This window comes from Bos indicus x Bos taurus, chromosome 21, assembly GCF_003369695.1.
Source record: "Bos indicus x Bos taurus breed Angus x Brahman F1 hybrid chromosome 21, Bos_hybrid_MaternalHap_v2.0, whole genome shotgun sequence".
Lineage (NCBI taxonomy): Eukaryota > Metazoa > Chordata > Mammalia > Artiodactyla > Bovidae > Bos > Bos indicus x Bos taurus.
This window is the reverse complement of record NC_040096.1, coordinates 20,217,535-20,330,492: the sequence shown is the minus strand read 5'-3', so window position 1 is coordinate 20,330,492 and position 112,958 is coordinate 20,217,535. Positions and strand designations below refer to the sequence as shown.

The 112,958-nt window shown below is 48.7% G+C and overlaps 7 protein-coding genes and 1 long non-coding RNA gene across 10 annotated transcripts; 6 read left to right on the top strand and 2 right to left on the bottom strand.

The window, feature by feature from the left end:
• The first annotated feature begins 17,817 nt into the window (after nucleotides 1-17,817).
• On the top strand, nucleotides 17,818-33,114 carry LOC113879821 (myeloid-associated differentiation marker-like). 3 transcript variants are annotated; one of them, XM_027521635.1, is made up of 2 exons: nucleotides 17,818-19,401; nucleotides 33,049-33,114. In XM_027521635.1, exons 1-2 carry the CDS (start codon nucleotides 18,616-18,618, stop codon nucleotides 33,058-33,060), a joined length of 798 nt encoding a protein of 265 aa, XP_027377436.1. In that variant the 5' UTR covers nucleotides 17,818-18,615; the 3' UTR covers nucleotides 33,061-33,114. The 3 variants fall into 3 exon arrangements, with proteins under 3 accessions (XP_027377436.1, XP_027377435.1, XP_027377434.1); XM_027521634.1 differs by lacking the exon at nucleotides 33,049-33,114 and adding an exon at nucleotides 20,188-20,810; XM_027521633.1 differs by lacking the exon at nucleotides 33,049-33,114 and having other exon boundaries at nucleotides 17,818-20,810.
• On the top strand, nucleotides 22,442-26,030 carry LOC113879820 (myeloid-associated differentiation marker-like). Its single transcript, XM_027521632.1, has one exon. It carries the CDS (start codon nucleotides 23,921-23,923, stop codon nucleotides 24,890-24,892), a length of 972 nt encoding a protein of 323 aa, XP_027377433.1. The 5' UTR covers nucleotides 22,442-23,920; the 3' UTR covers nucleotides 24,893-26,030.
• A 1,826-nt stretch (nucleotides 33,115-34,940) lies between the features above and the next one.
• LOC113879802 (myeloid-associated differentiation marker-like) lies at nucleotides 34,941-43,230 on the top strand. Its single transcript, XM_027521606.1, has 2 exons — nucleotides 34,941-37,296; nucleotides 42,804-43,230. Exons 1-2 carry the CDS (start codon nucleotides 36,397-36,399, stop codon nucleotides 42,873-42,875), a joined length of 972 nt encoding a protein of 323 aa, XP_027377407.1. The 5' UTR covers nucleotides 34,941-36,396; the 3' UTR covers nucleotides 42,876-43,230.
• Nucleotides 38,497-39,898, bottom strand: LOC113879804. The gene is made up of 2 exons (XR_003507460.1): nucleotides 39,689-39,898; nucleotides 38,497-38,605 (listed from the first exon to the last, which is right to left on the bottom strand). It is a non-coding gene; the product is annotated as an uncharacterized LOC113879804 (long non-coding RNA).
• A 14,349-nt stretch (nucleotides 43,231-57,579) lies between the features above and the next one.
• Nucleotides 57,580-60,014, top strand: LOC113879803 (myeloid-associated differentiation marker-like). Its single transcript, XM_027521607.1, has 2 exons — nucleotides 57,580-57,672; nucleotides 58,350-60,014. Exon 2 carries the CDS (start codon nucleotides 58,527-58,529, stop codon nucleotides 59,466-59,468), a length of 942 nt encoding a protein of 313 aa, XP_027377408.1. The 5' UTR covers nucleotides 57,580-57,672; nucleotides 58,350-58,526; the 3' UTR covers nucleotides 59,469-60,014.
• A 16,613-nt stretch (nucleotides 60,015-76,627) lies between these two features.
• On the top strand, nucleotides 76,628-77,457 carry LOC113880093 (myeloid-associated differentiation marker-like). The gene is made up of 2 exons (XM_027522101.1): nucleotides 76,628-76,947; nucleotides 77,007-77,457. The coding sequence occupies exons 1-2, from the start codon at nucleotides 76,628-76,630 to the stop codon at nucleotides 77,455-77,457; spliced, it is 771 nt and encodes a 256-aa protein (XP_027377902.1).
• A 14,030-nt stretch (nucleotides 77,458-91,487) lies between these two features.
• On the bottom strand, nucleotides 91,488-111,597 carry LOC113880092 (myeloid-associated differentiation marker-like). Its single transcript, XM_027522099.1, has 3 exons — nucleotides 111,488-111,597; nucleotides 94,525-94,589; nucleotides 91,488-92,368 (listed from the first exon to the last, which is right to left on the bottom strand). Exons 1-3 carry the CDS (start codon nucleotides 111,595-111,597, stop codon nucleotides 91,488-91,490), a joined length of 1,056 nt encoding a protein of 351 aa, XP_027377900.1.
• A 1-nt stretch (nucleotide 111,598) lies between these two features.
• LOC113880091 (myeloid-associated differentiation marker-like) lies at nucleotides 111,599-112,429 on the top strand. The gene has a single exon (XM_027522098.1). It carries the CDS (start codon nucleotides 111,599-111,601, stop codon nucleotides 112,427-112,429), a length of 831 nt encoding a protein of 276 aa, XP_027377899.1.
• The last annotated feature ends 529 nt before the right edge of the window (nucleotides 112,430-112,958 follow it).

The following is a 112,958-nucleotide window of genomic DNA, read 5'->3' as shown; positions in this document are numbered from 1 at the left end:
TTCTTGGAGGCTTTGGCTTGGTTACATAATGCCTGATGGCCCAGCCCAGGCAAGCTGGCACCCCTGAAGCTTGGCAAAGCCCACCTTTGCTTTGTGAGCCCCTTGCCCTGAGCTGCTCAGGTCCTTGGGAAAGCACACACTCTCTCTGTGATTAACAGTTTTCTGTTTAATGCTGACTCCTCCCATGCCCCCTTCTCCTCTGCCCTCCTGGCTCAGTTTTCATGGAAAAAACAACAGTTTCCATGATGAGCTCAGAGTACAGGCAGGAACTGAACCTGTCTGGGCTTTTTGCTTCCTCACTGGAGGGGTGTGGATTAAGTGACCTGTGGTTTTTGCTTGGAGCCAACATTCCATGATTCTATGGTTTTTCTCGCAGAGAAAAGCTTCTCCCTATTCTTGAGTCTGCAGACCGTGACTGAGGGGGAAGGCTTCCAGGCACAGCCATGGAGTCCCCTCCTCCTTGGCTGTGACTAATCCTGTCCTCTCCCCACCTAGCAACAACGCACACATACACACAGGGTCTTAAGCAAGCATGCATCTTGTGGACTGCCTTCTTTCTTTCATTTATCTGCCCACCCATCCATCCATCCATTTATTTGCTTATTCATTCATTTGTTCCATGACTGCTCATTAAGTGCCCACTGTGTCTTGTAGACACAGAGGTAATCAGATCCCCTCCTTGCCTTTGAAGTCACAGACTGGTAGTGGAGGGGTGGCATGTAGATCAGTCAGGTCATGCTTAGTGAAAGGCTGAGTGCAGGGGTTGGATGAGGGGGCTGTGAGGAGAAGAAGTGCCCACAAGCATCCTGGTCATATCACTTCCTCCTCAATTTATGCTTGCTCACACTGGACCCAGAGTATATACATAGAACTGTGAAATGCCCTAAACACTTTAGAGATGATATCTCCATCCTGTGCTTAGGAGAGCTGGCCAAGGTTCAGGACGTGCATGCAGGTGGGGAAGTCGGAACCAAACTCAGGACCCCCTGAGTGTTGTTAAGTTGGTGATTCTTATCTTGATGACAGCTAGCAAGGCTCAGGACTCTGAAATAAGACAGGGTGGAAAAAAGCATTCAGGCTTCACTGTAGAATTCCAGAGCCAAGAATAGTCATCTACTTCAGCCTCCTCTTGGCAGGCGAGGAAACTGAGGCATAGATTGGACAAGTCATCCATTCATTGTCCGCGGCTTGGAGGAGGCTGAGCTGGGAGAATGCCCAGGTCTCCTGACTCCAAGCTGTTCTCCAATAGACCTTGGTTCAGCCCACTGCTGTAACTGCTTACACCCCCACTTCCTAGAACTTTCGCTGGGAGGTCCTGCATCAGACTGGCTGGCCACAGCAAATGCTGCTGTGCTAGCAAACAGGGTTGAGCTCATCCCCTGGGGTGGTGTGGCAGGATGGTGGTGGTAGCCTGGGCCTCAGCTGCCATCTGAAATCATGGATGAAAATAGCTTGCCTGCGGTCTATTGATACCCAATACTCTATCATCAGATTGGGGAAGTCAATTAAAAGTGTCTGGTTTCCCTCTTCAGGGCCTGGGAATTGCACAAAGGCCAGAGACTAGTGGCCAAGGGGAAGAGGGCCTTAACCCTCCTTATTCAACACCAGAGCCAGAGGCCGCACCTAGCCGGTCTGCAGGAAGCATCAGGCAGCTCCCAGGGACTGGCAAAGAGGGACCAGCTCTCCAGTCTGAAGAAAGGCTCAGACTCAGGTTGCATGAACTTCTGGCCCTCCTGGAAAATGCACAGGAAACAGGATGGGAGGGCCCTGGGATCGCCCTGGAACTTCCTGTGGCCAGTAGAGTCGAGGCCAGGAGACCAGGCTGGTATGAGATGGGAGCGACTGTGGCTGATTCCAAATGGGACCTCAGGGATCCTGGTTAATGTTCAGACCAGGGAAGAGGTATGAGTGTCCAGGGGAATGCAAGCTCCTCTCGTGTCACCCATGAACACAGAAATGTGGACCTCCTTCTCTCCAGCTTGATGCTGATCTGGGCCAGCCAACATGAGACAGAAGTCAGGCTTGCCAAGCCCTACTCTGGCTGAAGTCAAGCCATGCACCTTCCCCAAGACAGCTTGGCCTCTGTGGGTTATACGTTGGTATAGTTCTGTCTCATTACCCAGCCAGCTCCTCTTCCATCTTTGCCCCCATTCTGCTTCCTCTTTTCAAGCCCCCAGGTTCCAACTTTCCTTGGGTGGATGGTGAAAACTGTGATACCATGCTGAACCAGCAGTTGTCCAAGTTGAAGATCCAACATCTGAATCACCTTTGAGGGCTTCTTAAAAATAGAGTGTTGGGTCCCTTCCCCAGAGTTTCTCACTCACTAGGTCTGAGATGGATTCTAAGAACATGTATTTTGAACAAATTTCTGAGTGATGCTATGGGTCCAGGGACCACACTTAGGGAAATACAGTATTAAGTAGTGACCAGATGAGGAAGGGAGCAACCTTAGCTGACACAACCAGGGAAGACCTCCCTGAGGAGGTAACATTGACTTGGAACTTGAAGGACAAGGAAGATCCAGATGTGCAAAGGTCTGTTGTTCAGTCACTCAATTGTGTCCAACTCTTTGCGACCCCATGGACTGCAGCATGCCAGGCTTCCCTGTCCTTCACTATGTACCAGAGTTTTTTCAAATTCATGTCCATTGAGTTGGTGATACCATCTAACCATCTCATCTTCTGCTACCCTCTTCTCCTTTTGCCTTCAATCTTTCCTAGCATCAGGGTCTTTTCCAATGACTCAGCTCTTCACATCAGGTGACCAAAGTATTGGAGCTTCAGTCTCAGCATCAGTCCTTTCGGTGAATATTCAAGTTAATTTCCTTTAGGATTGAGTGGTTTGATCTCCTTGCAGTCCAAGGGACTTTCAAGAGTCTTCTTCAGCACCACAATTCAAAGGCATCAATTCTTCAGTGTTCAGTCTTCTTTATGATCCAACTCTCACATCTGTACGTGACTACTGGAAAAACCATAACTTTGACTATATGAACCTTTGTAGGCAAAGTACTGTCTTTGCTTTTTAATATACTGTCTAGGTTTGTCATAGCTTTTCTTCCAAGGAGCAAGCGTCTTTTAATTTCTTTAATTTTCACTGCAGTCACCATCCACAGTGATTTTGGAGCCCAGGAATATAAAACCTGTCACTGCTTGCATTTTTTTCCCCTTCTATTTGCCAGGAGGTGATGGGACCAGATGCCATGATCTTAGTTTTTTGAATGTTGAGTTTTAAGCCAGCTTTTTGACTCTGCTCTTTCATCCTCATCAAGAGGCTCTTTAGTTCCTCTTCACTTTCTGCCTTTCTGCAAAGGTGTAGGGGTTTCTAAACTCTTCTGTGCCATAGGTGCTGGGACAGTCTAGTGAAGCTGATGGACCCCTTCCCCAAATGATGTTTTTAAACACATAAAACAATATACGCAAGGTTACACAGGAAAACAGTTAAACTGAAATTGACCTCGATCCATAGACTCTTCTGATTAAGAACCCCTAAAGAAGGAGTGTTTGGGAGAAGAGGGAACAGCAAGTTCAAAGACCCTGCGGTCCCTGCGGTGTAAATGAACCTGGCAAGTTGAAGCCCAGGTCAAGGGACTGAATATACAGGTCTGAGGAGTAAACCCAGGGGCCTGGGGTTGTAGGGGCGGGAGTGGAGGTGTGGGGATGTGGTAGGTTTTCATCCATATTCCCCCCTATGCTGGAAGACATCAGGGCTTAAAACAGAGTGGTGATCAGATTCATGTTCTAAAAGATCACTTTGGCTGCTGGATGGAGGATGGTATGTTAAGGGGACAAGAAGGAAGGCAGGAGACCTGTGAAGGCTTTTGCCAGCCTCCAGGTAATGCACAGAGAGGGGATTGGGTGGGGGACGCGGGGGTGGGAGTAGGGGGGACAGCTTGGGGAGTCAAGGGGGATTGGGGAGGCACACTTGAGCAAAATGCTTGTGTGTTGGCCATAGGGCAGAGGTCAGGCAGGACAGGGAGTAGGGGTTTGAGCCTAGTGCTGACTGTTCCTAATTCACCATGCGATCTTAGACCAGTTGCTTCCCCTCCCCATCCTCAGGCCCTAGTGGGAAAGGGGAAGGATGGCCTAAACTCTAGTGTAAGTCTATAAGGGTTGACTGCAGGACTGGCGAACCCTCCAGCTAAGAAGTGCTGTTTGCCGGGGGAGGGTGATGCCCGCGGTGGCGGCGCCCCTGTGGCTGCCCATTCTGGCCTGCGGGCTGCTCTACGGGCGGAGGGGGCGGCGCGGCGGCGGGGAAGGCGGCAGCCAGGTGGCGGAGCGACGAGGCGGCGAGGCGCCTCCGTCTGGCTGCCAGCGGCGGCTCGCGCGGTCCAGCAGCGCCCGCCCAGGGCAGCGAGGCCCCGAGGGAGGCTCCCGTGGCCGCGCGGGGGCGAGACTAGCGCCCTCCTCCACAGTCTCTGCCGCCGCCGCCTCCTTCTACTCCTCCTCCTGCTCCTCTGGGCAAAGCCTTTGGAAAAAAGGGACGGGCAGAGGGGCAGACGGCAGCTGGCCGGCTCCGCGCCGCCCACCCGGGCAGCGAGCACTCAAGAGGAAAAACTACCACTTCTCAGCCCTGGCTCCCACCCACCCCCATCCCTCCTCGCTAGGTCCCGGGCCCCATGCGTGGAGGAGGGGGCTCCCCCACCCGCTAGATGCCTGAAAGGGAAATGTTCCTCCAATTTCACTGCCACAGCCCATCATTTCCTCCCTCAGATCTTTGAATTGCGGTCTGGAGATTGCTTCTGGGAGGCTCGGTCATTTAGTCAATCAACAAACTTTATTGAAAAACCAATCCTTGTTGGCCCAGAGCTGGGCTCTGTTTGCTACACAAATTAAGATCCAGGCACTGCCCTGGAAGGGCACCGGTCTAACGGTGGAGACAGAAATGCTTGCTAACGTGAATTGAGCACCTGTTTATTGTTTTGCCAGGTTTTGAAGGTAGGTGGTATTATCCTCATTTACAGATAAGAAGACAGATACCAGTGGTACAGGATAGACTAAGATAATGGGTAAAATTACATCTACAACACAGTATATAACTCCAAAGAAGTGAATCTCTTAGGATATACAGACCTCGCTTACAAAACCCACTGGAGTGGCTATAATTAAAAAAGACTGAAAATATCAAGCATTGTCAGGAGTGAGGAGCAACTTGAATTTTCAAATCCCATTGGTAAGAGTGGCAGTTGGAACAAACATTTTAGAAAATGCTTGGTGGTGTCCGTTAAAGCTAAACCTGATGCAGCAATCCCACTCCCAACTGCACTTGGTACTTATGTCCACCCAAAAGCTTGTTCAAGAATGTTTCTAGAAGTTTTATTCACAGGACTTCACTGGTGGTCCAGTGGTTGGGAATCCATCTTGCAGTGTAGGGGACTTGGGTTCTATCCGTGGTCAGGGAGCTGGGATCCCACATGCTTCAGAGCACCTAGGCCCCTGAGGCACAACTAGAGAATCTGTGTACTGAAGTGAAAGATTCTGTATGCCACAACTGAGACCTGAAACGGCCAAATAAATAAATAGAAGCTTTATTCATATACAATAGCTCCAAATTGGAAATAACCCAAATGTCCAGCAGCAAGAAAAAGGGTGAATTCATTGTGGTACAGGCACATGATGGAATATTATGCAGCAATGAAAAAGAATGACCTAATGCTGCAGACAGCAACACAGATGGGTCTCACAGATAATAGCTGGTGAAAAAAGTGCATACTGTTTAATTCCATTTACATAAAGTTTCAGGGATAATTTAAGGTGATAAAGGTCAGAACAGTGGCTACCTTAAGAGGTTGCTGACTAGAGGGACACAAGGAACTTTGTGAGGGCTGGACATGCTCTAAATCTTGATCTGGGCAATGGTTACACCAGTGTAAACATGTGTAGAAACTAACCAAGTTCCACACTAAATATCTGTGCACTTTACTTTTTAGAAGTTATTGTTGTTCAGTCACTCAGTCATGTCTGACTCTGCAACCCCATGGACTGCAGCACATCAGACTTCCCTGTCCTTCACTCTCTCCCGGAGCTTGCTCAAACTCATGTCCATTGAATTGGTGATGCCATCCAACCATCTCGTCCTCTGTCGTCCCCTTCTCCTCCTGCCCTCAATCTTTCCCAGAATCAGGGTCTTTTCCAGTGTGCTGGCTCTTTGCATCAGGTGGCCAAAGTATTGGAGCTTCAGCTTCAGCATCAGTCCTTCCAATGAATATTCAGGACTGATTTCCTTTAGGATTGACTAGTTGGATCTTGCAGGCCAAGGGACTCTCAAGAGTCTCTGCCAACACCACAGTTCAAAAGCATCAATTCTTTGTCACTCAGCCTTCTTTATGGTCTAACTCTCATATCCATACATGACTACTGAAAAAATCTTAGCTTTGACTATATGGACCTTTGTTGGCAAAGTAATGTCTCTGCTTTTTAATATGCTGTCATATCTCAATACAAACAAAGCAAAACAAAGAACTCCTGCCTCTCAGTAAGGAAAAGTTAGGAAGTACAAAGTTTGATAGGCAAAGAATGCAAATTGGTAATTCACAGAATAAGAAATCCTAAGAGCTAACAAGTAATTGAAAAGATGCTCTGGAATTCCTTGGCAGTCCAGTGGCTAAGACTTCACCTTCTAATGCAGAGGGTAAAGTTCAATTCCTGGCTGTGGAGCTAATATCCCACATGCCTTGCTGCCAAAAAATCAAAACATAAAGCAGAAGCAATATTGTAGCAAATTCAATAAAATCTTTAAAAAATGGTCCATATTAAAAAAATCTTAAAAAAGAGGAAAAGATGCTCAATCTCATTAGTAATAAGATGAATATACATTGAAACATGATATCACTTGACACCCATCAGAATGGCAAAGATCAGTAAAGCAAACGGGTATTCAGCACTGGCCGGGATGTGGGGAGATGGGGCTGGAGCACTGCTGAAGGGCAGGCAGTTAACTAGTTGGCTCAGGTGGTGAGAAAATAGTCAAGCCAGCAGAGCTGAGTGATATAAAGTAAGTGCACACCTTGGGACCCAGATATCCAACTCAGTGCTTGTACAGATCAGCAAGGGGACTGGAAGGATGACATATTCCCTGTGGCATCATTTATGGGAGGGCTGGATTGGGCGCAAACCTTGGAGTTGATCAAAGGGAGGGATAGGGACCTCTCTGGTGATCTAGTGGGTAAGACTCTGAGCTCCCAGTGCAGGGGGGCTGAGTTCGATCCCTGACTGGGAAACTAGAGCCCGAATGCAGCAATGAAGATCAGTGTGCTGCTTCTAAGACCCAGTGCAGCCAAATAAATATTTCTTTTAAAGGGAAGGATAAATAAAGTGATGGGTTCACACTATGAATGCTGCACAGTAATTAGAAATAACAAACTTCTAATTGAAGAGTATACACAGTGGAGCTTCCAAAATAAGATCAAGTGAAAAAGGTAAGAAACAACTAGATTTACAGCAAGGTACATAAGCTAACCCCCCACCGCCCACCACGAACACAACAGCTCTGCTCATTTTATGATAATTTATTCATAGTTAAGGGAATACGTTAAATATCAGAGTGGGTGCTTAAGGGAGAGGGAGAGTAAAGGTTGGGAATGAAGAAGAAAATAAAATATGACCAGTCATTCTACTTCGAGAGAGAAATGAAAGTATATGTTCACACCAAGTTTTCTACATATATATTCACGTTATTTGTAATAGACCCAAAATGGGAACCACTCCAGTGTCCATCAACAGATAAGTGGTTGAGCAAATTGTACTATAACTACAATAGACTGCTTCTCAACAATAAAAGAGGAAAAACCACGATACACACAACAGTATGGATGACTTGCAAAATAATTACACAGAATGAAAGAGTCCAGATAGTATGATTCTATTTATATACATTTCTAGAAAACACAAACTAATCTGTAGTGACAGAAAGCAGATGAGTGGTTGCCCCCAGAGTGGGGGATAGGAGGAGGGGAGTGGTGGGGGGAGAGATGACCAGAGGGCACGAAGAAACTTGTGGAAGGATTTGTTCACTACCTGGGTTATGGTGATGGGTTCTTCAAATGTATGAACGTGCCAAAACTCACCAAATTGCACACTTTAAATCTTATTCTATGTCAATTAAAGCTATAAAAAGAAACAAGAAAGAGCTTTGCACTAATGATGATCATATATTTTGAGCTAAAGGATATCATTAACCAACTTGTTGTGCTTGAAATTAAAAGCTAAAACAGCAACAAATGCAAATAAAGCAAAAAAAAAGAAAAGAAAGGCTTAGATGGTTGAATTGGCCCAGGCCTAACAGCTAGGATGCTGACTCCAAGACTGTAACCATTAGTCTCTATGGCTCAGGGCTTGCACTAGTTCAAGGCGCTCTATAAGCAACTGTATTGGTGAGGAAACTAGAGGCAATCACATTCACCCAACCTTTAGGGGTCATCTCTGGGAAGGAACCCAGGTACTCAGAAATGGAGTGCAAGGCCATGACATCTAGGCCTTCCCCATCCAGTCGGAGAGAGATTCTTAGACAGATGATCTCAATACTGAGTGAAGTCAGGGAAAGCTTCCTGTAAGAGGCGATGCTTGAGTTCCAAAAAGTGCTTGGTTTGGAGTCAGCACTCAGCGGATATTATCTATTTGTTTTTTACTATTCCCCATGATTTTAGAGAGAGTAGAGTGGAGAGGAAGATGGCATTCCGACAGAGGGAAGTATACCATCCAGGGCAGGTAAGCATGTCCCTCACTTTCCTGACACTTAGTAGAAAATCAATAAGCATTGGGTCCTGTCTCCTTCCTTTCTCCAAATTCTTACAGATTGTTCCCAATACCTACCCAGGAGGCCACTTGACCATACAAGGACTTGACCAGAAAGTAGAAAGACAGGCCTAGGCTAGGCCAGGTGGACCCTGAGTCTAGAAAGTGTTTGTCGCTCAGAGGTGTCCCAGTCTTTGTGACCCCATGGACTGTAGCTTGCCAGGCTTCTCTGTCCATGGGATTCTCCAGGCAAGAATACTGGAGTGGGTAACCATTCCCTTCTCCAGGGGATCTTCCTTACCCAGGGTTTGAACCTGGATCTCCTGTATTGTAGGCAAATTCTTTACTGTCTGAGCTACTAGGGAACCCTGGCTAGTCTAGAAAGGGTCAGGCAAAGGCTATAGGGACCAGTAGCCTGTCAGCCGGGTGGAGAGCGAGAGGGCCGTTTCTGATTCTGTGCTGTGAAAAAGCCCCATTGTGGGGTCTTCAGGGGAGAATATATTTATTTTGTTTCCTGAGCTGTGTGAACAGGGCACTGTGCTGCCTGGGTTGAGAGGCTTCTGTGTGGCTGGGGAGGGATCACACCCCCCTCCTGGGTGGTGTGCTATGAAAAGGCTTCATTCAGCCAGGCCTGGCGGCCCACCGGCAGCCCAGGCTCCTGCACTGTCCCTGGGGGCAGCCTGGCTTCCCTCCCTCTCTCCCTGAGGTACGGGCTTGGGGTTGGGTGTGGGTGTGGAGGCCGCCAGGTCAGGCCCAGTCCCCGCGGGGCCCCGTCACTCTCAGGTTCGGTCCCTCAACTGCACACCTCGGTGTGGAGCTGACCGAAGGAGAGGGCCTGGGACCCAAGAGCCATTTAGTCCCCGTCTCGACTTGAGATGTAACTCACGTTGAGAGAAGTTTCACACATGCAGTCATAGAGAGTTGCTGAGGCCGACCTTCACCATACAACTTTAAATCCTTGTTCACTGCTAGGCCATGTTGCCAAGTTGGGGGTCGGTGGGGGGGCGCTCTGAATGTTTATATAATTTCTATGATTATTTTGTGAATAGCATGATTATGTTGCTTTATGTTTGGGGTGTGTGTGTGTGTGTGTGAAGAGTGTTAATTTGTTCACAGGAAATGCTTTAAACACACCTCAATTTTTGGAGCCCTGTTTGGCATCTTTCTATTTTTCGGTACACTGGGAGACTCAGTCCCTGGAACTGGATCAAGATCGTCTGGACCTCTGAGGGCCCTTGGCAAAGACAGCCTGCCTCCTGAGCACGTCTGGATGCGAGGGGTGAGGTGAGAGGGCAGGATGCCCGAGTCCCGGGCAGCCATGGAAGCCGTGGGTGGAAGGACTGCCTCCTGGCCAGCCGTCCCTGTGAGCCGGCAGAGAGGCCAGGGAGGGGCCCTTCTGCGAAACTGACTGGCTTCCCAGGTGATCAGGCTCCTGGCGGGGAAGATGAAGTTCAAGTCCCTGTGGGGCTGTTCTCTGTCTGCCTCTCCCACTGTGCTAGGCTCCCAGGCCAAGCATGGGTTCTCTCTCACTGGACACGCTCCCCACCCCACTCAGACCCCCACCCCAGTTCTCTACTGCCATTCTGGGCTCACACCACCCACCTGGCTCCACCAGCAGAAGCTCTCTTACTCAAAGTTTAAGGAGGAGAACCCAGAACCCCCAGCTGCTGTGGGGTCTATCTCAGTGAGTGGGTGGCTCGCTGTCACTATCCTGCCTGTCACACTGGCCCTCTGTCTTCTAGTTCCAGCTTTGTCTCTGCCTCACTGAATGACCGTGGGAGGTCACTGAGCCTTGGTCTTCTCATCTGCACAGGGCAGGGATTGAATTGGTTGGTTGCTGAGGGCCCTCAAAGCTCCAATTTTCTGTCAGTCTGGAAATCTGGATGCAGGTATACTGCAATCAGACTGGAAATATCTTTACATGAGTACATGGGAGGTCATGCCTGGATGCTAGCCACTTTGCATGCCGCAACACTCCCCAAAGGGGCTTTCTCCTGGATATTTGCCTCCATGTTAAAGATGTTTGACTGGGGCTTCCCTGGTGGCTCAGTGGATAAGAATCCAGCAGCCAATGCAGGAGTCATGGGTTCGATCCCTGATCCAGGAAGATCCCACATGCTGCCAAGCAGGTAAGCCCATGCACCACAACTACTGAGCCTTATTTTAGAGCCCGGGAACTGCAACTGCTGAGCCCCGGTGCTGCAACCACTGAGGCCTGCATGCCTAAAGCCTGTTCTCCACAAGAGAAGCCATCGCAATGAGAAGCCCATACACCCAACTAGAGAGTAGCCTGTGCTCGCTGCAAGTAGAGAAAAACCCTTGCAGCAACGAAGACCCAGCACAGCCAAAAATAAATAAAATGAAATTATTTTGGAAAATTCCATGGATGGAGGATCCTGGCAGGCTACAGTCCACGGGGTCACAAAGAGTCAGACACGACTAAGCAACTTCACTTTCTCACCAGAAATGATTTGAAGTTGTTGATAGAGATTATAGCTAATTCATTTTTTAATGTTGAAGAAGTTGGGGTAATAAAACAGTAAGATTTCGTATATAAAAATGAATGTCCTATTGCAGTCATAGAGGAGAGTCGCAGATCTATAGATTATATGAAGTTGGGAAACACAGATCGTACAAAACATTAAAATATAAGTCCAGAAAAAAAAATATAAAAACAAAGATGTTTAACTAGTATACAGCCCCCCTCATCCCTCCGTCTCTTTGCAGACAATCATAGAGAAGGTCTGGATGCTGGTGTCAGGAACGGAAGTTGGGGATAGGGGCTATGAGGTCAAGGAGGGAGGGAGTTGGGAGTGGGCTGCACTGGAGGGGTGACTGCTCAGCCCCGGGGAACCCTGAACTCTCAGCTGCCTATTCTAAACAGGGTCTGGTTATAGCCCATTGAGCCCCTGGAGAGTTTCCCTTCCCAGAGGAGCAAGAGGGCCATGTGCTCTCTAGCAAGACGTCTGATGGGGAGGCATCTCTGTGGCCTTGCACATGCTCTCAGTCTTGGACTTGTACTCAAGGGTGAAAAGAAGGTGAGGGAAGCATCTGGCTGGGCATGGCTCAAATGCCTGAGGGATGCATACACCAGCAATTCTAGCTGAGATGTGACATCACCCTGAACTTTCAGGAGAGGGATCTGGCTTATCTGACACGTGATGTGGTCATCCCAGAGAAAGCTGGGATGTTCTCAAAGGATGAAGGATGGATTCACAGATAGATGGATGGATAAAATTAAGCTTATCTGAGAGAGATATCTCTAATGACTTTATGTAGATGACTCATTTATTTAAGAGAGGAAAATTGAATTTTGTCTCAATGTTTTGAGCCTGATGGACTAAGAGAATGAGTCTGAAAGGGAGGGCTGCTGGTCAGGGTTGTGGAAAAGAGATGGATGTTCAGCTTGCAGACTGGGGATCAGACAAGGATGGCTTGATCAGAGATCTGTTGGGTTTGAAGCAGCAGAACAAGAGCCAAGTGGAACAAAGGGTTCTTGTTAAGGTGGGGATGTAGATTTGGAAACTTCATACATAGAGATGATAGCCGATAGTTTGTGAATGAGTCAGTCCTCAAAAGAGAGACATTATGGCAAAATATGAAGAATGGGGAACCCTCGGAAGCTTGAATTAATATCCTTTGGTTTATAAATGGGCAAACTGGGCTCCAGAATTTGTCATTAATTCACATAGCAATCCATCCATCCATCCAACCATCCATCCACTCAACAAATACATTTATCCAGAAGCTATAATGTACAAGGTAATATTCTTGATAATGTTCATGGTTAAGGGCCTGACAAGGGATAGTGTCAGCAAGTGGGCAGACTTAAGAGAGAAGGATATGGGAACCAAGGAAGGAGGATGTTCAGGAAAGCCAATAGCATCCTATCTCATGGAGCTCAAAGAGCAGGAAAGTTAAAGAAAACAAGTTGGATTTGCTCTCTGGTGGATCCTGGGAGAGAGTTTTCGTAAACTGTTGGCAAGGAGGAGTCATGAATGAAGGAGTTAAGGAGAGACTGTCTATGCTTCTGGAAGATGGACAGAAATGATGTTTATCTTCTGCATCGTGCTTTTCAGTGGTGAAGCACTACATCTGTGCAACCAGCACATTCACCATTACAGATGTATTGTCTGAAATGTCTAAATAGGATTCCATCAGGACAGGGTTCCCTGATATAGAGCAGATGCTCTATTGTCTACCATCAGTCATTTACTGGTGAAAGCATGTGCTTTGGAAAAGCCCTGTGCCAGACAGCAGAAGACTTGGTTTCGAGTCCTGGCTTTGATGCCTGTCAACCAACCAGATTATGTTGGCCAGATCATTCAATACGAGCTTTTTATCCATATACCAACAAAGTTACTTCCTACCCCTTATCTGGTATTGCTGTTCACTTTGGACTCCCCCCAAATATATTACTTGCAAATTGCGGCTGCTAAATAAATACATTTGTTGTGTCGATGGATAGAAGGATAGATGGCCAGGTGGATGAGTTACAAATTCTGGAGCTCAGTTTGCACATCTATAAACCAAGGGACATCAATTCAAGCTTTCTGAGAGTCCTTCCATCTTCAATCATCTATGGTCATCTATGATTATGCTTTTTATTAAAATCACAAGCAGAATTCTTCCAAAGTTGTTTAGAGCTAGCACACCTGGGCCAATTAAGCTGTTGTAGATTATCCCAGTGAATCTCCTTGAGGTTAGAGACTGGACCATCTGTTATCATGGCTCCAAAGCCTTTCATCTATGATCAGAGATAGAATCTTAGAAGATTCATACTAAGCGTTCACTGAAGGAAAAAGGAATCACTTCCAACTATACTCTGATTCTCTAGAGACACTTAAGGATACGTAGCATGTGGTTGGGGCTTCCCTGGTAGCTCAGATGGTAAAGAATCTGTCTGCAACGCAGGAGACCTGGGTTTGATCCATGGGTTGGGAAGATTTCCCTATAGGAGGGCAACTCACTCCAGTATTCTTGCCTGGAGAACCTACATGGATTCTTGGGCAGGTTACAGTCCATGGGGTCGCAAAGAGTCAGACACGACTGAGTGACTAACACTTTCACTTCAGCATGTGTTTCTCATTGTAGACAACATGCCATAGTGTTTGCAAGCAACTCAAAGATGTCCTTTCATGACAGGACATGTCCCTGTAGCCCGTTTCTGGTGAGCCACCCGTATGTGGCTTCGCAGTTTCAGGTTTGAGCTTATCTCTTCCCTGGTAGCTCAGTTGGTAAAGAATCCACCTGCAATGCAGGAGACCCTGGTTTGATTCCTAGGTCGGGAAGATCCGCTGGAGAAGGGATAGGCTATCCACTCCAGTATTCTTGGGCTTTCCTTGTGGCTCAGCTGGTAAAGAATCTGCCTGCAATGTGGGAGACCTGGATTCGATCCCTGTGTTGGGAAGATTCCCCTGGAGAAGGGAAAGGCTACCCACCCCAGTATCCTGGCCTGGAGAATTCCATGGACTGTATGGTCCATGGGGTCGCAAAGAGTCGGACACGACTGAGTGACTTTCACTTTCTACATCCGTCAGTCCATCAACTCAGAATTCAGATCATCAGAACAGAATTCCAATCACAGCGTGAAAAGGAAGCCAACGGTTTGGAAAGCATCCAGAGGCAGGTGGCCAGGAGGGTGAAGGGCCTGGAAATGCCTGAAAATGAGGAGTGATGAAAAGAACTAAGGGTATTCATCCAGAAGAGAAGATGACATGGCACCCGCGGCCAATAGTACTGTCCAAGCTCACTGGGACTAGAGTTTGTACTTTTTTCTCTGCACGGTCCTTCTGAGAACAAACCTGTGACTGGTGAATGGGAGTAACAGGGAGGCTGATTTCAGCTCATTCTAAGAACCTCAGGAGGTTTTTTTCAGCCAAGTTATAAGAATATAGAATTGACTGCCCAGGGAAGCAGAGAGTCGGCTGACAGTTGCCAAGGATGGAGGAACACAGGCTGCCATAACCTGGGTGGATATACCAGGTGACTTCTCAGACTTCTTTCAGTGTGGAGGTTCCAAAGAATTTCGAAGTGGAGTAAAGAGAAAGCTCTTTGCTTTTGTCGATTTAGAAATCGTCTGCTGGTCTTAGCTGTGGTTCATCTCACACCTGGCTGATCTCTAAACGCATTTCTCTACTCAGCAGTTTGGGTCTCCCAGCTGAAATGATTATAAACCTCTTCTCTCTCTCTCTCTCTCTCTCTCTCTCTCTCTCTCTCTCTCTTTTTTAAAAGGATCTTTTTCTTTTCCAAATAAAGAACTTAGGAAGTCTCAGGAAGACTGGACCTACGTGGAGAAATTCCACAAGAAATAATTAACCAAACAAACAAACAATAAACCTCCAAGCCAAAATTATATAGCAGTGAAGTGCACACCTCCCAAATTCAGGTTGTCCGGCTGTCCAGAGCACAGAACTTTTGTCTGTCTTTAATATCTGGTGGATTTGCCTGACCCAAGATTGGACTTCTTAAGTTCGGTTCTGGGCATGGGTAAGTGGGAAACCCTCTGAAGCTTACACCTCCTGAAGAGGATAGAGAGGGAGAAACTTGGTTTCCATAGCAATTAGGGGGTCCCAATCATAAACAACCATTTTTTCTACCTGGACCCAAGTCTTCGAAAAGTAACTCAGCCTGAGGTTTGCACATTGGGGACCTCCTATCTGGTGGTTGGTGATGTCAGTGGAAAGATTTTCATGGAATTATTCAGAGTACGTCCCACAAAATAGAAATTAATCTATCAGCTGCAGGGCCTAAAATAAAAACTGATTTGCAGCCACTTTGTGACAACACCATTGCCAACCAGAAGTAGCCTTTGGCTCCCCGACCCAGGGCTCAGTTGGAATTTTTTTCACAGTAGCATAAACTCTCAGAGCCAGCATGGCTCTTCGGGATTGTCCAACCCCCTCATTTTACAGATGAGGTTTCGTTTGAAGCTAAGTTCCAAGCAGGATTTGCATCCAACAGGAAACAGCATTAACATTTTCCAGAAGCCGCCCTTGCCTCTCTGGTGAAGGCTACTTTAGCACAAAAGTCCACGTCTTGTTTCAATTAGCTTGCATGCTCTGGGCACAATTACTGGAAAATGGGGAGCTGGGCGGAGGAGGTGATGTCACTGGAGACCCCGGTAAAAGCCTGGTGATGTGTTGACAGTCACTGGGGCCCTCACTAATGTGATTGGTGATGGAGACAGGAGGGAGGCTGCTGTTCCTGGAGAAGCTGGTTCTAGGTGGCAGCTACTGGTCCTCAGGGGCCATTATGGGAGAGGCACCTGAGTGTCAGGCCTCAGGTAGGGGAGGGAGTGTGTCCACCGTGCTGAGTACCAGATACAAGAGCACCACCTACTGTCTGAGGAGATCAAGTGGATCTCTGCATCCACTGTGGGCAAAGAAGGTGTAGTTAAGTATGCTGGGCGGCTTTTCCATGGCTCTGAACTGTTTGAGGAGGACCCTTTTCTCCAGCTGTTGTCCCCAACACCCCTCTCTGCCAACCTTGGTTCCTCCACCTGCTGCATCTCACAGGAGAGCTGGGTTCCACCACACTGACCAGGGCTCACAGAGGATGGGCTCCAGTTCCCTGGGTCGTGGGCTTTCTATGAACTCACAGAAGCCTCTGCCTCATGGGTTTCTCTTCTGAGTGTGTGTGTGTGTGTGTGTGTGTGGTGTGTCTTGGGGAAGGGAGGGTGGAATGAGGGAGCTGGTGCTGTTGTGCTGACAATGCAAGTCTGTTCTGCAGCCCAGAGGAAAAAATTAGTACAAACTAGAAGAAAGAAAATTTTGGTGTTTCCAAGAATACTTAAATAATTGCTGCTATTCTGGCCCTGAGATTGTTGGTTTGTTTGAGTAATAGCTCTGGCCTGAGTCCTTAACACCACTCTGGCTCCCAGAGGCCAGGCTGGCTCTGTCACATCTGTAAGGATTTCTCCAGAATGTGTGGTGCTCAGAGGGACTCCATGGTGACACAAGGGAGCCAAACACTGGGCTATAAGGTGAGATGGTGAAAATGGCATGTCACTGTCCAGGGACACTTCTCGGGGCTCACAATTCATAGCATTTCAGACATGTTGAGGCTTTCATGGGGCTTCTTCAGTTCCACTCCAGGCCTCCTCCATGGGGAAGGTTGGCTCCATGCCTGCATCCCTTCTGGGTCAGAAGACAGCTACTGGACTGCCTCAGGGTCCCTGGGACCCTGGAATGCCCCCAGTCAACTCCAGTCTGTTCCCCCCAGCCCTGCCACAATCCCAGTGCATCTTCAGGGCTGGCCCCTCCCAGGGGTCCTGCAGGGGCCTCCTCTTTCAGCTTTTGCCTTTAAAAAGGGGCTGATCATCCATCCATCCCTACCCACTCCCTGGGATGCCCTGAAAGGCTCCATTCAGCATCAGACACAGCATCCTTGTTCATTTTCAATCCCTTGGTTCCCAGCTTGGAAGCTGCTAACCAGTCTCCCAGGCCAGGAAAATCCTGCTCAGGTAGGACTCCTCCTAGATCTTTCCAGACTTCCACCTGGATGGCAGCTTTGGAGCTTAAGAGCCAGACATGTTAATTTATTCTGTGGTTCCCCCATGATCCTCTACTTTGGAGTCATGCTGGATTGGGGTCTCCCTTCCCCAATGTGCAAGAGTCACATGTTAAGGTAAAACTCGGGGGAGGGATTCAGAACAGTCCCTACTTCTCATGTCATCCTGTCCCCACGGCCTTGCTCTCACCCCAGGGCTCCTCCCTGTTCACCCCTGAAGCTGCCCTCCTCCGGGTGGGGTTGTGTCCCCTCAGATGGCAGCTCCTTCTAGTGATGCTGCAGGGAGTAAAGGCTGGGACCCGTAGGTCTTCAGGTTGCTGTGGAAGGAGGCCGTGGCCTTGAAAGTGTATCCTGGGTCCCAGAGCCTTGAGCTTTGGTCCTGAGCTCCCACCCATGGGCCCTTTTGACATGTGGGCTATAGAGCAAAGCCTTCAAACCCGCAGCTTTGGCACTGTTATTTGGGTTCCCATTTCCTAGTCATGCACCCTTAGTATGCGAGTGTGCTCGGTCGTGTCTGACTCTTGGCAGCCCCATGGACTATATCTTACCAGGCCTTTGTCCATGAGATTTTCCAGGCAAGAATATTGGAGTGGGTTGCCATTTCCTTCTCCAGTGCCACCTTAGGGAAGGACTTAATTCCCCCAACCTTAGTTTTCTTGTCTGTAAAATGGGGTTAGCAGTACAATCCACAGTCCCTTTTCTGAAACCCTGTGGGGCAGATGTGCTCCAGGACTCCGAGTTTTTCAGCTTCATTTATGTAACATGGTGCATCTATCCTACATGACATAATACCCCACTGGGGTCTGAAACACCTTGTAATCAAACACATTGGTGTTTCTGCAACTGAATTTTGAACATTCACACGACATGAAATAAAGACCATAAATGGTCTGGGTCTGTTCAGTTCAAATTTTGTTACCAAACAATTTTTTTTTTTAATTCTTGTTCAATTTTCAGAATTTTGAAAGGTTGGGGTTGCAGATAAGGGTCAGGCTACTCTGTGTCTCCATAGATAATGGCATGCAGCAGAAAGAGGTGAAGAAATGTTCATGGTCTGATGCCAGACCCAACCCAGCTGTAAGCTTTGGGATAAGACAAGTCTTGTGACAAGGTCAAGGGTGATGCGTGAAGGAGAACCGTTCAGGAGTGGCTGTGCTGTTACCCGAGTGTCTGAGCCATTGATTCCAACTCCACAGATCCTGAGCCTCAGCCATCACAGGGCCCTGAGCCTTTCCCTGGCATCTGACTTAATCCATCTCCAGGGCTGGACCTTTCTCGGGTGGATCCTCAGCTAAGACCTCTGCCACACTGGTGACCAGTAGGACCAGAACGACTACCACATGATCGTCCTCAGGCCCTGGGCTCCCCGACCATTATGGGCTGCTGCCTCCGACAGCTGCAGCTGTTCTCCACCTGCATGGCCTTCTCGCTGGGGGCCAGCGTGGGCACCTGGAAGGGGGCCATAGGTAACTGGTCCATGTTCATCTGGTGCTTCTGCTTCGTCCTGACCCTCCTCATCCTCATAGTTGAGTTATGCGGGCTGGAGGGCCACTTCCCCTTCTCCTGGGACAACTTTCTCATCACCTGCAACTGCTACTCCGCCCTCCTCTGCCTCTCGGCCTCCATCATCTACCCCATCATCTACATTCAGTTCTTCTCCAACAGCCACGACTGGGACCGCACCATCATCTCCACTGCATTCTCCTGCATCGCCTTTGTGGCTTATGCCATGGATGTGACCTGGACTAGGGCCCAGCCCAACATGATCACAGGCTATATGGCCACCGTGCCAGGCCTGCTTAAGGGGCTGGAGACCGTCGTGGCCTGTGTCATCTTTGTCTTCCTCAGCAACACCTCCCTGTACCTGCACCAGCCGGCCCTGGAGTGGTGCGTGGCCGTGTACTCCATCTGCTTCGTCTTGTCATCCGTGGCCATCCTGCTGAACCTGGGCAAGTGCGACAGCAGGCCGTCCATCCCCTTCTCCGTTTTCCAGGTTGTGCTGACCCTGCTCTCCGTCCTCCTCTACACCACTGCTCTGCTCCTCTGGCCGCTCTACCAGTTCAACGAGGAGTTGGGCAGGCAGCTCCAGCGGTCCAGTGACGTGAACTGCAGCAGTCGAATTCCCACCTCCGTGTGCATCTGGGACCAACAACTGGCTGTGGTTAGTTTGACAGCCATCAACCTGCTGATTTATGTGACTGACCTGGTGTTCTCTGCCCGCCTGAATTTTAACAGTGGCTGAGGCTTTGCCCAAGGGCTCCCAATTCCTCCCTTGTCTCACCTGAAGTTCATTACCAAGCTCTGATGTCCTCTTTCCAGCTCTCCTCTCTCCCTTCTCACGTCCTTCTGCATTCATCTCACTCCCTTTCCCTTTTCCTTCCCACCTTCTGCTCTATCTCCTTCCTGTTTTCTTTGGTTGCCCACATCCTGTTTTGCCTTTTTCTCTTGCTGCTCTCTCATCTTTTCTACATTTTCTGTTTTTTACCCCTTTCCTGGTCATCCTTGGTTTTCTCATCTCGTGTGTCCTGACCACCTATCCCCATTTTCCTTCTTCTGATCCATCAGGACCTAAGACTCCTTCCTTCTCTGCCCACCACTGCCTCCCACCTCCTAAGGTGCTGACTCCACAGCACACAGCCCTCTGTGCAGCTGTTCACGCCCTGGGCTTCCGGAGAGGCCTTGTTGCCAAAGCAAGTCTGTCCCTCTGGTACATGTGTGATGGGTTTGGGGATGGGGGTGGGTAGCTAGGCATTGGGTCCTCTTTCTTTGTGTACAGTATGTCTCCCATTTAAGTTAAAAAAAAAAAAGTCTCTGGAGGTCAGTAATTTCCAGTGGGTGGGAGTCTTGAAGCAGAGTCCCTGGGTCCCTAGGCCCCAGCTGGTGGTTGGCCCCGTCCGACATTGGCTCTAGAATTTTTCCAAGCTTACTGAAAACCCACTGCCTACAGAAGCCATCTTAAAGGAAGCCAAGGCTGAATGCCTCCCCATCCCAACTACCGTCTGGGGAATCGAAGCAGGAGCTGGTGAAGAACCCCAGAGTCTTGAAGACAGCTGTCTGCAACGTTGGTGAGGGGCATCGATGTGGCCCTCCTGCCTCAGTGATCAAAACTGCAGGTCCCGCCTCTGCAGGGAGAAGAGCATGGCCCTGCCAGCCTTAAAGCTGATGTCAGCCTGCCTGGGATCATTTGTTTTCTTTTTCTGGTCAGGAGGACAAAATTGACTGAATGGACCTGTTCTTAAAGGTGAAATTTCTTTTCTATTTTTCTGGGGAAGGTGGGTTGACTGAGTGGGGATTTCAGCTGCTGTAGTCAAGTGAATTGCAGTGCTTGAGTGTGTGTGTGCACACACATGTCAGTGGCTTTTTGCCACTGTGTTCTGCTTTTCTGAGACTCAGGCATAAAGTGACCTATATAAATGCAGAAAAAAATATGTATGGTTTCTTTTAATTACCTGGAGTTTCCAATCCCCATCAGCCCCTGCTGTCAACCATGGAAATCTTGTCCTTTCTTCCATATCCACAATGTTCTTTTTTAAAAACCTAAAAGATAAAATAAACAAAATGAAAATGAAACCAACAAAATCCACAGGTTCTAATTGCCCAAACTTGACTAGAAATCAGAAAGAGCCTAGGTCTTAAAGGGGCCCTGCCAGCCCTTGGATGACTCTCTTTAAAGGTGTGTGCTTTGTGCATACTGACTGTGTGTGGTTGTGTGTGTGTGTGTCAGTGGGGAGGCATACATTAAGACCAGCAGCCCTTTAAATAACTGGCAAACTCATCTCAAGCCTTCTTCCTGCCGGTTCGCAGCCACAAAGCCTCAGAGCCCAGCATCCTAGAGTCACCAGGGCCAGAGGAGCCAGGCAAGCAGAGCTCTGGGGGAGGGGAGGGGAAGGACCCCCTCTGCTGCCCCTCACTCCTGTACTGGGAGGAAGCATGTGATCTTCACCCAGAGGTGGGTTGGATGGAGGGGAAGGGCTCCCAGGAGGTGGTCCTCGTGGCAGGAAAATCTTAAGAAGCAATAAAATAAAATTCGTATTTTAAAATAAGAAAAATTTATTTGGCCAAATACACCTAAAGCTGGGTTAAAAAGTTAAACAGATTTCTTTTTTGCAGGACTTCTTAGGACTAAAAGAGATCTATAGCAGTAAGTGATTCCCAGACTTGTATAATCAGGGAACTGTTTTTTTCCATGGAACATCATGGACTAGTATTCCATGGGATACTCTTTGGGAACCATCAGTCACATCCCCCTCCCCAAAGACTGGTTCAACAGCTTGTCCAGAAAGGCTCTAACAACATCACCTCCCACAGTGGGCCATCTTATTTTGCAGCAGCTTTCATTCCTTAAGGGGTGCAAAGTCCACTTGCCCTGCTCTCTGGACTTGCACAGAGAATTTCAATCTCTGCTCAGCTGGAGAGTTCTCCGAAAAGTCCTCAAGAGTCCTTGGCTCTCCTCTGCTCACCTGCTCTAGACAGGATGTCTTTGCGTTGATTCAGGTGCTCATTCAGGGCAGGAATTGGGTTTTGCTGTGGGATCTGCAGTGCCTGGCACACAGTGAACACACAGTAAATAGTTGTTTAGAAGAGAAAGGCATAGAGCCTCCCTGGATGGCTCACACAAGCACAACAGTGCCTCCATCTCCAGAACTTCCACATTCCTGGCTGCTTCCTTGTCAAGCCATGGCCTTCCCTAGGGTTTATTATTAGCAAAGGAGACAGGGCCCCTGATGTCAGGAAGCTGGCTGGGGCTCAGGGTGCTGGCCCTTCAGCCCTGGGGGCCTCTCAGCAAATAGTCCCTTGGAAACAGGGCAGGTGTCCCTGAGGAGGGGGTGGGCTGGGAGGGGCCTCACTCCCCCACACACTGGACCCTGGAGGAGCCCCTGTGTGAGCAGGACTGCAGCCCTGGCTGGAGGGACTGTCTTGGGCAGGTGACCTGGGCAATTCCGTGGTCTCCAGGGTCCCTGCCACTCTGGCCACGTGTCCCTGTCACAGCCCTGAAAACCCTTCAGGCCCCTGTTCTCCTGTCTCAGTTCCAGTCCAGGCCCCTCCTCCATGGGAAGGTTGGCTCCATGCCTGCCTCCCTTCTGGGTCAGAAGACCCCTACTGGGCTGCCTCAGGGCCACTGGGACTCTGGGATCCTGCCCGCCCCCGTCATCCTCACTCTGCCCTCCTGACCCCCACCCATCTCCCAGGAGCATCCTCAGGGTTGTCTCCTCCTTGGGGTCCAGCAGGGGCCTCCTCTTCCAGCCCCTGCCCTTAAAAAAGGCCCAGTCATCTGTCCATCCCCATCCCCTCCCTGGATACCCTGAAAGCCTCCACCTCAGCCTCAGACACAGCATCCTTGTTCATTTCCAATCCCTTTTCCCAGCTTGGAAGCTGCTAACCAGTCTCCCAGGCCAGGAAAATCCTCACTCAGGTAGGACTACTTTCTAGATGTTTTTGGACTCTTATCTGGATCGCAGCTTTGAAGCTAAAAAATTAAACATGATGTCAATTTATTCTGTGGTTCCTCATGACGCCACCCTAGAGTCATGCTGGGTTGGAGTCTCCCTGCCCCAGTGGGGAAGAGTCACATGTGAAGGCAAAATTGAGGGGCGGAATTTAGAACCCTTCCTACTTCCCACGTCATCTTGTCCCCACGGCCTTGCTCTCAACCCGTGGCTCCTCCCTGTTCACCCCTGAAGCTTCTCTCCTCAGAATGGGACTGTGTCCCTCAGATGGCAGGTGCTTCTAGTGATGCTGCAGGGAGGAGAGCCCGGGACACGTGTGTCTTCAGCTTGCTATGGGAGGAGGCCAAGGGCCTTGAAGGTGGGTCCTGGGTCTCAGAGCCCCGAGCTTTGGTCCTGGCCGCCTACCCATGGACCCTGCCGACATGTGGGCTGTAGAGCAAAGTGTGCAAACCCACAGCTTTAGCTGTGTTTTCTGAGTTCCCTCTTCCTGGTCATGCATGCCACCTAAGGTGAAGGCATGTGATTTCTTTAGCCTTAGTTTTCTCATCTATATAATGGGGTTAGTAGTATAATCCACAGTCTCTTTTCTGAAACCCTTGGGTCAGATATCCTCCAGAATTCAGAATTTTTCAGTTTCAGACAAGTGACCTGGTGCATCTATTCTATATGACATAACATCCCACTGGGGTCTAGAAGTCCCTTGTAATCAAATACATTAGTGTTTCTACAACTGCACTTTTGAGCACTCATAATACATAAAATAAATGAAAATCATAAATTATCCCAGATCTGTTCTGGTCAAATTTGCTACCAAATGAATTTTTTTAAACATTCTTGTTCAGTTTTCAGAGGCTTGAAGGTTTGGGGTTGCAGATAAGGACCATCCTAGCTTGCGTCTCTATAGATAATGGCATGCAGCACAAAGAGATATAAAAAGTGTTCATGATTGAGGCCTGACTCAACCCAGCTGTGAGGTTTGGGATAAGACAAGTCTGTGACAAGGCCACGGGTGATGGGTGGGGAGAACCATTCTGGAGTGGCTGTGCTGTTACCTGAGTGTCTGAGCCATTGGTTCCAACTCCAAAGATCCTGAGCCTCAGCCGTCACAGGGCCCTGAACCTTTTCCAGGCGTCTGACTTAATCCACCTCCGAAACTGGATCTTTCTCTTGTGGGTCCTCAGGGAAGACCACTGCTGTACTGGTGACCGTGACCTGCCTTACAGTCATGACACCATGTCCACCTGGCGGACATCCCCAAGCAGTGAAGGTATCCTCTGGGTGTCCTGGCTCCTCCGCCTGCCGCAGCTCTGCTCCACCTGCGTGGCCTTCTCGCTTGTGGCCAACATGGGCACTCTGAGAAGGGCCATAGGTAACTGGTCCATGTCCTTCTGGTGTGTCTGTTTCACCATGACCTTCATCTTTACCATAGTTGAGTGTTGCAGGCACCCATCCAGCTTTCCTTTCTTCTGGTACAACATCTCTGTCACCTACACCTGCTACGCTGCCCTCATCTGCCTCTCGGCCTCCATCATCTACTCCATCACCTATGTCCAGTTCGTGCCTTATGGTCCTTACAGGGACCGGGCCATTGCCGCCACTGCTTTCTCCTGCATCGCATCTGTGCTGTATGTCATAGAAGTGGCCGGGATATGGGACTGTTACGAGCTCAAGGAGATCTTCTTCTATGTGCACACCAGGCGATCCCTGTTGAAGGTGCTGGAGACCTTCGTAGCTGGTGTCATCTTTGCCTTCTTCAGCAACACCTCCCTGTACCTGCACCAGCCGGCCCTGGAGTGGTGTGTGGCCGTGTACTCCATCTGCTTCATCCCGGCAGCTGTGGTCCTCCTGCTGGACCTGGCTGAATGGAAATACCTGCTGCCGGTCCCCTTCTCCATTTTCCAGCTAGTGCTCAGCCTGCTGTCTGTCCTCTTCTACATCAGTGCTCTGGTCCTCTGGCCTCTCTACCAGTTCAGCAAGGAGCTCGGCAGGCAGCCCCAGAGGCCCAGTGATGGGGACTGCAGGGACAAGCTCACCTACAACATGTGCGCCTGGGACCAGCGCCTGGCTGTGGCCGTCCTGACAGCCGCCAACCTGCTGGTTTACGTGGCCGACCTGGGGTACTGGGCCCGCCAGGTGTCTGTAGGGACTGAGGACCAGCCCAGGGACTCACAGGAAGTATACTCACCGAACTCTGACATCCTCTGATGCCCTCTTCCTGGCTCGCTGTCTCCCTCCTCACATCCTTCCCCACACATCTCGCTCTCTTTTCTTTTCCCTTCCCTCCTGCTGCTCTGTCTCCTTCCTGGTTTCCTTGGTTGTTCAATTTCTGCTTTGTCTCTTTCTCTTGCTTCTCTCATTTTGGCTTCATTTTCTGCTTTTTGACCCTTTTCTGATTGTCCTTAGTTTTCTTGTATCCTGTGTCCTGACCACCTCTCCCCATTTTCCTTCTTCTGATCCATCAGGACCTCAGACTCCTTCCTTCTCTGCCCACCACCTCCTAAGATGCTGACTCCACAGCACACAGCCCTCTGTGCAGCTGTTCACACGCTGGGCCTCCGGAGGGGCCTCATTGCCAAAGCGTGTCTGTCCCCCTGGCAGTGCCTTACTGGTGTGGCTGGGAGAGTTTAGGGGTGTGGGCAGGTAGGAAGGGATTGGGCTTTTTTTCTCCCTATGGAGCAACTGTATAGTGCACCTCCCCTTTAAGTTAAAAAAAACCCTCTGAAGATCAATAATCTCTAGTGGGCGAGATTCTTGCCTGAGATACTCTGGGTTCCTGGGCCCCACTTGGTGCTCAGTCCTCCAAGAGATTGGCTCCAGAATTTTTGCAGGCTCACTAAACATCCGTCGCTTAGAGGGCATCTTAGAGGAAGTCAGGGGTAAATGTCTTCCATCCCAACTACTCTCTGGGGAATTAAAAAAAAAAAAAAGAGCTGGTGAAGAACCCCAGGGTCTTGAAGACACCTGTCTGCAGTGTTTGTGAGGGGCAGCGATGTGGTTCCCGTGACTCAGTGATCAAAACAGCAGATCCTGCCTCTGCAGGGAGAACATGGACACTGCCAACCTGTCTGGGTGTTTTGTTTTGTTTTTCCTTTTTTTCCTTCTGTTCTGAGGGCCAAAAATTACTGAGTGACTCTGTTCTTTAAGAGAAAGTGTCAAATTTTCTTGGGCGGGTGGTTTGTAGGGGGTGGGGGTTGCTGCTTCCATATTCAAAGGAACTGTATTGTTGGGTGTGAGGGGACACGTATGTGTGTTTTTCTGTGTCAGTTGCTTTTTGATGTTGCTTCCTGCTTCTCTGGGACTCAGGCATAATTTGCACTATATAAATGTGCACAATTTAAAAAGATTTTCTGGAGCCTTTTGTTCCTATCAGCACTGCTGTCAATCATGCTGCTGCTAAGTCGCTTTAGTCGTGTCCGACTCTAGCCCACCAGGCTCCCTCGTCCCTGGGATTCTCCAGGCAAGAACACTGGAGTGGGTTGCCATTTCCTTCTCCAATGTATGGAAGTGAAAAGTGAAAGTGAAGTCTCTCAGTCGTGTCCAACTCTTTGCGACCCCATGGACTGCAGCCTACCAGGCTCCTCTGTCCATGGGATTTTCCAGGCAAGAGTACTGGAGTGGGGTGCCATTGCCTTCTCCGCTGTCAATCATAGAGAATGGCTTTTTCTATTCTCCCACTTTCATAATAACTTTTTCAACCTCAGTATAAACATGAAAGAAAAGAAAGAAAGCAAAACAAAACAAAATCCACATACTGTACTTGCTGCAAATTTGCCTAGAGCTCAGAGGAGTCCCAATCAATTCCCACCCTCACCCAAACATAGGTCTCTGGGAGCCCCTCCCACTGGCTCCCCACCCAGGCCTGGACTAGAGCCTGGGGGTGTGGCCCAGCCTGTGACACTAGATGTTGGGCCCCACCCCAGTGCCCAGGATCCTGTCCCCTAGCTCTTAAAGGGGCCGTGACAGCATCTGGATGTCTCGCTATAAAGGTGTGTGCTTGTGTGCATGCTCAGTGCACTGTGTGTACATGTGTGTGCGCCCTTGTGCTCCCCTGCATTGAGATCAGCAGGCCTTTACAGTAACTGGTGGCTGTGAAGGTCCCACAAGTCTCCTGTCGTCAATTACAAAGCCTCAGAGCCCAGCATCCTGGAGTCACCAGGACCAGAGGGGCTGGCAAGCAGAGCTGCGAGGGAGGGGAGGGGAAGGACCCCCTCTGCTGCCCCTCACTCTTGTCCTGGGATGAAGTGTGTGATCTTCACCCATTGGTAGGGGGGTGGAGGGGGAGGGTTCCCAGAAGGTCATCCTAACGCAGGCAAATCTTAAAAGGGAATGAAATAAAATTCTTATTTTAAGGCAAGAGAAGAAAAATTTGCAAATAAAATGTTTCTCTGCCCATTTGGGCCTCTTTCTTCCTTGCTAGTGTGCATTGTGCATTAATCTGACCTCCTAAAGAGCAGAAATATCTGCTCCACAATAGAGATCAATTTTTCTAGCCAAAGCCATGGAACTTCTTAGAAGATAACACTGCTTACTTACTTACGACCTTACTGGGGTCACTAGATGTATTGCTTGTGTTCTGCCTATTTTATTAGATTCTTATTTCTTGAGTCAATGATGAAAAAAAATAAGACAACTAGGCTACTTGAACCAGCCTGCAATGCAGGAGACTCTGGTTCGATTCCTATGGCAGGAAGATCCCTTGGAGAAGGGATAGGCTATCCATTCCTGTACTCTTGTGCTTCCCTGGTGGCTCAGTCAGTAAAGAATTGGCCTGCAATGCGGGAGACCTGGGTTTGATCTCTGGGTTGGGAAGATCCCCTGGAGGAGGGCATGGCAACCCACTCCAGGATTCTTGCCTGGAGAATCCCCATGGACAGAGGAGCCTGGAGGGCTGCAGTCCATGAGGTCTCAAAGAGTTGGACACAACTGAGTGACTGAGCATACATAAGCACTGGCTACTTGAAATGAAATATATAGTTCTCTAAGATCCATGATTGTAGTAGTGTGATTCTAGCTATGAGAAGAAGCAACAAGTGGAAACCATCTCCTGGAACTGAGAGACTTGTAAGACTTGTAAGACAGGTGGTCCAGCCATCCTACTGTTGCCAGGACAGGGTGAGTAATAGCATGTGAGTGGCCTATCAGTGAAATCCCCATCTGACCTGGGAATGAGCATTCCTAGCACCCTGGGAGAAATTGGTGGAAAATGTCTCCTAAACCTTGGTTGAAATTAAGACAGAAATAGAGGGAATTGTGTAATAAAGAATGTTACCGACCACCCAGTTCTACAAGAATCAAGCCAGGACTTCCTTGGTGGTCCAGTGCCTAAGTCTGCACTCCCAACGCAGGGGCCCCGGGTTTGATCCCTGGTTGGGCAACTAGATCCCACATACTGCAACTAGGACCCAGACTAGCCACATACATAAATAAAATATATGCTTTTGAAAAAGGGAAACAAGTCATTAGCCATTGCAGTCACTGATCTACAATCCACCTTAGATGGAATTCAGGGTGAAAATCAGGATAAAGTACTTTGTGCTCTGGGACAAGTGTGAGAACCAGACCTCAGAAAGTTAGATATTTTCCGAAGAATTTTTTTATGAGCCCAGTTTCTTGCATCTTCCCATATTCAGAAAAGCACTAAAACCGTTACCCAAGATATCTGGTCCTCATGAAGAGCAGTAACCTATACCAAGCTGTGTGTCCCCAAATCACATACATCCTGCCCTCCTTCTTACTTCTCTGAAGGACAGGTCTCAGAGCTTCCTGAGAGACTGTCTCTCCAGTTATACTCATCAGGTTGGCTCCAATAAAACTTCTATTTCTTTCTTAAGTTGACTATTGACTAATTTTTCATTGATAAACACATTGATACACCCAAGTTTTTCTGCAGGAGTATCATATTCTTATATTTCCTGAATCAAATGAAACACAGCCCTGGGACCTCACTTCCCAGGAGAATGGAAATGCCTCTGTGCTTTAATAAAAGAATCGCCCAGGGTGGGCCCACCTGAGGGGCTCACTGTCCAAGCCTCATGGTTTTTGAGGGTGGCTGCTACAACCCCCCTGCTGGGGGGTTAAGTGTCATTTGTCACAATTCCAAGGCTGGTCCAGTCCGCTCACTGTGGAGCTCAAAAGAGAGTGTAAATGTCCTCTGCTTAGTTCAACCCTCTCGTCATAGAGAGGAGCAGCTGGAAACCAAGGAGGGGCAGGATGTGTCCAGAGTCACCCTGCGTGTGGCAGAGTCAGAGTCAGGACCAGGTGTCCTGTCCCCAGGCAGGCTGTCCGTCCATGGCCCCACGCTGCTTGTGACAAATGTGGCAGCAGCATCCTCCAGGCTGGGATTCTGCCCCATCCACCCTCATTCTGCATAAACCTGCTCCATCCCCCTGAGGAGGGCACTCACTGCTGCTGAGTCAGTTTCCTCATCTGCTAGATGGGGGAGGGGTGCCAGAGACCCCTGGTCCCTCCCAACGCCGCCTTCCCCTGATCTTTTCTGCTGGGAGTACAAAGGGACTGATCTGAAATAGTAGAAGAGGAAATGGAAACCTAGAGTGAGAAAGAGGTAGATTGGGGTCCACAGCTTGGTCCACAGTCACATGTGGTCCTGCCTCCAGTCAAGTGGCCCCACAGCTCTGGTCTCGTCTCCCTGGAGATGAACCATGAGTTGCATGGAGAGCAGAGCCCAAGAGATCTGGTTTCTGGTTTCAGTTCTGCCACAGGATAACTCATGAGCATGGATGAGTCTCATCATTGATCTGAGCTCCAGTTTCCTGTTTATAAAATAGGCAAATTAGGCTAAAATGATGGCTTTTAAGCTATGTCCTCTGGAGACCTTGGTTTCTAGTGAGATGGTGGGGTTGCAAGTAGGGTGTTGGCCCACCCCGCATTTTCTCTAACCAGAGCAATCTGGCTTGAATCAAACTCCCACTCAAGATCTCATTTGAAAATAAGATCGGAAAGATTGGAAGTGATTCATATGCTCATCTTTAGGATGGTGGTTAATAAAATATTGTGTAGACAGAAGAAGGAATACTAAACAGTATGAAAAAATGAGGATGCTCTCAAATAATGATAAGGAAATATCTCCAGTATATACAGAGTAAAAACAGTAAGATGTATAGTATGCTATTTTAAAATGTATAATAGGGAGAGAAATACAAATAAAAATACAGATATCTATATAATTGGTTTGCTTCAAGAAACACAGAAAGGACCCCCATGAGTTCAGTGGAAAAGATGCCTGGTCTTAATCAGGAAGAGGAATGGAAGAGAGAGTAGATGGAGCCACAGGTAGAAGCGAGGTTTCTCAATATATGGCTTTTAAAAGAATATTTTTATTTTGAACCATGTAAATATATTACCTTTTCAAGAAAATAAAATTTAAGTTTGAAAACTATACCAACTGGAGAAGAAGGGTCAGGGGAGGGATAGTTGGCAGATGGTTTCCATGTTCCCTGCAATTCTGATGGACAGTCTGGGGGAGGAGCTGAGAGATGCCCACACAAGCCTGTCTCCAAAGGCAGAGGGAAGGGAGGTGCCTTGGGTCCAGAGGTCTGGGGAGACGGAGCTGTGGCCCCCAAGCCCACCTGCTATGACCAGGACTCCCCCAACCTTTTAGCACACACAGTTGATGGAGAAGCCAGACGGTGCCCAAGCCTCAGGCCCTACCCTTGCTCCCTGCCTGGCCTGGGCTCTCCGTCTCCCGAGGCAGTGGCCAGAGGCTCCCTCCTCAGCCGGCCAGCCAGAGCCTCCTCCAGGCAGCGTGACTCCAGCTGACGCCCCCACTCCCCAAGACTGTGGCCTGAGCCGCATCCAGATCAGAGCCCAGGGCGCAGATGTCCCCATTCTCTGGCTCTGGAGCAGTTTCTTGGAGAGAAGAGGATTTCTTCTCTCCGGGGCATCAGGCACCTGGTTATCTGCCCTGGAACCAGTGCAGGACGCCAGTCCTGGCCCTTGTCTGTGTGTTTGTCTCCTGTCTCAAGGTGGGTGTGGGGAGGCAGATGAGCTGAGAAGGCAGGGTCTAAGGTCTCCACGCTCTCTCTGGCATTGTCTGGCTGGCTCGTCAACAGGAAGTGGTCTGGCTGAGATGAGGGCACTGCTGCAGGACCTCTGCTTGGGGCACTGCAGTTAGACCAGGACACGCAGGAACCCGGAGATTATTCCTGGACCCAAGAGAAGAGGAAGGGGCTCAGCCTTTCCTGAAGTTCTAGTACCTGCTGAGTTTTGCAGGAAGCCAGACTTGAATTCCAGGCTCTGACGAGGAGTAACTGTGTAACCTGGAGCAAAAGATATAATGTAGTTTCGGGGCCTCAGTTCAACATCTATAAAATGGAGGTGACAATAAATATATCTCTGAAGATGAAATAGAAATAAGTCACCTAGTCAGAGTGCTGTTGCTGCAGAAATGGCTACTCCATTCCTCCTGGGTCTAAGGTACAATGCCAAATCCAGGGAGAGTTTAAGATCTTGAACCAAGTACCTAGGCTCAAACCCCAGCTCTGCCACTTCCTATCTGTGTGATCTTGGCCAGTTGACCTTTCTGTGCCTGTGAAAATGGGGACACAGAGCGCATAGTTCAGGGGCAGCTGGGAGGAACAAATGAATCCACAGCAGAGCTCGACCTGCAGTGAGCACGACACGTGTGACCTCTTGTAACTGTTGTGTCCACAGCAGCCCCGCTGCAGCCCAAGTCCTCAGGGCCCCTTTCTCAGCTGACAGAACCTGTGAGCTGTAACCTGAGGTCTCTTCTGGAGCCAGGCTGGGCTGGTGAGGGTTTGCCCTGTTGCTCTTTGCTGAATCTGCTTCTGACCAGGGGTTGGGAAGTGATGACGGGAGCTCCGTTCAAGCCTATCTCCTCACCCCCAGTCCAACCAGCATCTGTTTCCATAAATCCCTCCAGTGCTTTGTCTGGAAGAAGAGTGAGCTTCCTCAGGCAACAAAGTTCTCAGAAACCATCCATTTGGGCAGCTCACAGAGTGGGGCTCCCTCTGGGCATCCTCCCCTCCCTACATTGACCCTGACAAACCTTAGGACAAATGACACCCTCTCAGCATTACCGCCAAGGGAAGGCACTCCCCTGGTCCCAGCTGCAGCCCGCCTGCCCCTCGGGCTCCCAGCTGCCCACTGATACCAGCAACACGCCATCCCTCAGGCCACCAGGTGACTGCAGTGGTCCAGGTCCCTGCTGAGCCAGGGACCCAGGTAGAGCATCAGCCCAGACCACTGCCCCCAGTAACACTCTCCCTGCTAGGCTGGGACCACTCCTTGTGCTAATCCCTAAGAAGAAAGAGCTTGTGTTTCTTTCTGGTGCTTCAGGCGGAAGGAGGGATTCCAGAATATTCTGTTCCTGGACCCTGCAGAGGCTGGCAGAGACCCAGATCCCTCCATCATCTCAACCTCTGCCCCCCACCACAGGACCCTGGCACCCCTGCTTTCTTCTCTTCCTGCTCCATAAACTTGTTTTAAGCTTTGTTCTTGGTGTCAAGAAGTTGTTCCTTATAGGCATGTAAGGAAACAGGGTTCTGCGTCATCAAGCAAACAGGGGGACAGAGTCCCCAGTCCATTTGTAGGAAGTGGTTATTTTTTTGCTGAAATAGGCCTGATATGTTATGTGTATAATATTATGACCTATTGTAAAATAGAATGCAAAACTCTACATTCAGCTTCAAGTAAACCCTGAGACTTCAAACATAAACACTACAATGTAGATGGACCAGGTAGAGCATTTGCCTCTTTCACTCATGGCTATATTCCCAGCACTGAACTGGGCTGACACAAGCAGTATTTGTTGAATGAATACGACTTTATAATATAGGCTTATGAATATTACCTTACAGCCTCACGATCCAGGTTGAACCTCCTGACCAGGTTACATTCTGTTCTTTCTGTCTTTGATGGAAATGACCTTTTCTGGTCATCCTTGGTTTTCTCGTCTCCTGTGTCCTGACCACCTCTTCCCATTTTCCTTCTTCTGATCCGTCAGGACCTGAGACTCCTTCCTTCTCTGCCCACCACCCCCTCCCCACTCCTAAGGTGCTGACTCCACAGCACACAGCCCTCTGTGCAGCTGTTCACGCCCTGGGCCTCCGGAGGGGCCTTGTTGCCAAAGCAAGTCTGTCCCTCTGGTACATGTGTGATGGGTTTGGGGATGGGGGTGGGTAGCTAGGCATTGGGTCCTCTTTCTTTGTGTACAGTATGTCTCTCATTTAAGTTAAAAAAAAAGTCTCTGGAGGTCAGTAATTTCCAGTGGGTGGGAGTCTTGAAGCAGAGACCCTGGGTCCCTAGGCCCCAGCTTGTGGTTGTCCCCGTTTGACATTGGCTCCAGAATTTTTCCAAGCTTACTGAAAACCCACTGCCTACAGAAGCCATCTTAAAGGAAGCAAAGGCTGAATGCCTCCCCATCCCAACTACTCTCTGGGGAATCGAAGCAGGAGCAGGTGAAGAAATCAGAAAGAGCTTAGGTCTTAAAGGGGCCCTACCAGCCCTTGGATGCTGCTGTTGCTAAGTCGCTTCAGTCGTGTCCGACTCTGTGTGACCCCATAGACGGCAGCCCACCTGGCTGCCCCGTCCCTGGGATTCTCCAGGCAAGAACACTGGAGTGGGTTGCCATTTCCTTCTCCAATGCGTGAAAGTGAAAAGTGAAAGGGAAGTCGCTCTTTGGATGCCTCTCTTTAAAGGTGTGTGCTTTGTGCATACTGACTGTGGGGCTGTGTTTGTGTGTGTGTCTGTGGGCAGGCATACATTAAGACCAGCAGCCCTTCAAATAACTGGCAAACTCATCTCAAGCCTCTTCCCCTCTTGTTCGCAGCCACAGAGCCTCAGAGCCCAGCATCCTGGTGTCACCAGGGCCAAAGGAGCCAGGCAAGCAGAGCTGCGGGGGAGGGGAGGGGAAGGCCCCCTCTGCTGCCCCTCACTCCTGTACTGGGATGAAGCGTGTGATCTTCACCCAGACACAGGTTGGATGGAGGAGAAGGGCTCCCAGGAGGTGGTGTGATCTTCACCCAGAGACAGGTTGGATAGAGGGGAAGGGCTCCTAGGAGGTGGTCCTCATGGCAGGAAAATCTTAAGAAGCAATAAAATAAAATTTGTATTTTAAGACAAGAAAAATTTATTTGGCCAAATACACCTAAAGCTGGGTTAAAAAGTTAAACAGATTTCTTTTTTGCAGGACTTCTTAGGACTAAAAGAGATCTATAGCAGTAAGTGATTCCCAGACTTGTATGATCAGGAAACTGTTTTTTTTCCATGGAACATCATGGACTAGTATTCCATGGGATACTCTTTGGGAACCATCAGTCACATCCCCCTCCCCAAAGACTGGTTCAAAAGCTTGTCCAGAAAGGCTCTAACAACATCACCTCCCACAGTGGGCCATCTTATTCTGCAGCAGCTTTCATTCCTTAGGGAATGCAAAGTCCACTTGCCCTGCTCTCTGGACTTGCACAGAGAATTTCAATCTCTGCTCAGCTGGAGAGTTCTCCGAAAAGTCCTCAAGAGTCCTTGGCTCTCCTCTGCTCACCTGCTCTAGACAGAATGTCTTTGCATTGATTCAGGTGCTCGTTCAGGGCAGGAATTGGGTTTTGCGGTGGGATCTGCAGTGCCTGGCACACAATGAACACACAGTAAGTAGTTGTTTAGAAGAGAAAGGCATAGAGCCTCCCTGGATGGCTCACACAACCACAACAGTGCCTCCGTCTCCAGAACTTCCACATTCCTGGCTGCTTCCTTGTCAAGCCATGGCCTTCCCTAGGGTTTATTATTAGCAAAGGAGACAAGGCCCCTGATGTCAGGAAGCTGGCTGGGGCTCAGGGTGCTGGCCCTTCAGCCCTGGGGGCCTCTCAGCAAATAGTCCCTTGGAAACAGGGCAGGTGTCCCTGAGGAGGGGGTGGGCTGGGAGGGGCCTCACTCCCCCCACACGCTGGACCCTGGAGGAGCCCCTGTGTGAGCAGGACTGCAGCCCTGGCTGGCGGAACTGTCTTGGGCAGGTGACCTGGGCAATTCCATGGTCTCCAGGGTCCCTGCCACTCTGGCCACGTGTCCCTGTCACAGCCCTGAAACCTCTTGAGGCCCCTGTTTTCCTGTCTCAGTTCCAGTGCAGGCCCCTCCTCCATGAGAGTGTTGGCTCCAAGCCTGCATCCCTTCTGGGTCAGAAGACCCCTACTGGGCTGCCTCAGGGCCACTGGGACTCTGAAATCCTCCCTCTGCCGCCCCCCCTCTGCCGTCATCTCCCCTCTGCCCCCCCAATCCCAGTCCCAGGAGCATTCTCAGGACTGTCTCCTCCCAGGGATCCTGCAGGGGCCTCCTCTTTCAGCTCCTGCCCTTGAAAGGGGGTGATCATCCGTCCATCCCCACCCCCTCCCTGGATGCCCTGAAAGGCCCCCATCAGCATCAGACACAGCATCCTTGTTCATTTCCAATCCGTTCTTCCAGCTTGGAAGCTGCTAACCAGTCTCCCAGGCCAGGAAAATGCTCACTCAGGTAGGACTACTTTCTAGATTTTTCTGGCCTCTTACCTGGATGGCAGCTTTGAAGCTAAAAGAAATCAAACATGATGTCAATTTATTCTGTGGTTCCTCATGACGCCACCCCAGAGTCATGCTGGGTGATGGTCTCCTTTCCCCAGTGGGGAAGAGTCACATGTGAAGGCAAAATTGAGGGGTGGAATTTAGAACACTTACTACTTCCCACGTGATCTTGTCCCCACAGCATTGCCCTTGCCCCATGGCTCCTCCCTGTTCACCCCTGGAGCTGCCCTCCTCCAGGTGGGTCTGTCCCTCAGATGGCAGCTCCTTCTAGTGATGCTGCAGGGAGGAGAGGCCGGGACACGTGTGTCTGCAGCTTGCTATGGAAGGAGGCCGAGGACTGTGAGGTGGATCCTGGGTCTCCTACCCATGGACCCTGCTGACATGTGGGCTGTAGAGCAAAGTGCTCAAACCCACAGCTTTAGGTGTGTTTTCTGAGTTCCCTCTTCCTGGTCATCATGCCATCTTAGGTGAAGGCATTTGATTCCTTGAGCCTTAGTTTTCTCATCTATAAAATGGGGTTAGCAGTATAATCCACAGTCTCTTTTCTGAAACCCTTGGGTCAGATATCCTCCAGAATTCAGAATTTTTCAGTTTCAGACAAGTGACCTGGTGCATCTATTCTATATGACATGACATCCCACTGGGGTCTAGAAGTTCCTTGTAATCAAATACATTAATGTTTCTATAACTGCACTTTTGAGCACTCATAATACATAAAATAAATGAAGATCATAAATTGTCCCAGATCTGTTCAGGTCAAATTTTGCTACCAAATGAATTTTTAAAAATTCTTGTTCAGTTTTCAGAGGCTCGAAGGTTTGGGGTTGCAGATAAGGACCATCCTACGTTGCGTCTCTATAGATAATGGGATGCAGCACAAAGACATGAAAAAAATGTTCATGGTTGAGGCCTGACCCAACCCAACTGTGAGGTTTGGGATAAGACAAGTCTCCTGACAAGGCCAAGGGTGATGGGTGGAGAGAACGATTTGGAGTGGCTGTTCTGTTACCCAAGTGTCTGAGCCTTCCAACTCTACAGATCCTGAGCCTCAGCCCTCATGGGGCCCTGAGCCTTTTCCAGGCATCTGACTCAATCCACCTCCGGAACTGGATCTTTCTCTGGTGGGTCCTCAGGGAAGACCACTGCTGTACTGGTGACCGTGACCTGCTGGACCATCACAACACCATGTCCACCCAGTCGACATCCCCAAGTGGTGACGCCAAGTTCAATGTGTGCCGCTTCCTCCGCCTGCCGCAGCTCTGCTCCACCTGCGTGGCCTTCTCGCTTGTGGCCGACATGGGCACTCTGAGAGGGGCCATAGGTAACTGGTCCATGTCCTTCTGGTGTGTCTGTTTCGCCATGACCTTCATCATTGCCTTAGTTGAGTGTTGCAGGCACCCGTCCAGCTTTCCTTTCTTCTGGTACAACATCTCTGTCACTTATGCCTGCTATGCTGCCCTCATCTGCCTCTCGGCCTCCATCATCTACTCCATCACCTATGTCCAGTTTATGCCTTATGGTCCTAACTGGGACCGGGCCATTGCCGCCACTGCTTTCTCCTGCATCGCATCTGTGCTGTATGTCATAGAAGTGGCCGGGATGAGGGCTTGGTATGAGCTCAAGGAGATCTTCTTCTATGTGCACACCGTGAGAGCCCTGCTGAAGGTGCTGGAGACCTTCGTGGCTGGTGTCATCTTTGCCTTCCTCAGCAACACCTCCCTGTACCTGCACCAGCCGGCCCTGGAGTGGTGTGTGGCCGTGTACTCCATCTGCTTCATCCTGGCAGCTGTGGTCCTCCTGCTGGGCCTGGCTGAATGGGAATACATGCTGCCTGGGCCCTTCTCCATTTTCCAGCTAGTGCTCAGCCTGCTCTCCGTCCTCCTCTATATCAGTGCTCTGGTCCTCTGGCCACTCTACCAGTTCAGTGAGGGGTTCGGTGGGCAGCCCCAGAGGCCCAGTGATGGGGACTGCAGGGACGAGCTCACCTACGACATGTGCGCCTGGGACCAGCGCCTGGCTGTGGCTGTCCTGACAGCCGTCAACCTGCTGGTTTACGTGGCCGACCTGGGGTACTGGGCCGGCCAGGTCTCTGTAGGGACTGAGGACCAGCCCAGGGACTCCTGATCCTCTGCTCAGAGGAGGTATCTCACCGAGCCCTGACGTCCTCTGATGCCCTCTTCCTGGCCCCCTCTCTCCCTCCTCACATCCTTCCCCATGCATCTCACACTCTTTTCTTTTCCCTTCCCTCCTGCTGCTCTCTCTCCTTCCTGGTTTCCTTGGTTGTTCAATTTCTGTTTTGTCTCTTTCTCTTGCTTCTCTCATTTTGCCTTCATTTTCTGCTTTTTGGCCCTTTTCTGATTGTCCTTAGTTTTCTTGTCTCCTGTGTCCTGATCACCTCTCCCCTTTTTCCTTCTTCTGATCTATCAGGACCTGAGACTCCTTCCTTCTCTGCCCACAGCCTCCTCCCCCCTCCTAAGGTGCTGACTCCACAGCACACAGCCCTCTGTGCAGCTCTTCACACCCTGGGCCTCCGGAGGGGCCTCATTGCCAAAGCAAGTCTGTCCCTCTGGTATATGTGTGATGGGTTTGGGGATGGGGGTGGGTAGCTAGGCATTGGGTCCTCTTTCTTTGTGTACAGTATGTCTCTCATTTAAGTTAAAAAACAAGTCTCTGGAGGTCAGTAATTTCCAGTGGGTGGGAGTCTTGAAGCAGAGACCCTGGGTCCCTAGGCCCCAGCTGGTGGTTGGCCCCGTCTGACATTGGCTCCAGAATTTTTCTAAGCTTATTGAAAACCCACTGCCTACAGAAGCCATCTTAAAGGAAGCCAAGGCTGAATGCCTCCCCATCCCAACTACTCTCTGGGGAATCGAAGCAGGAGCTGCCGAAGAATGCCAGAGTCTTGAAGACAGCTGTCTGCAGTGTTGGTGAGGGGCAGCGATGTGGCCCTCCAGCCTCAGTGATCAAAAGAGCAGGTCCTGCCTCTGCAGGGAGAAGAGCATGGCCCTGCCAGCCTTAAAGCTGATGTCAGCCTGCCTGGGATCATTTGTTTTCTTTTTCTGGTCAGGAGGACAAAATTGACTGAATGGACCTGTTCTTAAAGGTGAAATTTCTTTTCTATTTTTCTGGGGAAGGTGGGTTGACTGAGTGGGGATTTCAGCTGCTGTAGTCAAGTGAATTGCAGTGCTTGAGTGTGTGTGTGCACACACATCAGTGGCTTTTTGCCACTGTGTTCTGCTTTTCTGAGACTTAGGCATAAAGTGACTTAAATAAATGTAGAAAAAAATATGTATGGTTTCTTTTAATTACCTGGAGTTTCCAATCCCCATCAGCCCCTGCTGTCAACCATAGAAATCTTGTCCTTTCTTCCACATCCACAATGTTCTTTTTTAAAAACCTAAAAGATAAAATAAACAAAATGAAAATGAAACCAACAAAATCCTAATTGCCGAAACTTGACTAGAAATCAGAAAGAGCCTAGGTCTTAAAGGGGCCCTGCCAGCCCTTGGACGCTGCTGTTGCTAAGTCACTTCAGTCGTGTCCAACTCTGTGTGACCCCATAGACGGCAGCCCACCAGGCTCCCCCATCCCTGGGATTCTCCAGGCAAGAACCCTGGAGTGGGTTGCCATTTCTTCTCCAATGCATGAAAGTGAAAAGTGAAAGGGAAGTTGCTCTTTGGATGCCTCTCTTTAAAGGTGTGTGCTTTGTGCATACTGACTGTGTGTGGCTGTGTGTGTGTGTGTCAGTGGGCATGCGTACATTAAGACCAGCAGCCCTTTAAATAACTGGCAAAGTCATCTCAAGCCTTCTTCCTCTCTTATTCTCAGCCACAAAGCCTCAGAGCCCAGCATCCTAGAGTCACCAGGGCCAGAGGAGCCAGGCAAGCAGAGCTCTGGGGGAGGGGAGGGGAAGGACCTCTGCTGCCCCTCACTCCTATACTGGGATGAAGTGTGTGATCTTCATGCAGAGGTGGGTTGGATGGAGGGGAAGGGCTCCCAGGAGGTGGTCCTCGTGGCAGGAAAAATCTTAAGAAGCAATAAAATAAAATTCGTATTTTAAGACAAGAAAATTTATTTGGCCAAATACATCTAAAGCTGGGTTAAAAGTTAAACAGGTTTCTTTTTTGCAGGACTTCTTAGGACTAAAAGAGATCTATAGCAGTAAGTGATTCCCAGACTTGTATAATCAGGGAACTGTTTTTTTTCCATGGAACATCGTGGACTAATATTCCATGGGATACTCTTTGGGAATCATCAGTTACATCCCCCTCCCCCTAGACTGGTTCAACAGCTTGACTGGAAAGGCTCTAACAACATCACCTCCCACAGTAGCCATCTTATTTTGCAGCAGCTTTCGTTCCTTAGGGGGTGCAAAGCCCACTTGCCCTGCTCTCTGGACTTGCACAGAGAATTTCAATCTCTGCTCAGCTGGAGAGTTCTCCGAAAAGTCCTCAAGAGTCCTTGGCTCTCCTCTGCTCACCTGCTCTAGACAGGATGTCTTTGCGTTGATTCAGGTGCTCATTCAGGGCAGGAATTGGGTTTTGCGGTGGGATCTGCAGTGCCTGGCACACAGTGAACACACAGTAAATAGTTGTTTAGAAGAGAAAGGCATAGAGCCTCCCTGGATGGCTCACACAACCACAACAGTGCCTCCATCTCCAGAACTTCCACATTCCTGGCTGCTTCCTTGTCAAGCCATGGCCTTCCCTAGGGTTTATTATTAGCAAAGGAGACAGGGCCCCTGATGTCAGGAACCTGGCTGGGGCTCAGGGTGCTGGCCCTTCAGCCCTGGGGGCCTCTCAGCAAATAGTCCCTTGGAAACAGGGCAGCTGTCCCTGAGGAGGGGGCAGGCTGGGAGGGGCCTCACTCCCCCACACACTGGACCCTGGAGGAGCCCCTGTGTGAGCAGGACTGCAGCCGTGGCTGGAGGGACTGTCTTGGGCATTGACCTGGGCAATTCCGTGGTCTCCAGGGTCCCTGCCACTCTGGCCACGTATCCCTGTCACAGCCTGAAACCCCTTCAGGCCCCTGTTCTCCTGTCTCAGTTCCAGTCCAGGCCCCTCCTCCATGGGAAGGTTGGCTCCATGCCTGCCTCCCTTCTGGGTCAGATGACCCCTACTGGGCTGCCTCAGGGCCACTGGGACTCTGGGATCCCGCCCCCCCCCGTCATCCCCACTCTGCCCCCCTGACCCCCACCCCTCTCCCAAGAGCATCCTCAGGGTTGTCTCCTCCTTGGGGTCCAGCAGGGGCCTCCTCTTCCAGCCCCTGCCCTTAAAAAGGGCCCAGTCATCTGTCCATCCCCATCTCCTCCCTGGATACCCTGAAAGCCTCCACCTCAGCCTCAGACACAGCATCCTTGTTCATTTCCAATCCGTTCTTCCAGCTTGGAAGCTGCTAACCAGTCTCCCAGGCCAGGAAAATCCTCACTCAGGTAGGACTACTTTCTAGATGTTTTTGGACTCTTATCTGGATGGCAGCTTTGAAGCTAAAAAATCAAACATGATGTCAATTTATTCTGTGGTTCCTCATGACGCCACCCTAGAGTCATCTAGGTTGGAGTCTCCCTGCCCCAGTGGGGAAGAGTCACATGTGAAGGCAAAATTGGGGGGTGGAATTTAGAACCCTTCCTACTTCCCATGTCATCTTGTCCCCACGGCCTTGCTCTCAACCCGTGGCTCCTCCCTGTTCACCCCTGAAGCTTCTCTCCTCAGAATGGGACTGTGCCCCTCAGATGGCAGGTCCTTCTAGTGATGCTGCAGGGAGGAGAGCCCGGGACACGTGTGTCTTCAGCTTGCTATGGGAGGAGGCCAAGGGCCTTGAAGGTGGGTCCTGGGTCTCAGAGCCCCAAGCTTTGGTCCTGGCCGCCTACCCATGGACTCTGCCGACATGTGGGCTGTAGAGCAAAGTGTTCAAACCCACAGCTTTAGCTGTGTTTTCTGAGTTCCCTCTTCCTGGTCATGCATGCCACCTAAGGTGAAGGCATGTGATTTCTTTAGCCTTAGTTTTCTCATCTATATAATGGGGTTAGCAGTATAATCCACAGTCTCTTTTCTGAAACCCTTGGGTCAGATATCCTCCAGAATTCAGAATTTTTCAGTTTCAGACAAGTGACCTGGTGCATCTATTCTATATGACATAACATCCCACTGGGGTCTAGAAGTCCCTTGTAATCAAATACATTAGTGTTTCTACAACTGCACTTTTGAGCACTCATAATACATAAAATAAATGAAGATCATAAATTATCCCAGATCTGTTCGGGTCGAATTTGCTACCAAATGAATTTTTAAACATTCTTGTTCAGTTTTCAGAGGCTTGAAGGTTTGGGGTTGCAGATAAGGACCATCCTAGCTTGCGTCTCTATAGATAATGGCATGCAGCACAAAGAGATATAAAAAGTGTTCATGATTGAGGCCTGACTCAACCCAGCTGTGAGGTTTGGGATAAGACAAGTCTGTGACAAGGCCACGGGTGATGGGTGGGGAGAACCATTCTGGAGTGGCTGTGCTGTTACCTGAGTGTCTGAGCCATTGGTTCCAACTCCAAAGATCCTGAGCCTCAGCCGTCACAGGGCCCTGAACCTTTTCCAGGCGTCTGACTTAATCCACCTCCGAAACTGGATCTTTCTCTTGTGGGTCCTCAGGGAAGACCACTGCTGTACTGGTGACCGTGACCTGCCTTACAGTCATGACACCATGTCCACCCGGCGGACATCCCCAAGCAGTGAAGGCATCCTCTGGGTGTTCTGGCTCCTCCGCCTGCCGCAACTCTGCTCCACCTGTGTGGCCTTCTCGCTTGTGGCCAACATGGACACTCTGAGAGGGGCCATAGGAAACTGGTCCATGTCCTTCTGGTGTATCTGTTTCACCATGACCTTCATCATTGCCTTAGTTGAGTGTTGCAGGCACCCGTCCAGCTTTCCTTTCCTCTGGTACAACATCTCCGTCACCTATGCCTGTTATGCTGCCCTCATCTGCCTCTCGGCCTCCATCATCTACTCCATCACCTATGTCCAGTTCGTGCCTTATGGTCCTTACAGGGACCGGGCCATTGCCGCCACTGCTTTCTCCTGCATCGCATCTGTGCTGTATGTCATAGAAGTGGCCGGGATATGGGACTGTTACGAGCTCAAGGAGATCTTCTTCTATGTGCACACCAGGCGATCCCTGTTGAAGGTGCTGGAGACCTTCGTGGCTGGTGTCATCTTTGCCTTCCTCAGCAACACCTCCCTGTACCTGCACCAGCCGGCCCTGGAGTGGTGTGTGGCCGTGTACTCCATCTGCTTCATCCCGGCAGCTGTGGTCCTCCTGCTGGACCTGGCTGAATGGAAATACATGCTGCCTGGGCCCTTCTCCATTTTCCAGCTAGTGCTCAGCCTGCTGTCTGTCCTCTTCTACATCAGTGCTCTGGTCCTCTGGCCGCTCTACCAGTTCAGCGAGGAGCTCGGCGGGCAGCCCCAGAGGCCCAGTGATGGGGACTGCAGGGACAAGCTCACCTACAACATGTGCGCCTGGGACCAGCGCCTGGCTGTGGCCGTCCTGACAGCCGCCAACCTGCTGGTTTACGTGGCCGACCTGGGGTACTGGGCCCGCCAGGTGTCTGTAGGGACTGAGGACCAGCCCAGGGACTCACAGGAAGTATACTCACCGAACTCTGACATCCTCTGATGCCCTCTTCCTGGCTCGCTGTCTCCCTCCTCACATCCTTCCCCACGCATCTCGCTCTCTTTTCTTTTCCCTTCCCTCCTGCTGCTCTGTCTCCTTCCTGGTTTCCTTGGTTGTTCAATTTCTGTTTTGTCTCTTTCTCTTGCTTCTCTCATTTTGGCTTCATTTTCTGATATTTGGCCCTTTTCTGATCATCCTTAGTTTTCTTGTATCCTGTGTCCTGACCACCTCTCCCCATTTTCCTTCTTCTGATCCATCAGGACCTCAGACTCCTTCCTTCTCTGCCCACCACCTCCTAAGATGCTGACTCCACAGCACACAGCCCTCTGTGCAGCTGTTCACACCCTGGGCCTCTGGAGGGGCCTCATTGCCAAAGCGTGTCTGTCCCCCTGGCAGTGCCTTACTGGTGTGGCTGGGAGAGTTTAGGGGTGTGGGCAGGTAGGAAGGGATTGGGCTTTTTTTCTCCCTATGGAGCAACTGTATAGTGCACCTCCCCTTTAAGTTAAAAAAAACCTCTGAAGGTCAATAATCTCTAGTGGGCGAGATTCTTGCCTGAGATACTCTGGGTTCCTGGGCCCCACTTGGTGCTCAGTCCTCCAAGAGATTGGCTCCAGAATTTTTGCAGGCTCACTAAACATCCGTTGCTTAGAGGGCATCTTAGAGGAAGTCAGGGGTAAATGTCTTCCATCCAACTACTCTCTGGGGAATAAAAAAAAAAAAAAAGAGCTGGTGAAGAACCCCAGGGTCTTGAAGACACCTGTCTGCAGTGTTTGTGAGGGGCAGCGATGTGGTTCCCGTGACTCAGTGATCAAAACAGCAGATCCTGCCTCTGCAGGGAGAACATGGACACTGCCAACCTGTCTGGGTGTTTTGTTTTGTTTTTCCTTTTTTTCCTTCTGTTCTGAGGGCCAAAAATTACTGACTGACTCTGTTCTTTAAGAGAAAGTGTCAAATTTTCTTGGGCGGGTGGTTTATAGGGGGTGGGGGTTGCTGCTTCCATATTCAAAGGAACTGTATTGTTGGGTGTGAGGGGACACGTATGTGTGTTTTTCTGTGTCAGTTGCTTTTTGATGTTGCTTCCTGCTTCTCTGGGACTCAGGCATAATTTGCACTATATAAATGTGCACAATTTAAAAAGATTTTCTGGAGCCTTTTGTTCCTATCAGCACTGCTGTCAATCATGCTGCTGCTAAGTCGCTTTAGTCGTGTCCGACTCTAGCCCACCAGGCTCCCTCGTCCCTGGGATTCTCCAGGCAAGAACACTGGAGTGGGTTGCCATTTCCTTCTCCAATGTATGGAAGTGAAAAGTGAAAGTGAAGTCTCTCAGTCGTGTCCAACTCTTTGCGACCCCATGGACTGCAGCCTACCAGGCTCCTCTGTCCATGGGATTTTCCAGGCAAGAGTACTGGAGTGGGGTGCCATTGCCTTCTCCGCTGTCAATCATAGAGAATGGCTTTTTCTATTCTCCCACTTTCATAATAACTTTTTCAACCTCAGTATAAACATGAAAGAAAAGAAAGAAAGCAAAACAAAACAAAATCCACATACTGTACTTGCTGCAAATTTGCCTAGAGCTCAGAGGAGTCCCAATCAATTCCCACCCTCACCCAAACATAGGTCTCTGGGAGCCCCTCCCACTGGCTCCCCACCCAGGCCTGGACTAGAGCCTGGGGGTGTGGCCCAGCCTGTGACACTAGATGTTGGGCCCCACCCCAGTGCCCAGGATCCTGTCCCCTAGCTCTTAAAGGGGCCGTGACAGCATCTGGATGTCTCGCTATAAAGGTGTGTGCTTGTGTGCATGCTCAGTGCACTGTGTGTACATGTGTGTGCGCCCTTGTGCTCCCCTGCATTGAGATCAGCAGGCCTTTACAGTAACTGGTGGCTGTGAAGGTCCCACAAGTCTCCTGTCGTCAATTACAAAGCCTCAGAGCCCAGCATCCTGGAGTCACCAGGACCAGAGGGGCTGGCAAGCAGAGCTGCGAGGGAGGGGAGGGGAAGGACCCCCTCTGCTGCCCCTCACTCTTGTCCTGGGATGAAGTGTGTGATCTTCACCCATTGGTAGGGGGGTGGAGGGGGAGGGTTCCCAGAAGGTCATCCTAACGCAGGCAAATCTTAAAAGGGAATGAAATAAAATTCTTATTTTAAGGCAAGAGAAGAAAAATTTGCAAATAAAATGTTTCTCTGCCCATTTGGGCCTCTTTCTTCCTTGCTAGTGTGCATTGTGCATTAATCTGACCTCCTAAAGAGCAGAAATATCTGCTCCACAATAGAGATCAATTTTTCTAGCCAAAGCCATGGAACTTCTTAGAAGATAACACTGCTTACTTACCTATAACCTTACTGGGGTCACTAGATGTATTGCTTGTGTTCTGCCTATTTTATTAGATTCTTATTTCTTGAGTCAATGATGAAAAAAAATAAGACAACTAGGCTACTTGAACCAGCCTGCAATGCAGGAGACTCTGGTTCGATTCCTATGGCAGGAAGATCCCTTGGAGAAGGGATAGGCTATCCATTCCTGTACACTTGTGCTTCCCTGGTGGCTCAGTCAGTAAAGAATTGGCCTGCAATGCGGGAGACCTGGGTTTGATCTCTGGGTTGGGAAGATCCCCTGGAGGAGGGCATGGCAACCCACTCCAGGATTCTTGCCTGGAGAATCCCCATGGACAGAGGAGCCTGGAGGGCTGCAGTCCATGAGGTCTCAAAGAGTTGGACACAACTGAGTGACTGAGCATACATAAGCACTGGCTACTTGAAATGAAATATATAGTTCTCTAAGATCCATGATTGTAGTAGTGTGATTCTAGCTATGAGAAGAAGCAACAAGTGGAAACCATCTCCTGGAACTGAGAGACTTGTAAGACTTGTAAGACAGGTGGTCCAGCCATCCTACTGTTGCCAGGACAGGGTGAGTAATAGCATGTGAGTGGCCTATCAGTGAAATCCCCATCTGACCTGGGAATGAGCATTCCTAGCACCCTGGGAGAAATTGGTGGAAAATGTCTCCTAAACCTTGGTTGAAATTAAGACAGAAATAGAGGGAATTGTGTAATAAAGAATGTTGCCGACCACCCAGTTCTACAAGAATCAAGCCAAGACTTCCTTGGTGGTCCAGTGCCTAAGTCTGCACTCCCAACGCAGGGGCCCCGGGTTTGATCCCTGGTTGGGCAACTAGATCCCACATACTGCAACTAGGACCCAGCTTAGCCACATACATAAATAAAATATATGCTTTTGAAAAAGGGAAACAAGTCATTAGCCATTGCAGTCACTGATCTACAATCCACCCTGGAAGGAATTCAGGGTGAAAATCAGGATAAAGTGCTTTGTGCTCTGGGACAAGTGTGAGAACCAGACCTCAGAAAGTTAGATATTTTCCGAAGAATTTTTTTATGAGCCCAGTTTCTTGCATCTTCCCATATTCAGAAAAGCACTAAAACCGTTACCCAAGATATCTGGTCCTCATGAAGAGCAGTAACCTATACCAAGCTGTGTGTCCCCAAATCACATACATCCTGCCCTCCTTCTTACTTCTCTGAAGGATAGGTCTCAGAGCTTCCTGAGAGACCGTCTCCCCAGTTATACTCATCAGGTTGGCTCCAATAAAACTTCTATTTCTTTCTTAAGTTGACTATTGACTAATTTTTAATAGACAAACACACTGATACACCCAAGTTTTTGTGCAGAAGTATCATATATCACATAAGTATCTTATATTTCCTGAATCAAATGGGACACAGCCCTGGGACCTCACTTCCCAGGAGAATGGAGATGCCTCTGTGCTTTAGTAAAAGAATTGCCCAGGGTGGGCTCACCTGAGGGGCTCACTGTCCAAGGCTGGTGGTTATCAGGGCAGCTGCTCTATCCCTCCTGTTGGAGAGTTAAGGGTCATTTGTCACAGTTCCAAGGCTGGGCCAGTCCCCTCACTGTGGAGCTCAAAAGAGAGTGTAAAGGTCTTCTGCTTCGTCCCACCCTCTCATCATAGAGGAGGAGCAGCTGGACCCCAGGGAGGGGCAGGACGTGTCCAGAGTCGCCCTGCGTGTGGCAGAGTCAGAGTCAGGACCAGGTGTCCTGTCCCCAGGCCGGCTGTCTGTCCACGGCCCCACGCTGCTTGTGACAAGTGTGGTAGCAGCATCCTCCAGGCTGGGATTCTGCCCCGTCCACCCTCGTTCTGCACAAACCTGCCCCGTCCCCCCGAGGAGGGCACTCACTGCTGCTGAGTCCGTTTCCTCATCTGCCAGAGACCCTGGTCCTTCCCAGCCCCACCTTTCCTGATCTTTTCTGCTGGGAATACAAAGGGACTGATCCCATAAGGCAGAAGAGGAAATGGAAACCCAGAGTGAGAAAGAGGTAGATTGGGGTCCACAGCTTGGTCCACAATCACATGTGGTCCTGCCTCCAGTCAAACAGCCCCAGAGCCCTCGTCTGGTCTCCCTGGAGATGAACCATGAGTTGCATGGAGAGCAGAGCCCAAGAGATCTGGTTTCTGGTTTCAGTTCTGCAACAGGATAACTCAAGAGCATTGATGAATCTTATCACCGATTTGAGCTCCAGTTTCCCATTTATAAAATAGGCAAATTAGGCTAAAATCATGGTTTTTAAGCTATGTTCTCTGGAGACCTTGGTTTCTAGTGAGATGGTGGGGTTGCAAGTAGGGTGTTGGCCCACCCTGCATTTTCTCAAACCAGAGCAATCTGGCTTGAATCAGACTCCCACTCAAGATCTCATTTGAAAATAAGATTGGAAAGATTGGAGGTGATACATATGCTTATCTTTAGGGTGGTGGTTAATAAACTATGGTGTAGACAGAAAAAGGAATACTAAACAGCTGGAAAAAAATGAGGATGCTCTCAAACAATGATAAGGAAAATCTCCAGAATATACAAAGTAAAAACAGTAAAACATATAGTATGCTATTTTAAAATGTATAATAGGAAGAGAAATACAATAAAAATAAAAATATCTATAGATGATTGGTTTGCTTCAAGAAACACAGAAAGGACCCCCATGAGTTCAGTGGAAAAGATGCCTGGTCTTAATCAGGAAGAGGAATGGAACAGAGAGTAGATGGAGCCACAGGTAAAAGTGAGGTTTCTTAATATATGGCTTTTAAAAGAATATTTTTATTTTGAACCATGTAAATATATTACCTTTTCAAGAAAATAAAATTTAAGTTTGAAAACTATACCAACTGGAGAAGAAGGGTCAGGGGAAGGATAGTTGGCAGATGGTTTCCATGTTCCCTGCAATTCTGATGGACAGTCTGGGGGAGGAGCTGAGAGATGCCCACACAAGCCTGTCTCCAAAGGCAGAGGGAAGGGAGGTGCCTTGGGTCCAGAGGTCTGGGGAGGGGGAGCTGTGGCCCCCAAGCCTACCTGCTATGACCAGGACTCCCCCAGCCCTTTAGCACACACAGTTGATGGAGAAGCCCCATGGTGCCCAAGCCTCAGGCCCTACCCTTGCTCCCTGCCTGGCCTGGGCTCTCCGTCTCCCGAGGCAGTGGCCAGAGGCTCCCTCCTCAGCCGGCCAGCCAGAGCCTCCTCCAGGCAGCGTGACTCCAGCTGATGCCCCCACTCCCCAAGACTGTGGCTTGAGCCGCATCCAGAACAGAGCCCGGGGCACAGATGTTCCCATTCTCTGGCTCTGGAGCAGCTTCTTGGAATAATCACGGTGATAGCCTTCCCTAATTTACCTTTGAGTGCAGAGAAGAGGATTTCTTCTCTCTGGGGCATCAGGCACCTGGTTATCTGCCCTGGGAACCAGTGCAGGATGCCAGTCCTGGCCCTTGTCTGTGTGTTTGTCTCCTGTCTCAAGGTGGGTGTGGGGAGGCAGATGAGCTGAGAAGGCAGGGTCTAAGGTCTCCACGCTCTCTCTGGCATTTTCTGGCTGGCTGGTCAACAGGAAGTGGTCTGGCTGAGATGAGGGCACTGCTGCAGGACCTCTGCTTGGGGCACTGCAGTTAGACCAGGACACACAGGAACCCGGAGATTATTCCTGGACCCAAGAGAAGAGGGAAGGGGCTCAGCCGTTCCTGAGGTTCTAGTACGTGCTGAGTTTTGCAGGAAGCCAGACTTGAACTCCAGGCTCTGACAAGGAGTAACTGTGTAACCTTGAGCAAAAGATATAATGTAGTTTTGGGGCCTCAGTTCAACATCTATAAAATGGAGGTGACAATAAATATATCTCTGAAGATGAAATAGAAATAAGTCACCTAGTCAGAGTGCTGTTGCTGCAGAAATGGCTACTCCATTCCTCCTGGGTCTAAGGTACAATGACAAATCCAGGGAGAGTTTAAGATCTTGAACCACGTATCTAGGCTCAAACCCCAGCTCTGCCACTTCCTATCTGTGTGATCTTGGCCAGTTGACCTTTCTGTGCCTGTGAAAATGGGGACACAGAGCGCATAGTTCAGGGGCAGCTGGGAGGAACAAATGAATCCACAGCAGAGCTCGACCTGCAGTGAGCACAACACGTGTGATCTCTTGTAACTGTTGTGTCCACTGCAGCCCTGCTGAAGCCCAAGTCCTCAGGGCCCCTTTCTCAGCCGACAGAACCTGTGAGCTGTAATCTGAGGTCTCTTTTGGAGCCAGGCTGGGCTGGTGAGATTCTTTTCTGAATCTGCTTCTGACCAGGGGTTGGGAAGTGATGACGGGAGCTCCATTCAAGCCCATCTTCTCACCCCCAGTCCAACCAGCATCTGTTTCCATAAATCCCTCCAGTGCTTTGTCTGGAAGAAGAGTGAGCTTCCTCAGGCAACAAAGTTCTCAGAAACCATCCATTTGGGCAGCTCACAGAGTGGGGCTCCCTCTGGGCATCCTCCCCTCCCTACATTGACCCTGACAAACCTTAGGACAAATGACACCCTCTCAGCACTACAGCCAAGGGAAGGCACTCCCCTGGTCCCAGCTGCAGTCTGCTTGTCCCTCGGGCTCCCAGCTGCCCACTGCTGCCCGCAGCACGCCATCCCTCAGGCCACCAGGTGATGGCAGTGGTCCATGTCCCTGCTGAGCCAGGGCCAGCTGCCCATCAGCCCAGACCACTGCCCCCAGTAACACTCTCCCTGCTAGGCTGGGACCACTCCTTATGCTAATCCCTAAGAAGAAAGAGCTTGTGTTTCTTTCTGGTGCTTCAGGTGGAAGGAGGGATTCCAGAATATTCTGTTCCTGGACCCTGCAGAGGCTGGCAGAGACCCAGATCCCTCCATCATCTCAACTTCTGCCCCCCACCACAGGACCCTGGCACCCCTGCTTTCTCCTCTTCCCTCTCCACAAGCTTGTTTTAAGCTTTGTTCTTGGTGTCAAGAAGTTGTTCCTTATAGGCATGTAAGGAAACAGGGTTCTGCGTCCTCAAGCAAACAGGGGGACAGAGTCCCCAGTCCATTTGTAGGAAGTGGTTATTTTTTTGCTGAAATAGGCCTGATATGTTATGTGTATAATATTATGAGCTATTGTAAAATAGAATGCAAAACTCTACATTCAGCTTCAAGTAAACCCTGAGGCTTCAAACATAAACACTACAAAGTAGATGGACCAGGTAGAGCATTTGCCTCTTTCACTCATGGCTATATTCCCAGCACTGAACTGGGCTGACACAAGCAGTATTTGTTGAATGAATATGACTTTATAATATGGGCTTATGAATATTACTTCACAGCCTCATGATCCAGGCCTGCAATAGCGTCCAGTGTGAGCTTCCAATGGCCATGGTGCCTGGCCCAGCTCCCCTGGCTGGGCCCTGGCTGCCTAGCTCCTGCCTTCCTCGTCTGATCCTATTTCTAAGCCTGGTCCCACCCTAATAATTCTCTAAGCTACCCAGCAGCTCTCTAGTACAGTTGTTCTCTGCTGAAGTTGCCAGAGATGTTCTCTGCAGGTCTAATCAAGAGCCCATCATGTCTAAAAGCAGGTGCTAATTATCTCTATTTTCTGGATGATGAAACTGAGGCTTAGAGTATCATTGACTGAGCACAGGACTGCCATGTTCCAGGCTGAGCTCTGGTCTCAGTTCAGGGTTGGGGGACGTGTAGATATGTCAGTGGAAAGACCCTGAGATGACCAAGAGGAATTGGGAGAAGTTCTCAGTGGCTGGAGGGAGGGAGGCAAAGAGGCAAGAGAGGTAGAAAGAGGTGTGAGCTTGCAGGGCTTTCAAGGTGATATTTTGGAATGTGTGTTTCACCTGAGGGAGCAAAGGGAAGCCTGAAAACTTTTCTTAGTTAAGTTCACTCCAAAGCAGACATTGAGGTAAAGAATGGAAACAGTCATTAGCAGGAAGCTTATGGCAGGAGAGCAAGTGAGGGGATGGATGGATCTGGACCAGGTGGTGACTCAAGATGAAAGAGAGGATGGATTCACACATATTTTGTGAAGAGCATCTGTGAAGGTGCTGCCATTGACTGAATGAGAAAGATGAGAAAGGATCAGTGTGTTTTGGGGGTGGGAGGTTCAAAAGGTGGGATTGGACATGTTGAGTGTGAGGTGCCATGCATGATTCAGAGGGAGAACTCGGGAGGTAGCTGAGCATTCAGGAAGTAACTCTACTCTAGTACTCAGTAGAGATTAGCTCTGGAGGCAGGAATTGCGGAGTTGTCATCATTCAGCCTATTTACTTCATTCAGCATCTTCTTAAATGTCACATCCATGGAGCAGTCTTATCTACTCCCCACATTCCAATAACTGCCTCTTCACCTGTTTTCCCCTTGTCATTATATTTATTACCAGATAACATGCTATTATATATTGGTTTGCATATTATCCATCTAGATAAGTAGGATTCGTGAGGGAAGAAACTATTGGTTCCATTCTCTGCTCTCTGTCCAGTGCCTAGAACACATCCAGTCAGATGGCTGGATAAGGACTAGAAGGTGCACGGAGAAGAGGTGGTCGAGGCTGGAGTCCTGAGGACCTGAGACCTTCAGACAATGGGAGAGGAGGAGGAGGAGGGAGAAAAGGAAGGATGGGAGGCTGAGGAGCAGGGGGATCATCACTCCAGAGAATCGTTCCTGGTGCATTGAGGGCAGAGAGCCATTTCTTAATAAACTTTCTCCCTCTAGAAGCACACGAGCCGGGCCTCAGGTGCAGGTGGAGGAACAGCACGTGTATCTGGAGGGGCCTCAAGGAAACAAGGAGGCAGGAGCCCAGGCTGCTTCCCTGATGCTCTGGCTGGTTCCCCCTTTCTTAGCCTCCCTTCCCAGAGCACACTCAGTGGGTGGTGTCCAGAGGGAGGGGCGGGGCGCTGGGAGAACCTGGGATGGAGCCTGAGATGTTAAGAGAGCAGAAGGGAGAGGTGTGGTTACAGCTGTCCCTGGGGCATCAAGTGTCAGTAATCCTGGCCCCTCCCCTCATCAAGACCAGTTGAATGTTTGCTCTCAAATATTTCATAAATCTGCCCCTGCCCTCCACCCCTGAAATGTCTTTGCTCAAGGCCCATCATCCCATATGTGGACTCTACAATCAGCCTCCAAACTTGCCACCCAACTTCTTGGCCAGCCTCCATCCCATTTTCCTTCTACACCCAGAGTGTCAGTTCCAGAGTGGGCCTCTGATGGATCAGCCCCTCCTTAGAGAATGTCAGCGAGGCCTCATCACTAAGATCCTACTTGTGTCTCTGGTGTCCAGGTCCATCTACACTGAGCCCTGTCTGCTGCTCCTGCAACACCTCCCTTCCTCCCACCTCACCTGTTGTACTCACGTGAGACCCAGGAGCTGCCCACATCAGATTACTTCACAGAAGTGTCACTCTGGAAGCAATCAGAGATGGAGTTGTTGGAATCAAGGAAGACCTCCTGGAGGAGGTGATTAAAAGTCAAGTCTTAAAGGACATATAAAAAGGTTAACAAAGCAAAGAAGTGAGGAAGAGTTTTCAGTTATATGATTTGCTCAAGGATCTCATGAAGTTTCAGTGGCAGATTGGATGTGACTGCTGCTTGTGTGTGGGAGGAGGGAGAAGAGAGAATTGACCCTGGCCAACTGGAGGCTGGTCTATATGCCCACTTGGGTCAGGAATGAGGTTTGGGGTGGCAGAAAGTAACGAGTTGGAGCTGAGACACTTCCCTAAAGCTAGGACCACATTGTTCGCAACCTCAGAGGTAGAGTAGGCAAGGAAAACCATGCCCTTCAGCAAGAGGAAAGGTCAAGGCTAATACCCACCTTGACAGGAGTTTTGGATTTTTTTTAAGTCTCCACAAGAGAAGCAAAATCTAAGTCTTCATTTCCAGTGAAACGGGCCCAAATATACATGACCTCTGAGGTCAAACAATGCCAACCTGGAAATTAACACAATTGGCACCCAGCAGGTGTTTGGCCTGGAGGGTCCTGAGCAGAAGCAAATGCAGTTATTCTGGGTGAAGCTTCCAACAAAGGTGTCAGGACCCTCCCAGAAAAGCGAGTCCTGTAAAAGGGGGCTCACAGTTTAATGACAAAGTATGTGAGGGATCAACCTGCTGTGAGTCCCAGGAACTCCAGTGAATACACACCAATATGAAATACTCAGCAAACCAATACACTTTGATAAACAAATACACTAATGATAAACACATTAGAAAAAGACACCGTGAAAAAAAAGACAGGAAGATAGGAGAGAGAACTGTAATGGGTTGAAGAGGGTCCTCCTGAAACTCATGTCTACTCAGAACCTCAGAACGTGGCCTTATATAGAAGCATGGTGATGCAAACATACTGAATTAAAGATTTGGGGATGGAAATCATCCTGGATGGAGGGTAGGACCACAGTCCAGTGACTGGTGTCTTTACGAGAGAAAGGACGCAGAGATTTACCCACACAGAGTTGAGAGGTGGTGGGGGGGGCACTACAAGATAAGGGGTCTCCAGAAGCTAAAGGAGGCAAGGACGGACCCTCGTGGAGCATCACAGGCAGCACAGCTCTGCTGGCACCTTGATTTCAGACTTCTGACCTCCCAGAACTGTGAGAGAATAAATATCTCTTGTATTAAACCACCAAGCTCATGGTAACCTTATGCAACAGCTCTAAGAAATAAAAATAAATAAAAATTGGAAAATATAGTCTCTCATATTTTTATAAATTACCAGAAAAGCTAGCTGACCTACTCTAGAGCATGGTAGTCACTTGGATCCCAGGTCCCCTTGTTATTTCCTGTGTCCCCCAGTGTCTGAGACTCACAGGGGACGGTCCACTGATCTGGAGAAGGGGAGTCAGTCCAAACACCCACAGGAGCCAGGGGGGAAGGAAATAAGTAAAGGGGATGGAGAGGACTAGGGTCCCTGGAGAGGACTAGGGCCCTTGGAGAGGACCAGCTGCACCTGCCAGGGTAGAAAAGAAGGAGGCTCTGTGCATGACACACTCTCATGTGTATAAAATGGAAAAAAAATACAGATATGCCCTACAAACATGTGCATTTATGTACACACATGTCTACATATTTCAGAACATATGAAATGTGCTGAAGATTGTACATGAGGTTGAGGACACAGATGCTCCCTGGATGGAGGGGTGGACGTTCCTGTGAGCAGGCAGGAAGCCTGGTCATGCCCAAGAGAAGAAATCAGGACATGCGAGATGATCATAGACTTGCTTTATGTCAATTATATGGGAGAATAAGAGAAATATAGAAAACTACACGAAGATATGAATGGAAAACAATATAGAGAGCATAGCCACATCAGCTCCAGCGCCCCCCACCCAGCCCCTCAAGGACACAGCCCGGTGACACTAGACCTCCTGAGGCTTCCAAAGGAGCTGGGAGTCTGAATTTTCATGTGAAATTAAAACACTGCCGCTTCCAAGCCCTTAGGGAAAGAAATAGTAATACTAGTGATTCTACATCATTTCTTCATAAAAACACTGTGATGGAAACTGAACACATCAAGAGTCCACCTGCAGTGCAAGCTGGTTTGCAGCCCCTGATCTGCAGCAAATCAAGCTGCATGTGCTGATGTCCAAGTGGGGCAGGGCCTTCCAGGTCCTCTGTGAGGGGGGCGGGGAGGGGAACAGGTAGGGGACATGGATTGAGAATGCCCTGTCAGAGACCCTCTAAGGAGCCCTTCACGTGCTTTTATTCATTTAATTGACATATAGTAGGTTATAAGCCCAGTGCACAGATGGGGAACCTGAGGCTCTGATGAGTAAATGGACAGGATCATCCAGTTATGAGATGTCTTATCCTTGTCACTCTGGTGTCCATCTTCCCTCTTCCTTCTCTGTCCTTCTGGCATCTCCTCCTTCCTTCCTCTGTCCCGGCCATGACCTTCCTGGCTCCTTGTCTTCCAGTCCACATGCCTGGCTGATGGGCAGGCAGGGCTCAGCCACATCCAGGCTGTGATCTCTCTGGGGCACCATGTCCAGGCTCATAGATTAGAGTGGAGGAGGGGCTGCTGTGGAGACTCAGGCAAACCTCTTGCTTTCCAGGTGGGGGAACTGAGGCCCAGAGAGGGCACAGGCCTGACCCAGGGTCACACAGAAGGAACCACCATGCCTCTCCTGCCCAAGTCCTCCCTCTGTGCTATTAAGTGGATCTAAAGAGATGAGAATACCAGACCACCTGACCTGCCTCTTGAGAAACCTATATGCAGGTCAGGAAGCAACAGCTAGAACTGGACATGGAACAACAGACTGGTTCCAAATAGGAAAAGGAGTACGTCAAGGCTGTATATTGTCACCCTGCTTATTTAACTTATATGCAGAGTACATCATGAGAAATGCTGGACTGGAGGAAGCACAAGCTGTAATCAAGATTGCTGGGAGAAATATCAATAACCTCAGATATGCAGATGACACCATCCTTATGGCAGAAAGTGAAGAGGAACTAAAAAGCCTCTTGATGAAAGTGAAAGAGGAGAGTGAAAAAGTTGGCTTAAAGCTCAACATTCAGAAAACAAAGATCATGGCATCTGGTCCCATCACTTCATGGGAAATAGATGGGGAAACAGTGGAAACAGTGGCAGACTTTATTTTTTGGGCTCCAAAATCACTGCAGATGGTGATTGCAGCCATGATATTAAAAGACGCTTACTCCTTGGAAGGAAAGTTATGACCAACCTAGATAGCATATTCAAAAGCAGAGACATTACTTTGCCAACAAAGGTCTGTCTAGTCAAGGCTATGGTTTTTCCAGTGGTCACGTATGGATGTGAGAGTTGGACTGTGAAGAAAGCTGAGCACCGAAGAATTGATGCTTTTGAACTGTGGTGTTGGAGAAGACTCTTGAGAGTCCCTTGGACTGCAAGGAGATCCAACCAGTCCATTCTAAAGGAGATCAGTCCTGGGTGTTCTTTGGAAGGACTAATGCTAAAGCTGAAACTTCAATACTTTGGCCACCTCATGCAAAGAGTTGACTCATTGGAAAAGACCCTGATGCTGGAAGGGATTGGGGGCAGGAAGAGAAGGGGACGACAGAGGATGAGATGGCTGGATGGCATCACTGACTCGATGGACGTGAGTCTGAGTGAACTCCAGGAATTGGTGATGGACAGGGAGGCCCGGCGTGACTGAGCGACTGAACTTAACTTAAAGTTGTATTTTAGCCTTAGATGTAAATTTCAGGGTCATTTTGTTGAGGTAAGTTGGGAACAGCTTTGAGGACAGATGCCACCATCAACCCTCACGCCAGTGCCCATCCTCCACCCCGGCAGTGCCCCTGGGAGGCCAGCAGGCTCCAGGGCTCCCCTGCAATGGGGCTCAAGGAGCTTTGGGAGTCCAGGGAGGTTCTCAGATTTGCTCTGTTTCTCTTTCCAGCCTCAGCTTGTCCCAGGGTTTATTATCAGCAAAGGTGACAAGGCCCCTGATGGCAGGAAGCTGGCAGGGGCTCACGGTGCTGGCCCTTCAGCCCTCGGCACCTCTCAGCAAATAGTCCTTTGGAAACAGGGCAGCGGTCCCTGAGGAGGGGGCGGGCTGGGAGGGGCCTCACTCGCCCAACACTGGACCCTGGAGGAGCCCCTGTGTGCGCAGGACTGCAGCCCTGGCTGGCGGGACTGTCTTGGGCAGGTGACCTGGGCAATTCCATGGTCTCCAGGGTCCCTGCCACTCTGGCCATGTGTCCCTGTCACAGCCCTGAAACCCCTTCAGGCCCCTGTTCTCCTCAGTTCCAGTCCAGGCCCCTTCTCCACGGGGAAGGTTGGCTCCATGCCTGCATCCCTTCTGGGTCAGAAGACACCTACTGGGCTGCCTCAGGGCCACTGGGACCCTGGAATCCGCACCCCCTAGTCAACCCCAGTCTGTCACCCCAGCCCCCACTCCAGCCCTGGTTGCCTTCTCAGGGCTGTCCCCTCCTAGGGGTCCAGCAGGTGCCTCCTCTTTTAGCTCCTGCCCTTAAAAGGGGGCCAGTCATCCGTCCATCCCCACCCCCTCCCTGGGATGCCCTGAAAGACTTCACATCAGAATCAGATACAGCATCCTTGTTCATTTCCAATCCCTTCTTCCCAGCTTGGAAGCTGCTAACCAGTCTCCCAGGCCATGAGAATCCTCACTCAGGTAGGACTACTTCTAGATATTTCCAGACTCGCATCCTGATGACAATTTTGGAATTCTGTGGTTCCTCCAGGACACTCCACCTTGGAATGCTGGGTTGGAGTCTCCCCGCCCCAGTGAGGAAGTCACATGGGAAGGCAAAATGCAGGGGAGGGGATTCAGAACAGTTCCTATTTTCCATGTCATCTTGTCCCCACGGCTTTGCTCTCACCCCATGGCTCCTCCCTGTTAATCTCTGAAGCTGCCCTCCTCCGGGTGGAGCTGTGTCCTCTCAGATGGCAGCTCCTTCCAGTGATGGCTCCTGGGAGGACAGGCCAGGACACATGTCTCCAGGTTGCTGTGGAAGGAGGCCATGGCCCTGAAGGTATGTCCTGGGTCTCAGAGCCCCGAGCTTTGGTCCTGGGCTCCCACTCTGGCTGACCTGCTGAACTGTAGAGCAAAGTGCTCAAACCTACAGCTTTGGCATTTTCATCTGGGTTTCCCACTCCTACGGGGCAACCTCAGGGAAATACTTAACCACCCAGCTTCAGTTTTCTCATCTGTAAAATGTGGTTAGCAGTACAATCCAATATCCCATTTCTGAAACCTTTGGGTCTGCTCCAGAATTCTGAAATTTTCAGCTCCAGGTAGGTGACATGGTGCATCTACTCTGAGATATCACACTCACTGGGGTCTGAAAGCACCTTGTAATCAGATACAGGAGTGTTTCTGCAACTGAACTTTTGAACATAAATTGTCTCATGTTTGTTCAGGTCAAAACTTGTTACCAAATGAGTTTTTTCAAAATTCTTTTTTTCAATTTTCATAGCCTTGAAGGGTTGGGATTGCAGATAAGGACCAGTGTAACTTCTGTCTCCATAGATAAAGGTACACAGCTCAGAGAGAGAAAATATTCATGGTTTGAGGCCAGACCAAACATGGCTATAAGGTTTGCGATAAGACAAGTCTCCTGACTAGGCCAAGGCTGATGGGTGGGGAGAAACATTCTGGAGCGGCTGTGCTGTCACCCGAGTGTCTGAGCCATTGGTTCCAACTCCGCAGATCCTGAGCCTCAGCCCTCACAGGGCCCTGAGACTTTTCCAGGCATCTTGACTCCAGAGCTGGATCTTTTTCTGGTGGGTGTCAGCATAGACCACTGCCGTATCGATGACCTAGGCCTGCACAACCATCAGGACCTCCACAGGATCGTCCTCAGGCCTGGGCTCTCTGACCATCATCATGGGCTACTTTCTCCGCCTGCTGCAGCTGCTCTCCACCTGTGTGGCCTTCTCCCTGGTGGCTGGTGTGAGCACTTTGCAGGTGGCTGCAGGTAACTGGTCCATATTTGTCTGGTGCTTCTGCTTCATCATGACCCTCATCATCCTCATAGTCGAGTTGTGTGGGCTTCAGCCTCGCCTCCACCTCTCCTGGGATGGCTTTCTCATCACCAGCGCCTCCTGTGCCACCTTCTTATGTCTCTCAGGCTCCATCGTCTTTGCCACTGCCTGTATCCAGTTGCTGCCTCACAGCCCCTTCGGTGACCATGCCATTGCGGTCACTGCCTTTTCCAGCCTTGCATCTGTGGCTTATGCCACTGAAGTGGTCTGGACCTGCGCCCGGTCTGGAGAGTTCTCCTGCTCTGTGCTCACCTTGCCAGGCCTGCTTCACAGGCTGGAGATTTTCGTGGCCTGCATCATCTTCGCCTTCATCAGCAGCCCCCATCTATATGTGCACCAGCCGGCCCTGGAGTGGTGCGTGGCCGTGTATTCCCTCTGCTTCCTCCTGTCAGCCGTGACCCTCCTGCTGAACTGGTACAACTGGGACAACAGGCTGCCCGTCCCCGTCCCCCTTGTGCATTTGGGGCTGACCCTGCTCTCCACCCTCCTCTATGCCTCCGCTGTGGTCCTCTGGCCGCTCTACCAGTTCAACAGGGAGTTCGGCGGGCAGCCCCAGAGGTCCAGCGACGTGAGCTGCCGTGATAAGCTCAGCTCCTACGTGTGCACCTGGGACCAGCGACTGGCTGTGGCCGTCCTGACTGCCGTCAATCTGCTGGTTTACGTGGTGGACCTGGTGGACTTGGCCCGCCGCTGTTTTTATCAGCTTCTGAGGCTCTGCACCAGGCCCCCCGGTTCCCTCTTATTGTCAGTGGAGGCATCTTCACCAAGCTCAGTCGTCCTCTGATGTCCTCTTCCTGGCTCCCTCTCTCCCTTCGCACATCCTTTCCCATTCATCTTGCTCTTTCCTGTTCCCTTCCCTCCTTCTTCTCTGTCTCCCTTCTGTCTCGTGTCCTTGCTCATAATTCTGTTTTGCCTCTTTCTTGTGTTGTTCCATCTTTTCTACATTTTCTGCTTTTTGTCCCTTTTCTGTTCTTCCTTGGTTTTCTCATCTCCTGTGTCCTGACCACCTCTCTCCATCTTCCTTCTTCTGATCCATCAGGACCTGAGACTCCTTCCTCCTCTGCCCTCCCACCTCCTAAGGTGCTGACTCCACAGCACACAGCCCTCTGTGCAGCTGTTCACACCCTGGGCTTCTGGAGGCTCTGGTTGTCTGTCACCCTGGCTGTGTCTTAGTTGGTACAGATATGTGGAGTCGGGTGAGTGTGGGTAGCTAGGAATTGGACCCCGTTTTTCCCAGTGGAGGTGGTTGTAGAGTATTATTGTTGTTCAGTCTCTCAATTGTGTCCAACTCTTTGCGACCCCATGGACTGCAGCACACCATGCTTCCCTGTCCTTCACCATCTCCCGGAGCTTGCTCAAATGCATGTCCTAATGGACATGTCAGTGATGCCATCTAACCATCTCATCCCCTGTCACCCCCTTCTCCTCCTGCCTTCAATCTTCCCCATCATCAGGGTCTTTTCTAATGAGTCGGCTTGTTTTTAAGTTAAAAGAGGTCAATAATTCCCAGTGGGTGGGAGTCTTGAAGCAGCGACTTTGGGTCCCTGGGCCCCATCCGGTGCTCAGCCCCACCTGAGACTGACTCCAGAATTTTTGCAGGTTCACTAAACACCCACTGCCTAGAGGGCTTCTTAGAGGAAGTTGTGATGACTTCCATCCCAATTACTTTCTGGACATCGAAGTAGGAGCTGGCAGAGAACCCCAGGGTCTTGAAGTCACCTGTCTGCAGTGTTGGTGAGGGGCAGTGATGTGGCCCTCCTGCCCCAGTGATCAAAACTGCAGGTCCTGCCTCTGCAGGGAGAAGAGTGTGGCCCCTGCAGCCTTAAAGGTGATGTTAGCCTGGGTTTTTTTTCCCTGATCAGGAAGGCAAAAATTAGTGAATATCCTTATTCACTAAAGGGGAAGTTTCTTTTCATTCTTTTTCCCAGCGGGGTTACTTCAAAGGGTGGAAATTCCTTCTGCCAGAGTGAAAAGAATTGCATCCCTGACTGCTGCACACAGAAGTATGATTCTATGGCTTAGTATGATTCTATCAGTGGCTTTCTCTGCTGTTTCCTGCTTCTCTGAGACTCATGAATAAGATGGTCTATATGAATGTATAAGTATGTATATCTTATTCCCAGGTGCTTCTGGTTCCCATCAGCCCCCTGCTGTCAATCATAGAGAAAATCTCGTCCCTTCTCCACAATCACAATGTACTTTTTTAACCTCAATATTAAGATAAAGGAAAACAAAACAAAACAAAACAATACATTCTCCCCTCCTCACTAATCAAGAGATCCTAATTAACCTAAATTTATCTAGAGCTCAGAAGAGGCCTACCAGATTTCCCTTCTCACCCATCCGACCCTGGGTGGGGTCCCTGGTGGGGTCCCTCCCACTGTCTTCCCGCCCTCACCTGAGCTAGACCTTAGGGAGTGGACCATCCCTGGAAAACTAGAGTTTGGGCCCCACCCCAGTGCCAAATATCCCATCAGATAAGTCTTAAAAGGCTCTTGCCAGCTCCTCGATGTCTTTCTTTAATAGTTTGTGCCAGGGACTCCCCTGGTAGTCCACTGGTTGAGACTCCTGGCTTCCACTGCAGGGGGAGTGGGTTCTATACTTGGTCTGGGAACTAAGGTTCCACCTGCCATTCAGCGCAGGCAAAAACATTTTTTTTTTTAAAAGTTGTGTGCCTGTGTGCATGCACAGAATGTTGCCTGGGTATGAGCATGCGTGTCCATGTGCACGCTGGCATTGGCACCAGCAGCCGTTTGTATAACTGTGGTGAGAAGTCACCCCAAACCTTCTTCCTCTCCTGTTCTCAGCCACAAAGCCTCAAAGCCCAGCATAGTAGCTTCACTAGGGCCAGAGGGGCCAGGCAAGAGGAGCTGTGGGGGAGGGGAGGGGAGGACGCCCACTGCTGCCCCTCACTCCTGTACTGGGATGAAGTCATGTGATCTTCATCCAGTGGCTGGTGGGATGAATGGGGCAGGCTCCCAGGAGGTGGTCCCTATCGTGGGGAAATCTTAAGAAGGACTAAAAAAAATTCATATTTAAGGCAAGATGAAAAATTTCAGGATAAAATTGTTCTCTGTCCATTTGAATCTCCTCCCTCCCCTCTAGAGTGCACTGTGAATCTGCAGTATGTGTTAACCAACCTCTCTGCTCAGCCTTACAGGTGAATTTTCCTTCTTTTGGCCCCAGTCATATAACTCATTAGAAGATTAACACAACTTATGACCTTATTAATGTCACAGCTGTATTATTTGTATTCTGCCTATTTTACAAGATTATTGTTTCTTGCATTGCCAAATGTGTGACTGAGCCTCTGGTAAAAAATTAATGTTGACTTGAAATGATTGACCTGATGTATAGTCTATAAGATCCTTGATTGTAATAGTGTGATTCTAGATATGGGAAGAAGCGATAGGAAGGAACCATTTCCTGGAGTTGACACTCTTGTAAGACAGATGGTCCAGAGGATTAAGGCTACTGTTACCAGGACTGGGTGAGTGATAGCACTTGAACGACCAGGAATAGACATTCCTAGTGACCTGTGACAAAATGGCCATAAAATGCTTCCTAAATCCTGGTCAAAATTAAGATAAAAAGGGAGAGGACTGTGAAATAAAAAATGTCACCCACTGTTCAGTTCTACAAGAATCAAGTAGTTAGCCACCATAGTCACTGTCCTACAATCCACCCTGGAAGGAATTTAGGTCGAACATCAGGATGAGACACTGTGATCTACAAAGCTGGACCTCAGATAGCAAGAGTTTCTCAAGAGAAATTTTTATGACCCCAGTTTCTTGCATCTTCTCATACCTAGAAAAGCACTCAAACCGTTAACTAAGGGATCTATTCCTCATGAAGAGCAGTAACATTCCACCAAAACTATGTGTTTGGTTGCGTGTACCCCTGAACTCACATACATACTGGCCTCCTCCCTTACCTCTTCAGAACAGTTTCATAGCTTCCGGAAAGATTGTCGCTCGGGTCATATTCCTCCTTGTTGCTGTTTACTCGCTCAGTCGTATCCAACTTTTTCGACCCCATGAACTGTGGCCTGCCAAGTTCCTCTGTACATGGGATTTTCCAGGCAAGAATACTAGAGTGGGTTGCCATTTCCTTCTCTAGGGGATCTTCCTGACTCCGGGATCGAACCTGCACCTCCTGCATTGGCAGGTGGATTCTTTACCGCTGAGCTCAAATAAAAAACTCCATTGCTTTCTTAGATTGACTAATGATTCACTTTTCATCAAGAAAAGCAAGCATGCGTAGTCCTCCCCAGGCTTCCCTGATGGCTTAGTGGAATCCCAGAGTAAGAGAGAGGGGCAGATCTGGGGTCCACATCTGGGTTCACAGTCACATGTCATCCTGCCTCCAGTCCAGTGGCCCCACCATTGTGGTCTGTCCCCTTAGGGATGAACCATGAGGAATATGGAAAGCAGAACCCAAGAAATCTGGTTTCTAGTTCTAGTTCTGCCACCATATGACAGATGAGTCTTGTCCCTGATTTGAGTTTCTGGTGAGCTGATGGGGGTTGAAAATAGGGTGTTTTCCTCACTCACCACTTTCTCTAACCAGAGCAGCCTGGTGGAAATCAAGGTCCGACTCAAGATCTCACTTGAAAATAAGATTGGAAAGATTGGAAACAACTCACATGGTCATGTTGAAGATGCTGGTTAATGAACCAAGGTGTAGACAGAAGAGGGAATACTATACAGCTGGGAAAAATGAGGATGCTCTCAAAATAATGATAAAGAAAAATGTCCAATATACCCTAAGTAAAAATAGTAAGATACAGAACAACATATTATATCCTTCTTTAATGTAAAGAGAATGGGAGAAATAGAAAATAAATCTGCATGTATTTGCTCTGTATCATGGAGCACGGGAAGGGCTCCCATGAGCGCAATGGAGCAGCCACTACCTGGCACTGATGAGAGAGGGCAGCTGAGGGGAGAGGGCACGGAGCCACATGTGGACGGGAGGTTTCTCAATATGTGGCTTTTTAGAGCATTTTGATTTTGAAACATGTAAGTAAATTATCTTTAAGAAAAGAAAATTTCAGTTTGAAAAATAGACCAAGTGGAGAAGGAAGGTCAGAAGAGGGATGGTTGGCAAACGGTCTGCATGTTCCCTGCAGCCTGATGGACAGGCTGGGGGAGGAGCTGAGAGATGCCTGCATGGGCCTGTCTCCAAAGGCAGAGCAGAGGGAGGTGCCTTGGGTCCAGAGGTCTGGGGAGGGGGAGCTGTGGCCCTGAAGCCCACCTGTTGGATTCCCAGGGCTTCCCCCAGCCCTTTAGCAGAAACAGTTGATGAAGAAGCCCTCTGGTGCCCTAGCCTCAGGCCCTTCTCTTGCTCCTTGCCTGGCCTGGGCTCCCTGTTTCCTGGGACAGCTGCCCTACCCTTGCTCCTCTGGCCTCCTCCACGCAGGGTTTTCCAGCTGACACTCCCTCAGACTGTGGTCTGAGCCACATCCAGAACAGAGCCTGTGGCACAGATGTTCCCATTCTCTGGCTCTGACCAGCTTCTTGGAAAAATCACAGAGTCAGCGTTTCTCAATTCTCCTGTGAGTGGAGAGAAGAAGGACCCCTCTCTCCTGCAGTCTCAGGCATTGGCTGTCCACCCTGGTTGGGGGTGGCAGTACTGGCTGCCAATGCATGTGGCCCTTGTCTGTGTGGCTGTCTCCTCTCAAAGGAGGAGAAACACCTCCCCATAGAGTGGTTGGTGGGTGGAAAGAGGATAGTTATGTTCCATTAGCCCGTGCCTAGAGTCTCCACACTTTCTCTGACATTTTCTGGCTGGCTTTCCAACAGAAAGTGGTCTGGTTGTTGCAGAACCTCTGATGGGTCCAGCCAGAGCAGGACACACAAGAGCCAGGAGATGATTCCTGGACCTGAGAAAAGTGGGAAGGGGCTCCACATTTCCTGAGGTTCTACTACCTGCTGAGCTTTGCAGGGAGACAGACCTATATTCAAATCCAGGGTCTGTCAGGGAGTAACTGTGACTTTGTTTAAATTACATAATGTACTCTCTGAGCCTTAGTTTCATCATCTATAAAATGGGGATGACAATAATAATCTGCCTGAAAAAGAGGAGAGTGAAAAAGTTGGCTTAAAGCTCAACATTCAGAAAACGAAGATCATGGCATCTGGTCCCATCACTTCATGGGAAATAGATGGGGAAACAGTGGAAACAGTGTCAGACTATTTTTGGGGGCTCCAAAATCACTGCAGGTGGTGATTGCAGCTGTGAAATTAAAAGACGCTTACTCCTTGGAAGGAAAGTTATGACCAACCTAGACAGCATATTGAAAAGCAGAGACATTACTTTGCCAACAAAGGTCCGTTTAGTCAAGGCTATGGTTTTTCCAGTAGTCATGTATGGATGTGAGAGTTGGACTGTGAAGAAGGCTGAGCACCGAAGAATTGATGCTTTTGAACTGTGGTGTTGGAGAAGACTCTTGTGAGTCCTTTGGACTGCAAGGAGATCCAACCAGTCCATTCTAAAGGAGATCGGTCCTGGGTGTTCTTTGGAAAGAATGATGCTAAAGCTGAAACTCCAGTACTTTGGCCAACTCATGCGAAGAGTTGACTCATTGGAAAAGACTCTGATCCTGGGAGGTATTGGGAGCAGGAGGAGAAGGGGACGACGGAGGATGAGATGGCTGGATGGCATCACTGACTCGATGGACGTGAGTTTGAGTGAACTCTGGGAGTTGGTGTTGGACAGGGAGGCCTGGCGTGCTGCAATTCATGGGGTCACAAAGAGTCAGACATGACTGAGCGACTGAACTGAACTGAACTGAAGATAAAATGAATAAATATAACAAGTCACCAAATCAGATGGTTAATATGAAAAAAATATTGGTTACTCTTTTCCTCTGGGTATAAATTGCAAGGTGAATGAATGCCAAGCAGAATTTACGATCCTAAACCCCCATGACTGGGTTCAAATCCCAGCTCTGCCGCTTAAACCTGTGTGATCTTGGCCAGTTGACCTTTCTGTGCCTGTGAAAATGGGGACAGTGAGGATATAGTTCAGGGGCTGCTGGGAGGAACAAATGAATCAGAGCAGAGCTTGATATGCAGTGAGCATGACATGTGTGACCTCTTGTAACTGTTGTGTCCACAGCAGCCCCGCTGCAGCACAAGTCCTCAGGGCCCCTTTCTCAGCCGACAGAACCTATGAGCTGTAATCTGAGGTCTTTTCTGGAGCCAGGCTCAGAGGGTGAGGATTCATCACAGTTGATCTTTTCAGGGTCTGCATCTAACCAAGGGTGGGGAGGTGGGGTGGGGAGGTCAGTTCAAGCCCATGCTCTCACTTCCATTCCAACCAGCGTATTTCCGTAAATCCCCCCAGTGTTTTGTCTGCAGAGAAAGTAAGCTTCCTCAGGTCACAAAGCTCTCCAAAACAATTCATCTGGACAACCAGGCTGCTCATGGGGTGGGGTCCCTCAGGGCTCCTCCCCTCCTTACATTGACCCTAACAAGTCTTAAGGCCAATGACACGCTGTTAGCACGGCTGCCAAGGGAAATCACTCCCCTGGTCCCAGCGGCAGCCTGTCTGCCCCGTCAGGCTCCGGGCTGCCCACTGCTGCCCGCAGCATGCCATCCCTCAGGCCGCCAGGTGACCTCAACAGTCCATGTCCATGCTGAGCTGGGGCCAGCTCCCACCAGCCCAGACCCCTGCCCCCAGTTACACTCTGTTACTAGTCTAGGACCACTCTATGCAAATCCCTTACAACAAAAAGAGCTTGTTCTTTCTGTTGCTTTGGGCAGAAGGAAGCACTACTGGAATACTCTATTCCTTGAACCTGTCAGAGGCCAACACAGTCCAAGATCCTTCCATCATCTTTTATTCTCTGCCCCCCTCCCATAGAACCGTGATACCCCAGCTTTCTCCTCCACCCACCCCAAACTCAGTTTAAGCTTTGTTCTAATGTAAACCAGACTTGATCAAATACAGGCACACAAACACACCATTTTCTGTATCTTAAAGCAAATAGGGCAGCACAAGTACCCGCCCATTCGTAGAAAGTCATAACTTTGTATTGAAACATGACTGACATGTCATGGGTAGATTATTGTGGCCCTATTTGGATGGATGGATCACAGGTGAGTCTTTCTTCAAGGCCACCTTTCACCAGGCACCCCTCTGTGCCCAGCCCCTCACATCATTGTCTTTGACCCTCACACTAGCCTGGAAGGGTTATTATTATCCCTTGTCTACACATCAGGAATCAGAATGTCAGCGGGGCTAGAGCCTAGGACCTCCCAGCCCGGGAACCACTGAGCGGGCCTGGCCTCCAGCCTCTGCCAGCCAGGTCCTGCCCTTCCTGTGGCTGCACCTCAGGCCAGGCTCCTGTGGCTTCCAAACAGCAGGAGAGCCTCAGCCTGGTTGCTGTCTTCCAGCCTTTCCTTCCCTTAGAGGACAGATGCGAACTCACATAGAGAGGATTCTTATTGCAAATCCACCCCTCGTTCCACAGACTCCAGTGAGTCCCGGTGCAGTTAGACTGAACCACTAGGCCCTACCAGCTCCCCTGCGGCCTGAGCTCTTCCTCCAGATGGTGGGTCCTGGGTGGGGGTCCGTCAGGCAGAATAATTCCAGCCTCTGCTGAGGACCCCATGGCGGGTAGAGCTGAGACTGACTGGCAGGGCAGAGTCTGCACCCTTCTCCCTCAGTCCCAGCCCCAAATCTCAGGGGATGGGAATCCTGGCTTCTCTCCTTTCAAGGACGCCTGATCCTTTGGAAGAAACTTGGGCTGGGAGTCAGAGAGCCCGGGGTCACCTTCCAGGCCAGGCTTCACCACTGCTCTGGCTGCCCTGAGCTTCAGCTCACGGGTGAGTGAGGGCATCTAGAGGGTCCTGGAGCTTCCCCCTATTCATATGAAAGACCCAGTCCCTCACATCTCCTGCCAGAGTGACTCTCAGGCTGATCCCACATGCAAGTCAGTCTTAGAGAGAGATGGTCCAAGGGCTCTACCTGGTGGCCACTCACAGCCAGACAGGCAGCCCCACCCAGCAGTTTCCAAGGTTCCTAAAAATCATAACTGAGGAGGTCAGGACCCTGACCCTGGGAGACAGGGCAGGAGAGAACCCTGAGAATTCAATCTGCCCGCCCTCTCACACCTGGCTCCTGGGTGTCAGTGGTGGGAATGGGAACCACCATCAGTGTAAAACTGTCTGAGAAGCGCTGGCATTGCTGTCAGATGGGACTAGATTTCAATCCCTTGAGTTCTTAACTTCAGCTCTGTAGTGGGCTGTTTAGGACTCGTCCTGCAGGGCTGTGTCCTCTCTCTGCTTGAATAGGCAGCCAAGGTAGATGGCGGGGTGAGGCTGGACCAGTGAGAAGAGCCCCCTGGTGGTGTTCAGCCCTTAAGCCAATGGCTCATCCGTGGCTGCACATTTCAATGGCTTGATGTGGGCAGTGCTTCTCAAAGTGTGGTCCCTGGACCAGCAGCAAGGCATCAACAGGAAATGTTGGGGAATGCAGATTCCTAGGTTCTCCCACCAAGACCTGCTGAATCAGAAACTCTGGACAGGGCCCAGCAGCCCCCAGGTGATGCCAACCTGGTGCAGTGAGAGAACGCTGTGCTCACGTACCAGGGGATGCTGAGAAGACACCTTATGGGATTTGAATGTCTTATGCATCGGAATCACCTCTGGAGGTCAAAATACTAACCAGGGCCTGCCACACCCCTACTCCTCCACCTCAGTGATTCTTGACCTTGTAGCAGAGAGCAGTGGCTCTCCTAGACTGGCCTGTGGTCTACAGAATAGTCATGGGTTATTGTCACTTGGTGGCTGCTCGAGCTATGACAGGCATGGTGCTGTGGGCTCTGTATGGATCATCATCTCACAAGAACCCTATGAGTTGTTAGATTCTCTTGCTTCACAAATGGAGAAATTGAGGCACAGAGAGGTTGAGTAACTCAGCCTAGGTTACACAGCTACTAAATGGCAGGATTCCAAACTGGTTATCTCAGACTCCAGAGTCCACCACCTTTTTTCCCCATTTTACAAACGAGAGGAATGAGGTGCTGAAGGTCACCTGGGGACACCCATCACTCCTTCTGCACCTTTGCCTGAAAGTGCCTGAGAGCTCCCCAATATCAAGATGGGCCGAATCAACCTCTGAGCTGGGTGTCGCCCCCAGGAAATAATGCCTCCCTCCTGGGCATAGACACAGCTGGAAAAGGGAGGGGGAGCCAGGGGTATTAATTAAGTCACCAGGACTACTCCTGGACCCACAGGATTCAAGATGTTAAGGAAACTGACACTCATCCCCATCCAGCTCAATTGTTCATTGCCCTCTCAGTGCTGGGCAGTGTCCACGGACACCCAGCTCAGAGAGAAGAAATAAAAAGACAAGAGGAGGATCTGGAGGAGTAGAGAGCATATGTGGTGGTGGTTTAGTTGCTAAGTCGTGTTCTACTCTTGCAACCCCATGGCCTGGGGCCTGCCAGGCTCCTCTGTCCATGGGATTCTCCAGGCAAGAATACTGGAGTGGGTTGCCATTTCCTTCTCCAGAGGATCTTCCTGACCCAGGAATCAAACCCAGGTCTCCTGCATTGCAGGCAAATTCTTTACCAACTGAGCTACAAGGGAAGTTGAGAGCATATGGAGCCATTTTAATGCTAAAAATGCACTTTTCAAAAGCAAGAGAGTTGCTGTCCTGAAAAGACAAAGGCCTCAAGTCCTTGGGGAGGTGCTGCACTCCACCAGGCAGGCAGCCCTCGCTGCTATCGAATTCTCCTGGAGATGCGGTAGAGCTCCATGGCTGCTCTGGCGTCTTCCACCGAGTTGTCCTGTAGACACGGACTGAGAGGGGACAGGGGGCTGAATCCAGGCACCATGTGACCCGGCCTTCCCTGCTCACTTCCTGAGTCCAGGGCTGAAGTGGGTCAGGGGTGAGTCTCCCAGGCCCCTGAGACTTTGGACTCGGCAGGTGTCTGGAGGGGTGAGTCTCCCAGGCCCCTGAGACCCTGGACTCGGCAGGTGTCTGGAGCAGGCCAGGCTTCACCCATGAGCCTGGGGCCCAGGCAGGCCCAGGCAAGGAATCCAGGTCCTAAGGCCAGGTATGTCCTCCAGGGGCTCCTGTCTGCTGGGTGGGGGCGGGGCACTGCAGACTTGGCTCAGACCCAGAGGGGCTGGAGCAGTTCTTACAGGAGCCCAGGGCCCGGGGAACGTGGACACAGATGTTTCTAGAGTGCTCCTTGCTCAGCATGTTGAGAACAGGGCTCTTCAGTGAATCCAGGAGCTGATACTTTGTCCTGGGTCCCTGGTGCCACAAGCCCTGCATAGGGACCTCTGGTATTTGGGAGATACACAAACTCAGGTCCATCCCCTGCCTCCTGCACATTCTGGCTTCCAAGACAAGCCCCCCAACTCCTCAGACTGGGGCTTGGACTCTCGTCTCCCCAGGCCCCCCTCTCCTGCATTCTTCACTAAGACACACCCGAATCCTCCACTCAGATCTGGTGTCCTGTCTGGCCCCGCCCTCCATCCCTGCTCAGGACGCCTGGCCTCCCCTCTGTGGACACTCCCGACAGATGTGCTAATGGTCAGGTCATGGGCCTCCTCCATTTCAACCAAGAGTTTCTCAAGGATGAATCAGACCTTGTTTACCTGGATCCTCAGCCTCTGATCCAGAGCAGATGATTCATAAACATCCACTGAACTGGAAGGGCCTACATGTGGCTATAACTCCCTGGGCCCTTCCATCCAAATGAGCTCCCAGCCACCAGCACACACTTGCCCCCGCCTGGGGCTCTGAAGGGCCTGCTCATCCAATGACTTTGAGCTCAAGATCCCTCCCTCTCTTCTTGGAATGCCCCTCGTTGCATACTGCATCCTTCCTATCTGGGGGGCAATCCCAGAGGCTTCTCTGTGAGTAAATGTTAGTCCCCTGGTTACATCTCATCAATACTTTCCCACTGAGTCTGAAATACTCAATGTGGTGCCCAAGGCTGTGAATGCCTGTCCCTGCCAGATTCTGCACCGCATCCCCCTCCCCACCACGTCTCTCTATCTTTCTCTCCCATAAACATTGCTCAGACCCCCTGCATCTGACAGGATCCAGACTGTGTGCTCTTTATGAGAATCCAATGCCTGATTATCTGAAGTGGAGCTGAGGTAGTGATGCTAACACTGGAGAGTGGCTGTCATTGTCTTCCATCACTCCCAGTGGCACTGTCTATTTGTAAGAAAACAAGCTCAGGGCTCCCACTGCTTCTGCATTATAGTGAGTTGTATAATTATTTCATTATGTATCACAGTGCAATAATTATAGAAATAAAGTGCACAATAAATGCAATGTGCTTCAATCATCCCAAAACCACCGCCTTCCCTCCTGTATGTGGAAAAATCATCTTCCACATAACAGGTCACTGGTGCCAAAAAGTTTAGGGACTGATGCTCCAGAGGACTCTCTTGTTTATCTGGGGACCACTGGCATTTGGGAGATCCACAAGGGGAGCCCTGCATATGAGCCTGGGACTCTGCTCACCCACACGTGAGGGAAAGGTGGTGTAGGAATCACCTGACTTACTCCTCCAAGGCCACTTTCTGCCCTGAGCTTTGTGGATCCACTGATGTCCTGGGATGGGTTAGGAGGTCTATAGAGCCCTGATAGTGAGTGCAACATTTCCAGGGTATCTGCATGCATATTTCTGGGATAGTCATATTCTCAAAGAGACTTTTGTGTCAGAAAGGTTAAGAGTTTCCAAGGGGCTCTCTCATACCTTCTGAAGAAGTAGTCTCCTAATATTGCCGAACCAAATCAAGTAAGTGAGGGAGTGTGAATCTGAGAATCTCTCTGTGTTTTCCATCTGGAATAGTGACTTCCCTTGGCATCAGGAGAAGCTCATTCAGAAAAACCTTGTAGCCTCTCTCAGCATTTAATTTCCCCAGATTGTCTCCTTCTCAAACCATAGCATCAGAGCATCAGAGTGGAGAGACCACTTTAGGATTTCAGTTCAGCTCTCTACCTTATAACCCAGCCTGATCTCGTCACTAACTTTGTTCATAGTAATGCTTCTTAAGGCCCACTTGACTTCATGATCCAGCATGTCCAGCTCTAGGTGAGTGACCGCACCATCGTGTCTATCTGTGTCATTAAGACCTTTCTTCGTATAGTTCTTCTGTGTATTCTTGCCACCTCTTCTTAATCTCTTTGGCTTATGTTAGGTCTTACCATTTATGTCCTTTATTGTGCCCATCCTTGCATGAAATGCTCCCTTGATCTCTCCAATTTTCTTAAAAGAAATCTCTAGCCTTTGCATTCCGTTGTTTTCCTCTGTTTCTTCGCATTGTGCTTTAAGAAGACCTTTTTATTTCTCCTTGTTATTCCCTGGAACTCTGCATTCAGTTTGGTGTATCTTTTCCTTTCTCCTTTGCCCTTTGCTTCTCTTCTTTCCTCAGCTATTTGTAAAGTTTCCTCAGACAACCACTTTGCCTTCTTGCATTTCTTTTCCTTTGGGATGATTTTGGTCACTGCCTCCTGTACAGTGTTACGAACTTCCATCCATAGTTCTTCAGGCACTCTCTCTATCAGGTCTAATCCTTTGAATCCATTCATCACCTCCACTGTATAATCATAAGGGATTTTATTTAGTTCATACCTGAATGGCCTCATGGTTTTCCCTACTTTTCTTCAATCTAAGCCTGAATTTTCCAATAAGGAGCTGATGATTTGAGCCCCAGTCAGCTCCAGGTCTTATTTGCATAGAGCTTCTCTGTCTTTAGCTGCAAAGAACATAATCGATCTGATTTCAGTATTGACCATTTGATGATGTCCATATGTAGAGTCATCTCTTGTGTTGTTGGAAAATGGTGTTTGCTATGACCAGTGTGTTTTCTTGACAAAACTGTTAGCCTTTGCCCTGCTTCATTTTGTACTCCAGGGCCAAAATGCCTTGGCCTCTTGTCCTGGGTGTCTCTTGACTTCCTAGTTTTACATTCCAATCCCCTATGATGAAAAGAGCATCTTCTTTTGGTGTTAGTTCTAGAAGGTGTTGTATGTCTTCACGGAACTGGTCAACTTCAATTTCTTCAGTATCAAGCCCTGGGACATAGTCTTGGATTACTGTGATGTTGAATGGCTTGCCTCAGAAATAAACCAAGATCATTCTGTTGTTTTTGAGATTGCGCCCAAGTACTGCATTTTGGACTCTTCTGTAAATTAGTAAGACAAAGTAAAACATCTTAAGAAGTTTGTTCGATTTTAAATTGTGTTGTCTATTATTAAGTTGTAGAATTTCTGTCTATTTTCTAGATACTAGAGATGAATAACACAATTTTTGTCATATTTTTAAAAAAATTTCCAGAAATGCTTGCCTACCTCCTACTCTAGAGCAGGATGATCACATCGAACCCAGGACCCCTTGCCATGTCCTGTGTCCCCCAGTGTCTGAGACTCACAGGGGAGGATCCACTGATCTAGAGAAGGGGGGTCAGTCCAAATATGCACAGGAGCCAGGAGGGAAAGAAATAAGTAAAGGGGATGGAGAGGACTAAGGCCCCTGGACAGGACCAGCTGCACCTTTTGGGGTTGGTAGAAAAGCAAGATGCTGTGTGCATGACATGGTCTCATGTTTAAAAAACAGGGAAGAAAAAAGATACAGATATGCTCTACAAATATGTGTGCATGTCTGTACACACATGTCTACATATGACGTCAGAGCATGTGAAAGGTGTTGAAGGCTCTAATGACATTGAGGACATGGATGCTCCCTGGATGGAGACATGGACGCTCCTGTGAGCAGGCAGGCAGCCTGGCCATGTCCAAGAGGGAAAACTGGGACATGTGAGGTCATCATTTGTTGTTGTTCCATCGCTCAGTCGTGTCCAACTCTTTGTGACCCCATGGACTGCAGCATGCCAGGCTTCCCTGTCCTTCACTATCTCCTGGAGCTTTCTCAAACTCCTATCCATTGAGTTGGTGAGTCTTCCCCTTCTCCTCCTGCCTTCCATCTTTCCCAGCATCAGGGTCTTTTCTAATGAGACAACTCTTTGCATCAGGTGGCCAAAGTATTGGAGCTTCAGCTTCAGCATCAGTCCTTCCAATGAATATTCAGAATTGATTTCCTTTAGGATTGACTGGTTTAATCTCCTTGCAGTCCAAGGAACTCTCAAGAGTCTTCTCCAACACCACAGTTCAAAAGCATCAATTCTTCAGCATTCAGCCTGCATTACGGTCCAACTTTCACATCCCTACCTGACTACGGGAAAAACCATCAGTTCAGTCGCTCAGTCGTGTCCGACTCTTTGCGACCCCATGGACTGCAGCACACCAGGCTTCCCTGCCCATCACCAACTCCCAGAGCTTGCTCAAATCATGTCCATCGAGTCAGTGATGCCATCCAACCATCTCATCATCTGTCATCCCCTTCTCCTCCTGCCTTCAATCTTTCCCATCATCAGGGTCTTTTCCGATGAATCAGTTCTTCACATCAGGTGGCCAAAGTACTGGAGTTTCAGTACTTCAGCATCAGTCCTTCCATGGAAAAGCCACAGCTCTGACTATATGGACCTTTGTTGGCAAAATAATGTCTCTGCTTTTTAATACACTGTCTAGATTTGTCATAGCTTTTCTTCCAAGGAGCAAACGTCTTTTAATTTCATGGCTGCAGTTACCATCAGCAGTGATTTTGGAGCCCAAGAAAATAAAACATCTTTTAATTTAGTTCTTTTAAAGTAGTTCTGCTTTGTGTCAATTATACATGAGAAGAAGAAAATATAGAAAATACTAAGCAAAGATGAGAGTGAAAGTCAGTATAAAGGGCATAGCAGCTAATTTTATGAGACTTGTAAAGGATCTGGAAAACTGGATTTTCATATGCAATGAAAAAACCGTGCATCTACCAAACATTTCAGGAAGAAATAAAACTGCTTCTACACTATCTTTTCCTGAAAACACTGTGAAGGAAAACCAAACAAATCCCTGGGCCACTTCCAGGACACACAGGTTTGCAAGCCATGATCTGGAACAAATCAAGCTTGCATGTGCTTATGCCCAGAGTGGGGCTGGGGCCATATGGGTTCCCTTTGGTGGGTAGGGGAAGGGGAACAGGTAGCTGGCATGCCAGCTATGGTTCCAGTGTGTTCAGGTGCCAGGTCCTCTATAAGCCATTCATACAGCTTCATTCATTAAATTGACATATAGTAGGTATTAAGCCCATTGCACACATGAGAAAACTGAGACTCTGTAAGGTAACTTACCAGTTTCCTTCACACCCCACAGCCTCCCTGTAACTCTGAGTTTCCATCTCACCTCCTCCTTCCTTCTTTTGTCCTGACCTTGACCTTCCTGGCTCACCGTCTTCCAGTCCACACACCTGGCTGCTGGGCAGGCAGGGCTCAGCCACATCCAGGCTGTGCTCTGATGGAGGCACCATGTCCAGGCTCACAGATTAGAGTGGAGGAGGGTCTGCTGGGGAGGCTCAGACAAACCTCCTGCTTTCCAGGTGGGGGAACTGAGGCCCAGAGAGGGCACAGGCCTTATCCAGGGTCACACAGCTAGAAACCCCATGCCTCTCCTTCTCCAGTGCCTCCCTCTGTGCCATTAAATGGATCCAAAGCCTCCCCATCAGCATCAGACACAGCATCTTTTTTCATTTCCAATCTCTTCTTCTCAGCTTGGAAGCTGCTCACCCGTCTCCCAGCCAGGAAAATCCCTGCTCAGGTAAGAGTACTTCTAGATCTTTCCGGACTCACACCTGGCTGGCAGCTTTGGAACTTAAGAGCGCAACATTATGTTAATTTATTCTGTGGTTCCTCCATGAGGCTCCACCTTGAATCATGCTGGGTTGGGGTTTCCCTGCCCCAGTGGGGAAAAGTCACATGTGAAGGCAAAACTGAGAGCAGGGATTCAAATAGTTCCTACTTTCTGTGTCATCTTGTCCCCATGGCCTTGCTATCACCCCGTGGCTCCTCCCTGTTCACCCCTGGAGTTGCCCTCCTCTGGGTGGGGCTGTGTCCCCTCAGATGGCAGCTCCTTCTAGTGATGCTGCTGGGAGGAGGGGCTGGGACGTGTGTCTTTAGGTTGCTGTGGAAGAAGGCCATGATCCTGAAGGTGTGTCCTGGGTCCCAGAGCGCCACGATTTGGTCCTGGGCTCCCACCTGCCGGCCTGCTGACATGCTGGGCTGTAGAGCAAAGTGCTCACACCCACAGCTTTGGGATTTTTATCTGGGGTTCTCTTTTCTTAGGGTTTCGACCTTAGGGAAGACATTTAAGTCCCCAAGTCTTAGTTTTCTCATCAATAAATGGGGTTAGCAGTGCAATCTACAGTCCATTTTTTTTTTTTTTAAATCCTTGGGATTAGATAAGCTCCAGAATTCAAGATTTTTCAGCTCCAAACAAATGACATGGTGTATCTACTCTACATGACATCACACCCCACTGGGGTCTGAGAGCACCTTGTAATCATACACATGAGTGTTTCTGAAACTGAAGCCTTTGAACATTCACACTAGGGGAAATAAATGCAGATGATAAATTCTCTAATATCTGTTCAGGTATAATTTTACTACCAAATAATTTTTTAAAAATTTGTTTTCAATGTTGAGAGACTTCAAGGGATGGCTTTGTAGATAAGGACCATCCTACCCTGTGTTTCTGTAGATAATGCCACACAGTTCACAGAGGTCCAAAATGTTGATGGATTGTGCCCAGACCCGACCCAGCTGTGAGGTTTGGGATAAGACAAGTCTCCTGACAAGGCCAAGGCTGATGGATGGGGAGAACCATTCTGGAGTGGCTGTGCTGTTACCCACGTGTCTGAGCCATTGGTTCCAACTCCACAGATCCTGAACCTCAGCCATCACAGGCCCTGTGCCTTCTCTAGGCGTCTGACTTAATCCTCCTCCAGAGTTGGATCTTTCAATGATGGGTCATCAATGAAGACAACTGCCACACTGGTGACTGTGACCTGCCAGATTTCACAACACCATGCCCACCAGGGCGACATCCCCAGAAAAGGATGAATCGGGCAAGGTGTACTGCCTCCTCCATCTGCCGCAGCTCTGCTCCACCTGCATGGCCTTCTCCCTGCTGGCCGACATGGGCATTTGGAGAGGAGTCATAGGTGACTGGTCCATGTCCATCTGGTGCATCTATTTCGCTGTGACCCTCATCTTCTCCACTGTTGAGTTCTGTGATCTCCCATCCTGGTTTCCTTTCTACCAGTACAACTTCCCCGTTAGCCATGCCTGCTACGCTACCCTCGTCTGCCTCTTGGCCTCCATCATCTACTCCATTGCATATGTCCAGTTCCTGCCTTATGGTCCTTACCGGGACCAGGCCATCACCACCACTGCCTTCTCCCAAGTCGCATCTGTATTTATGCCTTGGGTGTGGCCTTCACGTGGAACTGGTATGACCTCGATGGTATCATCTGCTACGTGCACACTGTGCCAGGCCTGCTGAAGGTGCTGGAGACCTTTGTGGCTGGTGTCATCTTTGCCTTCATCAGTAGCCCCTCCCTGGACCTGCACCCTATTGTGCAACACATGGCCCTGGTGTGGTGTGTGGCCGTGTACTCCATCTGCTTCATCCTGGGAGCTGTGGTCCTCCTGTTGAAAGTGAGTGAACGGGAATATAGACTGCACATCCCATACCCCATTTTCCAGCTTGTGCTCACCTTGTTCTCCATCCTCCTCTGCATCAGCACTGTGATCCTCTGGCCTCTCTACCAGTTCAATGAGGAGTTTGGGGGGCACTCCCAGCGGTCCAGTGTTGTGAGCTGCAGTGATGAGCTCGCCTACGACATGTGCCTGTAGGATCGCCTACTGGCTGTGGCCATCCTGACAGCCATCAACCTGCTGATGTACACGGTTGACCTGGGGTACTGGGCCCACCAGGTTTCCATAGGGACTGAGGATGTCTCCAGTGCTCCCGATTCTGTCCAGTCCTATCCCGTATCTTCACTCTGCCTGGCTCCCTCTCTCCCTCCTCACATCCTTCCCCATTCATCTCACTCTCTTTATGCTTCCTTCCCTCCTTCTGCTCTGTCTCCTTCTTGTTTTGTTGCCCACATCCTGTTTTGCCTCTTTCCCTTGTTTCTTTCATGTTTTCTACATTTTCTGTTTTTTTTTTTTTTGCCCCTCTTGCATTCATCCTTGGCTTTCTCATCTCCTTTGTCCTGACCACCTCTCCCCATTTTCCTTCTTCTGATCCATCAGGACCTGAGACTCCTTCCTTCTCTGCCCACTTCCCCTTCCCACTTCCTAAGGTGCTGACTCCACAGCACACAGCCTTCTGTGCAGCTGTTCACACCCTGAGCCTCTGGAGGGGCCTCATTGCAAAAGCGTGTCTATACATGCTGGTGGTGTCTTAGTTGGTGGTATTGGGGGGTGGGGGTTGGAAGTGTGGGGGTAGGTAGCTAGGGAATGGACCCCTCTTTATCCTTTCCTCCACTGATGAACATTTAGGCTGCTTCCATGTCTTGGCTATTGCAAACAGCGCTGCAATGAACATTGGGGTGCATGTATTTTTCCAGATAATGTTTTTCTCCAGATATATGCCCATGAGTGTGATTGGAGGGTCATATGGTAGTTCTATTTTTAGTTTTTTAAGGACCCTCCATACTGTTCTCTGGGTTTCCCTGATGGTTCAAACAGTAAAGAATCCACCTGAAATGCAGGAGACCTGGGTTCGATCCCTGGGTTGAGAAGATCCTCTGGAAAAGGGAATGGCTACCCACTCCAGAATTCTTGCCTAGAGAATCTCATGGAGGATCCTGCTGTGATGTATGTCAGAGAGTGTTTTGCCTATGTTCTCCTCTAGGAGTTTTATAGTTTCTGGTCTTACGTTGAGATCTTTAATCCACTTTGAGTTTATTTTTGTGTATGGTGTTAGAAAGTGTTCTAGTTTCATTCTTTTACAAGTGCTTGACCAGATTTCCCAGCACCACTTGTTAAAGAGATTGTCTTTAATCCATTGTATATTCTTGCCTCCTTTGTCAAAGATAAGGTGTCCATATGTGCATGGATTTATCTCTGGGCTTTCTATCTTGTTCCATTGATCTATATTTCTGTCTTTGTGCCAGTACCATACTGTCTTGATAATTGTGGCTTTGTAGTAGAGCCTGAAGTCAGGTAGGTTGATTCCTCCAGTTCCATTCTTCTTTCTCAAGATCGCTTTGGCTATTCGAGGTTTTTTGTATTTCCATACAAATTGTGAAATTATTTGTTCTAGCTCTGTGAAGAATACTGTTGGTAGCTTGATAGGGATTGCATTGAATCTATAAATTGCTTTGGGTAGTATACTCATTTTCACTATATTGATTCTTCCAATCCATGAACATGGTATATTTCTCCATCTATTAGTGTCCTCTTTGATTGCTTCTGCACATCAAAGGAAACTATTAGCAAGGTGAAAAGACAGCCTTCAGAATGGGAGAAAATAATAGCAAATGAAGCAACTGACAAACAACTAATCTCAAAAATATACAAGCAACTCCTACAGCTCAACTCCAGAAAAATAAATGACCCAATCAAAAAATGGGCCAAAGAACTAAATAGACATTTCTCCAAAGAAGACATACAGATGGCTAACAAACACATGAAAAGATGCTCAACATCACTCATTATCAAAGAAATGCAAATCAAAACCACTATGAGGTACCATTTCACACCAGTCAGAATGGCTGCGATCCAAAAGTCTACAAATAATAAATGCTGGAGAGGGTGTGGAGAAAAGGGAACCCTCTTACACTGTTGGTGGGAATGCAAACTAGTACAGCCACTATGGAGAACAGTGTGGAGATTCCTTAAAAAACTGGAAATAGAACTGTCTTATGATCCAGCAATCCCACTGCTGGGCATACACACTGAGGAAACCAGAAGGGAAAGAGACACGTGTACCCCAATGTTCATCGCAGCACTGTTTATAATAGCCAGGACATGGAAGCAACCTAGATGTCCATCAGCAGATGAATGGATAAGAAAGCGGTGGTACATATACACAATGGAGTATTACTCAGCCATTAAAAAGAATACATTTGAATCAGTTCTAATGAGGTGGATGAAACTGGAACCTATTATACAGAGTGAAGTAAGCCAGAAGGAAAAACACCAATACAGTATACTAACACATATATATGGAATTTAGAAAGATGGTAACAATAACCCTGTGTACGAGACAGCAAAAGAGACACTGATGTGTAGATCAGTCTTATGGACTCTGTGGGAGAGGGAGAGGGTGGGAAGATTTGGGAGAATGGCATTGAAACATGTAAAATATCATGTATGAAACGAGATGCCAGTCCAGGTTCGATGCACGATACTGGATGCTTGGGGCTAGAGCACTGGGACGACCCAGAGGGATGGTATGGGGAGGGAGGAGGGAGGAGGGTTCAGGATGGGGAACACATGTATACCTGTGGCAGATTCATTTTGATATTTGGCAAAACTAATACAATTATGTAAAGTTTAAAAATAAAATAAAATTAAAAATAAAATAGAGAAGAGAATCTCATGGACAGAGGCGCCTGGCAGGCTACAGTCCTTGGGGATGCAAAGAGTCAGACATGGCTGAGCAACTTTCATATACTATTCTCCATAGTGGATGTATCAATTTACATTCCCACCAACTGTGTAGGAGGGCTCCCTTCTCTCCACACCCTCTCCAGCCTCTATTGTTTGTGTGGATTTTTTGATGGTAGTCATTCTGGCTGGTGAGAGGTGATATCAGATTGTTTTGATTTGCATTTCCCTAATAAATAACAATGTTGAACATCTTTTCATGTAGCTATTGTTATCTGTATGTCTTGGAGAAATGTCTTATGTTTCCTGCCCACTTTTTGAGTGGATTGTTTGTTTTGATGCTACTAAATGTCACAAGCTTTTTGTAAATTTTGGAGACTAATCCCTTATTGGTCATGTCCTTTGCAAATATTTTCTCCCATTCTGTGGGTTGTCTTTTCATTTTGTTTATTGTTTCCTTTGCCTGAAAAAGCTTTAGAGTTTAAGTAGGTCCCATTTATTTATTTTTGTTTTTATTTCCATTATTCATAGAGACAGATCAAAAAAAGATATTGCTGTGATTTATGTCAGGCAAGGCAACCTATAGATTCAATGCAATGCCTATCAAATTACCAATGGAATTTTTACAGAACTGGAACAAAAAAATCTCAAAATCTGTATGGAGACACAAAAGACCCTGGATAGCCAAAGCAATCTTGAGAAAGAAAATTGGAGCTGGGAGAATCAGGCTCCTTGACTTCAGAGTATACTATAAAACTACAGTCATCAAAACAGTATGATACCCACACAAAAATAGAAATTATAGATCAATAGAACAGAACAAAAACAGATATAAACCCATGAAACTATAGACCCAATGAGTGAACTGGGTCTCTTATATCTCCTGCATTGGCAGGCAGGTTCTTTACCACTAGCACCATCTGGGAAACCCTATGGACAATTAATCTATGACAAAGGAGGCAAGACTGCCCATTGTTGGAAAGACAGTCTCTTCAACAAATGCTGCTGGAAAAACTGGACAGCTAATGTAAAAAATGAAATTAGATCATATTTAAACTGCATACACAAAATTAAGCTCAAAATGGATCAAGGACTTAAATGTGAGACTGGACACTATAAAACTCATAGAGGAAAACATAGGCAGAACACTTTCCAACTAGCTGAGCGCTGAAGAATTGATGCTTTTGAACTGTGGTGTTGGAGAAGACTCTTGAGAGTCCCTTGGACTGCAAGGAGATCCAGCCAGTCCATTCTGAAGGAGATCAGCCCTGGGATTTCTTTGGAAGGAATGATGCTAAAGCTGAAACTCCAGTACTTTGGCCACCTCATGTGAAGAGTTGACTCATTGGAGAGGACTCTGATGCTGGGAGGGATTGAGGGCAAGAGGAGAAGGGGACGACAGAGGATGAGATGGCTGGATGGCATCACTGACTCAATGGATGTGAGTCTCAGTGAACTCCGGGAGTTGGTGATGGACAGGGAGGCCTGGTGTGCTGTGATTCATGGCGTCGCAAAGAGTCGGACACGACTGAGTGACTGATCTGATCTGATGTTTTCTGTACTTTGCTTTTTTTTTTTTTTTTTACAAAATTATTGTTTCCTGCATTAACAAATGTGTGACTGAACCTCCAATAAAAATAATAATGACCAGGTGACTTGAAATGATTGACTTGATGTATAGCTTGTAAGATCCATGATTGTAATAGTGTGACTCTAGATATGGGAAGAAGGAATAGGATGGAATCACTACCTGGAGCTGACAGACTAGTAAGACAGGTGGCCTAGAGGCTTTTGGCTACTGGTAACAGAAATTGAGTATTAGCACACCGAGTGGCCTGTATAAAAAATCCTCTCCCCTCCTGGGAATGAGCATTCCTATGACCCAGGGACAAATTGGTCAAAAGTGTCTCCCAAGCCTTGCTTGAAATTTAGAGGGGAATAGCCATAGGATTGTGTAATATCACAATCAAATAGAACAAACCACCCAGTTCTACAAAAATCAAGTCATTAGCATACTGCCATCACTGATCTAGAATCCACCCTGGAAGGAATTCACGGCAAAGACCATGATAAGGCAAGTTGTACTCTGGGAAAACTGGCAGAACCAGCCCTCAGATACTTAGACATTTCCAGTAGAAATATTTACAAACCCAATTTCTTACATCTTGCCATACTATAAAAGCACTAAAACCATTAACTATGGCTTCTGGCCTTTTTGAAGATCAATAACTTTGTCAAGAAGTGTGCTTGGTTGCATGTACCCCTTCCCTGAATCACATACATAGTGGCCCCCATTTACCTCTTTGGAACAGTTCTCACAGCTTCCTGAAAGAATGTCTTGCTGGTTATAATTCTTACATTGGCTTGAATAAAATTTTTCATTTCTTTCTTAATTGATTTTCACTCACTTTTTCATAGATATGAGCAAGTGTGCATTTATAAATATTTGCATAAGTGAAAGAAATTCATATTCTCTATTTTCATGAATTAAATTGAACATAACTCTGTGACCTCACTTCCCAGGAGGATGGAGATGCCTCTGTGCTTTAGTGAAAGATCTGTTGTCCAGGTGGGCTCACCTGAGGGACTCACTGTCCAAGTCTTGTGGTTCAGGAGGGTGGCTGCTCCATCTCTTCTGTTGGGGAGTTGAGGATCATTTGTCACAATTCCAAGGCAGGTCAAGTCCCTTCACTGTGGAGCTCAAAAGAGAGTAGAAAGGTCCTCTGCTTAGTCGAAACTTCTCGTCATAGAAGTGGTGCAGCTGGACCCCAGGGAGTGGCAGGACGTGTCCAGAGTCACCCTGTGGGTGGCAGAGTCAGAGACAGGACCCAGGTGTCCTCCTTCCCAGGCCGGCTGTCTGTCCACAGCCCCATGCTGCTTATTATAAGTGTAGCAGCAGCACCCTCCAGGCTGGGATTCTGCCCCATCCACCCTCGTTTTGTACAAACCTGCCCCATCCCCCTGAAGAGGACACTCACTGCTGCTGAGTCAGTTTCCTCATCTGCTAGATGGGGGAGGGGTGCCAGAGACCCCTGGTCCCTCCCACGCCCCCTCTTCCCGGGGCCCCTGGACTTGCCAGTCCTGGAGACTCAGATGTGGAGATGGAAGCCAGCTCCCTCCCCTCTGTCCACCCTCTCTGCTTGCTTCCTCTTGGCTGCTGGGTCCTGTTTATTGGTCACATCCTTCCTGATTACACAGACCTTCCTTCCCCATGACCTCTGCTTGGTGGGGAACATGTTTCTCTTTCATAACAAGAGTTTCCTCAGTCACTTCCCAGGGGTCTGACTCTCCAGTGTTTCTTGTCAAAAACACAAACTGTTTCCAGGTGCCCCCACAGTCTGAGGTGTCCCAGATTCCCTTGTTCTTGCACATGCTTGACTTTCCACTTCTTCAGAGTCCATCTCAGCAGCCATTTGTAGGAAAACATTGCTTTTGTGGGATTTCTAGGTGGTTCAATAGTAAAGAATCTACTTGCCAATACAGGAGACGTAGGAGACACTGGCTTGATCCCTGGGTCAGGAAGATCCCCTAGAGAAGGAAATGGCAACCCACTCCAGTATTCTTTTCTGGGAAATCCCATGGACAGAGGAGTCTGGCAGGCTACAGTCCATGGGGTCACAAAAAGTCAGACATGACTGAGTGACTGAGCATGCATGCATGCATTACTGTTGTATTGAAATAAGGCCTGATACATTATTGTTATGTTATTATGGCACTATTATAAAGAAGAATGCAAAACTCTGCATTCAGTTTCAAATAAAACATGAGAAAGATAAACACTAAAATCTAGAACCAATATGTATGTGTATTCCCAGTGCTAAGAAGAGGGTTTGACACATGACAGATGTTTTCCAGTCCCAAGTCCTGAGGACCTGAGACCCTCAGATGATGGAGAGGAGGAAGAGGAGAAGGAGGAAGGAGAGTCTGAGCAGCAGGAGGACCATCACTCCAGAGAAGGTTTCCTGAAGCAGGTGAATTGTGTTGAGAGACCTGGTGATGAGAGGGTAAATATATCTTGAGTTGCCCACATGCTGCTCAGTGGTGAACTGGTGAGAACATTTTCCATGGAGAGGTGGGAACAGAAGGCAGAGAGGGGGTTAGAGTAGATGAGAGAAGGAAGATGCAGAGGGGGGTTAGATCATGTTCAGGATACTTGTGGAGAAAGAGTGCAAAGGACAATAGCTGGGCAGGTGTAGGACCAAGGGTTTGCTTCTGCTTTGTTTTAAACTGCAAGATGCTACAACGTGGTTTGCACATGACATGTGCCATATACATGGATTGAATTCCATTTACTCATGCCAGAACGCAAACCCTTTTTATTGGCAGAATCTGACCAGTAACTGAATATTTTTGGTTCATGGCCTTGCCCCTGGACCTGAGTGTAAAAGAAAGGGGAAACTAGAGTTCAAATGATTTCCCACCAGACTTTCAAACTCATCGGTAACTTTTTTTCCTAATGCCAAATTCTGTAGACTCAGTGTTTGTTTCCCTCAAAAATTCATATGTTGAAGCCTAAATCACCAATATGTTGGATTTGGAGGTGGGGCTTCTAGGAGGTAATTAGGTCATGAGGCTGGGGCCTGTGTGAATGGGATTAGTGCCTTTATGAGAAGAAATAGGACAGATGATCTTTCTCTCCATCATGTGAGGTCATAGCCTCATACAGTGGGAAGACTGCAAACCAGGAAGAGAGCCCTTACCAGAGTTCAGCTCTCCAGGAACTTTGATCTTGAACTTCCTAGTCTCTAGAACTCTGAGAAGTAAATGTCTGTTGTTTAAGCTGCCCAGTCTATGGAGTTCTGTTACAGCAGCTCAACTGGAAAACACTGGGTCCTGGCAATATATCAGGAAGTCCAGTTTGTTGAGTTGGAGTGTTTCTTCCAATCAAAGCCTATGTGGCAGACATAATAGATCTGGGAAGAAAATTGTCATCTTCCTGAAGGACCCAGAAATATCTGGTCCTCAAGTATTTCCAGGCCTAGTGCCCTCCCCAGCCCTCACAGCTGTTATTCCCCTCCTCCTCCACCAAAGCCATGGTGCATCTTTGCTCAAGGCTGCATTTCACTGGCCCCCCTCTCTGCCTGGCCCTTCATACCATTGTCTCTGACTCTTAAACTGACCCTGGGAAAGTTATTACTATCCCAGTCTACACATCAAGAACCAGAACCTCAGCAAGGCGAGAGCTCAGGACCTCCCAGTCCGGGAACCACTGAGCAGGTCCTGGCCTTCAGCCTCTGCCAGCCAGGTCCTGCCCTTCCTTCAGCTGCACCTCGGGTCAGGCTCCTTGGGCTTCCAAACAGCAGGGGAGCCTCAGCCATGATCACTGTTTTCCAGACTTTTCCTTCCTTTAGAGGACAGGTGCTAATTCACAAAAAGATAATTTTTATTAGAATCCACCCCTCCTTCTGTAGACTCCAGTGAGTCCTGGGTGCAGTTAGGCTGAACCACCAGCCTTGCCAGCTACCCCTTGGCCTGAGCTCTTCCTCCAGATGGAGGGTGCTGGATGGGGGTCCATCAGGCAGAATGCTTCCAGCCTCCACTGAGGGCCCTCGGGGGCAGAGCTAGGATTGGCTGGCAGGATGGAGTCGGCAGCCCTCTCTCTCTGTCCTAGCCCTAAACTCTGAGAGATGGGAGGACAATAAAGAGGTGAGGATGCCCTTGAGCAAGGGTCAAGTTCAGGACCCTAAACAAGTCCCCACCAGTGTCCCCAGGGCTCCACCACCTGGTAACAGAAACCAGCGATTCTACCAGGTGACACAGCACACCCCCTGAACTCAGGATGCTGGGCCAGGCCAGCATTTGCCCTTTTCTCCCATTTCTCAGCAAACCCACTCAAACTCTCTCATCCCCCAGCAGGAAAAGCATTTGTTCTTTCCATATAGAGGAGAAACTGTGCTCCAAGTGAGTAAGTTTCTTGGCTGCGGAGCCTGGCCCAGACAGCAGCACACTGGGCAGGAAGTGGGCGGCGTTCGTATCACTCCTGGGACCAAACTGGCTGGATCTTCACCTTCGGAGGCAGTGATGCTGTCCTGATGGGGCTGGGCGCTGGGGAGCAAGGTGGTGGGATGTGTGCCTGGAGACAGCAGATGAGGGTGGAGAATCCTGTCCCTGAATAGGTCTTTCTCCATCGGGTGGGGCTGGGGGCAGAGGAAGAAGGGGAGGAGGGGTGGCTACAGAGTGTTAGAGGGGCAGGCTCCCTTCCCAATCCCTGTACTCCTCCAGCTAACAGGTCTGAGTCACAGGTGCCCCAAGGGAGCTCAGCAAGGCATGGCCACTGTAAACAGCCTTTTTAGACCACCCCCCAGATTTCGCTTGGTTCCTCCAGGGTTAGGTAGCACTAAGGGCTCACGTCCCTGTCTTCTAGTTCATTTTGCCAGAGCCTCAGGAACATACTGGAGAAGGCAATGGCACCCCACTCCAGTACTCTTGCCTGGAAAATCCCATGGATGGAAGAACCTGGTAGGCTGCAGTCCATGGGGTCGCTGGGAGTCGGACACGACTGAGCGACTTCACTTTCATTTTTCACTTTCATGCATTGGAAAAGGAAATGGCAACCCACTCCAGTGTTCTTGCCTGGAGAATCCCAGGGACGGGGGAGCCTGGTGGGCTGCCGTCTCTGGGGTCACACAGAGTTGGACATGACTGAAGTGACTTAGCAGCAGCAGGAATGTACAGGTCTTTCCAAAACCAGCTCTGGGCTGGAGGACACGCTGGATGCCCCTGGCTCAGCTGAGTTCTGGTTTTCTTCCCACCTTTTCCTCATTTGTTAGGAATCCACTGTGAATGGGTTTGGGGGACATGGGCAGAGAAGGGACAAGGAGGCCAGGGAGTTGGGGTGGCTGGTGGGGCACAGGTGAAATGCAATCCAGATAAAGGCAAACCATTGAATAAATTGGGGACATTTAACCTGGAAAGTCAAAGATCCAGGGTTGAGACAGAGACATGAGAATGAGCTAAAGATGGGTGACAGGTCGCCATGTGGAAGTGACACTGGATTTGTACTAGGTGGAAGCTTCAGTGGGGAAAGTCCTGTGTGTATAAACCAGGGACCCAACCCTCCGAGCAGTGCTTTCCAGACAATGACTCCCCTGTCCTTGGGCACATCCAGGCCAGAGTCCACGGCCCAGATGAAAGGAGTCAGGTGGCAAGTGGGAGGTGGGCTAGGGCTCAGGGCTCAGCCTGATGACCTGAGTCCAGACACAGCCCTGAACATGGTTCCACGGGCCAGCATTTCTTCACAGACACCATCAGCTGGGCTGAGAGACACCTGCCCAGTGCAGCCTGTATTCTCAGTCCTGACAAGCATCAGACCAGGGTCACTGGCCTGTTCCTGGATCAGCTGCTTAGGCATTTAGAGTTGTGAGCCCTGGAGCAGAGGCCCTGACCACACTCATCACCCTTCCCTTCTCTAGGTTCATCAGCAGGCCCACCTGGTCATCATTATTTTTATTGGAGCCTCAATCTCACAAATTACATTTGTTAATATAAGAAACAACAGTATTGTCAAATAGGCAGAGTACAAGTGAAATAGCTTGTGAGATTAATAAGCTCATAAGTAAATAGTGTTATCTTCTAAGGAGTCACATGGCTGGGGCCAGAAGAAGAAAAATTCATCTTTATGGTAGAGCAGGTATTTCTCGCCTTGGGGAGGTCAGGTTAACACATATTGCAGATGCTCACTGCACTCTAGAGGGGAGGGAGGAGGCCCAAAAGGGCAGAGAAAAAAAACTATGTTGAAATGTTTCCTGTCTTGCCTTGAAATACAATTTTTATTTCATTACTTCTTAAAATTTGCCTGCCATGTGCACCACCTCTTGGAAGCCCTCCCCACCCACCGCACCTTCCTCTGTGTGAAGATCACATGGTTCATCCCAGTACAGCAGTGAGGGGCAGCAGGGCAGGGGGGTCCTTCCCTGCCCGTCCCCCACAGCTCTGCTAGCCTGGCCCCTCTGGCCCTGGTGACACCAGAATGCTGGGCTCTGAGGCTTTGTGGCTGAGAGCAGGAGAGGAAGAAGGCTTGTGGGGGCTTCCCGGCCTCCAGTTACTGTAAAGGGCTGCTGGTCTGAATTCATCCATGAAGAGGGTCGGGGAGGCACATGCATACGCACGCACTGAGCCTACATCCAGGCACCTTTAAAGGAAGCATCCTGGTGCTGGCAGAGGGTTTTAATAGCTAAGGATTTGGGGCTTTGGAGTGGGGCCAAACTGCTAGTTTGCTCTAATGGGCTGAAGCCCTAGACTCAGCCTGAGGGGGTGTGGGGAGTCGCTGGGTGCGGTTCACAGAGGGGGTCTTTTGGGTGAGCATGGAAGTCCAAGTTGGCTAGGGTACTTCTGAACTCTAGACACATTGAGGGCAGTCAGGACCTTTTGATTTTGTTTTCCTTTGTCTTTGTCCTTTATATTAGGTTGGGGAAAAAAGAACATTATGATGTAGAACAAGAGACAAGGCTTCTCTCTATGATTGCCAGCAAAGGCTGATAGGAACCAGAAGCTCCAGGGAATTTAAAACACACACAGACACACATATATTTTATATATGTACACACACACACACACACATTATAAAATACATTATGTAGATCACATTATGCCTGGGGCCCAGAGCACAAGGAAGCAAGAGTAGAAAGCAACTGACTCACAGAAACACATGTGTGCACCACACACTCAAGCACTTCGGTTTCTTTAACTACAAAAGCAGCAATTCTCCACCACCTCAACACATCTGCCCAAGATTTTTTAAAAAGAAATGTCCCTTTAAGAACAAGGCCACCCAGTAAATTCTGAACCCCTGATTAGAAAAGTAAAAAAAAAAAAAATCAAGGGAACAACAGCATTGAGGCTGCAGTGTCCATGGTCTTCTCCCTGCAGAGGCAGGGCCTGCTGCTTTGATCACTGGGGCAGGAGAGCCACATCACTGCCCCTCACCAAGACTGCAGACAGGTGTCTGCAAGTCCCTGGGGTTCTTCACCAGCTCCTTTTTTTTTTTTTTTTTTTTAATAGAAATTTGTTTAATTAGTATACATGTGTTCCCCATCCTGAACCCTCCTCCCTCCTCCCTCTCCACACCATCCCTCTGGGTCGTCCCAGTGCACCAGCCCCAAGCATCCAGCATCGTGCATTGAACCTGGACTGGCATCTCGTTTCATACATGACGTTTCACATGTTTCAATGCCATTCTCCCAAATCTTCCCACCCTCTCCCTCTCCCACAGAGTCCATAAGACTGTTCTATACATCAGTGTCTCTTTTGCTGTCTTGTATACAGGGTTATCGTTGCCATCTTTCTAAATTCCATATATATGCGTTAGTATACTGTATTGGTGTTTTTCCTTCTGGCTTACTTCACTCTGTATAATAGGCTCCAGTTTCATCCACCTCATTAGAACTGATTCAAATGTATTCTTTTTAATGGCTGAGTAATACTCCATTGTGTATATGTACCACCGCTTTCTTATCCATTCATCTGCTGATGGACATCTAGGTTGCTTCCATGTCCTGGCTATTATAAACAGTGCTGCGATGAACATTGGGGTACACGTGTCTCTTTCCCTTCTGGTTTCCTCAGTGTGTATGCCCAGCAGTGGGATTGCTGGATCATAAGACAGTTCTATTTCCAGTTTTTTAAGGAATCTCCACACTGTTCTCCATAGTGGCTGTACTAGTTTGCATTCCCACCAACAGTGTAAGAGGGTTCCCTTTTCTCCACACCCTCTCCAGCATTTATTATTTGTAGACTTTTGGATCGCAGCCATTCTGACTGGTGTGAAATGGTACCTCATAGTGGTTTTGATTTGCATTTCTCTGATAATGAGTGATGTTGAGCATCTTTTCATGTGTTTGTTAGCCATCTGTATGTCTTCTTTGGAGAAATGTCTATTTAGATCTTTGGCCCATTTTTTGATTGGGTCATTTATTTTTCTGGAGTTGAGCTGTAGGAGTTGCTTGTATATTTTTGAGATTAGTTGTTTGTCAGTTGCTTCATTTGCTATTATTTTCTCCCATTCTGAAGGCTGTCTTTTCACCTTGCTAATAGTTTCCTTTGATGTGCAGAAGCTTTTAAGTTTAATTAGGTCCCATTTGTTTATTTTTACTTTTATTTCCAATATTCTGGGAGGTGGATCATAGAGGATCCTGCTGTGATGTATGTCAGAGAGTGTTTTGCCTATGTTCTCCTCTAGGAGTTTTATAGTTTCTGGTCTTACGTTGAGATCTTTAATCCATTTTGAGTTTATTTTTGTATATGGTGTTAGAAAGTGTTCTAGTTTCATTCTTTTACAAGTGGTTGACCAGATTTCCCAGCACCACTTGTTAAAGAGATTGTCTTTAATCCATTGTATATTCTTGCCTCCTTTGTCAAAGATAAGGTGTCCATATGTGCGTGGATTTATCTCTGGGCTTTCTATTTTGTTCCATTGATCTATATTTCTGTCTTTGTGCCAGTACCATACTGTCTTGATAATTGTGGCTTTGTAGTAGAGCCTGAAGTCAGGTAGGTTGATTCCTCCAGTTCCATTTTTCTTTCTCAAGATCGCTTTGGCTATTCGAGGTTTTTTGTATTTCCATACAAATTGTGAAATTATTTGTTCTCAGCTTCTTTTTTTGATTCCTCAGAGAGGGCATTCATCCCTTGCTTTCTCTAAGAGTCCCTCTGGGTGATGGGTGTTTAGTGACCCTGAAAAAATTCAACCAATCTCTTGCAAGGATGAGAATCAGATGGGACGTAAGGATCCAGGGTCTCTACGATTTCTGCCACTGGAAATTGTTGACCTCCAGAGATTTTTTTCTTTTAAGTAAAAGGGAGATGCACCATTCATCCACTGTGAGAATAGGGGTCTAATACCTAACTAACTACCTCAATCACAAATCCACACACACCAACTAAGGCACCCCCAGGGGGACAGACACACTTTGGCAATGAGGCCCCTTCAGAGGCCCAGGGTGTAAACAGCTGCACAGAGGGCTGTGTGCTGTGGAGTCAGCACCTCAGGAGGTGGGAGGGGGCAGTGGGCAGAGAAGGAAGGAGTCTCAGGTCCTGATGGATCAGAAGAAGGAAGATGGGGAGAGGTGGTCAGGACACAGGAGATGAGAAAACCAAGGATGACCAGAAAAGGGCCAAAAAGTAGGAAATGAAGGGAAGATGAGAGCAGCAAGAGAAAAAGTCAAAACAATGTGTGGGCAACCAAAGAAAGCAGGAAGAAGACGGAGAAGGGGAGAAGGAAACAGAAAAGAGAGTGAGATGAAGGGGGAAGGATGTGAGGAGGGAGAGAGGGAGCCAAGAAGAGGACATCAGAACTCTGTAAAGATACTTCCTATGAGCAGAGGGGATCAGGAGACCCTGGGCAGAGCCTTAGTCTCCACAGAAAACTGGCGGGCCCAGTACCCCAGTTCGGTCACATAAACCAGCAGGTTGGCAGCTGTCAGGATGGCCACAGCCAGGCGCTGGTCCCAGGCGCACATGTCGTAGGCGAGCTTGTCCTTGCAGTCTTCATCACTAGACCGCTGAGGATGCCCGCCGAACTCCTCGTTGAACTGGTAGAGCAGCCAGAGGACCAGAGCACTGATATAGAGGAGGACGGAGAGCAGGCTGAGCACAAGCTGGAAGAGGGGGAAGGGCCCAGGCAGCTTGTATTCCCATTGTTCCAGGTTCAGCAGGATGGCCAGGGCTGCTGGGATGAAGCAGATGGAGTACACGGCCACACACCACTCCAGGGCCGGCTGGTGCAGGTACAGGGAGGTGTTGCTGATGAAGGCGAAGATGATGCCGGCCATGAAGGTCTCCAGCACCTTCAGCAGGCCTGGCACGGTGAGCACATAGCAGGAGGTCTTGTAGATCTTGCAGCGCTCCCACATTTTGACTACTTCCATGGCATAAAACACAGACGCAATGCAGGAGAACGCAGTAACAGCGATGGCCTGGTCCCGGTGAGGACCATAAGGCAGGAACTGGACGTAGGTGAGGGAGTAGATGATGGAGGCTGAGAGACAGAGGAGGGCAGCATAGCAGGCGTAGGTGTTAGATAAGTACCAGAAGAAAGGAAACTCGGATGGGAACCTACGTAACTCAACTGTGAGGACAATGAGGGTCACCGCACAACAGAAGCACCAGATGGACATAAACCAGTTACCTACGTACCCCCTGTGAATGCCCATGTCGGCCACCAGAGAGAAGGACATGCAGGTGGAAAAAAGCTGTGGCAGGCGGAGGAACCGGCACGTGGTGTCCAAGTCGGCCAGGTATAGAGCTGCTCCTGAGTTGGACATGGTGCCGTGACGGTCAGGCAGGTCACAGTCACTGGGGTGGCAGGATCTTCTGAGTAACCACTGTAAAAAGATCCAGTTCTGGAAGTTGATTAAGAGAGATTCAGCTAGAAAGGCTCAGAGACCTATGACAGCAGAGGCTCGGGGTCTGGGGAGTTAGAACAAATGGCCCGGTTGCTTGGGGAACAGCACAGCTTCTCCTGAATGGTTCTCCCCACTCATCACTGTTGGCCTTGTCAGGATACTTGTCTTATCCCAAACCTCAGAGCTGGGTTGAGTCTGGCCTCAAACCATGAACATTGTGGATCTCTGACTGTGTGCCATTATCTATGGAGACACAGAGAAGGATGGTCCTTATCTGCAATCCAAACCCTTCGAGTCTCTCAAAATTGAAAACAAATTTTTGAAAAATTGTTCGATAACAAAATTTGACCTGAACAGACACGAGACAATTCATGATATCTATTTAATTCACTTAGTGTGAAATTTCAAATGTTCAGTTGCAGAAACACTAATGTCTGAATATAGGGTGTGTTCACACCCCAGTGGGGTGTGATGTCATGTAGAGTAGATGTACTATTTAACCTGTCTGGAGCAGATCTGACTCCAAGGGTTTCAGAAAAGGAACTGTGGATTCTACTGCTAACCCCATTTTACAGATGAGAAAACTAAGGCTGTGGAATCAAGTTCCTTCCTTGGGTGGCATGACTAGGAAGTGGGAACCCAGATAAAAATACCAAAACTGTGGATGTGAACACTTTGCTCTAAAGCCCTGCATGTGAGCAGGGCCTGTGGGTGGGAGCCCAGGACCAAAGCCTGAGGCTCCGGGACACACCTTCAGGGCCACAGCCTCCTTCCACAGCATCTGAAGACACACCTGGGACAATCTGAAGTATCCTGGCCTCTCCTCCCTGCAGCATCACTAGAAGGAGTTGCCATCTGAGGGGACACAGCCCCACCCAGAGGACGGCAGCTTCAGAGGTGAGCAGGGAGGAGCCATGGGTGAGAGCAAGGCCGTGGGGACAAGATGACGTGGGAGAAGGGACTGTTCTGAATCTGCTCCCCCCATTTTGCCTTCACATGTGACTCTTCCCCCCTGGGGAGGAGAGACTCCCCACCCAGTGTGACTCCAAAGTAGAACATCATTAAGGAACTGCAGAATAAATTAACATAATTTGGGGCCCTGAAGCTCCAAAGCTGCTATCTAGGTAGGAGTCTGGAAAGATCTAGGAGTAGTCCTACCTATGAGGAGTTTCCCGGCCTGGCAGACTGGTTAGCAGCTGCCAAGCTGGGAAGAAGGGATTGGAAATGAACAAGGATGCTGTGTCTGAGGCTGATGTGGAGTCTTTTAGGGCATCCCAGGAAGGCAGTGGGGATGGATAGATGTTTGGCCCCCTTTTAAGGGCAAGAGCTGAAAGAGGAGGCCCCTGCAGGACCCCTGGGAGGTGACAGCCCTGAGGATGCTCCCGGGACTGGGGTGGGGGTGGGGGTGGGGGAGGCAGAGTGGAGATGACTGGGGGGATACCAGGGTCCCAGTGGCCCTGAGGCAGCCCAGTAGGGGTTTTCTGACCCAGAAGGGATGCAGGCATGGAGCCAACCTTCCCCATGGAGGAGGGGCCTGGACTGGAACTGAGACAGAACAGGGGCCTGAAGGGGTTTCAGGGCTGTGACAGGGACACGTGGCCAGAGTGGCAGGGACCCTGGAGACCACGGAATTGCCCAGGTCACCTGCCCAAGACAGTCCCGCCAGCCAGGGCTGCAGTCCTGCTCACACAGGGGCTCCCCCAGTGTCCAGTGTGTTGGGGGAGTGAGGCCCCTCCCAGCCCGCCCCCTCCGCAGGGACCGTTGCCCTGTTTCCAAGGGACTATTTGCTGAGAGGCCCCCAGGGCGGAAGGGTCAGCACCCTGAGCCCCAGGCAGCTTCCTGCCATCAGGGGCCTTGTTACTTTTGCTGATAATAAACCCTGGGACAGGCTGAGGCTGGAAAGAGAAACACAGAGCAAACCTGAGAACCTCCCTGGACTCCCAAAGCTCCTTGAGCCCCAATTGCCAGTGGAGCCCTGGAGCCTGCTGGCCTCTCAGTGGGCACTGCCAGGGGTGGGGGTGGGACACTGGCTGAGAGACAGGCTGGGGTGTCACTATGACTGTTCCTGAATTTGTTCCCAATTTACTGGTAAAATGACCCTGCGATTTACACCTAAGGCTAAATAATAACTTTGGGTCCATTTAACACCACAGAAGCAGACCTTGGGGAAAGAGAGGCATGGGGGTTCCTTCTGTGTGACCCTGGGTAAGGCCTGTGCCCTCTCAGGGCCTCAGTTCCTCTAGTCTATCTGTGAGCACTGACATGGTACCACTCTCCATAGCACGTGCTACATCAGAGCACAGTCTAGATGAGGCTGAGCCCTGTCTTCCCAGCAGCCAGGCATGTGGACTGGAAGACAGTGAGCCAGGAAGGTCATGGCTGAGACAGAGGAAGGAGGAGGATGTGCCAGAAGGGCAGAGAAGGAGGAGGGGAGATGGAGACTCAGAATGACAAGGAGGCTGTGGGGCCTGGAGGAGACACTTTCGAGCTGGATGATCCTGGGCAAGTTATTCATCAGAGCTTCAGTTTCCTTGTCTGTGCAATGGGCTTAATACCTGATTTGTGTCAATTAAATGAATAAAAGCATGTGAAAGGCTCCTCAGAGGGTCTGAAACAAAACACAGTCATGCCAACTACCTGTGCCACCCCACCCCCACCCCCCACAGAGGACCCAGAAGGCCCTGGCTCCACTCTGGACACAAGTGCATGCAAGCTTGATTTGCTCCAGATCAGGGGCTACAAACCTATGTGTCTTGAAGGTGGCCCAGAGATGTGTTTGGTTTCTCTTAAGGGAGTTTTCATGAAAAGAATGTATAAAATGTGTACTATTTCTTCCCTAAGTGTTTGGTAGCTGCAGTGTTTTTATTTCACATGAAAACGCAATTTCCAGCTCCTTTTGAAGCCTCAAGTTTCTGTTTGTGCCCTACAAGAGTCTGTTTACCCAGTCCTGTAGAAGTTCTGTAATCAAATCCCACTGGCCTCCAAAGTCAGATTTGCTGGGGGTTCTCAGTCCCTCTGCCAGATCCCCAGGTTGGGAAGTCTGTTGTGGGTCCTAGAACTTTCTTAACAGTTTGAGAATTTCTTTGGTATAATTTTTCTGCAGTTTGTGGGTCATCTGCTTGGCAGCTCTATGGTGGGATTAATGGCAACCTCCTCCAAAGAGGGCTTATGCCACATGTTACATGACCCAGGTCTGCTGCAGCCAGAGCCCCTATCCCCACAGCAGGGCACTGCTGACCCATGCCTCCATAGGAGATACTCAAACACTCAAAGGCAGGTCTGGTTCAGTCTCTGTGGGGCCTCTGGGTCCTGGTGCACACAAGGTTTTGTTTGAGCCCTCTGAGCATCTCTGGTGGGTATGGGGTTTGGTTCTAAGTGTTATTTTGCTCTTCCTACTGTCTTGTTGGGGTTTCTCCCTTGCCCTTAGGTATGGGGTATCTTTTTTTGGTGGGATCCAACATTCTCCTGTTGATGGTTGTTTAGCAGCGAGTTGCAATTTTGGAGTTCTTGATGGAGAAGATGAGCACAAGTTCTTCAACTCTACCATCTTGTATTAATCTAAAAAATAGCAAGGAGAGATAAGAAAGCCTTCCTCAGTGATCATTGCAAAGAAATGCAGGAAAATAATAGAATGGGAATGACTAGAGATCTCTTCAAGAAAATTAGAGATACCAAGGGAATATTTCATGCAAAGATGGGCACAATAAAGGACAGAAATGTTATGAACCTAACAGAAGCAGAAGATATTAAGAAATGGTGGAAAGAATACACAGAAAAACTATACAAAAAAAATCTTCATGACCCAGATAACCATTATGGTGTGATCACCCACATAGAGCCAGACATCCTTGAATGTGAAGTCAAGTGGGCCTTAGAAAGCATCACTACAAATAAAGCTAGTGGGGGTGATGGAATTCCAGATGAGCTATTTCAAGTCCTAAAAGATAATTCTGTTAAAGTGCTGCACTCAATATGCCAGCAAATTTGGAAAACTCAGTAGTGGCCAAAAGGACTGAAAAAGGTCAGTTTTCATTCCAATCTCAAAGAAAGGCAATGCCAAAGAATGTTCAAACTACTGCACAATTGCAGTCATCTCACACGCTATCAAAGTAATGCTCAAAATTGTCCAAGCCCGGTTTCAACAATATGTGAACCGAGAACTTCCAGATGTTCAGGCTGGATTTTAAAAAGGCAGAGGAACCAGAGATCAAATTGCCAACATCTGTTGGATCATTGAAAAAGCAAGAGAGTTCCAGAAAAACATCTACTTCTGCTTCATTGACTACGCCAAAACCTTTGACTGTGGATCACAACAAACTGGAAAATCCTGAAAGAGATGGGAATATCAGACCACCTTACCTGCCTCTTGAGAAATCTGTATGCAGGTCAAGAAGCAACAGTTAGAACTTGTCATTGAACAATGAACTGGTTCCAAATTGGGAAAAGACTACATCAAGGCTGTATATTGTCACCCTGCTTATTTAACTTATATGCAGAATATATCATGCGAAATGCTGGGCTGGATGAAGCTGGAATCAAGATTGCCAGGAGAAATATCAATAACCTCAGATATGCAGGTGCTACCACCCTTATGTGGTGGTGTGAAAGTGAAGAAAACCAACAGAAAGTGAAGAGGAACTAAAGAGCCTCTTGATGAAAGTGTAAGAAGACGGTGAAAAGGCTGGCTTAAAACTCAACATTCAAAAAACAAAGATCATGGCATCTGGTCCCATCACTTCATGGCAAATAGACTGGGAAAATATAGAAACAGGGACAGATTTTATTTTCTTGGGCTCCAAAATCACTGCAGATGGTGACTGCAGCCATGAAATTAAAAGACACTTGCTCCTTGGAAGAAAAGCTATGACCAACCTAGACAGCATATTAAAAAAGCAGAGACATTACTTTGTCAACAAAGGTCCATCTAGTCAAATCTATGGTTTTTCCAGTAGGCATGTATGGACGTGAGAGTTGGACCATAAAGAAAGCTGACTGCCAAAGAATGAATGCTTTTGAAGTGTGGTGTTGGAGAAGACTCTTGAGAGTCCCTTGGACTGCAAGGAGATCCAACCAGTCCATCCTAAAGGAAATCAGTCCTGAATATTCGTTGGAAGGACTGATACTGAAGCTGAAACTCCAATACTTTGGCCACCTGATGAGAAGGGTTGACTAATTTGAAAAGACCCTGATGCTGGGAAAGATTGAAGGCAAGAAGAGAAGGGGATGACAGAGGATGAGATCATTGGATGGCATCACCGCCTCGACGGACATGAGTTTGAGCAAACTCCGGGAGTTGGTGATGAACAGGGAAGCCTGGTGTGCTGCAGTCCATGGAGTCACAAAGAGTCAGACATGACTGAGCGACTGAATTGAACTGAACTTGAAGCCTCAGGAGATCTGCTGTCAATGGGCTGTTTTGCCTTGCGGGGGAGGGGTGGAGCTGAGCAGATGCTCCTTTACTTTATATTGTTTTTCATTCTTATATTTGTTTAGTTTTTTATATTTTCTTCTTCTCATATATAACTGACATAAAGCAAGACTATAATCATCTCCCTTGTCCCGGTTTCCCCTCTTGGGCGTGGCCAGACTTCCTGACTGCTCAGAGGAGCATCACCCCTCCATCCAGGAAGCATCTATGTTCTCCACCTCTTGTACAGCCTTCAGCACATTTCACATGCCCTGAAATCATATTTAGACATGTGTGTACACATGCAGCTTCCCAAGTGGCTCTAGTGGTAAAGAATCCGCCTGCAATGCAAGAGATATGGGTTCCATCCCTGAGTTGTGAATATCCCCTGGAGAAGGGAATGGCAACCTATTCCAAAATTCTTGCCTGGTAAAATTTCATGGATAGAGGAGCCTGGTGAGTTACAGTCCATGTGGTTGCAAAGAGTCCAAGAAGACTCAATGACTGAATATACATATGCATACGTATATGCACATGTTTTGTGATACATAGCTGTAGATTTTTTGTTATTGTTGTTGCAATTTTATAAACATGAGATCATGTCATGAACAGGGCATCTTGCTTTTTCACCAGCCCTGACAAGTGCAAGTGGTCCTCCCCAGGGGCCTTAATCCTCTTACTTTCCTTCGCTCCTGGCTCCTGTGGGCATTTGGACTGACCACCCTTCTCTAGACTGGTGGATCCTCCCCTGTGAGTCTCAGACACTGGGGGACACAAGATATGACAAGGGGTCCTGGGATCTATGTGACCACCGGTTGGCAATCCTCTCTGTGAACTTTTTAAAAATATGAGAAAGACTCTTTTCTTCCTTTCTGGAAACTTTTTGGTTTCCTAGGGCTACTGCAACAAGTTAGCACAAGTTGCTGCTCAGTTGCTTCAGTCGTGTCCGACTCTGTGCGACCCCAGAGACGGCAGCCCCCCAGGCTCCCACATACCCGGGATTCTCCAGGCAAGAACGCTGGAGTGGGTTGCCATTTCCTTCTCCAATGCATGAAAGTGAAAAGTGAAAGTGAAGTCACTCAGTCGTGTCAGACTCTAGCGACCCCGTGGACTGCAGCCTACCAGGCTCCTCCGTCCATGGGATTTTCTAGGCAAAAGTACTGGAGTGGGGTGCCATTGCCTTCTGCACAAGTTAGGTGGCTTAAAATAACAGAGGTTTATTCTTCTCACAATCCTGGAGGCCCAAAGTGTGGAATTAAGGTGTCAGCAAGGCTGTGATGTCTGTGATGCTCCAATAGGGTCCATCCTTGCCTCCTTCAGCTTCTGGAGGCCCCTTAGCTTGTGGCCACTTAATTCTATCTCTGGCTCCACCTTCATGTGCTCATCTTCGCTCAGTTCTGTGTGTGCAACCCTCTCTGTCCTTTCTCTTACAAAGACACCTGTCACTGGACCGTGGGCCAACACTCCATCCAGGATGATTTCATCCCTAAACCCTTAACTAAATATGTCTGCAAAGACCATACTTCTAAATAGCATCACATTCTGAGGTAGACATGAATTGGGGATATTCTGCAGCCATTAAGGTTCTCTCTCATATCTTCCTGTCCTTATTTCATGGTGTCTTTTTCTAACGTGTTTATTGCATTAAGTGTATTTATTTGCTTTATCTTTTAGATTGGTGTTTGTTCACTGAACTTCTTGTGACTCACAGTGGGTCGATCCCTCATGTACCTTGTCATTAATCTGTGAGCCCCGTTTTACAGGACCCCCTTTTCCTGGGAGGATCCTGCTGCCTGGGTTGGGAGCTTCACCCAGAATAACTGCATTTGTTGCTGCTCAGGACCCTCCAGGCCAATCTCCTTTTGGGCACCAACTGTGTTAATTTCCAGGTTGGAGTTTTTGGACCTCAGAAATCATGCATATATGGGCTCAACACACAAGAAGTAAAGACGACATTTTTATTTCTCCCGTGGAGGTAGATATCAGCCTTGACTTTCCTCTTGCTGAAGGGTGGGTTTTCCTTGTCTACCCTTTGCTCCTAGGCTGCAGGCCACGTGGTCCTGGCTTTAGGGAAGTGTCTCAGCTCCAGCTCCTTACCTTGTACCACTCCAAAGTCTCATTCCTGGCCCAAGTGGGCATATAGACCAGCCTCCAGTTGGCCAGGTTCAATTCTCCATTTCTCTTTCTCTCAAACATCCAATCAATAGTCACATCAGCTCTGCCACTGAAGATTCAGAGACCCTTGAGTAAAGCATCTAATCATACAAATCCTTCCTCTCATCTGTCTTGCTAATTCTAACTTGTCCTTGATCCCAAATCACCTCCTCTAGGAAGACTTCCTGGATCCCACCAGCTCCATCTCTCATTGCTCCCAGACTGATACTTCTCAACCTTGGTCCTCTAGGAAGTTGAGATTGTGGACAGGTCATTACATTGTCCTGCATCTTATCTGATTACATCACAAGTGAGGTGGGGAGTAACAGAGGTGTTGGATGGGCCTGAACGCTGTAGAAATAAGTTGGATTTTAGCTGTAAGTGAAGATGCCTCACTGGTATTTTCTGCGGTTGGGCCACTCAGTCAGATGCCCACACTGAAAGTGTGCCTCTAGTTGTTAGGGGGAAAATGAAATGGAGGGCAGTGAAGAAGCAACACAGTATAGTGGTCGTGTGAAGCAACTGGAACATGCGTGAGTAACTGTGGGCGTGTAAAAGCTACACTCAAGGGTCTGACAGTTTCTTATACAACTAAACATAAACTACCCCATGATCCGGCAATTTCACACATAAGTATTTTCTCAACAGAAATGAAAGTTGACTCTATAAGACTTGTATGAGAATGTTGACCACAGCTTTCCCATAATAATCCCACACTGGAAGCAAACAATACGTCAATTAACTGGGGGATGAACAAACAGTAATCTGTTCAAGGGAGGTTTGCCTGGTGGCTCATCAGGAAAGAATTCACCTGCAATGCAGAAGATGCTTGCAGAAGGTACGGGTTTGATTCCTGGTCTGGGAAGATCCTTTGGACAGGGGAATGGCAATTCACTCCAGTATTCTTGCCTGGGAAACCCCATGGACAGAGGAACTCGGTGGGCCAGAGTTCATGGGGGTTGCCAAAGAGTCGGACACAACTAAACAACAAAGACATTCAAAATTAGATATCACCCACAATACAAACGAATGAACCATGTATCTACATAAACATGGATGCATCTCAAACACTGGATGCCGAGTGAAAGAAGCCAGGCACAAAAGAGTATCCACTGCAGATGCTGAAATAGGTTCAAGTAATCTATGAGGGCGTGCTGCATGGTGTGCTTCGGGCCATGGGGTCGCAAAGAGCTGGACGCGACTGAACTGAACCGAACTGAACCTATGAGGGGAAAAAGTCAGAAGCAGTTCCCTCTTGGGTGGGGGACATGGATATACTTAGAAGGGTATGAGGAAACCCTCTGAGGTGTATTTATTGCTTTTATTTTAACTGTTTGCAACACATAGCTGTTTGCATTTGCCAAAACTCATCGAACGACGCCCTTAAGATTTGTGCCTGTCGTTGTATATAAAATTTACCCAAAGGAATAAAAAAGAACCATAAACAAATGCTGAACCCCAGTTAATGCTAGCAATGCTGAAGTACTCAGGGCTGGTGAAGCACATTTGAAGCTTACTTTAGTACATTCTTAAAAAGATATATTAGTGGATGGAAAGAGAAATGGGTAAGTAGAGAGATATGTGATGGAGTAAGTACATATATTTATTGAAGAACTAGATAATGAATGTATGGGTATTCACTGTTCTTTCAAATTTGAAATTTTTCATTCCCCATATTAATCCCCAAAACACACATTTTGAACAAAAATCTAATATATTTGTTTTGGATTGATGACAATGTTAGTCACAGGAGACAAATGTGAGTAAATGGCTTCTGTGTTTTGCTTCACCAATATCCATTGTACGGAAAGCAGTCTCATAGGACTATAATAGGGTAAGATAAAGAGATTTTATAGTAACTTCATCAAGCTCAGGGTTTATTTTTTAGCTACTTCCCAAAGCAAGGTAAATGCTGACCTGTTTTAAAAACTATCTTCAGTGTTTTTTTAGTAGACAGTATCAATAATTACTCTGTAACACTATAGTTTCTTATTACTGTTTATTATAATTAAACTTTAATTGAAAGAAATAGATTCTGAACCCATGAATTTTTTGTGCATGGATTTTCTTTTGAGTGAAAATGAAAATTAAGGTGTCCTCTCATTCTGTAAAGTGTTTGATAACATTTTACAAATATGCAGTATCAAGACATGCATATGCCACCTTTTGATAATGTTTTAAATAATGGAACATTTTATAACAATCTGTAAACATTCTGTTTTTACAAATGTCCAATTTCAGTTTTTGCCCTTTCATATTACCTGATATTAAAGAGCATGGTAATATGAAAACATCCTGAGTGTACATCAGTGGGTGAATAGAATAAGAAACATATGCAGAATACTATTCAGCCCTAAAGAAGGAAAGAGATTCTGACATTAGCAGCAGCAGAGATAAACCTGGAGGACGTTACACTAAGTGGAAAGAGAGATACAGAAAAGCTAGCGAAATCTCACTTATGTGTGGAATCTAAAAAAGTCAGATTAACAGAGGCAGAATGTAGAACAATGGTTACCAGGGACAAGGTGGTGGGGAAATGGGGAGATGTTGTCAAAGGATATGACGTTTCAGTTCAATCCAGGGATACTCTGATGCTGTGGTTTGGGAAGGAAACAAGCTGGGGAAATTAAATGCTCAGAAAGGCTACCAAATATTTCTGAACATGCTTCTACTGATGACAACAGAGGTCACTGTTCCAGACAGACAGCCCAGAGAGAACCTCAGCTCCATGCTTCCTCTCTTACTCTGTTTGGTACACAATATTAGGAAACTCTACTTCTTTGGAAGATACAAGAAAGCCCCTTGGAAACTTTTCAGCTTTTCCAGCACACAACTCCCTTTGAGAATATGACTATCGCAGAAATATGCATGCACATACCCTGGAAATACTATATTCACTTACAGGGCTATATAGACCTCCTAAAATCCATCTCAGGACATCAGTGGACTCATGGCTTCAGGGTAAGAAGTGGCCTTGCAGCAGTAAGTCAGGTGATTCCTGCACTATGGGTTCCTGGTTCATACTCAGGGCTCCCCATTGGTGCCCCCCTCAAATGCCGGAGGTCCCCAGATAGACGAGAGAGTCCTCTGGAGGCAGACCAAGGAGTCTGAGTCCTGACAATGATGCCCACACTCATCTTCGTGGTCCCCTTTTCTTTCTATGACTCAGGAGTTCTGGGACCCCCATTGCAGGATCCTCAGAAGGTGACTATTGAAGCCTTTGAGGAAGGTGAAGTGCTGCTATATTCTCTGCTATTTGGATTGAACTCTTTTCAGAGAGTTGATTTTGGTCTAGGGTTTGCACCCTGAGGGGCTTCTGAACTAGGGCTCTGACAGGGGAGGGGTACTTCTCACAGGAGAAGCCAGGGGCAGAGAGGACTGAGCAGTTTATGGGAGAGAGAGAGTAGAGTCTGGCAGGGACAGGCATTCACAGTCTTGGGCACCACAAGACTCTCACTTTTTGAAACCCTCTCATTGTATATTTGTCTCTTTCTTATCTGGGAAGAATTCCCAGAGGCTTCTCTGTAAGTGAATGTTAGTCCCCTGTTTACCTCTCAACAATGGCTTTCTACTGAGTCCCAAATGCTTAATGTGGTGAAGGTAAGGAGCAGTGGCTGCGCTTTGCTGGAGCAGCCACGAAGAGATACCCCACGTCCAAGGTAAGAGAAACCCAAGTAAAATGGTAGGTGTTGCAAGAGGGCATCAGAGGGAAGACACGCTGGAACCATACTCACAGAAAACTAGTCAATCTAATCACACTAGGACCACAGCCTTGTCTAACTCAATGAAACTAAGCCATGCTGGTGGCTGGTGGGGCCACCCAAGACAGATGGGTCATGGTGGAGAGTTCTGACAGAATGTGGTCCACTGGAGAAGGGAATGGCAAACCACTTCAGTATTCTTGCCTTGAGAACCCCATGAACAGTATGAAAAGGCAAAATAATAGGATATTGAAAGAGGAACTCCCCAGGTCAGTAGGTGCCCAATATGCTACTGGAGATCAGTGGAGAAATAACTCCAGAAAGAAAGAAGGGATGGAGCCAAAGCAAAAACAATACCCAGTTGTGGATGTGACTGGTGATAGAAGCAAAGTCCGATGCTGTAAAGAGCAATATTGCATAGGAACCTGGAATGTCAGGTCCATGAATCAAGGCAAATTGGAAGTGGTGAAACAGGAGATGGCAAGAGTGCACGTCGACATTCTAGGAATCAGCGAACTCAAATGGACTGGAATGGGTGAATTTAACTCAGATGACCATTATATCTACTACTGTGGGCAGGAATCCCTCAGAAGAAATGGAGTAGACATCATGGCAACAAAAGAGTTCAAAATGCAGTACTTGGATGCAATCTCAAAAACGACAGAATGATCTCTGTTCGTTTCCAAGGCAAACCATTCAATATCACAGTAATCCAAGTCTATGCCCCAGCCAGTAACGCTGAAGAAGCTGAAGTTGAACGGTTCTATGAAGACCTACAAGACCTTTTAGAACTAACACCCAAAAAAGATGTCCTTTTCATTATAGGGGACTGGAATGCAAAAGTAGGAAGTCAAGAAACACGTGGAGTAATAGGCAAATTTGGCCTTGGAATATGGAATGAAGCAGGGCAAAGACTAATAGAGTTTTGCCAAGAAAATGCACTGGTCATAGCAAACACCCTCTTCCAACAACACAAGAGAAGACTCTACACATGGACATCACCAGGTGGTCAACATTGAAATCAGATTGATTATATTCTTTGCAGCCAAAGATGGAGAAGCTCTATACAGTCAACAAAAATAAGACCAGGAGCTGACTGTGGCTCAGATCATGAACTCCTTATTGCCAAATTCAGACTTAAATTGAAGAAAGTAGGGAAAACCACTAGACCATTTAGGAATGACCTAAATCAAATCCCTTATGATTATACAGTGGATGTGAGAAATAGATTTAAGGGACTAGATCTGATAGAGTGCCTGATGAACTATGGAATGAGGTTCATGACACTGTACAGAAGACAGGGATCAAGACCATTCCCATAGAAAAGAAATGCAAAAAAGCAAAATGGCTATCTGGGGAGGCCTTACAAATAGCTGTGAAAAGAAGAGAAGCAAAAAACAAAGGAGAAAAGGAACGATATAAACATCTGAATGCAGAGTTCCAAAGAATAGCAAGAAGAGATCAGAAAGCCTTCCTCAGCGATCAATGCAAAGAAATAGAGGATAACAACAGAATGGGAAAGACTAGGGATCTCTTCAAGAAAATTAGAGATACCCAGGGAACATTTCATGCAAAGATGGGCTCCATAAAGTACAGAAATGGTATGGACCTAACAGAAGCAGAAGATATTAAGAAGAGGTGGCAAGAATACACAGAAGAACTGTACAAAAAAGATCTTCATGAACCAGATAATCAAGATGGTGTGATCACTAACCTAGAGCCAGATATCCTGGAATGTGAAGTCAAGTGGGCTTTAGAAAGCATCACTACGAACACAGCTAGTGGAGGTGATGGAATTCCAGTTGAGCTATTTCAAATCCTGAAAGATGATGCTGTGAAAGTGCTGCACTCAATATACCAGCAAATTTGGAAAACTCAGCAGTGGCCACAGGACTGGAAAAGGTCAGTTTTCATTCCAATCCCAAAGAAAGGCAATGCCAAAGAATGGTCAAACTATCGCACAATTGCACTCATCTCACACGCTAGTAAGGTAATGCTCAAAATTCTCCTAGCCAGGCTTCAGCAATACATGAACCATAAACTTCCAGATGTTCAAGCTGGTTTTAGAAAACGCAGAGGAACCAGAGACCAATTTGCCAACATTTGCTGGATCATCAAAAAAGCAAGAGAGTTCCAGGAAAACATCTATTTCTGCTTTATTGACTATGCCAAAGCTTTTGACGGTGTGGATCACAATAAACTGTGGAAAATTCTTCAAGAGATGGGAATACCAGACCACCTGACCTGCCTCTTGAGAAATCTGTATGTAGGTCAGGAAGCAACAGTTAGAACTGGACATGGAACAACAGACTGGTTCCAAATAGGAAAAGGAGTATGTCAAGGCTGTATATTGTCACCCTGCTTATTTAACTTATATGCAGAGTACATCATGAGAAACGCTGGGCTGGAAGAAGCACAAGCTGGAATCAAGATTGCCAGGAGAAATATCAATAACCTCAGATATGCAGCTGACACCACCCCTATGGCAGAAAGTAAAGAGGAACTAAAAAGCCTCTTGATGAAAGTGAAAGAGGAGAGTGAAAGAGTTGGCTTAAAGCTCAACATTCAGAAAACAAAGATCATGGCATCTGGTCCCATCACTTCATGGGAAATAGATGGGGAAACAGTGGAAACAGTGGCAGACTTTATTTTTGGGGGCTCCAAACTCACTGCAGATGGTGACTGCAGCCATGAAATTAAAAGATGCTTACTCCTTGTAAGAAAAGTTATGACCAACCTAGATAGCATATTGGAAAGCAGAGATATTACTTTGCCAACAAAGGTCTGTCTAGTCAAGGCTATGGTTTTTCCAGTGGTCATGTATGGATGTGAGAGTTGGACTGTGAAGAAGGCTGAGCGCTGAAGAATTGATGCTTTTGAACTGTGGTGTTGGAGAAGACTCTTGAGAGTCCCTTGGACTGCAAGGAGATCCAACCAGTCCATTCTGAAGGAGATCAGCCCTGGGATTTCTTTGGAAGGAATGATGCTGAAGCTGAAACTCCAGTACTTTGGCCACCTCATGCGAAGAGTTGACCCATTGGAAAAGACTCTGGTGCTGGGAGGGATTTGGGGGCAGGAGGAGAAGGGGACGACAGAAGATGAGATGGCTGAATGGCATCATTGACTCGATGGACATGAGTTTGAGTGAACTCCAGACGTTGGTAATGGACAGGGAGGCCTGGAATGCTGCGATTCATGGTGTCGAAAAGAGTCGGACATGACTGAGCGACTGAACTGAACTGAAGGCTGTGAATGCCTGTCCCTGCCAGAGTCTTCTCTCTTGTGTGTGTCTGTCTCTGTCTCTCTCCATCATAAACATTGCTCAGAACACCCACCCTGGCTTCTCCTGCTTACTGTGAGAAGTGCCTCTCCCCCAGCACAGCCCTGGTTCAGGAGCCCCTCATTTCCTCAGGATGGTCACTCCAGATCATGGTCCACTCTCTGAAAAGGGTTTAATCCAAATATTGGAAAATACAACAGCAAGGCACCCTTGCAGAGCTTAAATTGTCGCCTTTGAGAGGGTCATACAGTGAGGTTCCCAGAACTCCCTTGTCATATCCTGTGTCCCTGTTGCCGGAAGGGGGACCCCTTCCAGGGCCCGAAACTGGGCTCTTGTCTAACACTTGGAAATGAATTGTCCGAGGAGATACATGTGCTGACAAAGCAAGGGATTGTATTGGGAAAGGGCACCAGGTGGAGAGGAGTAGGGTAAGGGAAACCAGGAGAACAGCTCTGCCGCGTGGCTCGCAGTCTCGGGTTTTATGGTGATGGGATTAGTTTCCGGATGGTCTTTGGCCAATCATTCTAATTCAGAGTCTTTCCTGATGGCGCACGCATTGCTCAGCCAAGATGGATGCTAGCGAGAGGGATTCTGGGAAGTGGACGGACACGCGGTGTCTCCTTTTGACCTTTCCTGAACTCTTCTGGTTGGCGGTGGCTTATTAGTTCCCTATTCCTTATCAGGATCTCCTGTCATAAAACAACTCATGCAAATGGTTACTATGGTGCCTGGCCAAGGTGGGCGGTTTCAATCAGTGTGCTTCCCCTAACATCCGCAGTGTCTGAGACTTGCAGGGGAGCGTCCACTGATCTAGAGAAAGGAGATCAGTGCAAACGCCCACAGGAGCCAAGAGGGAAGGAAATAAGTAAAGAAGATGGAGAGGACTAGGGCCCACGGAGAGGACCAGCTGCACGTGTCAGCGGTGGTGGAAAAGCAAGATGCTGTGTGCATGACACAGTCTCATGCTTATAAAACAGAAAAAAGATACAGATACACCCTACAAACACATGTGCATGTATGTACACACAGGTCTACATATGATATCAGAGCATGTGAAATGTGCTGAAGGCTTCACATGAGGTTGAGAACATGGATGTTTCCTGGATGGAGGGGTGGACGCTCCTGTGAGCAGGCAGGAAGCCTGGCCACGCTGAAGAGGGGAAACTCAGCACATGTTGAGATAATTATAGTCCTGCTTTATGTCAACTATACATAAGAAGAAGAAAATATAGGAAACTACACAAAGATTTTGGAGAAGACAATAGCAGCCCACTCTAGTACTCTTGCCTGGAAAATCCATGGACAGAGGAACCTGGTAGGCTGCAGTCCATGGGGTCGCTAAGAGTCGGACACGACTTCACTTTCACTTTTCACTTTCATGCATTGGAGAAGGAAATGGCAACCCACTCCAGTGTTCTTGCCTGGAGAATCCCAGGGGCGGGGAAGTCTGGTGGGCTGCCGTCTATGGGGCCGCACAGAGTCAGACACGACTGAAGCGACTTAGCAGCAGCAGCAGCAACACAAAGATATAAATGGAAAACAATATAGAGGGCATAGCCGCTGCTCATCTCCAGTCAGTCCCCCACCAAGGGAACATAGCCCAGTGATACCAGATCTCCTGAGGTTTCTAAAGGAGCAGGAAATCTGGAGTTTCGTGTGAAATTAAAACACTGCAGCTTCCAAACCCTTAGCGAAGAAACAATACTTATTCCACACCATTTCTTCCAGAAAACACTGTGAGGGAAAACTAAACACATCAGGGGACCACCTTCAGTACAAACCAATTTGTAACCCCCGATCTAGAGCAAATCAAGCTTGCGTGTACTCATGTCCAGAGTGGGGCCAGGGCCTTCTGGGTCCTCTGTGAGGGGGGCGGAGACAGGTAGCTGGCATGACTGTGTTTTGTTTCAGACCCTCTGAGGAGCCTTTCACATGCTTTTATTCATTTAACTGACACAAATCAGGTATTAAGCCCATTGCACAGATGAAGAAACTGAAGCTCTGATGAATAACTTGCCCAGGATCATGCAGCTCTAAAGTGTCTCCTCCAGGCCCCACAGCCTCCTTGTAACTCTGATGTCCATCTCCCCTCCTCCTTCTTTGCCCTTCCGGCAACTCCTCCTCCTTCCTCTGTCCCGGCCATGACTTTCTCGGCTCACTGTCTTCCAGTCCACATGCCTGGCTGCCGGGCAGGCAGAGCTCAGCCACATCCAGGCTGTGCTCTGATGGGGGCACCATGTCCAGGCTCACAGACTAGAGTGGAGGAGGGGCTTCTGGGAGACTCAGGTAAAGCTGCTGCTTTCTAAGTGGGGGAACTGAGGCCCAGAGAGGGCACAGGCCTTACCCAGGATCACACAGCAGGAACCTCATCCTGTCCTTCTCCAAGCTCTGGTTCTGTAGTGTTAAGTGGATCCAAAGTTATTATTTAGACTTAGGTGTAAATCGCAGAGTCATTTTAACAGTAAATTGGGAACAAATTCAGGAACAGTCAGAGTGACATCCCAGCCTCTCTCATGGCCCACTGGGAGGCCAGCAGGTTCCAGGGTTCCACTGACAATTGGGGCTCAAGGATCTTTGTGAGTCCAGGAAGGTTCTTGGGCTTAGCTTTGTGTTTCTCTTTCCAGCCTCAGCCTGTCCCGGGGTTTATTATCAGCAAAGGTGACAGGGCCCTGATGGCAGGAAGCTGGCTGGGGCTCAGACTGCTGGCCCTTCAGCTCTGGGGGCCTCTCAGCAAACAGGCCCTTGGAAACAGGGCAGCTGTCCCTGAGGGGGACAGCTGGGAGGGGCCTCACTCCCCCGACACACTGGATCCTGGAGGAGCCCCTGTGTGAGCAGGACTGCAGCCCTGGCTGGAGGGACTGTCTTGGGCAGGTGGCCTGGGCAATTCCATGGTTTCCAGGGTCCCTGCCACTCTGGCCATGTGTCCCTGTCACAGCTCTGAAACCTCTTCAGGTCCCTGTTCTCCTCTCTCTGTTCCAGTCCAGGCCCCTCCTCCATGGGAAGGTTGGCTCCATGCCTGCATCCCTTCTGGGTCAGAAGACCCCTACTGGGCTGCCTCAGGGCCCCTGGGACCCTGGGATACCCCCAGTCATCCCCACTCTGACCCTCACCCCCACCCCAGTCCCAGCATCCTCAGGGCTGCCCCCTCCCAGGGGTCCTGTAGGTGCCTCCTATTTCAGCTCCTTCCCTTAAAAGGGGGCTGATCATCCGTCCATCCCCACCCCCTCCCTGGGATGTCCTGAAAGGCTCCACATCAGCATCAGTCACAGCATCCTTGTTCATTTCCAGTTCCTTATTCCCAGCTTGGAAGCTGCTAACTAGTCTCACAGGCCAGGAGAATCCTCACAGGTAGGACTACTCCTAGATCTTTCCAGACTCCCAGCTGGATGGCAGATTTGGAGCTTAAGAGCCAAACATTATGTCAATTTACTCTGTGATTCCTCCAACACACTTCACCTTGGAGTCATGCTGGCGGAGAGGATTCACAACAGTCCCTGCTTCCCATGTCATCTTGTCTCCACGGCCTTGCTCTCATCCCATGGCTCCTCCCAGTTCACCCCTGAAGCTTCCGGGTGGGTCTGTTTCCCCTCAGATGGCAGCTCCTTCTAGTGATGCTGCAGGCAGGAGGGGCCGGGACACATATGTCTTCAGGTTGCTGTGGAAGGAGGCTGTGGCCCTAAAGGGGTGTTCTGAGTCCCAGAGTCCCGAGCTTTGGTCCTGGGCTCCCACCCACAGGCCCTGCTGACATGTGGGCTGTACAGCCAAATGCTCAAAGCCACAGCTTTGGCATTGTTACCTGAGTTCCCACTCCTATCCATGGAACCTCGTGGTAGACATTTGGTTCCCTGAGCCTTATTTTCTCTTTTGTCAAATGGTAAGCAGTACAATGTACAATTGCTATTCTGAAAACTTGGGGGTCAGATCTTCTCCAGAATTCAGAATTTTTCTGCTTCAGACAGGTGACATGGTGCATCTGCTGTATATGACATCACACCACTCTGGGGTCTGAAAGCACCTTGTGATCAAGCATAGTAACATTTCTGCAACTGACTTTTTGAAGTTTAACAGTAAGTGAAATAAATAAAGATCATAACTTGTCTCATGTTCATTCAGGTCAAATGTTATTATCAAACAAATTTTTAAAACTCTTTTGCATATTTCACAGCTTTGAAGGTTAGGATTATAGATAAGGACCATCCTACCCCGTGTCTCTGACAGTAATGGCAAAAAGTTCAAAGAGATAAGTAATGTCCATGGTTTGATGCCAGACCCAAGCCAGCTGTGAGCTTTGGGATAAGACAAGTCTTGTGGCAAAGTCAAGGGTGATGGGTGGGGAGAACCATTCTGGAGCAGCTGTGCTGTTACCCAAGTGTCTGGGCCGTTGGTTTCAACTCTGCAGATCCTGAGCCTCAGCTGACACTGAACCCTGAACTTTTTCTACTTGTCTGACTCAATCCACCTCCTGAGCTCCTTCAAGAAGACCACAGCCATCCTGATGTCAGTGATCCACATGACCGCGTGATCGTCCTCAGGCCTGGGCTCTGTGACCATCATGGGCTACTTCTTCCGCCTGCTGCAGCTGCTCTCCACTTGTGTGGCCTTATCCCTGGTGGCCAGTGAGAAAGCCTGGAGAGCAGACGTAAGCAACTGGTCCATGTTCATCTGGTGCTTCTGCTTCGTCGTGAATCACTTTATTGTCCTAGTTGAGGTATGTGAACTCCAGGAGCAATTTTCTTTGTCCTGGGACAACTTTCTCATCACCTATACCTGCTTCTCTGCCCTCGCCTGCCTCTCAGCTTCCATCATGTACCCCATCATCCATCTTCAGCTGTTGAGTTATGGCACCCAGCAGAACCATGCTATCGCCGCCACTGCGTTCTCCTTTATTGCTTCAGTGGTTTACGCCATGGAAACAATCTGGACCTGTGTCAACACTAGTGAGTCTTGCTCCTTTATCGGCCTGCTCAAAAAGCTAGAGATCATTGTGGCCTGTTGCATCCTTGCCTTCATCAGCAACACCTTCCTGTACATGCACCAGCAGGCCCTGGTGTGGTGTGTGGCCGTGTACTCCATTTGCTTCATCCTGGGGGTCATATCCTTATTGCGGCATCGGTGTGATTGTGATGAGAGTCTACCCTCCTCCCATTTTGTGTTTGGGCAGACTGTGCTCTCCGTCCTCCTCTACACCACTGCTGCTGTCCTCTGGCCTCTCCATCAGTTCAATGAGCAGTTTGGCGGGAATCCCCAGCGGTCCAGAGATGCAAGCTGCAATGCTGGGTATAGCGTGTGCATCTGGGACCAACAACTGGCTGTGGCCACCCTGACAGCCATCAACCTGCTGATTTACATGGTTGACCTGGTGATCTCGGCCTCCCGGATCTGAGGCTCTGCCCAGAGGCTCCTGATTCCCTCTTCTCACTGGAGGTTTCTTTACCGAGCTCTGACATTCTCTGACGTCTCCTTCCTGGCTCCCTCTCTCCTCTCATCCTGCCCCACTCATCTCTCTATCCTTTCTGTTTCCTTCCCTCCTTCTGCTCTGTTTGTCTCCTTCCTGTTTTGTGTGGTTGCCCACACCCTGTTTTGCCTGTTTCTCATTTTTTCCTCATTTTATACTTTTTGTCCCTTTTGGGGTCATTCTTAGTTTTCTCATCTCCTGTGTCCTGACCACCTCCCCCCATCTTCCTTCTTCTGATCCATCAGGACCTGAGACTCCTTCCTTCTTTGCCCATCGCCCCTCCCCCTTCCTAAGGTGCTGACTCCACAGCACACAGCCCTCTGTGCAACTGTTCACACCCTGGGCCTTTGGAGGGGCCTCGTTGCCAAAGCGTGTCTGTCCCCCTGGGTGCCCTAGTTGGTGTGTGTATGTGTGCTTGGTAGGGAGGAGGAGGGGGGTTGTAGCTAGGGATTGGGCC

Coding starts and splice junctions, on each gene's coding strand:
- LOC113879821 (XM_027521633.1), top strand. CDS start 18,616: ATGGGCTGCTGCCTCCGACAGCTGCAGCTGTTCTCCACCTGCATGGCC.
- LOC113879820 (XM_027521632.1), top strand. CDS start 23,921: ATGTCCACCTGGCGGACATCCCCAAGCAGTGAAGGTATCCTCTGGGTG.
- LOC113879802 (XM_027521606.1), top strand. CDS start 36,397: ATGTCCACCCAGTCGACATCCCCAAGTGGTGACGCCAAGTTCAATGTG. Junction 37,297..42,803: donor TGGGGTACTGGGCCGGCCAG/GTCTCTGTAGGG, acceptor TGGGCCCGCCAG/GTGTCTGTAGGGACTGAGGA.
- LOC113879803 (XM_027521607.1), top strand. CDS start 58,527: ATGGGCTACTTTCTCCGCCTGCTGCAGCTGCTCTCCACCTGTGTGGCC.
- LOC113880093 (XM_027522101.1), top strand. CDS start 76,628: ATGCCCACCAGGGCGACATCCCCAGAAAAGGATGAATCGGGCAAGGTG. Junction 76,948..77,006: donor TACTCCATTGCATATGTCCA/GTTCCTGCCTTA, acceptor CCTTCTCCCAAG/TCGCATCTGTATTTATGCCT.
- LOC113880092 (XM_027522099.1), bottom strand. CDS start 111,597: ATGGTCACAGAGCCCAGGCCTGAGGACGATCACGCGGTCATGTGGATC. Junction 94,590..111,487: donor AGGTGGATTGAGTCAGACAA/GTAGAAAAAGTT, acceptor TCATTTTACCAG/TAAATTGGGAACAAATTCAG. Junction 92,369..94,524: donor TGTCTCTCAGCCAGTGTCCC/ACCCCCACCCCT, acceptor CCACGTGCCGGT/TCCTCCGCCTGCCACAGCTT.
- LOC113880091 (XM_027522098.1), top strand. CDS start 111,599: ATGGGCTACTTCTTCCGCCTGCTGCAGCTGCTCTCCACTTGTGTGGCC.